Source organism: Rhipicephalus microplus, chromosome 4 (assembly GCF_043290135.1).
Source record: "Rhipicephalus microplus isolate Deutch F79 chromosome 4, USDA_Rmic, whole genome shotgun sequence".
Classification (NCBI taxonomy): Eukaryota; Metazoa; Arthropoda; class Arachnida; order Ixodida; family Ixodidae; genus Rhipicephalus; species Rhipicephalus microplus.
In genome coordinates this window covers 24,637,225-24,781,403 of record NC_134703.1, presented here as the reverse complement: position 1 = coordinate 24,781,403, position 144,179 = coordinate 24,637,225, and the positions used below count along the sequence as shown (strand labels likewise).

At 46.7% G+C, this 144,179-nt stretch overlaps 4 protein-coding genes across 8 annotated transcripts in view; 2 read left to right on the top strand and 2 right to left on the bottom strand.

The window, feature by feature from the left end:
- Nucleotides 1–24,033, top strand: part of LOC119171744 (isatin hydrolase) — a 24,658-nt gene extending 625 nt beyond the window's left edge. Inside the window, exons 2-3 of the mRNA XM_037422569.2 lie at nucleotides 12,018–12,268; nucleotides 21,740–24,033. Coding sequence (XP_037278466.2) covers nucleotides 12,018–12,268; nucleotides 21,740–22,358 — 870 coding nt within the window. The 3' untranslated portion in view covers nucleotides 22,359–24,033. The remainder of the gene's footprint in view (nucleotides 1–12,017; nucleotides 12,269–21,739) is intronic.
- LOC142814196 (uncharacterized) lies at nucleotides 23,437–35,903 on the bottom strand. The gene is made up of 4 exons (XM_075892346.1): nucleotides 35,738–35,903; nucleotides 32,158–32,241; nucleotides 30,970–31,080; nucleotides 23,437–24,984 (listed from the first exon to the last, which is right to left on the bottom strand). Exons 1-4 carry the CDS (start codon nucleotides 35,847–35,849, stop codon nucleotides 24,902–24,904), a joined length of 390 nt encoding a protein of 129 aa, XP_075748461.1. The 5' UTR covers nucleotides 35,850–35,903; the 3' UTR covers nucleotides 23,437–24,901.
- Nucleotides 35,904–40,501: 4,598 nt separating this feature from the next.
- Nucleotides 40,502–44,232, top strand: Cap-G (Chromosome associated protein G). Its single transcript, XM_037422568.2, has one exon. The coding sequence runs from the start codon at nucleotides 40,703–40,705 to the stop codon at nucleotides 43,604–43,606; it is 2,904 nt and encodes a 967-aa protein (XP_037278465.2). The 5' UTR covers nucleotides 40,502–40,702; the 3' UTR covers nucleotides 43,607–44,232.
- A 12,171-nt stretch (nucleotides 44,233–56,403) lies between these two features.
- On the bottom strand, nucleotides 56,404–103,252 carry LOC119171741 (uncharacterized). 5 transcript variants are annotated; one of them, XM_037422566.2, is made up of 9 exons: nucleotides 103,155–103,252; nucleotides 102,075–102,176; nucleotides 99,303–99,358; nucleotides 98,283–98,340; nucleotides 94,897–96,891; nucleotides 92,278–92,355; nucleotides 88,540–88,875; nucleotides 80,198–80,395; nucleotides 56,404–79,005 (listed from the first exon to the last, which is right to left on the bottom strand). In XM_037422566.2, exons 4-9 carry the CDS (start codon nucleotides 98,329–98,331, stop codon nucleotides 78,992–78,994), a joined length of 2,670 nt encoding a protein of 889 aa, XP_037278463.2. In that variant the 5' UTR covers nucleotides 98,332–98,340; nucleotides 99,303–99,358; nucleotides 102,075–102,176; nucleotides 103,155–103,252; the 3' UTR covers nucleotides 56,404–78,991. The 5 variants fall into 5 exon arrangements, with proteins under 5 accessions (XP_037278463.2, XP_037278464.2, XP_075748458.1 ...); XM_037422567.2 differs by having other exon boundaries at nucleotides 103,083–103,169; XM_075892343.1 differs by lacking the exon at nucleotides 103,155–103,252 and adding an exon at nucleotides 102,578–103,069.
- Between the last annotated feature and the right edge of the window lie 40,927 nt (nucleotides 103,253–144,179).

Here is a 144,179-nt window from a genome sequence, read left to right as displayed (position 1 = left end):
GCACTTAAAACCACAACAATTACAGTATTAGTTCGTTAGATTTAGCCTCCCAAAACGGCTGACACTATGAGACACGTCGTAGTGGAGGGCGTCGGACAATTTCAACCACCTGAAATTCTTTAACGAACAATTGTTTCGTATAGTACACCAGTCAGTAGCATTCCGCCTCCAACCAAATGTGACCGCTAAACGGTTGGGATTGAATCCGTATTTTTTGAGTCAGGAGCCACGCACCGTAGCCACAGAGCTATCGCGGTGTCAATATGGTTCAAAAAGTCGCCGAATACTGATATAGCCAGAACTTGCTATTCGCGAAACTAGAAAAAAACAAATGTGCTTTGATGATATGCATTCAACCAAAGACCACAGCGAGTCTAAATCGAACACATCCCCTCGTGATCAACTTTAGCAAGTATTTTGATTTAAGATAGTGCCCCTGTTTCACGAGAGAATGCGTTTTTACTGCTTTTTATTGAAGTAAAAAATGAACAAAAGAGTTGTCACCGTTACTTGGCGTTGGCTACCCCTCTCCACTTGATCGTTACGAAAAAAAGACATTAAATATAGCATATATACATATATGTGGTCCTACACAGGCTAGTCCAAAAAGTCTCATTTGGTAGAACTGTTTCGTTTCTTTCTGGTGTACAGGGCTGTTGTGTCCTGTGCATATATCCTAATGTTACTATAGTGTGGTAATAACAACATAATTATTGCGCCGCAAAGTGGTCGACGAGAACTCGTAGCAAGACTATTCGCAGGCAGGGATAGTAAAACTTCACGGCACAGCGCTGAGCACAATGCCTGAAAAATCGCCGAAGAGCCGGATGCATGTGATCATGATGCCATTAACCAGGTTCGTCTTTAGTTGAATGTTTTTCGTCATACTATACCAGTCATTATCTTTTTCATTGTTTCTTTCCTTCAGTTAAGTGGAAATGTTGCGTCATACACTTGCCCTTTTATACCTCGCACCCTTTTTTTAACATGCCAGTGAGACTGCCTTATGTCCACGAATACTTTTGTTTGGGCGGACACATCTTATCTCGACACGTGCATTGGGAATTTGAATAGCTCGTCTCGCTTCAGTGTCTAAATCACTCCCTAATCAGCTGCTATTTTCTTGAAATATACACTCAAGGCGCTTATGTTCATCTCATTACCTACAAAAATATTTCTTCGTCCTTTTCCATTAAGCAAAATCTGAAGATATTCGATGCGGCTTTCTGTATTACCTTATGGACGAGCCTTAAAGACGCAAGTTCATGTTGCGTGGATTCGAATTAACTGTTCATTCTTCTTTTTCCTACTCTTGTTCTTTCTTCTCTGCCCTTTCTACAATTACCGCTTTCCGATAATATTCGGCAACGTTCGCTGCATCAATGTTGGCAAATATTATCAAGATTTGTACGTTTATTCTATCTATCTATCTATCTATCTATCTATCTATCTATCTATCTATCTATCTATCTATCTATCTATCTATCTATCTATCTATCTATCTATCTATCTATCTATCTATCTATCTATCTATCTATCTATCTATCTATCTATCTATCTATCTATCTATCTATCTATCTATCTATTCGTTTGGCTCACAACCCCACTGCTTGTTCTCAATGCCTGATCAGATGCCCTTCTAGTTCTTCCAAACGAACTTTTATGATGACTCGTTATAGTGCACGTGACAAAATCCCCAAATAACAATGGAAATATGTTTCCACGTGTAGTGTGCCTATGTGTGTCAGTCGTCCGTATAGCTTCGAGAACTGCCAGGCCCCGGTCAATTTTCATTCCATTCCACTTGCGGTCTCGGTGTGTTTATACCATCTTGTGGCCTTGCGTAGCCTCGGCTGTCAACTGCCCACGCCCACCAGCATCCAGCGGCGGCTAAGAGCATACACTTGTCTCACGAATGATTGCTGCTTGGCGCGCACAAGGGCGAACTACGCATTTTCACGATATCGTGGCTGCCTAGGAGTCGAAGGGGGAGCTTTCTTTCTCCCTTCCCCGATGCTCACTGCATCAGTTTATTTATATATTTCTTTGCTTGTTTCTTTACAAGCTTGATTCGAAAGCGATATCAACGTACCTACATGTCGCTGGCTGTATTATTCTTCTTATGAAATACTTAATGCTTTTTTTCGTCTACTTACTCATTTTTACAGCTCTGATAGTCTTACGCGCTATGCTAAAGTGCCACTAAATATGCCGCACACATACATAGTATGACACCAGCTGCATAATGATCTAAATGACACAAGTTATGAAATTTCGAAATAGTGCGAAGCACTACCACTTTATTTAGATGTGCACAATTAGAGTATTGACTCAAAATGGTCATATAAGCTACGCTTTTTTTTTCTTTTTGCACAAAAAGATCGTATTGTGCATGCGCATCCACCAATGGTGCCGATGTACGACGGGAAATAACTGCAACCTCAAGAAACCTGGTTCAAATGTATTGTATGAAACGACGTTCGGGCATGTAATTTGCTTGACTCTCCCCAGCGCTATTGGGCAGAAAGGAATTTGGCATTTCAGTATAACACCAGCAGTGACAATTTCTCTCGTTATTATAAGATTTAATAATGAGGACATAACAAAACGAGGTATCCATCTTGGACCTCATGAATCGGTATGAACCTCATGGTGGCGTATAAATTTCAGCTTCTGTGAAATCATAGCGGCCTAGCAGAAAAAAAAAACAACCTCAGAGCAATCAGAAGAGTGGTTCCCGGAAAAAATAACGCTATATTGTCTGCGCGAAAGACATCATTGCCTCTAAAACAGTACAAGGCAGAGATTTCAGAATGATTGATATGTGGGGTTTAACGTCCCAAAACCACCGTATGATTATGAGAGATGCCGTAGTGGAGGGCTCCGGAAATTTCGACCCCTTGGGGTTTCTTTAACGTGCACACAAATCTGAGCACACGGGCCTACAACATTTCCGCCTCCATCGAAAATGCAGCCGCCGCAGCCGGGATTTGAACCCGTGACCTGCGGGTCAGCAGCCGAGTACCTTAGCCACAAGACCACCGCGGCGGGGCGATATTTCAGCATGAGCAACAGTGGTGTAACAAGAGGGTATTTGGAAGCAGATGTTCTCAAATGGGTAAATGTGTTTGTGAGGGTAACTGCACTGACAAAGGCGGATTTTCTTTTCAAAACATCGGCTCCAATGACATATATTTCTATGATTCTAAACACTACATATAGGCCATTGTGCTGAACTGTTTTATCTAATCAAGCAAAGATAATCATTTTTACGTCTAATCTCTGTGTGTAATACCGATAACTCATATGGCTTCGTTGAACATTGGTAAAGGGTGCACCTGTGAGAAGGCAAGACGTGTATAGTACGTCTTACGAATGCGCTATAGGGCTCTATCGTACGGTAACGTGCACAACCCCACAGGTAGATGCGGTGCTCCATATTTTGGTCTGGTTCACTGGTTCCTTTTTTCCGCGCGTAACGGTCATTCAACATTGCTTATTATATACATGACTCATTGAAGATCATACTATGGCCATAACTGAGCACCTCTCGCCTATCCGAACATCGCCTACGTTCGATTACGGACGGAGCAGCACTTCCACGATATCAACGCAGTGCCACTTAGATTGTTATCGCAGGTTCGCTGTGAAGCATGCGGAGCACGCGGTCGAAGCACTTCGCGAACATCAAAGACGAAAACCACGGTTGCGCAGACTCGTACTAATTGCCGCTTCATCGGTGGAAGACTACGTATACTAATGCGACGCACGTGCAGTGTGTTTTCGTGACGACGCTCTGTAAACGTAGCCCGTACACGGCAGCAGCTCCTATACTTCTCAACGCTGAGATTGCATCTTAAATGCTCCTGCACATGGCGTGCGCCGTGATGAAGATGAGATGGCTTCGCTCGATAACATGTCACACCCTCGTGGCTACGGCGTTTATCTACGTCCCGTTACATGTTGTCGTGTTCGCAATTATAGGCTGTACTCATTTTGCTATTTAAATACTGTTGCCTCAACACTGCTTTGTTGTGTGCCGGTACTTTCAAAGCATTAGCGGGTGAACCAAAATTTAAATATTATCGTTGTAATCTTATCGTTACTACCTCAAAGCTCAGTGTTGCTCATCTATCATTTCGCTTCCACACACGTAAATAACCACTCTCAATGCCGTATATTGAACAGCATTTCGCTATTGTTACCAATGCAGCCTCTCCCAGCTCCGTCGATTATCGTCTCGTTGCCTACAAAGAAGTGCTTTTTAAAGATAAATGCTAAGTATCTGTCTTAGAAAGTGGGAGTTCTGCTAGCTTTTCTGAAAAACTCAACTAATGGTGCCGTCGTTCTTACTGCTTCCCGGTTGCCAAAGATTTGGAGAAACGCGGAAACTGGGTCACCATATCTATTTTTTTTTAAATCAGATAGTAATGGAAAATTAGTTGAGACAATGGCTTAGAAGAGGCCCAAAAGATGCTATCGTTAACAGCAACAACCAGGGGGGGCTGGCGCTGTCTCGTTCTTGGCATTAACGATAATATTTCTTTCCATCCTGCATACTTAGCAGAGTGCGATCCACAGCCGCCTGAGCAGCACGCAGCGGCGAGATTGAGCGAAATGATGAGAGTTGGCGGTTCTGATCAGTTAGCGGCTAAAAGAAGCGATGACAGACCTCACTGCAGCGCAGAACGAGGCCACTGCATCCTTACTAACTGTACGGTGCAAACGTACGGGAGAGCAGAGCGAGCGACAGGTCCCGCTGGAGATCTCAAAGGCGGGCATTTGGAAGAGGTCATGGTGTGAATTGCCATCCAACCACGACAATGAAGCTATTTTGGGCGGCGCCACTTCTCCAGACAGGTAAATGTCTGCGAGTCGGCTGTCACGTAAGACGCGCGGTCTTCGGAAGCAATGCTTCCCCCCTGGCTTCCTCCAAGCTGCGAAAACTGCGCTTGGTTGAGTGCGCACTCAACAGAAGACAGCGTGAGAATCAGACTTCTCACGCGACACTCTTGCCGGATCCTTCCTTGTAGCGGTAAACTTTGGTCTCGCGGAACATCGTTCGTTTAACGTCTCTGCAGTATAGGCTGTCTCGGTTAACATTTTTGTGAAGTATTTTATGCCTATTTCGGTGTTAGGTACTCACACACCACTGTCAGAGTTGGCATAGGAAGCATCGGTATATCTATTATCATAATTCCCGGTATTTCACGGGATTATCATTGATGATGATTGATCGGTTTGTGGGGCTTAACGTCCCAAAACCACGGTATGATTATGAGAGACGCCGTAGTGGGGGGCTCAAGGAATTTCGAGCACCTGGAGTTCTTCAACGCGCACCCAAATCTGAGCACACGTGCCTTCAACATTTCCGCTTCCATCGGAAATGCAGCCGCCGCAGCCGGGATTCGATCCCGCGACTTGTGGGTCAGCAGCTGAGTACCTCATCCACTAGGCCACCGCGGCGGGGTGGGATTATCATACAGGAGGGCGAGAAATGTCACGTGGTTGTCGAGAGAAGGTAGTCGAACGATACGGTTTAATGATACTGTCTCACTCGAGTCCTGTGTGTGTTTAGGTGCACCATTAGTAGGGGGGTAGCAGTATGCGTCCGCCTGTCTAACCGAAAGGCTTCGCGCCGATTCGCCAGAGAGGCTCAGTGGGGCAGGCGCTGGGCCTCATTCCGATGTAACCCAGACGCATAACCGAGTCGAAGTCACCACGCTCGCCTGCCTCAACGCGCCCTCAGTTTCCGCGTGCCACAAAAGCGAGTCGATCATGCGAGTCGTTTCGACGCGAAGAGAGAACAAAAAAAAAAGTTCGATGGGCGCACGAAAGTGAGTCGCTCGTCCCACGCCGAGTCTGCAGGGCCGACGCTTATACACACACACACCCGCGTGGCTCGAGTGAAGACGAGTCTTTTTTTTCCTCGGTGCTTATTTCGTGCACCCTCAATAGTTCGTTTGCCCGCCTACATGTCCCTGAGCGTCGGCCGTCTTGTCTCCGAGAGTGCTTGAGCCACCCACAGCACGAACCGATCATTGTTTTTTTGCGCCAGCCGTCGTCCTTTTGCACTCCCACGGCTGCTTCCCGCAAAGGGCTTCATCGGCTCGCCCCAGTGGTGACCGCGAAACTCTGCAAGGCGTCGTGCGTTCTTGCCAGGCATTTCGAAGCATGCTCACTCAACGAAACCGGGGTCGCCGAAGTGTTACCTCTTGCAGTTCTATTTTTTTTTCTTCTCACAAGTTGGCAGCCTCGGCTGTTACATAAGAGCTTTGTTTGCCGGACGGTTAGGGTTCCCTTTTCCTGTTTAGGCCACATTTGTATCGCCACTCAGAACTCGATTGGCGTCGATGCTGAACGCTGAGAGGGTGCGAGTTTTCTTTCATTTCTTACGCCATGAAGATCGCGCTTTTTTTGTGTGTGTGTGGCTAGCGGTCGGTGCGGCGCGAGTTACATAACAGCTGCTGAAGGGTACGCGTTCCCGGTACATTATCGACCTCCGTCAGCGGGTGGTTGAATGAAGGCTTGAGTACACACGAGTGACGCGTTTGCAAGACATCAACATGCCTCCTTTCAATCACTGAACAAATGCGTTTCAATACAGTTTGCTTTTGGTCTGTTTTTTTTTTCTTTTTTGTCGGCAGTACAATTGCAATATATAATGCCCCGTCCATGTTAGATCTTTACCGCTTGATGATTTCATTTTGTACGCTAATAAGCATCATGTTCTGCACATTCTGAGTTGTGTTGGAATTTTCGTATTCTGCCTCCACTCCTGCGATAGCCCTTGCAGGTTGCTCTATGTTGAAATAAGTAAGTGAATGAATAAAATAACACCTTAAGCCATCGCGCCTGATAACGCAAGCACCCTCCGTTAGGATGTATCTGTGCCACTGTACATCCTAACACATTACGTCACTGCATCCTGTTATTAAGGGCATTGACTGTTCGCGCAAAAGACGAGTTCGCGAACCATGCTTTTTACTATATTTTATTTCATGGTGCAGATCGAAAGAAAGTTTCTTTTTTTTTCGTCCTTCAGTTCGTCAGGTGTCACTCAAATATTCTTGTTTTGAGCAAGTTGGACACCGCCGTAACTACATTTAACGAAATGATGATCACGCTTGATTTGTTTTCTTAAATCGGGAAGTTTTTAGAATGGAAAATATTTTGGTCCTCCAATATTTATAGTCATAAAGCGGTTGCTACTGCGGGGTGGTATTTGCTGCTAGCCCACCCAAGCCTGAGCGTATCAAAATTCTGTGAAAGCGGCAGGTCGCGTTAGTACTGCATAACGTCTCAACTCTGCTTGAGCATGTGACTTTGCATATATATTACCAAATGTGATTAATCCCTTATTATATGTTTTATCTCTACTGCCGTTGTTTTTTACGTATGTTGAAATAGTTAATTAGTAATTCTGTCGCTGCATTTCATCCTATTATGTGATCTAGTACACACTGCTATCTATGCATGTTGTGTGGTGTAAGCATCATGGAGGTTCACTTTATGCTCATCCCCCCTTACACAAATAATCACCTGAGGCTCAATAAATAAATAAATAAGTGTGTGTGTGTGTGTGTGTGTGTGTTTGTGTGTGTGTGTGTGTGTGTTTGTGTGTGTCTGTGTGTGTGTGTGTGTGTGTGTGTGTGTGTGTGTGTGTGTGTGTGTGTGTGTGTGTGTGTGTGTGTGTGTGTGTGTGTGTGTGTGTGTGTGTGTGTGTGTGTGTGTGTGTGTGTGTGTGTGTGTGTGTGTGTGTGTTGCCAAGCTGGAAATTGCAAAGGCAGCCACAACGAGCAAGACAGTGCGGCGCGGCAAGGTACTATATGTATATGTATAAAAACAAAAAAAAATGTTTTGTTTACACATCCAAAGGCTCCCCTACCAAGAGCGACTACAAGGCCGTCTCCGGCTGTTGACCCTATACGCGGTCCTGTAAGACTTTAGTGACCCTGGGAAGGTGAATGGCAAACCTGTCAGCCACCGTGCCGCTCAAGGCGAACACGGTCAGGCGTATGCTTAGAAGATCCATCAGCGGATGACCCACGGCCGACCGTGCACTTTGGCCCAGTGCTTTTCAAAAGACGTTGGCAGACAAGAGACAGACGTTAAGCAAAGGAGAGCGGCTGTACAGTCACAACGGGACCACCGCCACGACTGCGTGCCTCTTGAAGCTAATGAAATGGCGGCGGGTCCGACGAGATGCGACTGCTCGAGTTGACGTCATTCTGCCTCTCCATTTGCACGCCCCTCGGTCCGTTTGGCGTTGCGGGCCGCCCAGTCAAGTTTACTGGCCGGCACGGCCACGAATTCTGTGGGGAGAAGTCGTTCACATTTGAACCTGGCTTTGAACATGCAAGACTTGTTACGACTGAAAGCGCCAAGTGTAACCTCTCCCGCACTGACGCGAGGAGGAGGAGGAAAGGAAGGACAGGGAGGTTAGCCAGTTCCCAGACCGGCTGGCTAGCCTGTGCTGAGGAAAGGGGTATGGAAATTAAAAGTTGACAGAAAAAAAGAAGAACAATGGTACGATCGCCCTGCCGGGGTGGTCTATAGTGGCTAAGGTATTCGGCTGCTGACACGCAGGTCGCGAGATCAAATCCCGGCTGCGGCGGCTGCATTTCCGATGGAGGCGATGGATGTATGGATGGATGAACGGACGAACGGATGGACGTGCGGACTTTGTTTAATCCTTCGCAACACGCTTTAGCACGGTGCGGCCCGTTCACACATCGGCACTGAAAGACCAAGTGTTTCTGCTGCGTCGCTGGCCCGTCGGACTGCCTATAACTGTTGTTCGAGTCCACAGCTTGTAAAAAAACCCTCCCATCTGGACGGCGTGATGACTTCCAGACAGCGTAACGCGGGGCACCGTCAAGAGGAGGTGGAGGAGGAGGAAAAATACTTTATTAAAATATCCGGTGGCCTTGGTGGTGCGAATCGCACCCCTAGGTGTCAGCCAGGAGCCCTTGGGCCCTGGCGGCGTCCTCGGCCCGTCGAATTGCCCATAGCAGTTCCTCTGGGTCTTAGCTGAGCGGCACGGTCTCCCTATGCTCATCATTATCAATTGTGCGATCCTGTTGGACAGCCTTTAGGAGGGCCTACAAGATGTGAGACAGGTCCGCCCTCAGTTCCTTGCATAATTTGCACCTGTCTATGTATTGACTTTGGTAGTAGTGGCTTTAGGCCACCGAGTTCGTGTACGTGTTTGTTTAAAGAAGGTACCAGGCCACCGCTTGCTGCTCGCTAAGTGTGTGGTTACCGGGCTACCGGGATACCGGGCCCTTTCTAAAGGATACCGGGCCCTTTCTAATCAATAAATGCTCGTGATTTCCTTGTAGGCGACTATGCGGGCACCGTTAGAGAGTATGTTCCAAGTTAGCTATATCGTCGCAGAAGGAGCACGTATTAGTTTTCTGTATTTCGGGATAAATCTTCTTCCATAGCACGGGGTTAGGGTCCAAATCCACACGCTTCAATCAGCGTCAACTAGCAGATCTATCGAAATCATTAAATGTCCCCAGCGCCATGCCTCTGCTACGTGGAACGGTCAATGTTGTTGTTTTTGGCGTTGACCTCCATGCATAATTTTTATAATCATACTTTAATTCTGTTTTCTTTCCTTTTTTTATCTGTGACAGTATCCTGCACAATGCTTTGATGCATAAAACTCGGAGAATATTTTTTTGATAATCCTACTGCGACTCGGTTTTCTTAGCGTGCTTCTCTGTGACCTGCACAATGCTTTGATGCGTGCAACTTGGAACAGAGCACGGTCGCTTCGTGAAATGAGGCGATGTCATGACTGAGTACCAGCAATCCCTGCATTTAATATATATTTTCTTATATGTCCACGTGACCGCATGGTGCGCTGATACGTGCTATAACGCTTGCCATGCAGGGCGTGCGAATCTGCATGGCAGCGATCATACGCGTTTTCCATACGAGGACAAGCAGTCTCCGATGCACGGGCGAGTGTTTATAATTCAAACCGTAGCGCGAGCGCCGATTCTATCACGATGGAGCTGAGATTGGTACGTGAATCAAATAATCCGGTCCTTTGCGCACAACGAAATTTGCATCCGGGTCGCGCTCACGAATAACAAATCGCATATGGACGTTCGTTCACGTCAGCCGCTGTGAGTTGCGTGTACGTCTGGCCAGAATAACCGGTCGCGGCTTCAATAAGGAACCCTCGTGAGGCAGAAGCCGTTCGAATCGTCACTGACTCTTTAAGCGAGGAGGCGTCAGCGGCCGTTTTTCCGGAGCTTACTTACAGTGTAATGAACTCTCTGCGCTGTGTGACGTTGATTGATTGATTGATTGATTGATGTGTGTGGTTTAACGTCCCAGAACCACCATATTATTATGAGAGACGCCGTAGTGGAGGGCTCCGGAAATTTCGACTACCTGGGGTTCTTTAACGTGCACACAAATCTGAGCACACGGGCCTACAACATTTCCGCCTCCATCGGAAATGCAGCCGCCGCAGCCGGGATTTGAACCCGCGCCCTGCGGGTCAGCAGCCGAGTACCTTAGCCACTAGACCACCGTGGTGGGGTGGGCTGGGTGAAGTGACGTTGATGTGCCGGTCGGAAAATGCCTTCGTCTCGGCATTTTCCGTATGGCGCGGATACCTGACTGAGTCGCCTGTACAAATGCATGCGTGAACGAAGAAGGGGGAGTGTACAGACGGGCACGTACATTTAATAGACTAACTTAACTAAACAAACAGAAAATGAAGGAAAATAAATTATATTTAGGGTGTGTCGCTTGCAGTTGTTTGTTGTAGTGTAGTGAGAATGTGACAAATAGTAAATTATTTATTTGAAGTAAGCTTTGTTATAATTTTATTAACATTGTCTTAAGCTTTGTTAATTTTTTACTAATCAATAACTTAACCATTAAACTTTAGTTCAATAATTAAAACTGCAGTGTATTGCATTTCTTTCCAAGAATGTCACTCGAACACAAATTGAAACTTCAATAAGGTCTACAGGGATATCACTTCGAAATAGTTTTTGCAATAATAAGTGACATGTTTAGATTTTGAATGAATTTGTATATAGAATATGCGGCATTAAAGATCATGCTATGTGCAAACAGATTCGCTCATTCTGATTTCAAAAACTTTTTTTTTTGCTAGAATTACTTTTTTGCGTGGAATAAAGTTCCTCCATCCCGAGGTCCCACTTACCGTGCTCGCGACGAAGATTCCCACGAAGTAACGGGAGAAGAGACGTCGAGGGACGGAATGTCTATGTTCTGCGGCATTATCCAGTTCAACCAAAACGCAAAGCACACTTTTCCACTATGTAGCTCCAACTTAAACAGATCTCGGGACTTGGCTAAAAGCGACTTCAAACGAGAACTTTTCCTAGCCCGGTGCACCTAACTGCATTAACCCCTAGCTTATACCCACATGACCCGTGTAAGCTATGTAGCATGAAACACGCCACCCTAGAACATATGTAACGATAATGCGCATAAATACACGATGAAAATGCAGCTTCCGCAGAACTGCTTACGGCGGGGTGGAAAGCCGCGCTCATCAGCTCAGATTGGCAAGATCTAATGCGGCCCACCCAGCGAGCGCGGTATAGGCGGCAGGGAGACTAGGTCTATGCACCGCCCTGGCGCGGCCCCTACGCCTCAATCCACAGGTTCGAATAAAGTTCTTTACCACCGCCACCACGATGAAAATGTAAACCAACGCAATAGAATAAAGTTCCCACCACCCCCTGTTCCAGAAGTTCGCTCAAGGAAAGAAAGGTACGAGTACCGTAACTCTCTAAATTTCGTTCAAGAAACCGGAAAGATAGATTCCGTGAGGTGAACAATAATCCCCGCGAACGTACATAAAACAAACGAAACAAAAAAATACGAGGTGCACGTCCTCGTGCCTTGCTCGTTACTCGTGGGAAAAGCTGTATGACATAGCAGTCGATCTAGACCCGCGTCACTGCCCAATCCGGCGTCTTCATTCATCGTTGTTTTCTCGTCTCCCCGTGCAGTGCCGGTTGCCAGCTGGCGCCCTCTCACGGCACCGGCGGTCACGGACGGACGTGTCGGCAGCGACGTGTCCCTTGCTCGTGTTGGCTGCGTGCGTGCTGGCCGTGCGACAGGCGACGTGCCAGCCGACGCGCTCCATGGGGCCAAAGCTGGTCGACCTGTCATACGTGTTCGACAAGAACACCGTCTACCCGTCCCCGTCGGCCAACTTCTCGATGGACGTCCACTACCGAAAGACCAAGCACGGAGTCCGGTAAAGAGTGCGCATGCGCGCGTTGGCAACGCAGCGGCGACGGCTGCGTCTCTTGATCGTTTGTGCCAAAGTCTCGGACGTCATTTTTTTTTTTTCGTTCACTTAGTTTCCCGTTGTCCTATAGCTCTGATTTGTATGTTTTAGTAGGACGGAGGCACTATATATGCCTCGTCAAACGCGAAAAGTGACCGTTGGCGTTAACAACACGAGTGGTCCGAAACGTTACGTGAGAACGTATACGAGAAACCAAAAGTCAAATAAATCACGCCACACAGATGCAAGAGTGGTTTTAAAGTAATTTAAAGTACTTCGGAGTAATTAGTAAAGGGCATCAGTTATTTACAGGTGAATCGGAACTAATGGTAACTGAAAGATTGAAATGCAGAACGTGAGTTACTAAGTAAAACTAGAATAAAATGTGTGTTACTAAGTAAAAAAAAAGAAGAAACGGTTAATGACTATGCAAAACAAAGGCAAACAAAACAATCTAATGTTTAAGGAATAAAAATGATGCGTGACTAAGCCGTAATTGATTTCACCACCAACTTGTTTTAGCGTGTCATAAAAAAGCCTGTACAATTTTTTTTAATTCCTTCTGGCCCTAATAAGAAGTATAGGAATGTGTTGCCTCTCTTCGGTGGTGTACCACATCCACTGACAATATATACAACTTCAGTTGACCTCATGGTATACAAGAAATTACGCAGTGAAAGCGAAAGCACTAGCAAAATGCGCTGGCGGGAAAAATTATGAGAAGTACAAAGAATTAAAAGAAAATCAAGTCGCATGTTCAGAACGAAAGAAGCTGTATTCAGTGTTTACACCGCTACTTTGCTAATCTCACCTCAGCGTTTTCATGAACAAAAGAAATGTTGTAACACGGACACTGTTCTATTACCAAAACATGAGAGCTACATGTTAGTACTGATTGCGGTAGACAGACGCCATTAGCAGCATAAACTCATAGACAAGGCGAGTCGGCCCCTTGCGTACATGCTTCGAGGTTTAAAAATGCCTTGATATTAGATGCAAAGCATTTCTTAGCGAAATTCGGCGAGCTTGAGCGTATCTATCTATCTATCTATCTATCTATCTATCTATCTATCTATCTATCTATCTATCTATCTATCTATCTATCTATCTATCTGTCTGTCTGTCTGTCTGTCTGTCTGTCTGTCTGTCTGTCTGTCTGTCTGTCTGTCTGTCTGTCTGTCTGTCTGTCTGTCTGTCTGTCTATCTATCTATCTATCTATCTATCTATCTATCTATCTATCTATCTATCTATCTATCTATCTATCTATCTATCTATCTATCTATCTATCTATCTATCTATCTATCTATCTATCTATCTATCTATCTATCTATCTATCTATCTATCTATCTATCTATCTATCTATCTATCTATCTATCTATCTATCTATCTATCTATCTATCTATCTATCTATCTATCTATCTATCTATCTATCTATCTATCTATCTATCTATCTATCTATCTATCTATCTATCTATCTATCTATCTATCTATCTATCTATCTATCTATCTATCTATCTATCTATCTAGCTAGCTAGCCAGCCAGCCGCTTACGTTTGGCTGCTCTCATGGTCAACCCCTTAACTTGGCGTGAACAAAAATTAGCATGGGAGGTTAAGATCGTATGACAAATATAGCGCGGTGCTCAACACATGAATAATGTCGCAATCCCGTCGCGTACATCGTCAAACACTTCCCGCCAGACAGTGGCACGTACTCAAGGTAGGGTATGTGCCGCTGGTATGTGTGTATGTGCCACAGGTGATTGACACTTAGTATCTGCCCAGGAACGACGGAAACACGCATGGGCAATTTTAACACGATCAAGAAATACCCGATATTGGTAGCGTCGACCCGACGAGTGCAAAGAATAAATGTCAGTGTCCCAGCTGGAATTGAACCCAAGCATTCTGCGTGTCAATGATAAATTTTACCACAGAGATACGCCAGGTATCGGAACTACTTTTCAAATAAATGCTATTCTTCGTGAAACGTCAATAGTGGTTGCTGTGCTGCCTACCCAATTTTATAAACATTACATATGTACTGATTCGATACAGCCGTCTTGTCGGGTTAACGTTAATTGTCGTTAGTTGCCATGTGCTGATGTTGATTTGTGTAGCAGTGCCCAGGGCTAGTATCCTCGCGAGCATCAGCACTTCACATGAGCTTCTGGTGACGCTAATACGCATGTTCCAGTTGGAATCGTTCCACAAGTGCAAACAACTGGTTATATAAACATCTGCAACTATTCAACATATGTCTGCGCGTGCAACATTTGTACCTATATTAAGCGCCATTTCATGACGCGTCGCTCAATATCAAAATTGCAACACGGTCACCTTCCCTCCACATGCTTCGCATAACGTCGAATTCTCAGGTACGTGGGATCTGCCGAATTTTCTTTTGAAATAACGCTTACCTCGCGTTGTATTCGTGTATTATATCGTTATGAGACAATGTCCCACAAAAGCGGTTACATAGGCACGGAGAAAGACGACGTGATTTTAGTGTAGGGCCCCCTTTGTGGGTGTGCGCCAGGTAAACAAGGACCATCATCATCATCATCATCATCATCATCATCATCATCATCATCATCATATCTTGTTCTCCATCTTGGCTCGCGCGTTGGCGCTGTGTAAATATATGTTCAAACGCCTAGTTTCTCGTGTACCTTCACGTAACAATATCATGAATAGGCGTGCCTAATTAGGCTTTTGCACGTCTATAGATGTTGCATTCGTCTTTACATATTCGTTTATGGTTGGAATATCCGATAGCACTATACACACCATACAACACGGGGTCAAAGGCACTACACTCTGATGGGTTAAAAAATGACTGTTACATTTATTGTCGAGTCCTGACGTGTCACACATATATCTTTCTTTTTCTTTTTTTAAGATACATTAACTCTTTCGAAACGTCATGCTTACCATGACTCCCAGAAGAGAGTAAAACGACTTCCCAGAGATAGTTAGCGACTCTCTTTCAAAAAGGAATTATGTGGCAGCAAGCCACGACTAACCAAAAAGAAAGAAATCATCTTTTCATTTTTTTTTTCTTGAACTGTACAGAACATTTTTGGCGCTCCTTCCCGTTCTTCGTAATTGAAAGGCATGACATCTTCAGTGCTTTACCAAATAACCTTCACCTCGAACAAGATGTTAGGACCTCAATCACGCACATCGGAGCTATATACAGAACTGCACAAAAGCACTGATACCATTTCTTAACATTACAGCGAGTTGATTTACCGTCTGCGAGTCAGGGTGCATCTCTTATTCTTCTCCGCCTCTTCCCCTTTCAGCAGTGCCGGGTAGCCAACCGAGCTTAGTCCTGTTTATAACCTACCTGTCTCATTTCCCCCCATTCATTTCTCTCGCTCTCTTTCCATCTCAGAAGCGTACCGCATACTAAGGACCTGGGATGCCTCGCAAGTAGACGTTTTCAGTGCACACGCCCGTATCACCAAACGCAGGAAATAGACGTGCGAAGCAGCTTTCAGAAGCCACACGAAGTAGCGTGTATTTCTGTCGTTAAGGAAGGAACTGGCGAGTGTCTCGGAAGATCGCAAACGTGAGTGCAGCGCGAAGCGATTCTCGGGTTTCTTGTCTTCATTTTTTTCAGTTGACCTTTGAGCTAGCTCCAGTTCACAGCGCGCTGTACAGGAAGCTCCGCGGACTTTTGGAAGACGACGAGACCTGTTAAATGCTTTCCTTAAGAAAAAAAAATGTCTCCCCGATTTCAGTCAGGTGCACACTTCCCATACTGTCTATTTCATGCCTACTTTTGAAAGGGAAGAGGCAGAGCCCACTAACTTCCGCTTTCATCCGTTCGCTCCACGGTGCGAAGTTTCGAATCAGCTGAGACGATCTCTTGTGTTTTTTATTGAAGTAAAGAATAAACGAAAAATTTTTGTGGTCACCATTACTTGGCGATGGCTACCTCTTCCTTTTTGTTTATTGTGTTGATCGGTATACCATGTTATCTCTGGGCAAGTAAGTAGAGTTTAGGTTTGAGGGGTTTAACGTCCCAAAACCACCATATGATTATGAAAGACGCCGTAGTGGAGGGCTCCGGAAATTTCGACCACCTGGGGCTCTTTAACGTGCACCCAAATCTGAGCACACGGGCCTACAGCATTTCCGCCTCCATCGGAAATGCAGTCGCCGCAGCCGGGAGACAAGTAGAGTTTAATCAAGTTATTAGGAACAACATTTTAGAGCGGTTGCACCTCTTATGATTTCAGGACTTGTCTCCGTGTATCTTGAACCTACAGGAGAGATGATAGAACAACAACTTAGTATTGAGGAAACATATAGACAGTCTCGTAAGAACAAGGTTTCAGTAGGTCACGCCTAGAAGCCGGCATTTCTCGGTTGGACGCGTCCAAAACAGCTAGCGTATGAACCGACGTGCTTTTGGAAACCTTGCTCCGCGAGGCCGAGTCTTACCTCACGCTGTGCGTCGCAGCGTTCTTTCCTTTCTTTTTCGAAGAAGAAAACAAACGGTATAAGATTTTCCTTTCAAATTACTCGGTCGCCCGTGGAACGCCGGGCTTCCTGGATGCATCGAGCGGAACGGTGTTTCGCAGTCTGAATCCCCCGTGATGCGTTGTAGCTGTGCGAGTATTCGCGCGTGAGAGTCGAGGTCTGACGCCGTGCACGTGCTAGACAAAAAAGAACTTCGAATGCTCCTCGAATCGGGATCCTGATTTGCAAGAGCGAAAAGCGGGAACCTTCTTTCGTGCGAGGAAGAAGAGAGTGAGGAAGTTCTGCAGGGCTGTGGACGAGGTCAAGGCAGCGATTGAGAGGCTGGCGAGAAAAAGAACAATCGCATGTATTCTTGTTTTGCCTGTACCTCAGCGCCGCCGCTTGAAGAGCCTGGGTGGCTTCGACAGTCCTGAGTGTGCGAGGAACGGTCGCACGTCTTCCGCACGTAAACCGCAGTCATGTCGATGCAGAATGCGCGCGACCACCTTTATGCGGATCATTGTCGTCGTATACGTCATCATCGCGATCGTCATTGTCTATACTAAGTGCTTCTCTGCATCTCGTTTTCCCGCCGCTGCATTCGATGTAGTATAATCCCTTAAACTCGTTTCTCCGGCCAACCCGCGTCTATTTCGGTCTCTTCCATGCACCAGAAATAGATTCCGACATAGAGAAATCGAGCGAATCGAACGGGCGGTGCGGATACTGGTGCTTCAGAAGAATTCTATCACGCATATTCGATGCTTTAAAATGCATACTAAGTTCAAGCAGAGCCATGAGACATCGAGAGGAATGTTTTAATGCAATAACGCACACCCTTTCTCTGTCTCAGGCTCCATGCCATGTAGGTTTGCGTGGTGTGCGAAAACCAACTGCATTACACTCAAAACGCGCATTCATGGTACTGATGACGCACCGTAAAGTCAGAAAGGCACCACTTTTCGAAGTTCACTCCTTTTCTAACACAATTTCAGCTGAAGTGTAGTGTACGTATTGTACACTCCTCTTTTATGGGGGGTACCCAGGAACAAACAAAAAAGTTTTATTATATTTGTTTGTTAATACGTAACTGCTAGCCTCAGGTTGTAAGCTGGAGTGGTATTAAGAAGTACAAAACAAAGTGAACAAATCAAGATACGGCAATCGTGTCACATGAATTGACAAGCACAAAAAAAGAAAAAGAGTGCTGCCTCACGCCCGTGAGGCGGCGCGAGGCAAGCCCTTGACGTCCACTCATGGGAGGCCTATGCCTGGCCACCTAAACCTGCTGGTTTCTTATAATAAAGTTGATTCCTCCTCCTCCTCCTCCTCCTCCTCCTCCTCGTCCTGAAGAGGAAGATACAAAACTTATAAGCAACGTTTCAAGCACCGGTATGCGCAAACTGATTGCACAAAGAGACGAGAGTACTCCTTTTCCCGTAAAAGAAAAAAAAAATGTGTAGACGCGACAGACGTATCACTTGAACTGAAAGGGGTTAAACTAAATGGCTATAATGTACATTTTTTTTTAAGCGAGGACCGTGACCAATACTGCACACAGCATCTCAATCATCGTGTAGAAGTATGTATTATACGTTGCGATCAACAGAAAGCCCATTCTATGTGCTAAGCAGCCCTTCAAAGGAACTGTAAGAAGCGAAGTGCTCTTACGCCATGACTAAAGGGCGTTCAATGAAAGCTGACAAACGGCGCCTCGTATACAAAAGCTGCGGCGAACATTAGGGACAACTACAGGCGCATTCCAGGCACGAGGCAATTAACCGCGACCTCCCCTTAGGCGTGAAAGCAGCCTGTGGGCACGCTTTTCAAGCGAGGCATGGTATACAAGTACACAGCTGAGAAACAAAGGTTCTGCGTGTGTAGTGCGCGTTGAAAGGCGCAACGACACGGTACGTAACATTTTATTTATTTATTTATTTATTTATTTTTCGTCTGTTTATTTATTTTCCTCACAGCGTTTATTTCGTGTGCTCAACCGATGCTGCGCAATCTATTGTTCGCGATGAGCGTGCGCCATCCCAGTAGGATCAACAGCACTATTAATTAGCTTGCGTTGATGTCCGTAACCGAGTTCGTAGGTGAGACAGGTGATCCCTGGTCCAAGGTGTTTGTTACGCACGTGTTGTTGGTAGTGCCAGCACAAGTGCTTGTCCATTGTTTCGCCCGTCGCTGCGCTTGGCTCCTGCATATAGTTGGCCAAGGCCTCGACTCTCGAGGAATCGGCTCCTGAATCGCATTCTGGTGACTTTATCTCGACAACTCTCAACGCGATCGTGTATATGTCACTGCTCGCATCTTTCTTGAACTTGGTTGGAATCAATACAGGGGCGTTCGCGAAAGTCAATTCCTGATTGGAAGAATTTCAGCTCGCCTACGGTTCTAGCCCCACTGTTTCTATGAGATTGGTTTGATTGATACGTGGGGTTTAACGTCCCAAAACCACCATACGATTGTGAGAGACGCCGTAGTGGAGGGCTCCGGAAATTTCGACCACCTGGGGTTCTTTAACGTGAACCCAAATCTGACTACGCGGGCCTACAGCATTGTCGCTCCCATCGAAAATGCAGCCGCCGCAGCCGGGATTCGATCCCGCGACCTGCGGGTCAGCAGCCGAGTACCTTAGCCACTAGACCATCGTGGTGGGGTGTTTCTATAAGAGCCTTAAAGTTTATTGGAATATAATGTGTGACTAGGACTCAAAGGCGGAGTAATTCTTCTATATAGATGGTACAATACAATACATCTCAGAAGAGTGCGTGAATATTCTAAATTGGTGTCTATCTGTCCGTCTGTCCGTCCGTCCGTCCGTCCGTCCATCCATCCGTCTGTCTGTCTGTCTGTCTGTCTGTCCGTCCGTCCGTCCGTCCGTCCGTCCGTCTGTCTGTCTGTCTGTCTGTCTGTCTGTCTGTCTGTCTGTCTGTCTGTCTGTCTGTCTGTCTGTCTGTCTGTCCAATTGTTTGTTTGCTTGTTGGGAACAGAGCGCGATCAACCAAAGAAGCAACATAATATTCTTTTGCGACAATTATTCTTTCGCTTTCTTCATTTCTCGTCTTACACACCGCTCGCAAGGAAGACGAGAGCTCAGGCATGCGCCAGAGTACTTCTCGAAAGTGAATATATTTGGCAGGCATAAAACCATAATGCATTCTTTCTTCCTCACACTTTCGCTTTCCGGCGCGTGCTGTTAAGGGGCAGGATGTGATATAGTGCTTCTGGCATTCCCGAGTGCTCCCATTTCAGAAGGTTCCACGCACACTTGCACCTGCACGCACAGATGTCCTCGCACTATAACGCCTCGACATCTACTGCGTCCTTGGGGGAACGAATTACAGTGATTACGCGGATGCCCGGTCAAAACAACCCGGGGCGTCCAGGAATCGCGGAAGCCAGAGAGAGCAGGAGGGGTGAATGAAAGAGGGCAGCGTCCCTAATGCGATGGTGAGAATTTAAGGTGGCTCATTCGCTCAACATCCGGGGGGCTTTCCCGCAAGGCAAATTCCATGGCACCCATGTTACGGCGTTTCGCCGCCTCTCTAATTGCACACTGAACTGCAAGAGCTACAACTGCATCGTATAGAACAAACAAACAAAAAAGAGAAAAAGGCAGTCAGTCGGTTGGTGTCATGGGCGCCTTGTCTTTCTGGCCATGTTGTATAGGAGCTATGATAAATAGCTTAGTTCTCGCTTATGTCAACGTATATTGATTCATATGCACATTGTGGGTGCAGCCTGATCTATCTCCGAAACGTAACGACACTCTTTTGTAGCACTCTAGTCCAGCTATGCTTAAAAACACTCGAATGTACTCGGTTGGTTTGATATACCCTTTCGTTTCAGAATTAAAATGGCTGGCATCCTTTGTATGCGTCACTTGCGTGAAGGGTCAAGTTAGGCATGACTAACACTCTGGTACCGGGTCCTTGTGTTCTGAGGTGTAGGCACGCCCAGTCACACTCTCGGAACTTGCAACTGTGCAATGAACTAGAGCACAGTGTGCATATAGTGTGTCAAGAAGTGCAAAAAGTCGTCCCTTAATGTCTAAGAAGGAAGAAAGAAAGGCAGCTTGATCATCAGAGCACGTAGCACGCCCTTAATTGCCCCTTGAATTCTCCTGAAGCCGCAGCGGTCGACGCACAGTGTGCCCGGAGCAAAGCGTGATGATTCGTGAAGCCTTACACTTGTGTTGACTTCCTTCGAATTAGTGACAGTTCCAGTATAGTAAAGATATGCTGGGGCAGCAAACTGAACGGGGCTCTAGTGAACGTATACTATCCCGTATACTATCTCCGTATATTATCCTTGTGTGGGTGTATCTTTCTCTGACTCTTTGTTCATTTACTGATCGCATAAAAGCCGTGTTCTATAGTTTAGGTAACTGATTTTTTTTTCGACTGGTTTGCCCTGTGAACGTGTATTAAAATGCAGGTAACACACATTGACGCACCTTAGTATTCTCAAAACTGGGATCGTAACTAGCACAAAATCTTTGTCTTACCCTAACGTATACCTGCTGTCTTCGTTAAAGCACCTTAGAAATGAAGGGAAAAGGCGCTACGCTGACAAAGAGGAATATTAACTCCGCTATCTCGCTGCAACTGAGCCTTCGTAATCATTGTATGATTGATTGATTTGTGGGGTTTTAAAGTCCCAAAACCACCATATGATTATGAGAGACGCCGTAGTGGAGGGCTCCGGAAATTTCGACCACCTGGGGTTCTTTAACGTGCACCCAAATCAGAGCACATGGGCCCACAACATTTCCGCCTCCATCGGAAATGCAGCCGCGGCAGCCTGGATTCGAACCCGCGACCTGCGGGTCAGCAGCCGAGTACCTTGGCCACTAGACCACCGCGGCGGGGCATGGGATCATTGTATCGTAACTGAAGGTACTGCTGCCCTTTTGTTCTCAAGCTCCTTGCTTCTTTCTTCCCGTGTTTCCTTCAGGTACCAGGAGGAAAACATCTGCTCTTCGACGCAAGGCGGCACGCACGTGATCGCGCCTCGGCACCTGCTCAAGGGCCGCTGGTCCGTGACTGATCTGCCGCTCAACCGGCTGGTGGTGCCCGGTGCGGTCATCGACGTCAGCATCCAGGTTTTACGCAGCCGCGATTACCGGCTGCGCATCACCGACGTCATGCGCTGGGAGGACATCCACGGACGGTTACCTCAGGGATGCGTTCTCTTCGTGCGCACCGGCTGGTCCCGCTATTGGCCCTCCTGGTACAAGTACCACGGACACCCAGCGGCGGGCACCAATGGTACCTTCTCGTACCTGCCGTTCGACTCGAGGCCTCACCACCCGGGCATACACCCGGACACGGCAACCTGGCTCGTGTCCAAGCGTAAAGTGTACGGCGTCGGCATCGACGCTCCGTCTCTGGATTACGGCATCTCCAAGGATCTCGGAGCCCAGCATATCCTGCTCGCGGCAAACATCTACGGACTCGTGAACGTGGCCAACCTCCAGGAACTGCCGTCCGTCGGCTCGACGCTGTTCGTCTTTCCCATGAAGATACGAGGAGCCGGAGCCGCTCCCGTGCGAATATTAGCTGTGGTACCTTGATACATGAAAGCGAGCGTTTTTGGACACTTACTTCTTAACTTAATCAGTTGCAGCGCTGAAGCAGCGCCTGATGCCAAGACGAACTGGTATACTTGCGACGAAGACTTACCGCGTTTTCTTGCGTTTCCCAGAATCGATATGGTCACATTAGCGCAAGATGGCAAGCTAAATTTCCATTCACAGCATTCAGTGTAACATTTTTTATTGAGGTAACTAGATGTCAGCATTTTCGGTAAGTACGGCACTATACACATGACATAATATGCCGCAGCTGCAGTCTTGTGGACTTCAACTATTGACTTGGTCACGGCACTGTTCGGTGTGAATCAAGCCACTCAGTGCTGGCTTGCAGATTACAGTGAGACATTGTGAGCCACCCAAAGTTGAATAGTTATACAAATGCTTCTGAAATTTAGAGATGATCAAATTAGCAGCCGAGCCCTTCCTCGCAAATGACTTTTTTATTGTATTTGTGTCGCTTACATATCTTTTTCTCGTAAATTTGCTCTTAAACATGATAAATTTTCAGCAACAGAGAACGTACAGTGTTTTATAAAAAGAAGCGTACTGGACGAAGGTCGTTTGTTCACGCCTATCTAAAACGAAGTTAACACCGAATAAACAATTTATCAGTCTTATAGTTCACAGTCCGAAATACTTAGGGGCTACAGCATCATAATCTAAAACAGGCAGCTTTGTTTCACATTTTGGCGCTATGCTTTTCAATACTCATTCGTCCTCATTAGTTTTTTTTTTTTTTTGCTGTTAGAATTAGCTTGTAGTGGTTCTGTAATCGAAGAGTTTCGTTTCTGGATATTTTACAGTGCCTGCAGCTATCGCTGTTTACATTGAGTTTCGCCATACATCGCTTGTACTACACTACACCATGCATTTTCCGGGGAAGTTTGGTCACCAATTTTTGGTATGGAGGCTTGATGTTCGTGTGACTTGACACCTTGAAATTATGGTCATGTACTGTCCGCGATTCTAGCACTGCATGCCTTCACGCAACTTTCTATTGAGAAGATAGCACTAAAACCTCGTGCTTCCAATAAGAACCATTTTGAACTCATTATGATTTTTTTTTGTCACAACTCATTTTATTTCGCTATTTATTTCGCTCAACACCAACAAGCAGTTCAGTTAGGGCGACCATTTCACAGTATATTGGTCACCCCACATTACAGTGTAAACCTCGCCACAAAGTGACGCTGGTGTGAACATTGTCGCCCCCCCAAAAAAAACGCATACACATTTACATAATTTTAAAAAGACAATTCGAGGTTTACAGTCGTGCTTTCAGTTTTCTTCTCAGAAATGTCTCGAGTGTTATGACCGTTGAAGTACATCGGTTGTAGTGGTTATGATGAAAATTATGCAGCAATTTTCACATTGCGAATATTGTTGTAATTTTATAACTCACAAAAAATTGTGTTAAAACAACTTCTTGTAGGCCAAGATGTTACGCGATGTTAAGATGACTTGGCATAGCGAGATTATACGACAAACGTGCAAGACATGCACAAAAAAAAAGAATTATTGTGTGTGATGTTGCTGGGTAATGTAACTACGTGTGTACTTGTACGATTCATGCAACATCGGGCTAGTTGAGAAGCGAAATCAGTTCAACTGTTCTGCGCTTCGGTTGTTTGTAAATAAAGACCAACAAATTTTAGCACTTCTACTGGCTACTTTTTCTTTGCTTGACACATGATTAGCTTTCGTCGTCTAAATGTCGCAGTGCTATACTACGGATTAGTGTTTCAGGTAAGTGGGAAAAGTTATGGTAAGATATTAGTGGGTATTGCTTTATAAAGCTAATAATTTTAACAATAATAATTGTAGGTTTTTTTGTCAAAACCACAATATGATATAAGGTACATTGTAGTGGAGGGCTTTGGCAACTTCCAGCACCTGGGGTTTTCCAACATTCATTTAAATTTAAGTTCACAGGCCTCTAGCGTTATCCCGTGACAATATATTGTCAGCAGTCATGTATCGTAAACACAAGACCACCGTGGCTAAGAATATTCCGCGAGGTTAAGGTAGAACATAAACAACCTGATCAGTGGAGTTGTCTACAAAAATTTGCATATAGAAAGTTGGAAAAGGGAGAAGGAACAAGTGAGGTACGTTATGTTTTCTTATTTAAATGAAGTGTCCGGCTTCTTACAGTTTTCCATGCCATTAGTGCAAGTGTAGTCTCACACTGCGTTATCTTTTGTCTTTTTGCACGTTGTGTCTTGTGTAGTATGTGCTTTGTAAGTGCGCTACAGTGATAGATCTTCTACGTTATTCCTGATGTATAGCAGAAGTTTGACTATAATTTACTAAATTAATTAGTGATGACCAGGTCACATGGTACCGCGTTGCGATTTGGGCAAAGGGTACGTGTTCAAAAAATTCTACTACGTTGTTTAGACTACATTACCTCAGCAAAAACGATCACATACGTACTACAGTGCGTCCTAATAGATTTTGTACAATGAATGACAGCACAACAAAAGGTTGCCGCAGCACGTATTTCTTAACGCATTCAAGCACTATCCCTGGCCGCCAAAGAAAGGCAACAGTCCACCCAGGAGGTCGCCGTTCAGCACGGTGCCAAGAATGCCCGTGAAGATCTCTGGAATCGACGCAAACGCAGAAACAATGGTGTCAATTTCACGTGCAAATGCAAACATAAACATATACACAAAGAACCATGAAGAAATGTAGGGAGGGAACAGGCTCAAGCGATACGGAGAGGGGCACAGTTTATGTGTTCTCTTTCACGGATAGAAATAGACGAGGAGAGGAAAACCAAAAGAAGTAGCCGTTATCATAAAAAACACGCACCAAAGTAAGGTATCGGAACCAAAAAAAAAAAAGAATGCCGTACAAAGTGGAGGTCAAATAGGTTTGTTCAGCAAAAGTTAGCGTTTTGCGATGAGCCAGTGGTCGGGCTAGGAAGCAAACCCCGTCCAGGATGAGGCAGTTCTCATGAATCTTGTACTTTCGTCCCAGCTGTCTATACGTTTCTTTACCAGCAAGCGATGCTGGACGCCTGAATATGAGGTGTTCGAGTGTATTGCAAGGAGGTGCAAGATGAGCACGACGGTCTGTTCCCAGGTCACTGGATCAATAAGAATAATGCAGAGCCAACACTTAGCAATGCTCTGCGACGACAATGAAAGCCACGGTGAGAAGGCCCGTAGCTAGGAACTTTTTAGGGTGGAGTAGGAGGGGGGGGGGGGAGGGTGTCATTTGTTGATATATGTCATTGGTAAAAAAACACCTCTTCATCCAAATTTCAAGAGAAAAGAGCCGCCCCCCCCCCCTCGTTATGGGCCTGGTGGGGAGGCTGGGTAATGTAATATATACCAGAATTTTTGTGTGAGATGGGGCAAAAAGGCCATATTTCATTCACTTCATTTATTTATACTGTTAGCCCAGAAGTGGGCCGTTACAGGGTGGAAGTACAAACAATTATTTGCAAAAAGAAGTACCGTACAGGTCTCGAGATAATTTCTCGGTATTATTGTGACCAGCAACTCGAAGTTATACATAACATACATAAATGGAACACACATGCGATGCAATACATACGCGCAGAACAGCACATGACGCATTTGAGGCGGCACTTTTGCACCGCGCTGAAGATTTGAAAGACAACTACTGCAGAAACATGCAACCAACAAAAAGTACACACACACGCCAAAAAAAAAAAAACATATGTCACTGTTATTCGGAAAATAAACGTTTTCTGTTCAAATGATGTAAGCGAGGAACAACCAATTATAGACTCTGGCAGCATATTCCAATCTTCAATAGCACGTGGAAAGTAACTGAACTTAAAGCAATCGTTACGTGGGACTAGGGGTGGTATGTACATATTATGGCGATGTCTGGAGTGTTCTTGTGTGTTGACCTGGAAGTAATCTGAATAGTTTAGTTTAAAATGATTATGAATTAACTGGAAGAGGAATTTCAGACGCTCAATCCTCGTCCTAAGTTCAGGACTATCCAGTCCAGCTTTTTTACAGAGTTCAGTAGGAGAATGATGTCGGCGATATTTATTAAAAATAAATCTCGCACCGAGTCGCTGTATTTTTGTTATTTTATTGCAGTTTGTCTTTGTGTAAGGGTCCCAGACAATATATGATTAAACACAGATTCCTTCACTGTAAAACCTGGCACGTAGCGAATGACCATTTTGGTTGTAATAAAGCGCCATGCATATATGAAGAAAAAAGGACCAGAAAAGAATCCAGTATGGAGGCTCTGCAAAAGAACCCCATAAATGTGCGCTAATTCATGCAATAATGCAAACTTACAATCGTTTTGCAATGGACGCCACATGCACCTACAAAAATTTGCATTAGTGCATTACACTAGCTTTAACACTATATTGCGTTCACGTAATTTACGTAAGCATATCACTTTTTTAAATTAACAATCTTGGTGCAGTATTTTTCCGAAGTTTCTCCGTACATCAGGTCACAATTCGCATCATTCTGGAGGTGCTTAGAGCGCATTTTAGGCATCTACTACTGGCCCTGCCTGCCAATTCACTTCCCTTCCATAAGATCGGAGCCAGAATATTTATGTTCTGGTTAACATCCTTGCCTTTCCCGATTATATTTATATCTTCTTTGTCTCAATTGGGACCGATCTGATAAAAAGAACAAATAAAAAAAGAAAAAAAAACAGAATCCCCCTCCCCCCTCCCCCCAAAAAACACTGAATTCAAGTAGGCCATGTTGCTTTCGGTGAATGCAGGGTTGCAAAGCATGCACTCAATGTAACGCATAGCCACGCTTTCTTTTGTTCCATGTCAGCTGCGTTGTAATTCTCACGGATTCCGACGGAAGAACTGTCGAACCTATTTGAATGATTAAGAAGAGTTAACGGTGAGCGAAAATATGATAAAATATCATTTTTGTGCTATTGGAAAGCTGAGGCTATTTCTGAACCAGAATCAGCCATTTGTTTGTCACATCAGATTTTTTTTTTCTTCTAAAAATAGCATACTTCAAAACTTGTGCGGTGGCATGCCATGCCCCCTTTCTTACGTAGCAAGGAATTCCTTGCAGTTCAAGCATCATAGTCATATTGAGACGTTACAGCTTACAATCTGTAGTGCATTTGGCACATTCAGAAAATAATGAGCCCAAAACAGCTAAAAAGGGAAAAAAAAAACAAAAGCATCAAGATTTCTGTCGGGAAATATCTATTATACCAGCGACGTCTTAGTATTGTCATCATTTGTAAGCACCAAACTGTTATCATTTGTTCATTAGAAGAAATGAAGCCAGCTTGTAGGACATGCGAAAAGCTGTCCGGGCCTTATATTTTTGCATGGCATCAAAGGATCCCAACCCATCTCCCGTCCTTTGCCCGTAGGACGCCGAACCTTGGTGTAAATTCAACAAAGCCCATTGAATGGTGAACCATTCGTTCATAAAGAACACCTTCAGCATCTGTTATTGAGGCTATTAAGCCCAATTATCCAGAACTAGCTCATCCAAGTTTACTTGCTAAATTCATCCGTGGGAAAACTCGAAATCCTAATTAGTCATTGAATTGTCGTGTGGGAGCGTACACCAAAAAACGTATTCTTCAGACGTCAAACACTGAAATTATGCACTCTTCTCACTTTTAATGATGGCAATATAGCCCGTGTGAATGTGCTGAACTCCTTTGAAATTTCGCCACGGGACCGTACAGTGCAGGGCCTACGCCTCCTTGACCTGTGTCGGCCGTATTTTGCTGTGTGGGCTGCACCACAGGTGAGTATCTGACTGGTGCCTATTGAACGAGTCTGTCAATTTGATGTTATCTTGTGGTACATTGGGATTAATGCATATTTTAACTTTAAAGACGATTATCTCAAAGCATACTTTTTTGTAGTTTTGTTCCATAGTATCTAGAATCATATATTTCGGACAGTACTTAGATATAGCAGTGTAGAGGCAGCATACTGAATCAGAATTATTGTTTTGTGAAAAAGTGCTGCTCTTCAAAACGATATCTAACCGATATAACCTGATTGGTAATCAGGCACCTGAAGTAAGAAATTTATCAAAAGTTAGTGGTACAATTTTCAGCACTAAATCTGCTTCCGCGGAAAGAAGAATGGCCTATGATCACAATGATAGTAACATAGTTACTGAAATCCTTATGGTTATGGAGCAAAAAGGTACACAAAAAATTGCCTAAAACACACGGCTTGCTTTATTACCTTAAGCAACAAATTATGTACCGCCCTCTCAGATCTTCATTATCAAACATTATCAAAACCACGTGGCGCTAGCTCGCAGAGACGTGCATTAAGGTACTTAGGCCAAACTACAGTGGGCCAAACGCTTATGTTCGTCTCCTCAAGGCTAGCATAATCGGAATACACCTTTGGTCCATTCTCCATGGCAATGCGGGGTGCAGCAGTGTTTAACGAACAAAGGGGCATACAAGCTCTTGCAGCTGAGGTCTACGCAAGACTGTGGATACATATTTACCGATAAATTTAGTGCAGCAGAGTCATTTCAGTGTGGATTAAAAACGCGTCTCAACAATCAAACTCTGCTTTGCTAGCACGGTTTTCGTTTTCACCCACGTAAGAAAATTCTGCAGAGTCATGCGAGGCTTCGCTGCTCACTGACACACGATGGATCGCTGTTTTTATCAGCTACAAAGATTTCTTTCTTCTTTTTTGTTTGTTAGCACCGTCATGCGAGTTTCACCAGTCTGGTGGCATGCATGTCTTGCGTGTCGGCGGCGCTGCGCGCAGACAACCACGAGTGCGCATGCGCCACGAGTGGGACGCGAAGGGAAGTTGCTCATTCTGACTAAAGCCACGCGGTTGGCGCGTCGACCACGTTGACGCTCTCAAGTGCTTGAAAATCTTGAAACACCACACAAAAGAAGATGTTTCGTTCATGCTATCCGTCTAAATGTTCGTCTGGATGCTCCTGCTTCTTGTGGGAAAAATCTGTCGACTGCTTTACTGCGGACCGCTAGCGCATCTGTGAAGTTTGCAAAGTGTTTGTTCTTCTTCAAACAGTGATGAGCCAAGCAAGCATCGTGTTTGTTCCCATAGTGTTTGCCGACAAACACATGTGTGAGTGAAAGTGTGCGTGGTGAACAGATCGCATAACGAACACCAAACTGCTTCCGTGAGCATTCATGACTGCGTCCTCCAGAATTCAGCCAGTTCGTCATCACAGCTGCACCACCGAGCTCTCAGTATTTCGGTAAGTCGAAGCAACAGCGTCTCGTCACAAGGTTACGGGTCATATTTCATGTGAACGTGCTTTTCTGCAAATGTGTGCGTGCAGGTTACGCAAACCGCATGCGTCGTCCTGATAACCCGTACGCTACTTATCTTATCTACATTGATAACTCCCTGGCGTAAATAAATAAATGAATCCAGTAGAACAAAAAGGAAAAGTGCTGCTAAAATGTGTGTCGCTGTAGGGCATACATCGTATCGAGGCATATATCTTTGTGTATGATTTAGTCGCCACCGTATGATTTCGTCGCCACCAATACAGCAATGCTTCTTACCATGATCATGACAGCATTACAGATCGCGGCGTACTGTTGTGGCCCCTTCATTTTTACCACTCCAACGTGCTGCTCCAGGATATGTACGGGTGTTAGAAGAAAAACATCACAGCATATCCACGGAATGAATGATGATGAGTGGGGCGAAGCGTTCGTCTGTCTGTCTGTCTGTCTGTCTGTCTGTCTGTCTGTCTGTCTGTCTGTCTGTCTGTCTGTCTGTCTGTCTGTCTGTCTGTCTGTCTGTCTGTCTGTCTGTCTGTCTGTCTGTCTGTTCGTCTATCTGTCCGTTCGTCCGTCTGTCCATGCTTTCGTTCGCGCATCCGTCTGACTGTCCGTGCATCAGTTCGTCCGCGTCCATCCATTCGTTCATTCATGCGTCCATCCGCGCGTCCATCTGTGCGTCCATCTGTCCTTCTTCTGTCTGTCTGTGTGTATATCAGTTTGTCTGACTGTCTGTTTGTCTGATACTGCCGGTTACGCCTGACGCACCAGAAGGTTGGACTAAAAGGAGCTTCGCCCCCAAAAACATCATACACGTTCCGTAATGCCGTATTTTAAGATTAAGGGTGCTTCGCAAGGCGGTGATGTTATTTGCACGAAATATACGACCTCATGGTCACGGATAGTGTATGAGCACGGCCGCTGTATGAAAAAGTGCCAGTGATCGTAGTATGAGTCACTGCATTTTAAGGACTGCTGGGATGCTGGGAAAGCCTTTAGAGTTATGACATCTTGAGAGTGCGTATGCCTACCACTTCTATAACTCCACTTCCGCAGACCCAAGAGAACATGTGCCACTAATAGCGCGGAGTATTTGTGATCATTCAGGCATAGAAGAGCCATTTAAAATAATCATGGAATGAAATATCTTCATGAGGAACCCATACTTTACACTAGCGTGTATCACTGGTTTGCAACCCCTTACTTGGGCGTGTACCAGGGCAGTGAAACATTTACATATGTGTGCAATAAATTGTCTACTTATAGGTGATATGAATCAGCTATCGATTCATTGCTGTTTGAGTGTCAAATAAGCTCTAACCCTAAAGAAGCGTCCAATACGTACCAGATCCAATCGAGAGAAGGTTAAGCAATCCGCTGACGACACCGCCGATACCTTCATCGCCTCCCAAGTTAAGCATACCAGTGCCGAATCCGGCGATGCTCGTTCCAGTATCTGCACGAAGCAGTCCAAGTTTTTCGTGGTAAGATCAATTATCAAGCCGTGGCCAGCACCGATGTATTCACGTTAACGCAATAAACAAACAAAAACAGCAGTGCATTATTTAGTAACCGACATGTGGGATTACAACTTAGTCATAGAGGTGTGAGAACGATAAAAAAAAACTGGAATATTGAATCGATTATTGTGCTATTCGATTCGGCCTACGAATCTTATAGCTATCATTGGTATGTACAAATATTTTCAAATAGTTCATAAATGTTACGTCACTACACCGATATAAGAACGAGGTTCATTTAACGGCACAATAAATTTCATCCCCAGGAACATGACATTGTGTATGAAAGCTCATGAAGTGCAACAGCCAATCCCACTCAGAGAGCCCGATTCTAGAGGCTACACAACTCGCACACTTTATACATGTGTGCAACGAATCTGCCTCCTGCATTCTCTAGCGTGCTGTAGACCCGTGTGCTCAGATTTGGGTGCACATTAAAGAGCCCCAGGTGGTCGAAATTTCCTGAGCCCTCCACTACGGCGTCTCTCTTATTGATATGGTGTTTTTTTAACCCCACATATTACTATTATTATTATTATTATTATTATTATTATTATTATTATTATTATTATTATTATTATTATTATTATTATTATTATTATTATTATTATTATTATTACTATTATTATTATTATTATTATTATTATTATCTATAATGTGTCGACATCCTTGTCGTTGTAGATTTAATGCAACTTGAAACAAGGGAAATTTAGAGAGTGAGGTCCATTGATAAAAGATGAACAACCCTGCCACTCGCAAAAGCATTTCGCACACACTGCGCAATTTTACAAAGTATTCAATTAGCGTAAAACTGGATTATCCTGTGGTTTGTGACACGTTAGCGCTGCTTGCACGTGTGCCTTCACCACGTTCTCACTTTGGGATAAACTTACGTTTACCTTTAAAGCCGCTTCTTGCTAGGTTATCTTCGTTTTTTTTTCGTTTTTTTTCGTTTTTTTTTTGCTAATGATTCTTGTATCACAGAAACAATGATTCTAGGAAATGTCACTTACTCACAAGGTTCCTGACTCCATCTAGAACGCTGGAGAACAGGCCGCCTAGCTGTCGCTTGTGCCGGAAGCTGTACTCAGCAGCATCTGCGTTCAAGAATAGGCAGGAAGCAATTTAGGCTTCAAATAAAACTTCTATAGATTTGTGAAAAATAACCTGATGCCCGGCGGGTCTTCCACTGCATAACTGTGAAGCCACAACGCATGACGAGCTCTGTCCCATTCTTCATTGTACAGATATCGCTGGTAATTTCAACTTCACACTGTGACAGGTTTGGTGAATGCGCACACGCGATGTTTCCAGTAGCATAGGCAAAAACTTCTCTCGGGACGGGGGGGATCATTTGAATCTGAAGTGGAAGGCTGGGCTGGAAGATGTGGTCAAGTGTCATTTTATGCTCTATGTACCACAACAAACACAAAAAAAATATTGCAGCAGATCCGCGGAGCTAATGATGATGAGTGGGGTGAAGCGTCCGTCCGTCCTTCCATCAGTCTGTCTAACCGTCCACCCGTCTGTCTGTCTGTCTGTCAGTCTGTGTGTGTTGTGTGCCTGTTCGTCCATCCGTCCGTCCGTTCTTTCGTCTGTGTGTCTGTCTGGCGACGAGCACGAGCCACCGAGGCCCTCCACTTCGCTTTGTCCAAGGCACCAACGAGGCGACGAGTTGTTAGACAGACACGCAGACAGACAGACGGACGCATGTACGGACGGATAGGCACACATACACGCACACAGACAGACAGACAGACAGACAGACAGACAGACAGACAGACAGACAGACAGACAGACAGACAGACAGACAGACAGACAGACGGATGGACGGTCAGGCAGACAGGCTGATGGAAGGACGGAGGGACGCTTCACCCCACTCATCATCATTCAACAACGAGACGACGAGCACGAGCCGCTGCGGCACTCCACGCCCGCTGCTCGGCTTCGTGAATGCCCCACCACGTGCGGCGAGGATCCAAGAGACTGAGTGAGGCACTCCTTCCTCGCACACCGAGGCACAACCCACGCAGCAACCAATCGGAGAGTAGCGGTACAGCGCCATCTAGAATATCCTCACTCAACTGCAGTTTGTATGTACTTCTATGAGACAGCGCCGTCTATTATATTGTTCGGGAGATACAGCCTTCCTTTTTTTCTGGTCTCTTCCTTTGGTTACGCTTGACGCAGTATAGGTTTAGACTAGGAGGAGCTCCGTCCCTAAATATAGAGGGGGGGGGGGGAGGGCAGGAACTTGGTGTGCCACCCTCTGGCCCACTGCAGATTTACGGGCAGTCACGCACAAAGGCATGGATCATGCGGGCGTGTTCGTGCTCGCAATCAAAGATAAGATGACGGCTTTTCATGATATATAAACGTGTACAACGGGCGTATACGGCTTGTTCATGTCAAATCGCAGAAGTCGCCTTAATGGGTAGACTCTACAAAACAATGTATTTTGCTCAACCGTCACAGCGGTTCAGTGGTTATGATGTCCTGACGCTGAAAACACGTGGTCTAAGGTTCGATGCCTAACGACGACTTTCCCATTCCAGCTTAGGTACAGTACAAGAATTGGCAGCCGATCGACGAAGTGAATTATGATGATGGAGCGAAGCTAGGTTCTCAAAATGTCAACGTTGAAGTCACTGATGATTAAAGGACGGACGGGCAGATACACGGGTGGACAGACAGACGCACGCATGCATGGACGGCCGAACGGACAGATGTACGGACAGAGTACGGTCTATTTTTTAAACCATAAACGCGCTATGAACGCTCTATGTACGATATAGGCGGACGGATTACTGAGACCTACGACAACGGTAACAACGGACATTGTGCAGGCCTAAGGTGCACTGTTCCTAAAAACTCCAGTGTTCGGGCATTCGACGTCCGCTGTACAAACCGAGCTAGTCAAAGATAATCCGAAACCTTCTAGCGTAGCTTTTTTGTTGGCTGAATTCCGCACTGGCGTAAAGGTAAAGAAGACAAGAAAAATAAAACAACATACGGGAATAATCAACAAGTACTGCATCATCAATCTGCACAGGCACGAAGCTTGCTTTTTTTGTGTGTGTGTGTGTGCTGTCTCAGTGCTTTCAAGGAGTCCTGGGTTAAGTTGTTCAAACGTCACTTTGGCGAAACAGTGCAGCTCTGCGAAGCGGGCGGATCAGATGAGAAAGTGCGTTCTCATAGAGAACACACCGATGCTTTTAAAGCAACTCTCAACTGACATCGGCTGGAACGAGGACTCAATAAGGTTACTTCTTGTAGGGAGACGGGGCTATCATGGTTGTTGAGCGTGGTGCAGGGCTCGTTCTCGGGAATCAATCGAGGATATTCGGAGTTTCAGGCATTTCACATTGGAACTCATTACCGTTGGATATCAAGTCATCTTTATTCCTACCATTCAAACGAAGAACTAAGGAACCTTTCATTAAGTCTCTGTCGCGCGCATAGAATTCATCACATTCTTTTCCTACTTTTGCCAATGTTTAAGTGTTTGAATTTTTCCTACGTATGAATGTTACCTATGTCCGCTGCATTTTCGTTTTTCTGGTTGCACGTGACAATTATCTCTGTCTGAACTTCTGTGTGCTTTATTTCGTTTTACTTTTTCAATCTGTCTATTATTTTTATTATTATATAGATATTTTTATATTTATTTTTCTCCATTGCAATCGACACACTTCACGGTGCATAAAATATATAACTCACTGATTGCCGAGATTAGTGTAACCCCCATTTATTTCTGTTAAGGGGTCCCCCCTCCCCGACAGTTTTCGCTTCGGGACCGATCTCCGAATGTATAATTATGTCCACCTTGTACTCTTATTGAGATATAGAAAACGAGCTGAATCGGCTGCATCGATCTGCAGTCCAAGTCCAAATAGAGTGATTGGGGAGTATCTCGGCCCGGCAGCTATAGTCAACCACCTCGCGAGCTTTTCGTGCGTTATCACTGCGATCCCGGCATTCCCCGTTTACGAACGGCTTTCGCGCTCCCAGCGTGACGTATACGCGTGACGTATACGTCACGCTGGGAGTTTTCACCACTTTTCTATCAAGAAATGCATACATGCATGAATGCATACGTATCTGTATGCATTTCTTGATAGAAAAGTGGTGAGAGGCTAGTTTTCAAGCAAAGAAACGCGAGCAAGCCAGATGGCTGTAATTGTTCCGTAACAGAAATACCCCCCAAACACTCTATTTATTCCGAGAGCGTGCATGCTTACCCAATGGGCATAAATATGTATTTTTGATCATTCTAGGGAAGGTGAAGTGCACGAATTTGTGAATTTGCGCCCAAATTATAACTGCGCCTTGCAGAGTTACTTCAAGTGGCGGACTATGAAGTAATCAGTGGGGGAGACGTGGAATCTAGCCCACATATATTCTCAAATTTTTTTTCTAAGCATACGAAAACTTTGACAAGATGCAGTAGACAGGATAGCGCCCACCTGTCTGCTTCATCTTGTCCAAGTTTCGTTGCGCTTAAAATTTTTCAAGATGAACGGCAACCAACTGGCCCACCTCGACATCTCGCTGCCATATATATTCAGCAGATATGTCGCGAAATTAACTTACGTGCTTGTAAAGGTCTCGCGGACCCTTTCTCTGAGCAAAGCAATAGGACGAAGATCAGTGCACAAAGGGCTGCGCCTGTACGCGAGGTTCCGGCCTCCTTCCTCGGTGCCATGGACGTCGACCAAGAGGCCAGTTCACCACGTCTCCGCAGCCCGCACTGCAGGGAGACACCTCCGAAACTGACGTTGCACGAAATGCTGTATCTGACCTCGCAGTTTCATTTCTGCGGTTGCGTCGGTATCTCCTCGAGCCCGCCTGAATCAACACGACCTGTTTCACGGGCTCGATGTAAATTCGCTGTGGTTTCAGCTGGCCTTCAGAGGCCGCTTGCTTGTAACCACAAGCGGCTTCGGCGGTATTGAGGAAGGTAAGGACGCAGAATACAACAGTATACAGTTGGGTACAGCTCCAGCGAGGGCACGGGGGTAAGGGCGGCAGCCCTTTCCCCTATGCCCTCCCTGCCGTCCACCCAAAAAATTTATTTTGCCTGCTCTTTTTTTTTTGCCTCAAGATCAAAGAGGGTTAAAACACAGCTCATAATTTCCTCACCTCGTTATTCCCTTCCTCCCCCAATCAGTAAAAAAAGTTCTGGTTCCACCTCTGAGTGCATTGTAAATTGCAGGTTTTTGATACATGCATACATTCATACATACATACATACATACATACATACATACATACATACATACATACATACATACATACATACATACATACATACATACATACATACATACATACATACATACATACACACATACATACATACATACATACATACATACATACATACATACATACATACATACATACATACATACATACATACATACATACATACTGTGAGCGCGACAAGCGAATGACTCTTTATTCTCTTTGATATCATCATTACCTGCACATCACCTGAAGTCGTTGGAATCGACTTGTATGGCCCTCTTCCTATATCATCCAATGGGAATCGCTGGATTGTCACGGCCGTCGACCACCTTACCCGCTACGCAGAAACAGCTTCTATACCATCTGGGACTGCCACTGAGATCGCCGATTTCTTTCTTCGCCACATCTTTTTGCGTCATGGAGCTCCACGCATTCTCCTCAGTGATCGTGGCAAAGTCTTCCTATCTTCAATTGTCGAGCAAGTTTTGCGTGCCTCGAACACTGTTCACAAGACCACTTCTAGCTACCACCCGCAGACCAACGGATTGACTGAACGGTTTCATCGGACCCTATCGGACATGATCGCCATGTACATTCACCCCAACCACACGAACTGGGATGCAATTCTACCCACCCTTCGTGACATTCGCCTATAATACGGCTGCTCAACGCACTACCGGCTTTTCTCCATTTTTTCTCGTCCATGGTCGCTCGCCGAGTTTCGCTCTGGATGTCTCTTTCCTTTTGGCCCCTGCACCCTCGACGGCTCCTTTCTCTGAAGAATTCCTATCTCGTCTCGCACACTGCCGTCACCAGGCCCGTGTTAACACCGGCCTCTCTCAAGACACCCGAAAATCTCGCTACGACTCGTCTCGCCGTGTTGTGAGTTTTTCCCCTGGTGACGAAGTTCTTCTATGAACCCCACTACGCGTCCCCGGCCTATGCGACAAATTCATCAGTCGCTTCATTGGGCCGTACACGGTGGTCGAACAGACATCTCCTGTCAATTACCGTGTTTCTCCTCTTAGCGCTAGTCCTGATCATCGTTGCCGAAGAACAGAGATAGTGCACGTATCTCGTTTAAAGCCTTATGCGCGACACATTTCATAATACTGTCAAGCGACCAGGCGGCCGCTTTCACCGCGCGGGGGAATTAGTGTGAGCGCGACAAGCGAATGACTCTTTATTCTCTTTGATATCATCATCACCTGTACATCTTCTTCATCTGAAAATATCATCACCAGCGTGTTTTAGCTCGAGCCTGGCTGAATAAACCGGTTCCTCACAATACATACATACATACATACATACATACATACATACATACATACATACATACATACATACATACATACATACATACATACATACATACATACATACATACATACATACATACATACGGAAAAGGAGGAGCGACAGACCCATGCCATAAAGAGCTTCGCCCCTGAAAGTGGTTAAAAACACCCCTCCTCCCGCGCGCGCGCGCACGCACGCACACACACACACACACACACACAAACACACACACACACACACACACATACACACACACACACACACACACACACACACACACAGAGAGAGAGAGAGAGAAAGACAGAAAGAAAGAAAGAAGGAAATAAAAAAGAAAGAAAGAAGGAAGGAAAGACGAAAAGGGAAGAAGGAAAGAAACAGAGAAAGAAAGACGGAAAAAGGGAAAGAAGGTAAAAGAGATGGAATAAAGGAAAGAAAGAGCGGCTTGTCGCTGGTTTTACTTGTTACTTGGGCTTTCTTTGCATGCGTTAGTGAAACTATTCTGAAAGGTCGTTTTTGTTTGGGCCATTGTACTAAATATCCGAAGTAGCAGCCAGACTGATTAAACGAACAGGTTGTTTCGCACATCAACACCTATCGTATTATGCTCAAGCAAAATAAAGTCGAAAGGGAGAATAGATGACTGTCGTCATAAGGCTGCCTTAAATGATCGAAAGTGTTGACGCCGACTCTGCTTGCAGCTTTGATATTGAAAGAAGACATTGCAACAGAAGGTGACAAAAGCTCTGTGGAAATTCCTACGCGACACGAACTTGAACAATCGGCTGTAACAGCGATGTCACACACCGCAAAAGGCAAGACTGGACTATGACTGAGTGTGCGCGCGTGTGCTGCCGAATGTGCGGTGTTTATCTCTCTTCCCTCTCTACTCTCTATCTTTCATCTCCCCCAACCCACTCCCATGCGCAGGGTAGCGAACCGGCTGCCTATATGCTGGTTAAGCTCCCTGCCGTTCTTTTCCTCCTAATTTTCTTCCTGCCTTGATATCGAAGATCGTCCTGTGTTCGATTTCAGCGTCATGCGTAACCCGCTCAGCGTAGCTATAGAATTTATTCCGTATTGGCACGTGCATTCACGGTCACTGACAGCGGATGCTGGCATTCCGAATTCTCGATTTGATCGCGGGGCAGATAATGACCCCCCCCCCCTCTCTCTCTCGTTTCGCCGTGGAGCGCAGTCCATGTGCATACACTGGGGGAAGGCTTCCGAGAGAGCGGTTGAGACGTTGGATCACCGGATAATCTTCGAAGCGACGGCCATCGTTGAAAGCGAGCCGAACTGGAGGAGAAGGTTATTACTCGAGTCGTGGCACATACAGAGGACAGCCCATAACATCAACCGCTCTCTCGGAACCTTTCCCTCAGTTTATACAGATGGACTGCGCTCCACGGCAAAACAAGAGAGAGAGAGAGGGTCATTATGTGCCCCGCGAGTGGTTTGAAGACGCCGCTGCTACGTAGTTCCGCAGTCACCCCTGAGGAAGGAACCAAGTTGGTTTTGAAACGTCGGGTTTCTTCGAAACTTTTGGTTGGAGTCCAAATCATCTCCCAGTTGCATACCCAACCAGACAGACTTCTTTCGAATGTTTACATTCATGCTTGTTCGTTGAGTGTAAAACAAGGTGGTATGAAGTTATGTATAATTGAAACTTGCTTCATTTTCCTCTACGGAAACTTTACTACAAAAGGTTTTTTGTGACTAGATGGTAAAAATTAAATCTGGACAAACTTAACCACCAGGATTCGCATTGTTTGTTCTGCCATTGCGTTCCAGATTTGGCATCAAGATGTAATAAATTATTCTTTACAACATTTCAAAACGAACATTCTTGTTTTTACCTCGAAAATGCGTAATATCTACTTATGGAAATAACAGCACAGTATTAAGTGAGGAACACTCAACGTTTCGTCTGCTGTGATGCCAAGTGCGTCTGTTCAAGTGGTCTGCCCCCAACGCACCTCTCGTTTTGTTGTGAAGTCGAGTCAGAAGACCGTGGCGTGGACGACGCTCCGCTTAAACTGTCAACCACGACTTATACAGGTCCAACGTAGCAGTTAATTGAGAGGCCTAGCAGTTTTTAGCTGCTTTGAACAACAAAGGCGCAGATTCAATCATTTGCACCCACACCACTACCCACTCTACGCGAAGAACGAAACTGAAACTGTAAAAAAAATTGTAGACAGTTCACTGGCTAACGCGATCCAATCCGAAGCCTGTACTTTTCAGGAGGCACCAACGTTACTAGAACGTTGGGAGGCACGGATATAGCCTTTCTAGAACACTTTAGCACGGATAGGGATAAGGAAGCCACCCTAGCACAGATGAGGGTATATGATCGCAGCGCCAGATTCCTCTCTAGGTATTATTGTATAATACTCTATGCAGAACACCTACCAGTTTGCACGGCCTCTGAGAGTTGTATTGCCATGGTCACTGTCATGGTTATTTCAATATTGTACTGTGATGCAACCGTCAAAGGTGTCTTTGGGCGTCTGGCATAACAAAGTTAAAGTTCTATTTCTTTTTTCTCAACAATAATAATCCTACTGCTTGGGAATTGCGGCACTGTAACAACACTGACTACACCTTGCGAATCGTAACTCTCGTTGTAGTTGTCTCAAAGGCCATGTTTTACAACGTGTTGAACATAAATGATCAATGAAGTAGGTATTAAAATAGTATGTCATTTTTTAATTATGATTATAAAATAGTTTCAAGCTCAATTATTAACGTACGACAATTTTTGAATAATGGTAGTGCCAAGGGCTCCGCAAGAAGCGCGACAATCGTAGGTGTTAAGCGCGCGAACTGACAACGGCAACAACGGCCAAGTAGTTCAAAGTGCCAGTGCAGTGTACTGTAGTGCGAGGAATACATTTCACGTCCATTTGTGCGTGTTTAACCTCGTTACTTCGAGTTTTCAATCTGCGAGTGATTATCAGCCTTGTTCGAAGCGTTATTGTTCTTGGTGGACTGCCACAGTGACGCGAGATGGGTGAGACACGAGAGAAGATGGATGTGACATCGATGGCAACGCTGCGCGACGTTTTGACCGTGTGCCAGGACAGGCCAAACGCGTTTGAACGAGGACTCGAAGTTGCCCGAAAAGTGTATGAGAACACACCTTTCGACGAATTCCTTGAGGAACTCGTAGTGTGCCTGCAGGTCATCATTCCGAACACCGACAGCGTCGAGTACGCCGAACAGCTTCTCGACTTTGCCGCTCGTTTCATCGCTGCCCCGACTGCCCCACAGGTTGCCGGCAAGTCAACTCCTACGAACAAACTTATAGAGCCTATGCTCCGTAATGTGCTGGAGTGGAGCGAAAGCGGCAAGAAAGTTATCCGCGAGAGGTGCTGTCTTTTCGTCGAAAAGCTGCTAGGTTACGTCGTGGACGACAGTGTCATAGGCGACCAGCTATTCGAGGAAATGGAGCGCGCGATGCTGACAAGGCTTCGCGACCGCATCGGAAGCGTTCGCAGTCACGCCGTGGGCGCCTTGTCGCGGCTTCAAGACCCGAGTGACGCCAAGTGCAAGATTGTTGAGAACTTCCTGTTTCACGTCGAAGCCGACCCTTCCGCCGACGTTCGAATGGCTGTCGTTAGCCACATGGTTCCGTCCTCACGCACACTGGGTGCACTTATCATGCGCTCGAGGGACACGAGAGAAACAGTCCGGAAGCGCGCCTACGAGCGCATCGCAGATAAAGTACCAGTGAGGTATCTGAAGATAAAACAACGAACCCAGCTTCTAAACAGTGGCCTCAACGATCCGTCGAACATGGTCAAACAGGTTGTCTCGGAAAATCTGATTCCTGCTTGGCTCAAACATTGCCAGGACAGCGTTGTAACCTTGATCGACCTTCTGGACGTCCATGGAGGAGAGAAACTTGTGGAGGCATTGCTAAAGGTGTTGCTCAAGGCGCACAGTATAGAATTCTTTGTCAAGGACATCAAGGAGCGCTTGCTCGATCAGGACAAGCTCATCCCGGAAAACAAACTTACCTGTGAGAACACGCTTTACTGGCGTGTCCTAGTGCAGACCCTTCGAGCTCAGGGATCAACAGAGTCGGAGACATGGTTGGATGAAATTTTCCCAGACCTGACTGTTTACTGCCGGTTTGTCACGAAGTATGTGTTGTCCTTTAGTACGGAATGGGAAGCGCTTCGTCAGCTAGATCATCAGTTTGCTTCGCAACAGCTCATACTACTACTGAAGTCGGCCGACATTGCTGACATTGCTGGAAGGGAGCACCTTCTTGAAACTGTCAGGAAACTGCTGCTCTCACCGAAGGTAGGCGCAATGCAGGTACCCCACTTGATGAAGCTTATCCGCTATATTCACCCAGACCCACTCGACACAGTGCAAGAAGTTCAAGGGTTGCTGCCCGAGATCCAGGCACCCATGGTAGCCAGTGAGGGCTTCCCATCACAAGAAACACAGCTGGAGGCTCCATTGGATATAATGATTGCCCGGTTAAAAGTACAGCTTAATGTACTTCGAGAGGAGCTCTCAACTTGCATTGAAAAAGAAAATTTCGATGCAGCTAAACAGACTAAATGCAAGATCACTGAACTAGAAGGTGAACTTTCTCACCACCAGTCTAAATTGGCGGAGATGTCTGCTGAGCCTAAGGAAGTTGAGTGCGAAAAAAGTGAGGCCATCATTCTAAAGTGCTTGACACTAATTGCTGAAATGATCGCAGTCACACCTATCATGTCACTGACTCCTTTCCTTCTCACATGCCTCGAGGACATCATTCTCCCTGGGATTATCAGGATGGACGTGGCAATTCGTAAGCAAGCAGTGAGAGCACTTTCCTTCTGCTGTGTGCTGAACAAAGATGTTGCGATGACACACATCAAGCTTCTCTTCGAAGTTTCTTTCGTGGACCAGCCACAAATAAAAGCTGTTGCCTTGGCTGGTGCCCTCGATGTTCTTCTAGCATACGGGTTAAAGACATTTGACGGCATGATCAGAAGCGTGTTTGAAGGGGAGGATGGTGACGAGAATTCATTACCGTGCAAAGTGTCATCAGGCCTACTGGTAGACTTCTTGATCAGATGCACGGACATGGAAGATCAGAAAATCAGGGTTGTGGCTGCAGAAGGTATGGCCAAACTACAACTTTATGGCCACATATGTTCTCCGACACTGATGTCAGCATTGATATTGCACTGGATTAATCCGGATGCTGACAAGAACAGTCGGTTTCACAAAGTGTTGGGCACCTTCATGAAAACATACTCACTAGGTGGACCGAAGAATACCCAATGTTTTGAAGAGGCATTTATGCCTACGTTAGATGCTATACTGACAGCTCGCTCGGAAGACCCTCTCACTCATCTTGACCCTGTTGATGTTCTCAACTTCCTCGTCGAAGTGACTCTGCTAAGGTCGCCAGAAAATCCATTCGAGTACGCCAGTGAGGACGAAATAACTGAACCGACCCCGCACGATCGCCTCGCTGAGCTGCTTTGTCGAGAAGTGCTGAAAGACCCAGACTCTCCCGATTCCTGCGTCTTTGCGAAAGCACTCACCCTTCTAAGGCTTACCCACAGGTGCGCCGTGTCGGACCTGATGTCAGCAGTGCATCAAATGGAGAAGAAAGTCAAGTCAAAGCGCACTATTGTGCTGGTGAAGAGGTTCAAGGAGAAGCTACTGGCACTGTCACCGGATGTGGCAGAGAGCGAAACCGACGAGGTGTCATCCACGAGCGTTGTAATCGAGAGCACAACCACAAACGAAAGCTCCATTCTTTCTGCTGCCAAGAAGAAACGGTTCCTAAGAAGAACGATCTATCAGGGCAGTGTCCTGTCAAGTCCTTCAAGCACCGAGTCACTAGGACAGCAAAAAAGTTCGCAGGAACTCTTTTCATCCAGTATCAGCTCGTGAACTGCATTTTCATGCTTCACATACCTTGACAATGCTGCAGTATGCTCGTGAATGAAAGTTTGCCATCCATACATTGCAGCTATTGAGGATTGGCCTCCTGAGTAATGCTGTCTTTATCATACACACGAAGTTAAATTTGCCCAGTGAACTGGACAAAGAGCAAAAATTTATGTTCAGTGCTTAAGACAAAGCATCACATTTTGCATATCTTTATTTTAAATACCTTATCTGCTGTGTCATGCTTGTATAATGTTGCCATTTTTTTTGTCAGTATGCATCAAGTTTACTGCTTCTAATTGAACATTGTATTTTGCTGTTGTTCCTCAGCTTGTAAGGCCACATGAACACACAGCCTATTACTCAACACCTGACAAGATGTAGCGTGCATGGCGAATCGATTTTATGTTGTATCTTGCATATGCGGTCCTCAATATTACTTTTGATATTTAAAACTGAACGTGCCCATTTTATGACTTGATTTAAGAGAGCTGTAAAGAGGACATTTACATATACCATTTGCTGAGCTCAGCAAATTCTCTAGATATGTATCTACTTCTCTAAACCGACTTCTCCGACTGAACATTTGTATGTTTTGGTATTAAATGTATGGCATTATTTCAGTCACACTTGAGTAGTCATTCTTTAGACATAATATGCCTTTAAGTGTGGTACAGTTGCATAGTTATAGATTAGTTAGGTTATTGCATTACAGCCAATCAAAACTGCAAACAATATCTATATCGTCACTTTTTCTTTTCAAGGCTTACTGAACTAGCATTAATTAGCACTTTCAAGGTGTGTGGTTGTAAAAATTGGTAAATCAGGTGCAAGCATTTTATACTTCTGTTAGGTCTGTACAGCCGTTTCTGTCTGTAGACGATTGATTAAAGTACAGGAAACGTAAACAAGTTCTGAAGCGTAGCTCAGGCGTTGGAGTCACTCCTGGCCAGCATTCGACACACAGCTCATGCCACAGCGCGAGTACAGTCTCGCGCGCACTTCGTTGTTTTCGTCCTTTAAAGCGACATGTCACTCTACCTCGCTTAGATGAAGTCCCCATAGTGATCTATAGGTCGCCTAACCTCTGACGGTCGCAGTTGCTGAGTGGTCACTGCCTGTGGCGTTGAGGGTTGCAAGGGAGTGTCGTCCTGCATTTCGGGCGAGTATGGCAGTTGAGCAGCTGAGTTCGGCAGTGTCTCTTCTGGCGTTGCATCCAAGAGATCGTCAGCTGTGCTCCAATCTGTCTGGAATCGAGTCATTTGTCCGGTCTGACTCATTTTCCTCATGTCATTGTGGTGATGCCGAACCTTTCCTTGGTTGCTTTTTACAAGCCAGGATCGTGGTCCTAGGCGGCGCAGCATTTCGTCTTCAATCCAATCTGGCTTTTTCAGAAACTGCCGAATAGGCTCTCTATCCGCTATAGCGAAGCGGCATGATTTTTGCAATGTTTCCTGGCTCTCAGGAATTTGCTTATTCGCCTCCCACTTTGGAAAATTGAGAGGGCAGAGCGATTCACGTCTGCACATCGCTCTCGCAGGTGTTATTCCTGTGGCAGTGTGTATCGTTGTGTGTTGCCGATACAGAAATCTTGCAAGTTGTCACTGTATAGACTTGTCTGCATCCCTCAGCAGTACTCTTTTCAGCTCCGCCACAGAGCGTTCTGCCTGGCAGTTTGTTGCAGGGTGCTACGGTGGTGAGGTAGCTGCCTGTATGTCGTTCGAGGCGCAGAACTGCTTCATCTCGTTGGAGATGAATGCTTTGCTATTGTCGGGGATGACCTTTCGGGGAATGCCGAACGTTGCAAAAAGGCTTTGGAGCTTGTCGATAACAGCCGCGGATGTTGCTTGCGTTACGTGCCGAACTTCCAACGACATTGTGTATGCGTCCACAACAACCAATTAGGTGCGCCTGAGTAGTGGCCCCATGAAGTCACCTTGTTCCATGGTGCCTGGGGACTGTCCCAGGTAGGAATAGGAGCTATGGGTGGGCTCTTCTGTGTTGAATGGCATTCGCGGCACTGTCGCACCGTCTCCTCGATCAACCTTCCACGTGCTGGTCACGCCGATTAGGGTGTTTAGCTTGTAAAGGGCCATGTCTGGCAAGTTATGCTGAGTCATCAAAGGTGCTGAGGCAGCTGTCGAAGTACACTGTCGGGGATATTAGATTTCATTGCTCATTCTTGCCTCTTTCCGTTGTTTCAGGCAGGCCTTGTCAATGTGTCCACGTTTTTTGCAGTAGTCGCAGGACGCAGTCTAGAATTTGTAAGAGTCCGGATTATGCTGCGCGTTATAACGCCAACAGTGTTATTTCTTCTTTTAGGCAGATGTACTCAGATGATTTTAGTTATCTATCTTGCAGGTACTTGTGCGGAATTCGTGAATCTCTTTAAATTTGGTTTTCACGTCCTTCTGGTTTTCGACAGCATTTTCAGCTCGCAGTGCGAGGTCGAAAGCTTTCTTGAACGTCAAGTCCCTTTCTGCGAACAGCCATTGCTGGGCCTGCTCAATCCGAAAAACGCAAACGAAACGATCACGCAGCATAACGTCCCTAGGCAGCATTGTCGGATTCGCTGCTGTGTCTGCGCATTGCAATATGCCGCTGGCTTCTTGAGCATCGTGAGGCAATCACTAAATGTTTCGTCGTGCGGTTGGTCCCGTCGCTGGAATCGTACCCTCCAGAAAACCTCAGACAGTTGTGAATCGAAGTGAACCTTGAGCATCTCGACTATGTCCTCATAGCTCACCTAATCGGACTGCTTGGGTTGAACTGCTTGGGTTGAACAAGGCCGCAGATGATGTCCTAAGTCCCGTCCCTGCATAGCGTTAGCAGATGAGCACGTTTCTTCGATGCTTCCATAACGTTGTTAGCCTCAAAGAAGAACTGTAGCCTCCCATATTAGGATATCCAGGAGCCGGAGCTGCTGCTGGATTCGAGTAGCCGACCAAAGTCAGACGTCACCGTGTCGTTTCCTTGACATCGGAGCAGTTCCGATGAGTCCAGTCTTCTTCATCACCAACTGTTATGTCTGTACAGCTGCTTGTGATTGTAGACGATTTATTGAAGTACAAAAAACGTAAACAAGTTCAGTAGTGTAGCTCAGGCTTTGGAGTCGCTCCAGGCCAGCATTCGACACAGGGCTCGCACTTGTGCCATAGCGCCAGTACAGTCACCTGTGCCCTTCGTTGAAGGCGACTTGTCAACTTCGAAGGCATTACTGCTGCTAATACAATAGGAATGCTGCAGCTGATAGTTGCAGAAACATGTTGCATAACTCTTTATGTGGAACATAGATTCAGATTTGCGATGCCTTTTGAATGCTGCTGCCAAAGGTTGCAGGAATGAGTGGCAGCACTCATTATGTGGTACATACGTTCTGATCTGTGATGGCTTTTGTACGATAAGCGCATTGTACGTGGCATAAATTATTTCTAGAAAGGTGAGCAGCAAGATGTTTCCTTTGCCTTCAGAGTGTGTGCGTGTATGCTACATGTAAAAGGGAGTTCTGCGGAACCTCTCCCCCCCAAAAAAAAAGAACTCTCGAGTGTGAAAAAATATCTTTCATTGAAGAGAGGTTTCAGTTATCAAGAAAGACTTCAAATGCAAAACCTGTCAGATTAGGTGCAGTTCTTCAATTCAAGTGGCAATTATCTTTAAGCAGCTTTTGGCTTATCAGGATTCTACTCCATATATTACAAGTACATGTGCACCTTTCACAACAAGTGTAAGAGTCCACTGATGTTCACATCCTGTGAAACACTTATCAGCTATGACCAGCACAGTGACTTCCACCATACAATACTACTTTGGGAATGTTTCTCAACTCTTTCGTTACCACGCCTATCCAAATCGATCACTGGTGATCGATGATAGTAAATCATGGATTTTGGCATGTTAAATTTGTTTTTTCGTGCACCTAGCACTTTCTAGTAGTTATTCCAGGCACTGAACATTCAGAATCAATTTGATTTTGCCCATTTTGGCAACATGGTGATTTTCGACAGACCTTTGCATAACAATGTGCGTGTATTATTCGAAAAATACGCTAGGCTGACGAACTTGACACAAGTGTGTGCATCTCGTGATTATGGCACAGCAACATCGAAATTCTGTAATGAAATGAACCATTGCAGGCCAAATATCGAATTAAAGTGTCAGCTTCGCAATTTGACTATGTTGAGCAGTAATGATAGCTAGAAATTTATGTCATAATGTTACGAGTAATTTCTTGAATAATCTATTTAGAACGCACAGAACTCGATGAGCAAGATGGCACCAGTCTAGCATCAAACGAAACTCACTTCGTCCTTCTCTTTCATGCAGCCGTGTTTAGCGGCTGTTATGTATCATAACCCTCGGCAATAGAAGCACCGTCCCAGTGCTAAATCTATGCATATGATGTCGAAGGAGGGGTAATAGGGCTTTAGCCGAGCCACGTGAGCGGTGTCGCTCGGAGCTGACGATGACTTTGTTGGATCGGTTGGAACAATCTCGTACGTGACGTCTGTCACTTGGGGAACGATGCGGAATGGTCCAGTGTAGGGCGACAACAAGACCGTCCCACACGCCGAGTAGGGGAGCAGAGGAGCATGAGAGAACCCGGGGAAAAATGCAGGTCCCTATGGCGAGAATTGTAGAGCTGTTGTTGGTGCGCCTGCGAAGCCTGTAGACGATTACGGGCGACTTGGCGCACGTGGTCGGCGTGAGCAATGGCTTCCCCGGCATATTCAGTGGCCGCAGGTAGCAAAGTGTCTAAGGGTAGAGTTGAGTCCCGGCCATATAGGAGATAAAAGGGCGAATAGCCGGCAGTGTTGTGATGAGATGAATTGTAGGCGAACGTCACATACGGCAAATGAATGTCCCGATCCTGGTGGTCTGGCGCAACGTATTTGGCAAGCATATTGGTTAGGGTCCTGTTGAGGCGCTCCGTGAGGCCATTTGACTGGGGATGGTACGAAGTAGTAAATTTGTGCTTGGTATGGCAAGACCTCAGGATTTCATGAACGACAGCTGATAGGAACGTGCGGCCACGGTCGGTGAGAAGTTGGCGGGGAGCACCGTGCACTAATATTATGTCGTACAGTAGAAAGTCCGCAACGTCCGTAGCGCAACTGGTCGGGAGTGCTCGTGTGATTGTGTACCGCGTCGCGTAGTCTGTGGCAACAGCGATCCATTTATTTCCGGCTGTGGAGAGTGGAAAAGGGCCCAACAGGTCGAGACCAACTCGACAGAAAGGTTCAGTGGGAATGTCGATCGGCTGAAGATAGCCGGCCGGGAGGGCAGACGGCGTTTTGCGACGCTACAGGGCTCACAAGTGGCGACATAGCATCAAAGAAAGGGGGAGTCCAGGCCAAAAAAAACTGACATCGTACCCGATCGTATGTGCGAGAAACGCCCAAATGGCACGTCATGGGAGCGTCATGAAGTTGATGCAGGACAGTGGAACGCAGGTGCGCTGGGATGACAGGAAGTAAGTCTGATCCGAAGGAATCAAGGTTATGGCGATATAAGATCCCGTCTTTCACCAAAAACATTCGTAGGGACGGTTCGCCAGGCGTTGACTACAGTTTGTCAATCATGGCTCGTAAAAAAGCATCCCGACGTTGCTCTTCGCCAATGTTCAACAGCTGCGACATGGAAAAAAACGTCCGTGGTAGCGTCAGTATCGGTTGGTTCGCAAACAGGGTAGCGGGATAAACAATCCGCATCTTGATGTAATCGCCCTGTTTTATACGTTACAGAGAACATGCATTCTTGAAGGCGTAGGGCCCAACGAGCGAGACGTCCTGTGGGGTCCTTCAGGGAGGCTAGCCAGCAGAGCGCGTGATGATCAGTGACAACACGGAATGAGCGCCCGTACAGGTATGAACGAAACTTGGCGACTGCCCATACAAGGGTGAGGCACTCGCACTCCGTGATGGAATAGTTGCGCTCGGCTGAAGATAGCAGTCGACTTGCGTAGGCTATAACACGGTCGTGTCCCCTTTGTCGCTGCGACAGCACAGCTCCTATGCCGTGTCCACTGGCGTCCGTGTGAACCTCGGTTGGGGCTAATGGATCGAAGTGAGCCAAGATTGGTGGCGTTGTAAGCAGTGTCGTAAGTTGGGAAAACGATGACGCTTGGTCATGGCCCCAGATAAACGAGGTGTCTTTCTTCAAGGGGTCTGTGAGGGGGCGTGCAATGGTCGCAAAGTCCTTAACAAAGCGTCTGAAATATGAGCACAACCCCACAAAACTGCGGGCAACCTTTGTGGTCCTCAGAACGGGAAAGTTCGTGACTGCGCGAATTTTCTCTGGGTCTGGACGCATGCCTTGGGCATCGACAAGGTGACCGAGCACGGAAATTTGACGACGAGCGAAGTGGCACTTGGAGGCGTTAAGCTGGAGTCCGGCTCGACGAAAAACGTCCAGAATAGCTGACAAATGATCGAGATGTGAGTCGAATGTGGGTGAAAAGACAATAACATTGTCAAGGTAACACAAGTAGGTGGACAATTTCAACCCTTGGAGCAATGCGTCCATCATTTTTTCAAACGTGGCTGGCGCATTGCAGAGACCAAAGGGCATCACCTTGAACTGATAAAGGCCATCAGGAGTGATGAATGTGGTCTTCTCGCGGTTCATCTCGTCGACGGCTATCTGCCAGTATCCTGACCGAAGGTCAATAATTGAAAAATAAGTAGCACCGTACAGGCAGTCAAGGGCGTCGTCGATGCGAGGTAAAGGATAAACGTCTTTTTTTGTAATTTTATTGAGGTGACAGTAATCGACACAAAAGTGCCATGTTACATCCTTCTTTTTTAAAAAGGATTACTGGAGAAGCCCAGGGGCTGCATGAAGGCTCGATAATGTTTTTCGCAAGCATTTTGCCGACTTCATGTTGTAATATTGCACGCTCCGACGCAGAGACACAGTAGGGGCGTCAGTGAATGGGAGTTGCATGGCCAGTATTTATGCGATGAGTAACAATGGTCGTTTGGCTTAAAGAGTTGCTGGCAAAGTCGAAAATGCTACGATAGCCCCCAAGAACGTGGCAAAGCGCTGCAGCTTGCTCAGACGTGAGGTCCGATGACACCATTCACTCGATGTTGGCGCCCAAAAAACGTGATGGAGTGGAACCACTGACTGAGCTGCAGCAATCGTCAACTCTGAAGGGCTCGACATGGTCATCTTGGAGAGCGGTAATTATGGCCAGGGAGATACCCTGAGGTAGAACTTGGGCGGTGAGTGAGAAGTTCACCAGTGGAAGAAAGGTGCGGTTTCTCGTAATCGTCAGAATCATATGCGGCACAGCAACCCCATGCGTAAGCATCATGGCAGGAATCGGGGCCACCATGTAATCCCCATCAGGTACTGGCGGCTTGGAGGATAAGTCGACATGTGTGACAGAGTTAGGCGGGAGGCGCGTGAAATCAATGCAGCAGAGGCTGGTTTGTGGTGAGCTAATCGGGTCGGAAAAGAGAGATAAATCGGGATGGAGAGAGCCAGCTGAACAATCTATGAGGGCAGAGTGAGTGGCTACAAAATCCATACCAAGAATGAGTTCATGAGGGCAATGTTCGATAACGGCGAAAAGAACGACAGTGCTTCTCTCCCCAACAGACACTCGCGCAGACCACATGCCATGAATTGCGGCAGTTCCTCCATCGGCGACTCGTACAGCTCGGTTGAGGGCGGGCGTGACAACTTTTTTAAGTCAGCAGCGAAGGTTAGCACTCATAATGGACACATGCGCGCCAGTATCTATCAATGCACTGACACGAACATTGTCGACAGTAACGTCTAAATGGTTCTGGTTGGTCGTTAGCGTTAATCGAGGATTTCTTACGAAGTTCGTCAACGCAGCTCCACCTCCAGAAGCTTCACGGCCTAGTTTTCTGGTCGGAGGTGCTGCGAATAGGTCAGGGAGGCAGCACGGCGTTGTGGGGGCGACCGGGACTGACGACGAGCAGGGGACGGTGACCGGTCGTAGCGAGGTCTGCTCAGATGTGCTGCAGGAGCGAAAAATGTGGTCGGCATTGATGGAGAAAGTGATGGGGACGACTGGCAGACAGAAGTGGCGTGATACTGAGGTGCATGATGGTACGGTGGAGCCCAGCGGCTGCGGCAGTGACGTGCAATGTGACCAACGCGTCGACAGTTAAAACATATGGGCCTGTCATCAAGGGTACGCCATTAGGACGGATTGCGTTGTATGCGAGGAGCAGAAGGGGGACGATAAGAAGGCTCAGCAGAGTGTACGGCAGAAACAGGATGTAGGCCGACATTTGATAGCTCTTGACGAACGACGGCTTGTATCAAAGAGATCGTGATTGGGGAAGGCGTAAGCCTCGGTAATGGCTTAGCTACCGGTTGTGCTGCCTCGACCTCTCGACGAATGATGCATGTGAGGTTGTCACATCGAGGGGCCTGGTGGAAGGCGTCGTCACACGAAGAAGTGGCCGCTGTGTTCGGAAGGCGCACGATGCTTTGTGCTACGCGGCAGGCTTTAGCTTGTTCAAGACGTCGGCATTCTTTAAGGATGGTGCCGATGCTCGAGACATTGTTATAAACCAGCAGGTTGAAAGCATCGTCGGCAATGCCTTTCAAGACGTAGTTAACCTTTTCGTCTTCCGACATGTACTGGTCGGTCTTGGAACAAAGGGCCAAGACGTCAAGAATGTAGGAGACGTAGGATTCGGTAGAAGACTGGGCCCGTGTGGCAAGAGTCTTCTTCGCAGCGAGCTGACGACCAGATAAATCACCAAACAGGTCCCGTATCTTTTCTTTGAAGAGATCCCAGCTCGTTATGTCGGCTTCGTGGCTTTCAAACCATGTTCGGGGAGTGCCGTCCAGGTAGAAAAGCACGTTGGCGAGCATGAGCGTGGAATCCCAGCGGTGAGTAGCACTGATGCGCTCGTACCGGTTCAGCCAATTGTCAAGATCGATCGTGCCATCACCGGAGGAAGTGCCGGGATCCCGGAGGTGTGGAAGTGTGATGTAGATGGTGGCTTGGACTGATGAGGGCGGCGTAGAGGAAGTACCAGCAGTCGTAGCAGTCGAAATGTCGCCGATGGTGCGACCGCTGCGCGCCTTCATCGAGGTACGGGGGTCGTCCACCTCCACCAATAATGTTACAAGTAACTTCTTAAATAATCTATTTAGAACGCACAGAGCTCGATGAGCAAGATGGCGCCAGTCCAGCATCAAACGAAACTCACTTCGTCCTTCTCTTTCATGCAGCCGTGTTTAGCGGCTGTTATGTATCAATATATTCAATAGAAAGCTGTTCCTAGTAGTTAGGAAAAATTTCTAACAAAATATATTTGCGAAGGTTAAGGTGGCCTTTTATGACAAGGTTTAAAGCGTTAAGGTGGCTTTCTATGACAGTTTCCAGCAGCTTTGGTTTTGCTTGCATCGTTATATCAGACACAGGGTCGCATCTAGTGTCACTAGTCACTCCTATGACGTGCACATGGGTGCGCATCAGCGCTGAAAAACACATGCGCTGCTCGAAACTGTCTTGCAACCTCACCTGAATTGAGTGACGACAAGCTTAGTGTTCGAGGATGACAGCACCCCAGCTTCAAGTTTTATGGCAATGATGTTTTGCATCAGCCTGATACATCCACAGCCGTTCATGGGCTTGTTTTGTTTACATTCTCAAGTAGTTTCCTCCGCCCTAAGTGCGTATAGTTTCTGACCTTTGCCCACAATCTTATAGCTACTTTGGTTACATGCGTGGTCTACACTTCGCTGGGGCGCGCTGTGCTGGCATTGGCTGCAGAGATTCTCCTAACTAGAATGCCCCGAAAGCACATCTTGGCCCTGACTACAAAGCAGTGCGAAAGATTTTAGAACTGCGGCGATATTGTCCTTTTTTATATATGATATGCACAGGAATAAAAAATATATATGGGAAGAGGGGACGCTAGATGTAATAGCGAAGTTCATAGGGCATCTCACTTACAGAGGGGTTATTCACATCATGGGCATCCATTTACCTCTGTTGGTACAACAGCAGACTCTTATCGCAACACAACAAAAATTTACTAAGAAAAAGTTTACAAGCACACTTAAGTCTTAAAAAAAAAAAAAAATCATGCAATGCTTCATCGCATGGCACGAGCAACGAAACAGAACCTCAATTCTGATTTTCTTTGTCTAAGTGAAGAGAAACATTTTTGTACAATTATTTTTTATACTAATTCTGGGTCATTTATGTACATAATGTATATTCCAAATTTTATTTGTTTTGAATATTTTTGTCTATATAGTGTTTTTTATTGCACTGTTTACCAGCTCGTGACCGAAAATTCCACACTTTTCACTTTTTTATTCATTCTAAAATATTTTTGTTGCTCTACAACATACATTTTTTGGAAAGAGCATTTCGTTGTGCAAAGCTTGGAATGCTGCAGTGCGTGTTGGAGTACTTTTCCAACTGGCAAAAACGATCCTCCCAAGACATATGAAAAACAACCATTCTCGCGCGGTAACGAAAGAGTTAATACATGCTACACACTTAAATACTTACATACTGTGTAATATGTGTAACGAGACCTGGCACCACTGTACCTGTGAAAAATGACCCCATATTTTTCTTTTTTCACGTGATAACGAAATGTTTGCACCTTGTAAGCAGTGTTGCTTCAACGTGCAACCAAATTTTGTGCTACATGCAGTAGGAAGGCTGCAGTCTTGCATAGTGGAGCTCTTGTGTTGTGCAATAGCTTTCAGGGCCCTTTTTTCCATGATGTAAAGGAAGAAAGTAAGTCTAGCAGGCCATATATAATGAATGTACAGAGCAAGTAACAGCTACTCTACTAGAATAATAAGAGTACGTGCCAAGGAGAGGAAATAGTAACCTATCAGAATGTGTTGTCAGGTTAGTTTGTCGATTCTCGATCACAGTGTAACGAGAGGCAAATAGTTCAGTACAGGAAAGAGGCATCATATACTGCTTACTCTTTCCTGTTCTGAAGTCTTAAGTTGCATTGTACCTAATTTAATCAAGAAGATAATTATAGATGGTAAAGGACTAGGAGTCATTATTGATAGATGCAAATGTTTATATTTGTCAACTTTACCAAATGTTACTTCTTATTGAGTCAGGGCTTGTGTTTCGTTTTGTGTTTTTGAAAGGCACAGGGTCTTCATGCGCAAGTGATGCATTCGAGCCATACTAAATAGGATGTTTTTTTTCTTTCAAGAACTTGTTTTAAATACTAGGCAGCTTTCAAAGAACATGCTGGTTGGAAGAGTTAGATACGAATATTTGAAAAGTGTGAATAAATGCACTTTAAAAGGGCTCTGCAACAGTTTTTCATGTAGCCATGTAACGGATTCAATAAAGCAGCTTATTGCCACACGAATTCATCGCTGCAAAAAATGTGGGAATTCATCTAGTACAAGTGGAGTAACAAAGATTTCTTGCACTCTGCAATTGCATTCTCTCTTCCTTCATCCCGATGAAAGCTCTGAGGAGGGATGGAATGGGGAAAAAGATACGCCGTGTGCGCTTTGTGACCTTGAGCACTTTTTCACATTTTTTTTTCTTTGAACCAAGGATTTTCAGTGCGATTGTGCGTGCACGTGTGAACATGTCGCGTTCCCTGTAACAATCAAGTGTGCCATGCTCAAATCAGCCTATGACTGATAGAACGGCTGCGACGAGTAATTTTTAAGATTGTTCCGTCATTTGTTGAAAAAAATAGAAAGCGATTTTTAGTAGCTGATTTTGAGAATTTATTGTGAATTCCAGGCCGTGTGCTGCGCTGTAATATTTGGCTCGTTTGTTCTCGGGAGCCTCTAATACCGATAGGCAGCATTTTCTGACCATGCTAAAAAAATGTTGCAGGGACCTTTTAACAACATAGACTAGGTAGGTAGTGAGACATGAGTGTAAACATTCGACAGAAGACTGTCTAATTGGATATGAAACTGGAGATGATTTAGACTCCAACCAAAAGTTTTGAAGAAACCCAACCTTTCGAAACCGACTTGGTTCCTTCCTCAGAGGTGACTGCGGAGACTACGTAGCAGCGGAGTTTTCAAAGCACTCGCGGGGCGGATAATGATCCCCCTCTCTCTCTCGTTTTGCCGTGAAGCGCAGTCCATGTGTATACACTGGGGAAAGGGTTCCGAGAGAATGATTGATGTTATGGGCTGTTCCTCTCCGAAACGTTGGATTTCTTTAAAACTTTTGGTTGGAGTTTTAATTCATCTCCCAGTAGTGAGACATATATTTATATAATGAGCCACTTCCCTCTTTTGTGAAAAAGTTACCCGGATTTGAGAACTGACTTATTTGCAAACCACACTAAACCAAGTGCATGCTATGGTGCGGTTTAGTGGTCACAACATTTCGGTGCTAAGCATGATGCTGTAGGCTTGCATCCCTGCTGAGTTGGCCACGTTTTAATTACGGTGAAATTCAATAGCACCTGCACCCATTACACAAGCACCCTCATGTGACTGTAATTAATGCTGTGCCTGCCTCTATGGCATCTGTCATGAACACATCCAATTTTTGGAATGTAAACCACAGAATTTTGTACCTAATCAAGAATGCACCTTTGCTTATATTATAAATGCAATGTGCTTTGCTCTTAAGCTTTGTTTATCTAAATGTTATACTAAACTGCAAAAGTCAACACTTCTAGGATTCTTTACTATTTTTGAATGGTGTATGAGGAAATGCTTCACTAGTGGCTTAACAGTAATTCTCGAGTGTGGTATTCAAAGCGATGTTCCCAACCTGCATTGAAGTATTTGAAAAGCAATCCGGAATCGCTCAGACGTCCTCAAGTGCATGCCACTATTTCATGGATACTTTTATTGTGATTAGAGAATCATAAATGCATTTTGCAAGAATACATTGATGACGTAACTGACATAGTACACAATAACAAAGCTAGACAAGGAATTGCAGCCAAGTGAAGAGGAGAAGATATGACATTATGACAAACCATTGATGATCTGCCTGCAGAATACTTGTGAAGTTGTCAAATCATGCACCAGTGAAATAAGCAGTGAGATGAAACAGTACACTGCAAGAGTTCGTCAAAGCACACACACCTCGAAGTAACATCCAAATTCCACGAGCACAAAAAAGAGGAAGGAAAATAGAGACCAAGGTGTTCATCAGGGGCCCCTTTGTTTCCCTAAGGCTTGCAGAACGTAACAAGTGCAATGGTTGTTATTAAACAATTTAAAAAAGTAATGAGCATAAATTATTCTGCCCCACTGATGCATGCATTTGTTATCAAGGCAGTAGCATTTCACTGTTTACTATTAATTGCATATCTCGCAACTATAGGCCACATCTCACATGCTTGTGCATACAAGCAAAAACTAAGCAAAAGAAAATGCTGAGAGACATGTAAAAATGGGAAAAAAGACAAGGATGGATTAATATGTACAAAACACCAGTCGCATGAGTCTGGGCAAAAAATGGCCAGCAAGTGGCATGTATATGTATATATACAACAGTTCTGAAGAGAGTGCAAATTGAAACAACTCGCTACATATATAAATTCAACAGCCCACTTTCTGACGGAAAAGTTCTTCTAAAAGAGAAGTTGAGAAGGCATGTCAGCTCAGTTTACTGCTCATTTCCCCCATATCATGAGAAGAGACATTAAAAAATAATGCCTCATGTATAGATAGCAAAAGCAACGCTTCAAGGCCATACAAGAAACTACTATGCTAAACTAAAATAAGCACTCACAAGCAAAAACAAAATCAAGGGAGCACTATGTGTGAAGAATCAATTAAACACACTGTGGCCTCCAAATATAAACTAATGACAAAAGCAGGTGAGGTCAAATACAAGAATCGCTCCAATACATTTTTTAAGGCTTACCATGCAAACAAATGCAAACTGTAAAAAAAAAATTGTGCAATGGTGAAGCTCTTCTAAAAAGACTAGCAAAAAGCACAACGTTCACTGTACAATATCAAACATCTCCATCTTCACAAGGACAGGTATTCGAGCCATGGCTAGTTTGGTGAGGACCGGCGAAACACAACGCAATAGGAGCACACCACCACAGCTATTCAAGTGCGATTCAGTGCATATTAACAGCTGTGGACTCACTCAAACCTCCATGGCATGACAATGGCATCTATAAGCAGAGACTCGGTGGAGGATACTGCTTTGCGTTCCTGTTTCATAATCATATCGTGGTTTTGGGGTGTTAAACCCCTATACGGAACACAATTGTACTGCTTCATCGAATAATCCTTCTGGTTCCGATACTTCCGTGGAAGCTTTTATCAGTGGGTACATTGCACTGAGTAGCCACAACGTGCTGCAGTATTGTTTTGTAAAGCATTGACTGTTGCCTGCAAGCAGCTAGCATGTACGCTTATTCCAACAAGCTGCGTGACCTTTCATGCTATGGCGTTATGAGAGAAAAAAAACGAAGTGATACATCAACAGATGACCTCAATCTTGAAAATCTAAAGACATCTAATACATGTTGAATCCACATGGTTAAGTTGAATTACTAGTAAATTGTAATCACTGCACAGCTGTTTGTAAATGCATCTCATACACAACGGGTCACAGTATGTGTGCACTTAGTCATAGTTTGTAGCAGTTTTAGATCGGAAGGTATTGTTGTACTCAGCTTCCTTAGAACGCACTTTTAGTGCTGCTTGCTTTAATGCGATTGTAGGAAAGGTTATAAACAGTCTGCCATAATATATGCATGAATAATAGCCTCCCCTTGCCTTTAACCAACAGTGCCTCGACAGGATTCAGCTAGATGAATTACTAAGTTTTGTAGCAAGGAAGAGACTTTGGTAACCTAGTTTCAAGGTAGCATCCATCACATTCAAATCGTGAGGATTCAAGGTTTGTGCATGCCAATGCTTCCATCTTATGATCAGTTGAACTAGTTTTACTTATCTTAAAAAGCACCCCTTTAGACAGACACTAAAGACTAATATGGAGACGATGAAGTACTATCAAAATGCCATTTTAGAAACCTTTGCGCTGCTTGTTTTGTGCCAAAAATGTCATCGAGCATACCGCATTCATTTTGCACTGTACAAACTGGATGACATGAGCAAGACGGTGCAACGCCAAATGGGTCATTACCATTTAATATCGACACTGATTAGTTAACAGGTGTCCAAGAAAAGAAGTATGTAGAAATACACAGCAAGACACCAAGCTAGTGCACCATAGCAAAGATGCATTTTCTTATGATAGCAATTAGTATAGGGTTTGCAAGCCAGAAAAACGATTGAAGAACTATGTGATACTGAAGTTATTATGCTGAAGCGCAGGTGACACAAAAAGAGACCAGGCGAGCAGAAACTTTTTGAAAACTAATAGAATTATCAACGGAAATGCCAATAAATTTTTTCAGAGACCAATAAGAGCAGATAAGTAGCGTTTCGAGCCTTAATCCATAATTTTATCGTGGCTTCGTACTTGCCTTCAGTGTCCTTTAGTTATCTTAGTTCCAACCACAGCAATGCACTAACTGCCAGAAGTTACAAGGACAAGGGCAACAAAAACACAGCGTCTCCACTTGTTAGAGGCCTTATGCACTAATGCCACGGTCTTGCAAGGAAGATTTTGCGAGCTGTGCAAGATGCCAGTATGTGACAAGACGTTTTTGCAAGACATACTGCAGTTATTATGCTCCGTTAACCATTGTGTTTCGCTTCCTAACACATCTAAATGCACACTATCACACTGCACCAGGTCACTGTGAAGTTGCGGTGCCAGGCCAAAGCCCTTGGCACTACACCAACAGCAGCTTCATGTGACAAATGCTGGCAGGCATCGTTCAAAACCTTTCATTTCAGTTCCACCCAAGGCAAGGCTTACACAGATATCATCAATGAAATGTCGCTATACGAAACACACACACACGCACGCAGAGCACACTTGGACTGGCTGAACCAGAAGCAAATTCTTATTCAGACTTCTGACTTTGTCCTATACTACACACACACTACCCTATGTCATAAACCTTTGAGCCACGTAGCTGTACTCTAGTATACACCCTCAAATGCCCACACTCTTCACTGCGTTCCGAACTAACAAAAATATCTTGTGCAAAGCTCTACAAATGGATGCAGAGGGTACTAATACCTAGAACACAAAGCTTGGGGAATACAAGTTCACCGTGCACCAAAATCCTTAGAAACAAAGGCAGACACCAGAGGAAAACATTATCCTTGACTTGGCTAGTGGCTTTAGTGACTACTCCTTGCTGTAGTTTTCATAGGTTGTTGCAAAGTACACTCAGAGCAGTTGCACTCTCGCAAATATTTCTTTTGAAAAGGCTTAACGGCCACCTATATTAGGAGTACGATAATCCTTCAGTAATGCGGCTATATAAATGATGCATTTCAGCTTGTGTGGGTAATTCAACCCAAACTATAATTGTATGCCACAGTCAAAATAAAAGCTGCTCATTGACGCTGTTCCAGCATAAAGCCATCAAATCACTGCCTTGGTTTAACATAGTATAAAACAAAAGCCACACATGGCGCCTACTATCACTGTGGTGGTTTGAGCCAAAGCCATTTTATGGATGGCAAAAACAATCAGACGTTTTACAGATGAAGTAAATAAAAACAAAGTGACGAACCTGTTGTGCAATTAGATTGAGCCATTAAAATTGTGCGACTGTATTTTTCCTTCCTTACTTTTGAGAGCAGGCAAACACAATAAATATAACACATACTTCTAACGGGAGCTGCCACTTCAATACAACAAGTATGATATGTCTCATTACAGATGAGAGCGCATTTTATGAAGTATTCTAATCACTAGGGCCTAAAATAAATGTCATAAATACTGCATAGACCTGTGCAATAGATGAATCTCTAAATATGTACAGGAACATTTTTAAAAAATGCTTTTGTGCTAGCAGGACAACACTGTTTTTGAGAAACCATACTTCGAATGAGGCGACAAAACTAACTAGGATGCATTGAGTCATTGCCACAGTGGGTCAACTGCATTCTGTGCTGGATATCATCCTTGAAGTCACTACTGAAACTCCAACTTCACGGCCTTTGTCTACGAAATCAAGTGTGCATTCCCACATCACAATGCAACAGCAACCTACACGAACTGTCACACAAAAATGTTTAAAAAAAAGTATAAAAAAGGCCACCATTCGTTTTTTTTTTTGTCTTAATATCGTGCTTATTTTCTGAGGCGTTATGTAGATATCAGTTCAACAACCACAGCAAATATGTATCGCCAATGACCAAAAGTTTTATGCTTTTAGTTGACCACTTTTAAATATACCTTCGTGTGTAGCAATCATTGGAATATATAACATGCGTCTACATATACCTATATGAATATCCAACATTTCTGTGGCATAAGCGCTGTGTACATTTTACAATTTGTTTGTGTCTACAATGCCAGTGGGCTGGTGAATTCAAGTGTACAGAAAAGCTTTTTATGGACGTAGTAGGCGCGGTTCCTTTTAAGAGTGGCACATTTAAGGCAACAATAATCAGAACCTCGCTAACCTTCAGTACGGGTATTCTTATATGCCAGCAATAGCTCAAGTTGGTCAGCTGAGTGTTGTGTTTTGCTGTGCATTAAGTTCATTTTGCTTAAGAAAAGCAATGATATATTAAATGACACTAAATGCCAATTACTTAAAATGGCATTCATTGTTCAATACCAACTTAATCTCTAGTGCACCCCCCCCCCCCTCCACCTCCTCCTTTTCGAAGGGCTAAGGTTTTCCTCAGGGAATGGTGGCAACCCTAACTACATTCAACACATTAAGCAGAGAATAACTTGGTTGCCGACATTAGAGTACAGTTGACTCTCGTTAATTGAAACTCAGAGACCTCTGAACTTTGCTTGAATTATGAAGAAGTATGAGTTATCAGAAGTTTTCACATATATGACAGTGGGTGAGGCAACACCACACATTATGACAAGGCACTAATTTTATTAGATTTCAAAATTTTTTTAAGCCATTGTAAAACCCAACTGCCTGCAATGAAAAGAAAGAAGTGTAAGGTCCACAATTTTATCGGCCATTTAGTGCAGATAGACCTTTTAAAGAAATCGTGAATTGCCAACTGCTTCCTTGCTATATGTGCCTTCAGCACAAAGCTCTCTATACCAGTTGAGAAGCATCACCGTTTACCATGTGTGTGCTTCATTTCAAACATTACTTTACTAGCAAAGCCTTTTTCTATGAATGATAATAATAACAATAATAATAATATGAATAATAATAATATGTAGGGTATAATGTCCCAAAACCTCCATATGATTCTCCATATGATTGAGAGACGCCGCAGTGGAGGGCTCCGGAAATTTCGACCACCTGGTGTTCTTCAATGTGCGCCCAAATCTGAGCACACGGGCATACAAAGTTTTCGTCTCCATCGATAATGCAGCCGGGCCCGCGACCTGTTGGTTAGCAGCCAAGTGCCTTCTTTCATGAAGGCCTGAGGCGCCTATTGTTTCTTTTTAGACGGCTAGAATTACATGTGCATGCAAATTTTTTAATAATAGTAAGCAGCATATATCTTCTTGTATGAAACTGCAAAAAGTATGAATTAACTGAATGATGGAGTTTGAATAAGAGGCTGTCAAACATATTGAAGGAATAGAGGGCCAACCCAAAAATTAGATTTTGTTTGAGTTAACTGAAAGTATGACTTATCCAAGTTTGAAATATCACGAGTCTACGGTAGTTAGGTAGTATCAAGCTTGTTTAGATGGCTGCTTTTTATAGCACTGGACACAACATAACCAATCAGCCACAACAATAAAATTCTACTTTTGAAACAGCTGTTATCAGAGTGTAGTAGGTGAACTTAAATGAAAGCGAATAGTAATATGAATTTGTACATTTGAAAATAAGCGAACCTAGCCACACACATACTGGAATAACGATTTCAATTTCATGCAATAGAAATGACACCCACCTACTTAACAGGATGCAGAGGGACGCGATCGTGTGATGCATCATTTTGCAAAATACTAGTAAAAGCATGAGCAGAATTTTACAGTGTTATTTTGTGGTGCCTTTGTCATTTGTTGTAAAAAAATTGCAATATAAACTGGCAGTAATTTTTCTCCACACAGAATCTTCTACACTATGGCAACGAGTCCTCAGAACATACAGCTACAGGTCTCTTGCCTTCATTTCCCAATGGACGGGATAGTAAAAGTACAATGCTTACAAAACAGGAGCACAAGAGCGTTTTCACTAAATGGCCGATTTTAAGGTTTAGCCAAAAAAAAAAACAGTAAATAGGACTGTGGGTGCTTAAATATGCATTGTTACACGTGGACTTGAACCTTAATTACCTGGTCTTTACTTGCAATGGAGAACGCGAAGGAAAAATTTTAGTTGCACAGAAAGTGCTGTTCTGGCCCAAGCCTCTACAGTGTGTGCTTACATTCTTACACATAACACTACCTGTCCTAAAGTGTAATCTTGTCCATAGAGTCCTGCAGTGTCAGAAATTTGAGGTTGAGAACACTGTACCAACAAAACTGAGACAATTGTTTTCCAATAATTTGCAGAGAGAGAACATGCATCTGTGCATACAGTGAAATAAACTTGTCCAATGTAAAAACACACTTGCACATGACTTACAGCGAACTTGTATATCAGGCAGCTTTTTAGATCTTCAAAATCAAAAATTGCCGCTCTTAAATAGCACATTGCTATTTGTTGAACCACATTATTTGACTATATTAACATTTTGTGCACAACAGATTCAAATACATGTCTTACTAGTTAATAATAATCAGGGGTAGAGATAATTATTATACAGCACATAATTCAACTCCCAAAATCTAGCTTGCAAGCTGCAAATAGTTTCCACTTCAGACACATTAAAAGTATGGAACTAGCTTTGAGATAAGTGCCATCACCCCTGTGGTGAAAAATACCTTTCTAAGGTTCTTCACCTACTTTTCAGCAAAATGCTGCCGGATACATGAAACCATCAGAGAAACGTCTATCGCCACAGTATTTCATTGCAAACTTCCGGAATTGACACTTTGGAAATGGTGTGGGGCTCAGAGTTCACTGGGTACGCCTTATAAACTCGCAAATTCTCAACACTTTGTACACTTCAATGTTGCAACTGTCTGAATGCGTAACTGCTGAAATGTTCACCAGTGAATCATGCAAAAAAAATTTTCATTCAACTAATGTCAACCTCTTGGAAGATCCAGGTCAATCTTCATTACTACACTAATTGTCAAAGTCCTGTTTAGTTTAAATAAAAGAAAGAAAGCAACATACTTAAATAAAGCAGCTTATTAAGTTATCTCATTTTGACATGAATGACAGTATATGCGATTTACTTATACCCGAGACAATATTTTCAAACGCAGAGGTGCAGACCATAAAAGGTGTGTAGATATGTGAACAGAGAGAGACTGTACAGAATTTTTTCAGTGTTGCCATATTTAGTACAGCATGCATTTGACACCGTGCTACAAATCAGAGGTTGTTTGGCAACATACTGTATATGCATAAATATGACAAAAGCATTTGCACATAATCAGCTTCTTTGAAAAAAATATTGGTGCCTTGCCCTGGGGACTGTAGTTTTTTTAAGGTCCTCTTGAAGTGTCAATTTATTTATTTATTTATAAAATACTACAGACAAAAAGTCCAAGCAGGACGAGCAAAATAGATAACAATAACAGAAAACAAGGTTTCAAAGTATTTTTTACAAAATAATTTTAGTTGTAAGACAAAAAAAAAACTAACTTGGTCATGATACAATTCTAAGGAAGTAACAAAAGAACAGTACTTGCACAAATGGTCACGGGCGTTCGGGGAATATTTCCGTTAGTTTATTACAATCAGCTATAGCTTTTGGGAAAAAAGGAGTAGCAAAAAGTGTCAGTCCTTGCGAAGATTGGCATTAGGGAATGAGAATAGTGGTGCCGAGTGGGTCTGCTTAACAAGGGGAAAACGTACGCTGCAGTGTCCAAAGATAGCCTGAGGTTTACTATGTCGGAAAGAAATTCTAGACAACATTTTTTTCTTTCGAGTATGTAATAATTCAATACTATTTGCAGTTAATAGTGCAGTGGGGGAGTCGGTTGACTTAAATTTACTATACATAAATCGTACTGCTTTCCTTTGAATTCTTTCTAGATTTATAAAATCGATTTTGTATACATAAAATCTTTTCGTGGGCAGATTATAAATAGTAAACTTGCGCATTGTGAAAACTATTTCTGAAGACAATTATTTTATTTACAACACTCATGTACTCACAGCATGTAGTTTCCCTAGAGGCTAGCACTGGTTGCCGTCCTAACTTGTAAAATTTTTAGTAGTGCTTGTGCACGACTTTCCTTATACAATAAAAACAAAAAATATTGTGGTAGATAACATTAAATTCACAGCACAAAAGTAAGGTTATGTCTTTGAGGTAACGAACAGTAATTGACGACGATGGCACAAAGTGTGATTGGTGCAGAGGGTCTGGTTTGAGAAACTGATTCAGTTTGCTTTGAGCACAGCTCAGAGCTTAGCTTACAGCCTTCAATGCCTTCAGCAAACAATGTCAGAGAAAAAAAAAAGAAGCTGAGCATTATGCCGTTTGTTATTCGGAAGATGCTGGAAGCCTAACTGCAATGCCACATTTCGCATAAGAAAATTGTATTGGCTCTGAAATTGTAAGTATGATATCGTGTCTCTAAGATTGCTGCAGAATGGGTGCCTCCATTCCATTCAGTTTCATTCTAGGGAATTAGAACTTACTGCAATTCCATTCCTTTCAATTCGTAGGAATGTAAAAAGAACTTGACCCATTTCCACTCTGGGAATGGTCGGGCAGTTCATTTCGATTCCTGTAATTCCTCAACGTAGAGAAGGAACCATTATTGAGTTAGAAACGCATAATTAACTGCAAAAGTATGCAAAACACGTCACCCAGGTCGAGGGACAGTAGCTGGATGGTATATCCCATGCAGGTGCTTATGTGTCTAGACAAGGGGGATAGTATAGCAAAAGGGGTTGGGGGAAGAGGGAGTATGAGGTGAGACAGCGCGCAAGCTTGTGTAACCCGGCTGGACGTGCAGCCATCAGATAACACCCTGTGATCACGTGACATGTTACGTCACGCATCTCTTTATATAGCACTAACCCAACTGCAATTAGGTTGTTGTTCACCCGACTGACGGCGTCGCTACATGGTGGCAGCGGAACCCACCTGACGCATCAATGGCGTCAGTGTTATTACCACCCCCGAAGCCCATGGAGGCGTCACAGGACCCTTGGATTGCCTGGAGAACTTGGAAAAGTGAGTTTCTGCTGTTTTCCACTGCTACGAAGTTGAACACACAGCCAAAGGATGTTCAAGCAGCCACTTTGCTAGTTACCATAGGCGAAGAAGCTCGAAAGGCATACAGTACCTTCAAGTTCGAGGAAGCGGAAAACAGAAATGATGTGGAAGTCCTGATTAAGAAATTTGAAGAGCACTACAGGCCCGCGACTAACTTGACATTTCAAGAATTTCTTTTCGGTTCAAGAAACCAAAAGTCAGGTGAACCATTTAACGAGTAGCTAACAGAACTGCGTGTGTTAGCGAAGAACTGTGAATTCGGGAGTCTCGAAGACCGCATGTTGCGCAGCCGAATCATTCTGGGCACAACGCATAAGAGCCTTTAGCAAAGATTGATAGTGGAAAACCCGACGTACGAAAAGACCGTCGACATGTGCCAAGCGCAGGAACAAAGCAAAGAGCACTTCAGAGAAATAAGTGGAGCCACCGGATCACGTGAAGGCACTCGAGTAAATGCAGTCGCAATAGGAAAAAATCGTTGCTACAAATGTGGGGGTCAAATGCACCGCAGTGACATGTGTCCAGCGAGAGGGAAAACATGCCGAAAGTGCAGAAGGTTAAACCATTTCGCTAGAGTATGCAGGTCATCCAAGTACCCGCAAAACGTCAGCCAACAAATACGAGATCTGCGAGCAGAAGACAATGATTTTTTTCTACAAACGTTGACTGTCGGCGCGATCGCCAGTGATGACTGGAGCGCAACTCTGTACATCGAGGCCTATCCCATCACATGCAAGCTAGATACCGGTGCAAACTGTTGTGTAATTTCAAGAGGCGATGTTTCAAAATTGCCATATAAAGCTCAGCAAGCTTGCAACGTTAAGCTCACAGCATTTTTTGGGCACACAACAGCCGCGCACGCGCAAGTTCAGTTGATGCTTTCAGCAAATGACAGAACCAAAGAACAAACAATTTTCATTGTCGATCAAGACATCCCTGCCACTCTGAGTGGTGCAGCAGCTGAAAGTCTTGGCTTCATCTACCGTATGCGAGACCTACAGCATGAACTGTACCCGCCAATACAATCTTTCACAGACGTCTTTGAAGGACTCGGGCAGTTAAAAGACTTCGAGTATGACATGAAGCTCAAGCCAGACGCAGTGGGAGTCGTCGTTCCGGCGAGAAGAGTTCCCGTAGCTCTTCAGGACAAAGTTAAGGCTGAGCTGCAGCGCATGGAAGCCCAGGGCGTCATCGCAAAGATAACCGAGCCAACCGAGTGGTCTAGCCATATGGTAACAGTTGTAAAGAAGGACAAGGTTAGAATTTGCCTGGATCCTACAGTGCTTAACAAAGTGCTGCTACGGGAGCATTATCCAATGGCAACCTTAGAAGATGCAGCCTCGCAACTATCCGATGCTAAGTACTTCTCAACGCTTGATGCGGCATCAGGGTTCTGGCAAATTAAGCTAACCGAATCAAGCTCAAAATTCTGTACGATGAGCACGCCGTATGGGCGTTATCGGTTTCTTCGAATGCCCTTCAGCATCGCGTCTGCCCCAGAAATATTTCAAGCAGCTATGTATCTCATGCTGGAAGGTTTGCCAAGCATAGCCATGATAATGGATGACATACTGCTTTGGGGCCGCATAAAAGAGGAGCACGACAACAACCTGTCACTTTTGCTGTTACGCTGTCGTGAAAACAACCTCAAGCTTAACCTAAAGAAATGCACTTTTTTGCAGCCTGAAGTCCGCCACCTCGGGCACTTAGCACTGAAGGCCTCCGCCTGGACCCAGGTCGAGTGAAAGACATACTGGAAATGGAAAAGCCAAGGAACTGTAAGGAATTGTAAGGTCTTTTTAGGCATAATGAATTATGTACAGCGCTTCATTCCTAACATTTCTGACGTGACAGCCTCGCTAAGAACATTGCTGCACAAAGACATTGCATGGGTTTGAACTGACTCTCAGCAGCGAAGTTATGAAATGTTGCGTGAAAACTTAGCAAATGCACCAGTTCTTGCTTTCTTCAACGCAAATAAGCCAGTAACCCTCACGGTTGACGCCAGCCAAAAGGGAGTTGACGCTGTGCTTATTCAAGACGGCCGTCCTGTCGCATTCTCGTCACGTTCACTAACAGAGGCGCAGCAACGCTGCGCTCAAATTGAAAAGGAAACATTGGCAATTGTACATGGTTGCGTCAAGTTTCACGATTACATCTTCGGCCAAGAAACTGTGATCGCTAAGACCGATCACCGCCCCTTGGTGCCGATATTCAGCAAACCACTTTATCAATGTTCGCTTCGCTTACAGCGCATGCGTTTGACTTTGCAACGATATCCTATTACATTGATCTACAAGCCAGGGAAAGAGCTCTTCCTAGCTGACGCCTTATCTAGGTTTCCCAACGAACAGCTCATGCAAGAAGAAACGGAGCAATTTCAAGCGAATGTGCTTGAGTACATTTCAGCTTCGCAGCAGCGCCTGAGGGATCTTTGTGCTGCAATGAATGAAGATCCGGCCCTGGTCAAACTTCGAGGTTACGCTGAAACAAGCTGGCCTGAAAAGAGCGAGGTGCCCGAAAGTGTTCGTCAGTACTGGTCCTACAAGGAGCAGCTACACACACAGGATGGTCTTGTTTTTCGCAGCAACAAGGTAATTATACCAACCTCACAGAAACAAGAATTTATGTTGCTGCTTCACGCTGCGCACCCAGGAGTTGAAAAGATGAAGGCGCGGGCAGGAGACATAATATACTGGCCAAATATGCCGTGTGAAATAGAGCAATTTTGCAAAAACTGCAAGGTCTGTCACAAGTATCAACCGCGGAATGCCAAAATGCCTCTTCACAGCCACAGCTTGTATACGAAAGCTTCCAGTGAGCACAAGCATTGCACCAGCGTAAATACGCATCACAACGCAGACAAGCGCTTTTCAAATATGCGTCTGAGTCACCGACGACAAAAGAAGCTAAACAAAGAAGGGTCGCAGAGAGAAAAAAAAATGTTGTGTAAAGAGGGGTATACATACCACCCTTTGCTATCGGGGCTTGGCTGATAGAAGAGAACTGGGAGTGCGGCTCTTAATTCACAGAAACATAGCTGGCTACATAGAGCAACACCATAGCATTAATGAAAGGGTGGTATGTATCGTAATTAAACTGAATAACAGATACAAGATGAAGGTGGTACAGGCTTACGTGCCTACATCCAGCCATGATGACGCTTCAGTTGAAATCTACTATGAAGACGTGGAATCGGCAATGAGTAAGGTAAAAACACAGTATACTACACTGATGGAAAACTTTAATGCAAAGGTAGGAAAGAAGTAGGCTGGAGACCAGGCAGTAGGAGATTATGGCATCGGTACTAGAAATGCCAGAGGAGAGCTACTAGTAGAATTCGCAGAACGCAATAATTTACGGATATCGAATACCTTCTACTGAAAACGAGAGAACCGCAAGTGGACATGGAGGAGCCCTAATGGCAAAAATAAGAACAAAATAGACTTTGAGTGCACACCCAGGCACCGGGCAGGATGTGGAAGTGGTTGGCAAGGTATGATGCAGTGACCATAGAATGGTACGGTCTCGAATTAGCCTAGACTTGAAGAAGAAACCACAGAAACTGATACGCAAGAAGCCAATCAATGAGCTAGCACTGACAGGGAAAGTACAGGAATTCATAGTCTCGCTTCAGAACAAGTACTCGGCTCTTAGTGAGAAAACCAACCTTAGCGTAGATACAATTAATAATAATCTGACGAGTATCATTACGGAGTGCGCAGTGGAAATTGGAGGCAGGGTAGTTAGACAGGACACTGGCAAGCTTTCCCAGGAAACGAAGAATCTCATTAAGAAGTGCCAACTCATGAAAGTCTCAAGTACAACAGACAAAATAGAACTGGCAGAGCTTTCGAAGTTGACCAATAGACGTAAAGTATGCGATGTAAGAAGGTGTAACATGGAGAGAATTGAACACGCTCTGAAAAACGGAGGAAGCGTCAAAGCAGTGAAGAGGAAACTTGGGATAGGCGAAAATCGGATGTATGCACTAAAGGACAATGTAGGCAAAATAACTACCAATATGGATAGGATAGTTAAAATAGCGGAGCAGTTTCACAGAGATCTGTACAGTAGCCGGGAAAACCACGACCTTAATACTATAAGAACTAGCAGTAACCCACATGACACCCCACCAGTAATAATAGAAGTCAGAAAAGCTTTGGAGAGCATGCAAAGAGGCAAAGCTGCTGGTGAGGATCAGGTAACATCAGATCTGCTAAAAGATGGAAGACCGATTGTGTTAGAAAAATTAGCCATCCTGTTTACCAACTGTCTCCTGACGGGAAGAGTACCAGAGTCTTGGAAGAATGCTAACATCATCTTAATACATAAGAAAGGAGATGACAAGGACTCGAAGAATTACAGGCCGATCAGCTTGCTCTCTGTAGTATACAAGCTATTTACAAAGGTAATTGCTAACAGAGTAAAGAAAACATAGAATTCAATCAACAAAAGGAACAAGCAGGATTTTGAACAGCCTACCCAACAATTAACCACATTCACACTATCAATCAGGTAATAGAGAAATGCTCAGAGTATAACCAACCACTATACATAGCCTTCATAGATTACGAGAAGGCGTTTGATTCAGTAGAAATATCAGCCGTCATGCAGACACTGCGGAATCAGGGCGTAGATGAAGTATATATAAACAGAGCCTAACCACGAGATTGAAGTAACTAGAAGAATAAGAATGGGGTGGAGCACATTCGGCAAGCACTCTCAAATTATGACAGGTAGATTGCCACTATCCCTCAAGAGGAAGGTATATAACAGCTGTATCTTGCCGGTACTTAGCTACGGAGCAGAAATCTGGAGACTGACAAAGAGGGTTCAGCTTAAATTGAGGACGACGCAGCGAGCAATGGAAAGAAAAATGGTAGGTGTAGCCTTAAGAGACAAGAAGAGAGCAGATTGGATTAGGGGACAAACGGGGGGTTAAGGATATCATAGTTGAAATAAAGAAGAGGAAATGGACATGGGCCGGGCATGTAGCACGTAGACAGGATAACCGCTGGTCATTAAGGGTAACTAACTGGATTCCCAGAGAAGGGAAGCGGGTTAGGGGGAGACAGAAGGTTAGGTGGGCAGATGAGATTAAGAAGTTTGCGGGTATAAATTGGCAGCAGCAAGCACAGGACCGGGTTAACTGGCAGAACACGGGAAAGGCCTTTGTCCTGCAGTGGACGTAGTCAGGCTGATGATGATGATGATGATGAAGTGGCTCTTGCTTACTGTACTCCACTTTCTCTTCAAAGTGTGGATACAGTCACTATTATCCTACTTGTTATGCACTTATGTCAGGCACGGAGTCATGTTAACAGATCCAATGTTATAAGGCAAAAAGGTAGAATGGCACCAGTTATTGTACAATCAGAGTTGATTGTATAATCATTGTTGTAGTTGTATAATCATTCATCATCATCAGCCAGTGCATCGACAAAGATGCTGGGTTTAAAAATTAGGCATGCGACACAAAAACATGTGACCTCTCAAGCTCTAGTGATAATGTCGATGGCTATCGCCTTCAAGTAATTTTATACGAATGCGTCTAGGAGCTTCAGGAGTTCGTATATATACAAGGTTTGTGTCAAATTTGCTTGTTACAAAAAAGTGAAGGGTTGTACTACCATGCTGTCACGAGATGGGTTTCAGTGCCAGGGCAGACACTCATTGGCTTCACTTTGGGAAATGTTCACAAGCAGCCTTTCTGCCCTTCATCTTATTTGCCATAGTCAAGGGAATGTATCACGTTGACATGACCTACTCACCAACTTTTGCTTTTTTTCTTTCTGTAATTTGTTTTGCAGTGTATTTCCACAAACAGTAGAGTGTGTTTTGCATCGGATGATTAACAGGAGACTGCTGGGAATTTAAGCTCGGAGTACAGACACTGAAGTCAAATATACTATTAATTTTGTTCAAATAGGTTTGGAAAATCCCTTCTGCTTTTACAGCATACGGTTTTGTAAATGTCTACGAAAGCGGTGTGCCTTCAGTCGTTCATTGATGCTACATGGTAGCCATCCTCCTCTTTCTTCTCTTCTACTTGTCTGAACGGTCTTTGCCCTTTTGTCTTCGTCGCTGTGCAGATACGGTTACGTAGTTTAAATGAGAGGAACACTATATCCTCCCATCCTTCTGTCTTCATCCCTCCTGGAATGATACGGAAGAATATTTCCTATCAAAGCCTCTTCAGTTTTTTCTCTGAAGTCTTGGTAGTACACAGTCTTCAGAATTCCTTCCTTGTTGTTTGGTCGTTTTAGGCACTATGTATGGACCAATGAACGAAGACTTTACATCCAGGCCTCTACCCACAGAACCATGTCTCCAGGTGTGATGTCTGGCATCCTTGACATGTGACGTTTTTCAAAGTTTTTTTTTTTTTTTAGTGGACCGGTACTTCCTCTGCTGTTCTGCTGACAATAATGTTTCTCAAAGTGATACTTTCCAGAATATGTTGGGTTCTTTATCAGCAGCAAGCCATGTGCTTGTTCAAAAAGCCGCAAAATGTGGACTGCATCCTATTGCCCCTGTGTAAGATGGATTGGGACGTGCAACTCCCGCCTCGAGCAAGCATTTCCAACCTCCTTTAAATTGTAGGTAAAGAGAAGTGAGCGTCTCCAGGTCCCTTATCACCCTCTCAGCGAGAGAGGGATTCGAGGTGATAAGGTGCAGGGAAACAAAGCTCGACAACCCTTTGCTTGGCCCAGATTCTGAGCTTGTTGCTTTGGAAAGCTGGTTCGTTATCAGCTACTACAGCTTTTATGTCTTTGAAGATGTTTCTTTCCATGCACACCAGGGTTGTTCTTTCTGCATTCCTATACGGATATTGAACCATTTCCTGAGATTTCCGGCTAAATATTTTAGCATATTGAACATGCGATCCAAGTCTGAGCATCAAGAATGTTTTTCACGGGCGTATTCATAATGGTCAAGCCATGTGTCATAATTTGAAGAGATGCCGTCAAATACTTCTGGCTCTATTTGGGCTCCGCCTTTACAGCGTGCTGCGAAGGCACCTAAAATGGCTTCTTGGCGTTGGGCTTGCCGACTTTGCAATTTGATAAGTTGAAAAAGCATGTCTGAGAATGCCCGAGTTGAAGGCAATGCCCTTGCGGCGACGCTAGGGGTATCACCGAGACCTTCTTTAGTCAAGCGCGTAACTCCTCGAGACTCATGTTAATTGTCGTGGTAGCTTTAGCGATGAAGTCGCCCAGGGCTGTGTTGGCCTTGGAAGCAATGGTCCACAGTAGAGCTAGACTTGTTGCCTCATCTGGTTCAGACACAAAGTCTTTGCCATCGAGCTTGTAGCCCGTCACAATAGGCTGGCCATCACCCACATCCTGTCGTCTGCGTCAAACGTAAAAGTCTACGAAAGCAGTGTGCCTTTGGTCGTTTAATGATGCTACATGGTAGCCATCCTCTTCTGCCCGCCTGTCCTTTCACGGCCTTTGCTTTTTTGTCTTCATTGCTGTGCAGTTGTTCAGTGTGAGGAACACTATAAGTTTTAATTTATTGTGATGTGCTGATTTGCTTTGTAACACTTGAGATAAGAAAAAAAATCTTGCTCCCGAAAGGCAACATGAAATGTCTATTTTTAACAAATACATATTATACTTGAAAAATAATTGGATATTTTAAGCTGGGACATGAACATGCATGAGCTCTGAAAGTTAAAAAATATTGGCAGATACCATGTGTACAGTGAAAATCGATGATATGCGAAGCCCGAATGAAAAAGGTTGATGTGTGACTTTAATATCACCACGTTACGAGGTGGAAGTAAATTACGTCGTACACGACTTCAGTGTCATGATTATGATGTTTGGATGTGTCGTTTACCTTCGTCATCTATTCACGTCACGTGATGCCAAATTTAGTATATGTGGAGCTAGCGAAACGGCCGCGAGCACGCTATGAACGTGTTATGTTGTCATGTTCTTACATAACACGCGTGTCATGATTATCATGTTTGCACCAGTCATATACATTCATCATCTATTGATGTTACGTAACACCAAATTTGGTATATGTGGAACTAGCACTCTAACGTAACGTTGACACGCGCGCACACTGGGCACAGCAACGCTACGTAAGCAAAACGCGAGCACTCTATACTCAGACGCCAGGCGCGACCAGCGTCCATCGGCGCGGCCTGACGGCAGCCAGCGCGAAATGCGTCATGCTGCATTTCACGCAGATGCATTACCCAGACAATACAGCGTCTGCCTGTTTTCGTGATGGAGAGACGCTGCATGCGCTGAAACGCGCACGCGTCAAAGCAACGACGCGCGCCTGCAAGCACATGGCAGGACCGGCGCCTGGCTTGGCAACGCCGGTGTGACGCAACGAAAGGAACGCGCGCCGGGTCACTTCTAAGTGTATTGGCACCTTGACTGTGGCATGTAGTCATCTTCTCACACGACATGCATCTTACGATTATCATGTTTGCACCAGTCACATACCCTCGTCATCCATTGACGTCCTGTAATACCGAATTTGGCATATGTATAGCTACAAAATGGCTGCGAGCACATCATGAGTGTGCCATGTAGTCATGTTGTTACACGATAATCATGTTTGGATAGGTGATTTACCTATGTCGTCCGTTCGCGTCACGTAATACCGAATTTGGCATATGGGAAGCTAGCGAAACAGCCGCGAGTGCATCATGAGCGTAGCATTTAGTCATGTTACATGACATGCATATTATGATTATCATGTTCGCACCAGTCACACACCTTCGTCATCCATTCACGTACCGTAATACCAAATTCGGTGTATGTGACGATAGCGAAATGGCTGCGAGCACATCATGAGCACGGCATGTAGTCATGTTTTTACATGGCATGCATGTCATGATTTTCATGTTAGGGTCTGTCGTTTGTGTTTGCCATGTAATCATGTCATACCATAGCAGTTTTGCAACATGTCATGTGAACGAAACCACCGCAAGAGCAGCAATACCATGAAATGTAAATCATGACATTTATGACATACATGTCATGATTTTCATGTTTTGACTAGTCAGATATGCACGTCATACAGTCATGTTATGCCATACCAAGTTTGGCATCGAAACCATTATCCAAACGACTAAGAGAGCTAAATGTTGTAGGCGGCTATATAGATGGATAGATAGATAGATACGCTCAAAGTCGCCGAAGTTCGCTAAGAAATGCTTTGCATTTAAAAAAAATTCATCCAGAAATGAGCAAGTGTGTTTCTAAAGCAAGGTCCCCACGGTTAAATGGAATTTCATGACAGTCAATGATGGCACAGGCAGTATATATGTTGCAAAAGGGCATCTGTGTGCTAGTCAGCACACTAGAGGCAAATATTAAGTCGTCATTGGTGGCTGAAACAGCAACCCTAGAAAGGGAAAGAAGTCAGCCACCCATTTGTAGCTTGAAGCCACAAGTAATTCGGTACAGATTTCCTTGCGGCTTCGTGCTACAAACAGTGGTTTTCTTCTGTCCCTTTCAAAACCCTTCCGCCGCCTTGCGAGTTTCTGCAGAACTCATTTGCAACAGCAATCCAGAAATACCGTAGTGCTACTTTCGTGCGGCAGCTTGGGTTAGTTGGTTGGTGTCCTTCTTGTCTCTGTGTCGTCGTTTTGTTCTCGCGCTATAACTATCGTCAGGCTACTTTCGTACCAAGAAAATGCTTATTTGGACAGAAAAACATGTTTTACCGGCATATATAGTGCTTGCACACTTCCAGTCACCTGCCTAGAGATGGGCCTCTCCGACGTAACAGTTGCATTGCCCGAAGTTGCCCGCCTTTACTGCACAGCCGCCGACTTATGCAAAAAGCTGTAGGGATGAAGGGTTACTCGACGATAGCGTCAACATTTTGTGATGCTTTGTGCGACCACAGTCATCAACACGTTTGTATTTGCCTAGTGTTTTTGAGGAGAAAAATATTAAAAAGGCAATTTATTCATAGTTATTATTTACGTAAGTGCAATGCATTCACTTCATATGTAAAATTCATAATGCTTCTGCAATAAAAATCTTGAGCTCGCCTGGATTAAGTGGGCCCCAGAAGATGGCACCACTTACCCAGCCTAACCAGGTGAAAACAAACTTTTGAGCCACTTGCACCATTCCCCGTTGTAAAGCCAAGCGTTCTTTTTTCCCCCATGGATAAAATATATAAGGTGAAGCGGCACTTCATCACATGTTGTAATGCACAGAAGCTTCTTTTTTTATTGCAATCGGTTTGATTAGTAGTGGTTAATTGTAGTCGGACTTTTTGAGGTCATTGGAATAATTTCAAAAGGCCCCACTAGTGGCACGCACCATATTTACGCGATAGTAAGTCAATACGAATGAAGGTTGACCCCCCCCCCCTCAAATCACGTATCCCCCAAAAGAGAAAAAAAAAATGCCAGCGCAGTTCACACAAAAGAAATTTATTTGCGCTCAAGCTGCCCCTGCCGCATTACATGTTCACTAACTCCAAACTCGAACAACTGCTCAGCGTCCTGCTGAGCAGTTGTTCGAATCCTCAACATGGAGGTTAGCTGCCCTTTTGAACGCTGCTGTGAACGAGCGCCGACAGTTTTTCTGGTCCAGGGCACTCATGAGACCCATCGTGATTCAGCAAAACACAGCAGCACAAGTGACAAAAACACGCGGCTGCTTAAAAAATGCTATCGCAAAGAGAAGCTGTTTACTGACTCTTCTGTCGACTACCAATACCCCTATCCAGGGAGCCCCGATCGTATTGCGTTGTGACGTTGTTCAGTACACTTCCGGGCGCGACGGTGGGAGCGTTATCGCTCCAAGTACAGTGGCCAACTTCTTCCAATGTCGGCATAACCTTTATTGACGTCAAAGTGTATGCAATCCGGTAAATAATTACGCTACGCTTTCACCGTAACCATAGAAATGTAGGTGCAAAGTTGTAACAGCGGTGTAGCGCCCATGATTTCTTGTTTCTTTTGCTGTTTCTATCAGTACATGGTTCGGTTTCGATTGTAAGTGGACCCCCCCCCCCCCCCCCTTCCCGACATTGGATTGTCAAACTTGAAAAAGTGGGTTGACCTACAATTGCGTAAATACGGCATAGTGTCGCACAGTTTACCTTAATTTATCAATAGGTAGAAAACTGCTGTTGATAATAATAACAATTTAGACATTCTCAAACAGAGATCTTGCACTCTGACGTAAATTGTTATTTGCCTTTAGGGGTGAGCGCTTGTGATGTGTTGGTCACTATTTCAACTATTGTCACACCCCAAAATTGCATCATATTTTGCTGGCATGGTCACCTCCACATAATCTGCATACAAAGCTTGTTTGTTTACAATGCCCAGAACTAGTGTGGGAGTGCTTGAACACTAAAAATATTGCAATTCCAACCCAGTATTGCAGAACAGGACTTGATTACAAAGAGGACAGTCATTACAACGAAGTTCACAGCTACCCACGCAAGGCGTACTAGCCCCACTTTTCTCATTTATTGCAACTTTTATTTTTTCAAATTTTGCGAAAGGCCATTCCTACATGGCAGATTAATGCAAACACAGTATGTTAGCCAAACAATGTGTACAGCACGTAAGCTCTCAACGCTTCCCTCTACCGGTGTTTTTTCTCGTGAAACATTTACGAGTGATGGCGATACGATCAGGTGGTCATCGCTTAAGTCACCATTTCATGTCTTGTCTTGCATGTCATGCCTTGCAGATGACATGGCAGTACTGGTAGCTTTTTGCCGGTTGACCTGACAGGTAGCCTCAGGCAGAGTGTATCTAGTGCAAGGACACCACTTAAGGTTGCAAGAGTAGCGCTCAACTTCTTGCAAATAAACTCACTACAGGTTCCTTTTAGACAGGCTGGTGAACTTTCCACAAACAGGGACAACTGGCCCACTTATGACAATTAGGAAAACATTATAGAAAAAAAAAAAAACAGATGGTCTGCAAAAAGCAGTACACTCAAACCTCCAACGAACCCAGATATAACAAACTATCAATTATAACAAAGTAAATGAAGAATAGTCTTGCAGTGAATATAGTGTTACAAACATACCTTTATGACGAATATTTGAATAAACAAACTTATTTTACTGTAAAATGCAACTTTGTTATTATGAGGCTTCAGTGTATGTTGCAACACTGAAGAGCTTAGCCGTACGATGTTCACAATAAGAATGCGCAATACCATGAAAAAAATAGCTCACTGTAAACGACACAAGTTAAATTCACTCAAGATACAGTACAAATAACATTCAATTAGCTGAAAATGCAACAAAAGGGATGATTGATTTCTCGTGCATGAAAAGCGAAATATGACTGAACAAATGAGACACTAGTAATATTATACAATCCCCACTGCATCAGAGCCCCTCGAACTCACTCTGCAAAATGGTTGATGAATCTAGAATCAGCAGTCAATGACTACGTATAAACTTATTGCTTACACCGTAGCTCTTGCTGCCGCACATAGTTGAAACGATATACAGTAGACTGTTATTAAACAGAACTTGAAGGAACCAGTAAAATGTGTTCCGTTTAACAGGAGCTCTGGTTACTGAGAGATGAACAGGGGCACACAATGCGAGAACGAAACAAATCTTGTCAGAAGCATTTGTTCTATTTAAGCAGCAATTCCATTAAACAGATTTCCGCTTACTGAGAGTCTACTGTATATGAATACCATAACAGTGCATTACAAAGATGCAACCCTGCTATAGCTCACGCATTAAATCGAGAATACATAACTTATTTACGTTGTCGCAGAAATGATGGCTACATAACCGCGGACATTGTTAATGCTCAAAATATACACACGACGTGAGTGGCTTAACAGCACAAAGTAAAGAACTGTAACATCTATTCTACAGTGGCTCTCTCAAGGTGCACACATTCCCCCGATTGACAGTTCTTGTGTCATAAATAGCTAACTGGCAGTGTGGTGGAACAATACAGGCAACTCAAATGCCTGCTCCACAAGCACCAGGGGAAGGCGTGCCGGCAAGAGTCGCATCGCTGCTGATGCATAACGCCGGCATACGGAGTGCTGGTTCACAGTTTTTTTTTTTCTTTCTTTTCATCGGTCACGTAGATGAACCTGTCACGAAAAAGGCAACCAAGGAAATTGTTCATCATGCTGATTACGCTAGTACACAGCTAGAGCAGAATCTGGTTAGATCAATTTTCAACTGGTATGAGTTATATCAGTCATACAGTCATACCAGGGTATATGTACCAGGGGATATGCGAAAGCGAAGAAGCTGTAATGTGCTTCGTTGCAAGCAACGAATCACATCTGCCACTGGCTCCCAAGAACTGCGAATAGGCACCTTGCGCATCGGCAGCGGTAGCAGCGGCCAGTGATTTCGTGCGTCGGCGTCCCAACACGCAAGACCAAATACGCCGTGCGCTGAGTTTTTGTCACCACAGCTTGGCGTAATTAATTATTAATGGACTGGAGATCGGTGGCCTTTGTTCTTAAATCGGTACGCCAACAACCGCAGCGCTATTCCCGTCCCGAAAAAATGTCAAGCGATGTATTAAGTCGGAAGTTATAGAATTTGGGATGTCTGTGGTAGAAAAAAAAAAAACGCTGTAAGGGAGTCCTGAACACCTAGCTGGCCTCACATTTCAGCCAATTATATCTGAATGTTTGTTGGATAGAATCTGTAGTAAACGAACCTCAGTCAATAAACAAAACAAGTAGAGAGGTCGACATAACACCGCCAATTATTATATACTATTTGAATGTCTGCTACAAGAAGATCCGTTGTAACGAGGTTACACTGTACTGCCAAAAGTAACCAGTCGCCCCGTCTCAGCTGTGGAGGCACTGGAATTGTTCAAAAGGCCAGGAAACTGCACATGTTCAAAGAACCTTTCCCGCTCAGTGGGCATGAGCAAACATGCCAGTCAATGTTGCATGGTTTTTCCAAGCACCTAGCATTAAAATAAATTTTTTTACCACCAAATAAATTTTACTTTTCCGGGTATTGTGCTCCCCGAATCGTACGCTTGTTTCCTATGGCTCCTTTAGAAATGTACCAGCAGGGTTGTACTACATCAGGTATAACGAGCGTGTTAAGGTAGTCAAGTTGTGACATCGTTTCCGTTACCAAGTTAGAAGGTTATAAAAAAGACATGCAGGGGTAATCTCATTTTGCAATTTTCAAGTAGGAAAACAAAGGTTAGAGCAGGCATTGAAAGCCCAGTTTTTACAGTCACTAAATTATGAGTGTTCGCTGCTCATGTGAGCCACGCCAGCAACGTAAAGGGTCACAAAGCCTTACCCTTAGCAGTAGATGCACTCCTATTTATGCGGCACTTCATGACTACAGTCTTAAAGGAGACGCCTGTTCCCTTATGCTTGGAAGAGAAGTGGTTCACCAGGGAAGGTTTGTTCAGACAGCTGTACGAACACTGGCTGCAGAACAATTCGGACACCACTGTGCGCTGTGGCGACTCATCCTTGGAAGTCCCTGCAGAATCTGCAAAGCCACACAGCGCACACTGACACATACTGCAATTCTATGCTCTTGCACATTTAATGTTAGGGTAAAAACAAAGTGTTACCCAAAAAAAGCATGAAGGAGAAGACAGAAGCTTGGCGATGAAAAATGCGTAAGATGGGTTGTGTGGAGCCGACGTTTCTACAAGGAGGTTTGTCTTTCTCGCGGCTAGAAGAGAACTGGTTTCTTTAGTGCTAACGTGTCTACGCTTCATACCCTCTCCTCCATCCTAACAAAGGAGGGGGAGGGGCATTGTTGCACGCACGGTTATGAGAGTGGAGGAGGGGGGGTGCCGTGATGAATTGTATGAGTGAAAAAGGAGCAACTGTTCTGTGAAAAAAAAAAAATCACAGCATATTCACAAGGTAATGATGGCGAGTGGGTGAAACTCAGGGGGATCATTAACCTCCGTGCACTCATTTTATCTTTCCTTGTTTTTTTTTTTTTTCTTTTATAGTTAAGTGTACTCTATTACCATGAGAGATATAGGGAGAGCCGGGAGCGAGCGAGTCCTGCTTCAAGCTTCAGATGAGAAACTACAAATTACATGCGCAAAGGCCAGAGAATTAAGATAGTAAGCAACCTACGTATTTTGACATATGTTTACAGCAGCACTGCCTACAGATTGGTGTGGTTTCCTCATTAGGTTCAAAAACCATTTCAGCACCAGTTTAAAATAGATAGACTACACGAATGAGCAAGTTACAAAAAAAAAATAGTGCAAACATCAATGGCTTCATGCAAAACTTGGCCCCAGCACCTACCTATGTGGTCTTCCGATGTGTACCTGTACATACAGTAAGACACACAAGTTTGCGGACAAGTCTCCCGTGAAAATGTTGAAATATGGCCAACCGCAGAGTAATGAATTAAGTGATGCACGATTTTCCCAAGCAAAGAAATATACTTTACCAGTAAAAAAGCTTGCTCTAATTGGACATCTATGCATTTACTATATTTGCACAACGTAGCACCGAAGCACACTCAACTTATCAACAGCAGTAACTTGTAGCCCTATCTTGTCTTGTATGAAAGCCTTAACAAAACTATATCAACAGGGATACTGTTACGTCTGTACAGCCGCTTGTGACTGTAGACGATTTATTAAAGGACAGGAAACGTGAACAAGTTCAAAAGCGTAGCCCAGGCGTTGGAGTCACTCCTGGCCAGCGTTCGACGCCAGGCTCGCGCTCGTGCCACAGCGCCAGTGCCCCGCGCGCACTTCGTTAATGTCGTCTTCTAAGGCGACATGTCACTCTTCCTCCCTTAGACGAAGTCTCCATAGCGGTCTGGAGGTCGCCTAACCTCTGGTGGTCGCAGTTGCCGAGTGGCCACTGCCTGTGACGTCGACGGTTGCGAGGGAGTGTGATCTTGCATCTCGGGCGATTCAGGCGGTTGAGCAGCTGAGCTCGATGGCGTCTCTTCTGGCGTTGCGTCCAAGAGATCGTCAGCTGCGCTCCAATCTGTCCGCGATTGGGTTGTTTGTCTGGTCTGACTCGTTTTCCTCATGTGATTGAGGTGACGCCGAACCTTTCCTTGGTCGCTTTTTACAAGCCAGGATCGTGGTCCGACGCGGCGCAGTATTTCGCCTTCAATCCAATCTGGCTTTTTCAAAAACTGCCGGATAAGCACTCTATCCCCTATAGCGAAGCGGCGTGATTTTTGCAATGCCTCCTGGCTCTCAGGACTTCGCTTATCCGTCTCCCGCTTAAGAAGATCGAGAGGGCAGAGCAATTCTCGTCCGAACATCGCTCTCGCCGGTGTCATACCTGTGGTAGTGTGTATTGTCGTGTGCTGCCGATACAGAAATCTTGCAAGTCGGCACTGTATGGACTTGTCTGCATCTTTCAACAGCGCTCTTTTCAGCTCCGCCACATAGCGTTCTGCCTGGCCGTTTGTTGCCGGATGATATGCTGGTGAGGTTGCAGCCTGTATGCCGTTCGACGCATAGAACTGCTTGATCTCGTTGGAGATGAATGCTTTTCCGTTGTCGGAGATGACCTTTCGGGGAATGCCGAACGTTGCAAAGAGGCTTCGGAGCACGTCGATTACAGCCGCGGATGTTGCTTGTGTCACGTGCCGGACTTCCACCCACTTTGTGTATGCGTCCACAACAACTAAGTAGGTGCGTCCGAGTAGTGGCCCCGCGAAGTCAACGTGCACCGTGTTCCATGCTGTCTGGGGACGGTCCCACGTAGGAATAGGAGCTTTGAGTGGGCTCTTTTGCGTTGCTTGGCATTCACGGCACTGTCGCACCGTTTCCTCGATCACCTTGTCCATTCCGGGCCACCATACGTAGCTCCTTGCGCACTTCTTCATGGCTACCATGCCTCTGTGACCCGCATGCAGAAGTGCCAGAACACGGGATCGTGCTGAGCTCGGTATGATCACTCGGGATCCAAGTGTGATGCACTCGCGCTGTAGTGCTAGTGCGGTCGCTCGTCGTCGGTAAGGAGCAAACTCATCTCCAGTGAGTTTCTCCACTGTACCATCCTGCACTGCCTTGTACAACCTCTGCATGATGCTGTCTTGTTGTGTCAGGCGTGCTATCTCGGCAGCAGTCAACGGAGGTCTCGATAACGCTTCGAACAATAGTACGTCACCTGGAGGCCAGGGTTCATCGAGACGTTCTTGTAATGGCAAACGGCTCAACGCATCCGCGTTTTGATGGTTCTTGCCACGCCTGTAGATTATGCTGTAGTCATACGCCGATAACTTGATGCACCATCTGGTCATCCGTGGAGAAAGGACTTGAGCCGTTGGCTTTTGTGGACCCAGTATGCCGAGCAGTGGTTGGTGGTCAGTGACGAAAGTCACCTTTCTTCCCGCAATATACTTGTGGAACTTGTGGGCTGCAAACACCACAGCAAGGCCTTCTCTGTCCAATTGAGCATATTTGCGTTCTGCCGGCCCTAGCGTCCGAGATGCAAAAGCGATTGGCGCCTCTCTATTCTGGTCATCACGTTGAGACAGAACAGCTCCTATGCCATATGGTGAAGCATCACAAGAGACAAGAAGCTCCTTCTGTTCGTCGTAGTGTGCCAGTACGGTCTGACTGAGCAGCAATGCCTTAAGCTTGTCAAAGGCTTCTTGATGCTTTGTCTCCCATCTCCACGTGGCGTCCTTCTGAAGAAGCTGGTATAGGCAGCTGGCAACTGTTGCCCTGTTCTTCAAGAATCTGTCGTAGAAAGCCAGCATTCCGAGAAATGATTGAAGCGCTTGTTTGCAGTTTGGTGCTGGAGCGTCCGTTATGGCTCGAACTTTCTCTTCGTTTGTGTGGACGCCTGTCTCGTCGATTCGGTGTCCCAGAAAGAAAACTTGTCGCACCGCAAAGCAGCACTTGTTTTTTCCGAGGCGCAGATTGTAGTTTCGTAGCCTCTTCAGCACTTCTTCCAGTCTCTCGGCGTGTTCCGTGGCGTCTTTCCCACTGATGATCACGTCATCTAGGTATGCGCACACGCCTGTGATGCCTGACAGCATTGTCTCCATAAAACGTTGAAAAATGGCTGGGGCTGCAGAAATTCCGAAAGGCAATCTCTTGACCCTGTATAGTCCCTTCAGCGTGTTCAGGGTCAATATCTCTGCTGTCTCTGGCGTCACGTGAAGTTGCTGGTACGCTTGTGCTAAATCCAGGGTGCTGAAGACCTTGCCTCCCCTCAAGTGGCTGAGCACTTCATCAGTTGAGGGAAGTGGGTAGTCTGCCTTCTTTGATACCTGGTTCACTGTGCAACGGTAGTCGCCGCATATTCGCAACGAGCCATTCTTCTTTCGAACCAGTACGAGAGGCGTTGCCCAATCCGAATGCTGTGCTGGCTCGATTATGCCTTGACTTTGCAGTCGATCCAATTCTGCTTCTACAGCTGACCGGAGCGCGAAAGGAACCGGCCGTGCTTTTAGGAACTTTGGTTTCGCTCCTTCCACGAGGTCTAGTTGTACCGCTGGACCGATGTGTCCTGATATGTCCTCGTCGAATACAGATTGGTACTTGTCGAGAAGCTTCGAAACAAGTTCATCGCCGGATACATCATTGATGCCCGTGATCTGTATACCCAGGTGAGGAAACCAGTTTCGTCCAAGGAGGTTACAACCTGCTCCCTTGATGACAACAAGTGGTAGTGTCATGGTTTTGTTTCCGTGCGTAACAATCACCGTTGCACATCCGAGAACTCGAAGAGACTGCCCTGACCATGTGCGTAGGAGCATGTTGTCGGTCTGAAGCCGTGGTCGATCATCTGTCCACGTAGCTTTGAACGTGACCTCACTGATGAGTGTGCAGGCTGCACCCGAGTCGACTTCAAAATCCAAGAACTTGCCATGTACGCGTAGCCGAGTCATGACCTTCTGTGTGCTGAACGCGTTGGTTACGGTGTTGAGCTCGTAAAGGGCCACGTCTGATGAGTCCTGCTGAGTCGACACTGGTGCTGAGGCAGCTGTCGAAGTTCCTTGTTGGGGATATTCGATGCTGTTGCTCGTTTTTGCTTCTTTCCGCTTTTTCAGACAGGCTTTTTCAATGTGTCCGCGTTTCTTGCAGTAGTTGCAGGAGACTGTCTGGAACTTGCAAGTGTCCGGATTATGTAGCGCGTTACAACGCCAACAGCGTTGTTTCTTCTTTTGGGCAGAGGCACTAGAGTGACCTTGGTTGTCTATCTTGCATGTGCTTATGCAGGATTCGTGAAACTCTTTAAATTCGGTTTTCACGCGTTTCTGGTCTTCGATGGCGTTTTCAGCTCGCAGTGCAAGGTCGAAAGCTTTCTTGAACGTCAAGTCCTTTTCTGCGAAGAGCCGTTGCTGGACCTGCTCGTTCCGAAGACCGCAAACGAAACGATCACGCAGCATGACGTCCATAGGCAGCATTGTCGGATTCGCTGCAGTGTCTGCGCTTGTCCCGAAATTGCAATCTGCTGCTAGCTTCTTGAGCGCCGTGACGTAATCACTGACCGTTTCGTCGTGCTTTTGGTCACGTCGCTGGAATCGTGCCCTGCAGAAGACCTCAGACGGTTGTGGATCGAAGTGAGCCTTGAGCATCTTGACTATGTCCTCGTAGCTCACTTGGTTGGGCTGCTTGGGTTGAACGAGGGCGCAGACGATGTCATAAGTCTGTTCCCCGCACAGCGTTAGCAGATGAGCACGTTTCTTCGATGCGTCCGTAATCTCGTTAGCCTCGAAGAAGAACTGTAGCCTCCCATACCAGGATCTCCAGGAGCTGGGGCTGCCGCTGAATTCGGGTAGCCGACCGAAGTCGGGCGTCGCCATGTTATTTCCTTGACGTCGGTGGAGTGCCGATGCGTCGATCCAGTCTTCCTCGTCGCCAACTGTTACGTCTGTACAGCCGCTTGTGACTGTAGACGATTTATTAAAGGACAGGAAACGTGAACAAGTTCAAAAGCGTAGCCCAGGCGTTGGAGTCACTCCTGGCCAGCGTTCGACGCCAGGCTCGCGCTCGTGCCACAGCGCCAGTGCCCCGCGCGCACTTCGTTAATGTCGTCTTCTAAGGCGACATGTCAGATACGATGTTGGTTTTAGGCGGTATACACCTCTAACGCTCCTATATTTAAACATTCGACACAACAAAACCTTTTTTTCTGCCTCCAAGCATTTCAGCAATTCATAGCACATTCTGGTTGAATTACTATGAGTGTACACGTAGCGGTGGGCTTAAAAATAGTCTTCTAATTAGAGTTGAACGCCCAATTATACAACTCTGAGAGACCACGATAAACTATCGTATACCTAATCCAGTCACCACATACCGTAATTACTCGAATCTAATGCGCACCTTTTTTCCGGTTAAGCGAGTTCATAAATCGCATGCGCGTTAGAATCGAGTGCAAAAAAAAAATACGGTCATTCTATTGCCATCGGCAGTTCCAAAATGGCCGCCCCCTCCATGCGTCGGCATGGCGCGTCAACCATTTCTGTCTATGTGTTTCCCATGTTCGGCACTTCGTACGTGTGTTGAGGAGTTTGTCATCTTGTAGTGCATTAGCATCAACGGAATAGAAGGGCCAAGTCCAAAAGCTCGACGAGTGCACCACGATGCCGCTTTTAAAAGAAAAGTCATCGCGTGTGCTGAAACGGACGGAAATCGGGCCGCATCGCGTTCGGAGTTCCCGAAATGTGCGTGCGGGACTGGCGGAAACAAAAGCAGAATATTGTCGACAGCAAAGATTCACGCAAAGGCTTCAGTGGACCACAGCAGGGTCGGTTTCTGCAAATTGAAGAGCTGCTCGGCGAGTATGTGCTTGAGCAGCGAGCGGCACAGCGGCCCGTGACGACAGAACTGCTCCAAGTGCGGGCTATGCAATTAGTCTTAGAAAACGGTCTAATGCGGAGCCAGTTTAAAGCGAGCAGGAGCCGGTTAACTAACTTTATGAAGAGGAAAGGCTTTTCCCTCTGAAGGCAAACGGGCATATGCCAAAAGTTGCCGGAGGAGTACGAAAAAAAGCTTCACAGTTTTCAGAGGTTCGTCTAAACTTGCGGCACAGCAACGGCTACCTGCTTGGGCAAATCGGGAATGCCGATCAGACGCCTCTTTACTTCGACATGCCTGGCACCACAACGGTCGAGAAGAAGGGGGCAAAGCTAATTGGCGTGCTGACATCGGGCCACGGTAAAACTAGAGTGACGGCAATGCTCCGTTGCACATCAGATAGGCACAAGCTTCCCCCGAACCTCATATTTAAACGGAAGACGCTCCCGAAAGGAGTCGTTTTCCTGAGTAGTGTGATCGTGCAGGCAGACGAGAAAAATGGGTGCGCAATGCAATCGATGTCTTACTTTCTTTTTTTCGTTGTGGAAACCGGGTGCGCGTTACAGTCGAGGGCGCGGTAGAATCAATTAAATACGGTAATTTAAATAGCAAAAAATATGGGCAATAAACACAAATGTGCGATGCAAGTTAGTGAAAACTGTGTTCATTTAGAGCAAGAATGAGCCAGCGCAATCGACCCAGTCATGGCCATCAGTTCACCAGGAAAATTGCTTCATGTTCATTTGCATTTTCAACTGCATTGGTTGCAGGTCTTTAGAACCGTGTCATCGCTATCTGCTATCGCACTGTTGGCGACCCAAGCTTCATAGACTGTGGCAAACTAGTTTCACACATGAACTGCATGACCACTATTGATGATCCCATTGATAACGACCGTGGGTTTATCCATAGTGTCTGTAGTTTTCTTTTCACCGCATGCCTTAAGAATTCGGTCAGTAACCATCTACGACACTGCCTCAGCGAGCTAGATCTTTTTTCCTCATGATTTGGAGCGTGTCGGCTGTTTTTAACGTGAAGGCTCTAATTGCGCTTCTAGCAGTCAGTTTTATCTGCGACAAGAGTGCAGTGCTCAGTAGTTTTGATTCTGCGTGCATTCAATGCTGCGCCTATGATTGCGTAGTTAGTAACCAGTTTGCTACTTGGTGGGTTCAGCTCTCAGCATGAGTTTCGTTTTAACTCATTGCAATTTCACAAACTTCGAACATGGTCGAAGCTGTTGAAGATAAAAAGCGTTTCTGCTGCGGTCCTCGTGCTGGCATAAAACTTGCCTGCTCGCCTGCAATGAACTAATAGCCTGCTGCCGGCCATATTGCCGCTGAAAAAACTGTCATAATGTGCACATATCCATGTTAGTGCCGGCAGTACGCGACAAGGGCGGAATGCAGAGAAAGTTTCGGATTAACTTAGACAGTGGGATCTTGCACCAATTACAATGTGGCAGACGTCACAGGATGACAAGAACTATGGCGTTTAGACTGTTCATATGCATAATAAGAATACGATCTGCAAACTTATTCAGAAAAGTAAAAATGCATTGAAGTCGTAGACATTTGTTTGTTGTTTTCATGATACTCTCAAATTCTGTTAACTAGAACATATCTTCCAATCTGAAATCCCAAATAATGAGGCTTTACTGTACAGGCTTTGTAGCCTGTTTAAATTGGTTCTCTCTTGCTTGTCCCGTTACTCTTCTTCTGCCTATGCACAAATGGCACACAGCACTAAGTCAGGCGACCTGTGTCACCTTTTTCCTTGGCACCACAACAACCATGTAATTATGCATTGTTACGCTATAAAGATCACACATCTGATGACTGGCTATTCCAAATCACTGCCTGCAACCACAACTCACCTGCATCGCCATCTTCAATTCTGGTCAGGACCACCATTGGAATAGGACATGACATCTTGTTCTCGAGCGAGTTCTCTGAGACCCAGATGTCCCATCGACAAGAGTCGTCTGCGGAACACTTCGGAGTCCAGTTGCCTGCCTCCAGCTTGTACAGTGGCGTGCAGTAAACTGTTAGACTGTTTGGGGCAGCTTCCGCAGATGGTGTGCTGCTATTGCTGCTGTTGTCGCTGTTAGCTGCCCCCGTCCTCCAGGAGCCTTTTGGTCGGCCCCACAGGCGGCGCCGAAGTTTCTGGCCATTGGCTTGACTTTTTCTTGGGACATAATCCTCGTCCCTTTCTAGCATAAAAAACCAGCAACGATTATGCCAGTGCAACTTGAAAGTTTGAGTGAATATTGCACACAGAAATATTTTCTCGCTTCCATTTTTTCCACTCCTTATTAGTGCGTGAATGAGGCCCCTCACCAAATTTGCTATGGAGACAAGAAGGCTGATTGGCCAACCAAAGCAATGACCTACGTCATCGGGAGAAGTCACAAACATGGCAACGAATCTAGAACCATGGATTCATGCTGTGTGAAATGTCCCATCACACAATTTACATTAACATGGCGATGAGGCAGGCTCACAAGAACCTTTAGGCAACCACTTTTTCACTTACTGGACACCCCCGTCCCAAACCTGAGCAACATTTACACTATTACCGAGGAACAAATATGAAACTTAGTTGTGAGATGACAGAAAGGTTTGATGTGCAACTTATCTTGCTTGACGGAGTGCTCACAATTCAGTTAGGCCATAGACGATGCGTATTTTGATTAGAAGAGTGTTTTTGAATGCAAGCGGCCACTGCTAATGCCATTAATTAACTGGCCTGCTTGACCTTGCAGCGACGCTTTTTTCATTTGTGTTGGTCGACAGCCACCCTTAAGCACTGCTAAGCATGACAGATGTTGCGTTTCATATTATGATTATTAGGTATGCTCAAGGCCACAAAGAAGCATGCTTTAATACTTCACAACTTGAAGGCAATAACACCCAAATTATAGCAACTGCTTTGCAGAAAGCTGACAAAACAGGTTTCAATATTCACCTAGTGCTCCTACTTCATTTACGCCTACTTATTTATCTGTTTACTTCCTCATGGTGTGGCTCAAGTGGTCTACAACAAGTGTGCAATTACGGTACAGAAAAAAAAAAAAAGCAAGCATAGCCCACAACATTGAAATCTGTGCTGTGCAATGTTGATATGCGTGAGTTAAACTCCTTTTACACGGCATGTGTAATGTCATTATTGCGATTTAGCATTCCGGGCCGTTGCTTGTGAATCACATTGCCACAATATAGACAGCTTGCATGTGCTGTCATGGAGGCACAACATGGCGGCTTAGATGGCACTAGGACAGTGCGATCGTGCAACAATTAACCTGCTACATTGTTATAACAACCTCGCTGGACAGTTATTGAGCCTTTGTGCATGAATAATGAAGAAACCAGTGTGCAATGGACAGATAACACTAATGTGACATCACAATGTTGATGCACCACCATGTTGTTGGTGCTCCCAACATAGGTGTTGCAGTTTCAATGTATTGGCTACATTTTAATATTTTCAGATACTGCATGCCCACCATGAGCCCACGCAGGAGTGAATAAAAACAATATTAAACAGTTGATAAATAGCTATACATTAAATAGATTGGCATAACTAAAAGAATGAATAAATAACAAGTACACAACTGGAAAGTGATATCAATGTTCGGTACATATATTTTTTTTATACATCAGAATTGCACTATGACCAAAATATTTTAATATAAGCCACTCAAACAGACAGTCCAAGATATATTAAACTCGGATGCATTGAACTGTTCAGAAATACCCTTAAATTTCCCGTGCAATAGTATAGGGCTGGTGCATACATATACCGAACTCCCACACAGAAAGAAATTCGCTATATCGAACACTCTGCCGCGCTGAAGCCCAGAAAGTGCGTTTTTCTAACAAAAATTGATCACTGTCAGGTTACGTTCTAACAAGTTCCGATCTCTTTTCGCGCACAGGTGATGAAAAAGTGGTGTTATTCATTCGATTGATCTGGTTTGTTGCACAACACTCGTGAGTGCAGCGGTACGTTTGATGCGCGATATGCACGTTTGAAAGTGCGGATCTGGTGTTTTTCAATGAGACCAATTGCCAAAGCCATCAAATGCGAAGTGACTTGGCGAGCTTGTTGCAACGTTTGCATTTTCTTGCTTGTTTGCATACAATGGCAGATGGGCACGAAAAGCATGGCCTTCAAGATGGGCAACCTTAGAGGCTATGTTTTTCTTGCTTTGTACAAGCAGCTGCCTGCTACAAAGCCACAAGTGCCATCGCTACCACCAACATGTTGACAGTGGAGACTCGTTCCTTTCTTGTTCGTGGGCAGTGCTGTGTGTTGAGGCTTGTGGACTCCTCACTTCATTCCTACTAAATTCTTATTTGGAAGTCGAAATGAAAATTATTCTGCTCATAGTGATAAGAATTCCGACTGGAGTTTGGAGAGACGTCCAGTAAAGCACCACCGTGAACTGTTTCCTAATCGGCTTTGGCGCCGGGTGACAAATTGAGCAGCGTCATGACCGCTGACAACGGCGTACAGTGCATCAGAGAATTTTGCGACTTATTAGCACTCCCGGGTGCCATCTTGGGTGTGTGTAAAGCGAGTGAGACAATTTGTTTAGATGACGATGTAGCTGTTTCTGACTGCATCGATGCCCGACATTGCAGGTGCCGCGAAAGGTTTTATTGCGATTCATTCTCCGATAATCTGAACTCCCTGTGACAAAGTTGGTTGATAAATTCTAACCTGGATACTATCCTGCACTTCAAAGCTTTTGTAGACTTCAGTTCTAAAATACTTGTATAGATATGAAGTTCCCAGAGTATAAATACTGTAAATTGGACCCTTGGTTACAAACTACAAAAGAAGTGATGTCAATATTGTCTGAGCAATTGGTGTACTTGTAAAAACATTTCAAGTATGACACGAAATATAGGAATACTACAATAAAACAGGAAGCAAAATTCAAAATAATGTATACAGAGCAATGATACGGTGAATAATAAAAATAGTATTAATATAGAAGGCATTAATAATAGCAACTTGCAGGGACAGTTGAGTTGAAATTGGTGCGACCCATCTATAAATACCAAAATTGACATTACTGAAAGTGAGGAGTGCAACATAAAGTACATGCAGCCCGGTCATCTATGGCTATTACCAGAAAAATTTGGTAGATTTCATTTTGGGAAGCTGCCCAGTTGAAAACTTATGTGGGTCTCACTCAGATGGCTGTTGTCTGATTTACAAAATTATGAAAATTGAATTGTTCTTTGCAAAGAGGAAACAGCCTGTCTGTAATATTGAGCTATGCACCAACTAGCCCAACATTATGCGATATACTCATTCTCTTGGCGTTTTACACCCATTAACAAAAATACCGTATTTGCATGACTGTAGGTCGGCCTATTCGGTCTTAATTCAATATCTGAAGTTAAAGGGGCCGGTTTACAATCGAACTCGAAACTAGAGCATTCTTTTTTCTTTTCTCTGCCCCCCCCCTCCCCTTCGAGCAATTTTAAGGTGGGGTCGACCTACATTCGAGAGACAACTTACAATTGTATATATATATTTCTGCAACTGCCAATATGAAGTGCCCTTGTCAAAAGTTAAGAGGCAACATATGTGCACCTACCATATTTGGAGGTAACTTTCTTCTTCAAGTGCCAAAGAAGGCCTGGAGATGATGGTTGTGTCTTTTTGGAAGTAAAGTCTGCAGGAGCAAGAAAGTTGTTACAGGTACACATAACTCTGTGGAAAATATACAAATCCCTCACTCAAAGCAGGCTACAAAAAGTAGGAGTAAAAGGAGGAAAGGAAGAACAAGGAGGCTAGCCAATTCTTAGACCTGCTGGCTAGCCTGTCTACCAAAAGATATGTCCAGAAAAGTCACACATGTGCCCTGCAACATGAATTAAATATTGTGAATGCTGAGCAGTGTGTGCATGACGACTGTTATAGCGCGATCTCACAACAATGACAAAGGACAAGAAGACGAGTTTTCCTGCCCTTAATCGTCGTTCTGAGCTTGCGCTACAACAATCATCATGACCTACCAACTAGCTCAAACTGCCACGCTTCCAAGAGTGTGCATGTTACAAATAAGCATTTGACTAGTACCTAAGAAACAGACACATGTGTCCCATCAACGATCATCTACAGTAAAAGCTCGTTAATTCGAATTCCACGGGAACGCTGAGCAATATCGAATTAAACAAAATTCGAAATAATGAAAGTGAGCAAAATTGGGTGGATTTCGGGAGTGGGGGCACGAAAAATATTTATTGGCCAAAAAAGTCGGTGATGACTATCTGCTTCTTTTCTCTGAATGCCACAGCTGCGGCTCTCTGTTCCAGCGCGCGGACGCGGCGCAGGGAATCCTCTTCACCCTCTTCGAAGCTGAAGAGACGCGCCACATTAAGTGCCTCCATCACCGCACAAGCTGACGGGCACACAGGCGCTTCGTCATTTTCGTCTTTCTCACCTTCTGGCTCTTCAGCATCAGGCTGCGCACCGGCTACTTCAGCGATAATGTCCTCATCAGTCAGCAGGCACCACACACCAATGCACCGGTGTCAACTTCAACATAATCGGCAAAACGTACGCCCCGAAGAGTGTCACGCAATGCCACTGGCATGAGCTCCTCAGCCCCATCCACCTCGACGTCACAACTATCCTGCGCACTTCCAGCTGCAAATCCACTGTGGCGGAAACAGTTTGCGATTGTGGTCGCGGTCACCTGTTCCCATGCGAGCACCAACATGTGCATGGCAGTGAGCAGCGTAATGCCGAAGTCCTTCCTGTCGCCCGCGCACAAAATCATTCTCTCCAGCACGTGACGCCTTCGCGCAGTAGTTTCCCCGCTGCATCTTGCAAATTCGATGCGGAATAAGACGGCTTGACGACGTGAACGAACAACGTGCGCCTAGGACTGCTAGGGCTACTCCGCCGACTCGTCAGCGTCCCGTGGGTCCCGCGTACAAGTGGCGCCAGGCGCTGAGATAGCGGGAGGGCTACGGGAAAAAAAATTCCTCTCTGGATTTTGGAGGCCATACTTTGCTCCCTCTTTGCTCGGAGGCCACTTGAAGCTCGAAAAAACTGGTCGTGCCACCTATCGTTCGACCGTAAAAGCTTCCACTAGTGTTTGACGATAAAGACGCTCGGCGGCGCGCGCTTCGAATTATCCGTAGAGGCAGCTATTTCTGTTCGAATTAACGAATCGTTTTACACATGGTCTCCTATGAACTGCGGACGGGACTGCGGCGACCTTTTCGAATTATCCAAAATTTCGAATTAATGAGGTGTGAATTAACGAGCTTTCACTGTAATCACTGCTCCACCTCTATCTGCACATGCAGAACTTCCAGCACAGAAGCAGATGCTCACCCAATTGGCCACCAGTGTGGCTAAAACATTTCGTTTTAACTTTAAGCAGATGAACTAAACAAGATATATAATTATCTATGGCAGTCAAAAGCTTATTAATAGAGCATAGAGCTGTCAATCACTAAATGCATCACCCATAAAGCAATGTTCATACACAATGCTAACCCACCTCTTTTTTGCTGCTGCAGGGCACAAAGACAGCATTGTCAGGGGATATACTGTACTTACTCCGTGAAAATTTTATTTTATTATACTAATAACTTCTCTTGAGGTAACCACATCATGCCATTGTAAACCTGATTGCTAAGAGTTCTTGGCTCTGGTCTATATTTTCAAACCAAACTATGCTGATATGACACAAACTGAAGTCACTGGAAATGAAAGAATGTGCAATACTCAGCCATAAATTTCCCCATTTCAATTCATGAGCCTTATACAGTGCTCGTAAATTGCTACTTTGCTCATAAAATATGTTAACCAATATAATTAAGGGTGACTAATACAAGGTCATTGTGGTGACTAAGCTATTTGGCTGCACTGAGAATGGGGGTAATAGCTCTGTATAGGGTAGGATCAAGCAATAATATTGGTGCTCTTTAAAACCTTGAGCAGTGCAAAAGATGTACACAGACTTAATGTAATACACTAATGCCAACTGCGATAGTCCTTCCAAGACAAAATTTTCTGCATATGTGGTATCTGGCCTGTGTGACCCCAAAAGGCTGCACCGACACAATGAAAAGCATGGATGGTTTTAACACCATTTCTCAACTTTCACTACATTGTCATTAACGAAAATAAAACTCCAGAAGCACTTCAATGGATGTCCAGAATGTCTGCCCATAAAACTGTGGCTCATGTAGCTCACCTTCCTCGTCATATCGCGAGATGACCATAGATGCCCTTGGCCGGTTCTCTCGGCTCCGTAGGTTCCGGTATACTTCACAGGCATATGTCAACTTGCCCTCCCGTAGGTGCCCCTTCTTGAACAAATACCGGTACATTCCCTGTACACGATGGAGTGGCACAAAATGGTTTTTGAGGTACTCTGACATCACTTTGTCTTTCAGAACAGCCAAAGCACGGGCGGACTTTCCCTTGCGCATTTTCTTCAGCTGCTCTCCCGAACTTGGTAACAGGTTCAGCGCAGTGCAAAAATGTGCCTTGGTCTCCTCTTTTTCGTCCTTTGCAGTGCTACTATTGCGTGGGGACAGCTGCCATGCTGGACTTGAAGCACTGCTATTGGCTCCCTTCTTGATGATCAAGATGAGAGGGCTCTTAGTGGTGCCCTCTTTGGTGCCCCTTGGACTATGGCTCGTGCCTACTGGAGAGGCCTTTCCATCAGCTGCCTGCACAGTCGTTGCCGGTGAAGTGACATCAGCCAGGAGATTAAAGGTCTCGAGCTCTTCATATTCAGGTACTATGATTGGATACGCAATGTCTGAACTTTCTGGTGTCATTTGATTAGACCAGCAAAGCTGCTGACCGCTGCTTCCATTCAAAGCCTTCAGCTCCACAAACAGTTTCTCCACTTCGGCCTCATCCGAGATATCTATCCACTCTGACAGACCCTTGTTGGCAATATCGTCCATAGATAGGGGCTCCAGTATGCTCTGGCCAAAGTATTTGGCTAGATAGCTTAGGTCGCCTATTAACAAGTCGTCTAAGTTGATAAAGTCCACTTTGAGGCCCGATGGCACTTGGAGGCAGCCCGCCTCAAGTGGAAGAGGCTCATCTGCCACAGAGGGATGTGTTGACAATGTGGGTTCGGGCGGGGTGTTTACAGTTGCTGAAGCTTGCTTGGTAGTTGGAGATGTCTCCATGGGCTCTGTGAGATCCACAATAATCATTTTGGACTTCTTGCTTTCATCTTCGTCTACCCGCTGTACATTAGGTCGGGGAACACTTCGCTGGATTGACACCGGGACAACTCGATTTGGCTCCAAAAAGGCCCTCTGCCCGGCAGAAGCAGCAGCTGCTGAGGTGCTTGGCTGCGCAATTTTATGTGTCATATTGGGGGCCACATTTTGAGCAGCTGTTTTTGACAGCTGTGCCTCTTTCGCTAGTTCGTCAGCACCAATGGGTTTCATAGACATGGCAGGCCGTACCTGGGGATGAACTACGGCCATGTTCTTGAGACCAGTGATCACATCATTAGGAGCAGCATGAATGGGAGGGTCGACGAGCCTCACTCTTGTGGTAGCATTCTGAACAGAAACCACAGGTGGATTCTGATGAACACGGCCCCCATTGGCCACGAACGACAGGCTGTGCACGGGCTTGGGTAATATTTTGCGCGGTGCGATGATAGGTCCATTCACGACAGGCGATGATGGTGGTGCTCTCCTCTGCTCCAGATTATTAGGGATACCATGTTCTACACTGCCGGGAGGCGCACTAAGTGGTTCGGTCTGAACTATGCTATGAGGGGGCCTCACTTGTTCTGTATGTACCCTGAAGGGTGCAGACACCGGGCTGAGCGAGCGTACTGTTACTGTCCCGCCAGACGTTCTTAACACCCGCACTTTTTCATTGGGGGCTAACTCAATGACTTTAAGCTCATTGTTTTTCTGCGTTAGGTGCTGGGCAAGTAGGCTCTTGTCGATGATAGGTTGGCCCTTGCTAGTTGCTACTGCTGTTCCCACTGCTGCTGCTGGACCCACAGCCGATTTGTTCAGTTGACGTCGAAGAAGCGAGTCATCGTAAGGCCTGGCATGTTGTTGCAACAAGTTTCGCACGCTTGTTGTGCCATCCAGCGTGACAGTCACATGATTATTTCTAGTCATCTGAACTGGAATAGGTGTGCTCGTTAAGGAAACACCAGGTGGCAGACGAATCTCGGTGCGAGTTGGAACTTGTCTCGCTGCACAACAAGAAAGCAAAGCGATTCGGCAAGATTAGTCGCATAAACAAACTTTCCTGAATGGGTACAATCACGAACCAAGTACATAGTGAACTTCTGCAACCGAAACTGTCGGTCAAAGATGGGATAACCGCATGGTATACTGGAGCGACCCACAATAATTTTTTTCAGATCTTCAATGAGGATTCAAGAATGGTACATAGGCATTGTAGCATTTTCCGTAATCTACAGCTGAACTTTTTCTGAACAGTAAGCGAGCATGTCTGACAAAGATGGTTGTCTTTTTAACAGGTAATTTATTTGCTAATTCTGCATTTAGTAACTAAAGTTGAGCACATGATCACATGATTGTTGAGCACATGATCAGTGATCATCTGATTATGTCATATAGCCTTGAGGATATTACAAATAACTAATTAATTAGGATGCTGCTTGATATTCTTTACTACTAGTGAGTGCGCTTCCTTATATTGGGGCAAGATATATGAACGCTGCCGTCGTTTCAACATGCTAATGCCTATGAGTGTCCCGTAGAGCTGTGCCCGGGTCTAATTTGAAAGCGCAAGCCCAGGCTGGGCCGGGCCGGGTGACTGCATCAAAGGCCCGCCTGAGCCCGACATTAGGGGGCTGCGAGCCCGCTCTGGCCAACCTGACGTGCAAAAATTAAAGTTGTGGCGCAGCCGGGTCCAGCGGGATGTTATGAAGGTTTACCACGGAGACAAGATGTCATTTTCCGATAATGTGTCTCCTTATGCAACATGTCAAACTGAAACATAAGTAGACGACGCCTTATAGTCACTATATGCCACAATTACAAGTCGTCCTGTAAAAATAAGGTGTCTAGTGGTTCGATTCAGTGAAATTTGGCTTTCCTGTGTCGCATATATCCTGCCCAACTGAAGGCCTGTTCGCATCTTGCATTGGTTGCTCGAATTGCCAATATATTTTCGCTAGCATAGCAAGCTTGGAGTACTTAGACCATTTGCTTTCCCAGAAGTTTACTACCCCAGATATAGGAGAGGGATTATTCTGTGTATGGGTAATCACAAAGCTCATCTTGTGTGACTTCACTCTCTACCCTCGTGATTAAAGTGGTTAAAGCAAACGAAAACCGAGAAATGAGATGGAGGTGGTTGCAGAAACGACACTACGCGGGCACAGCTGACACAGCCCGCCTGACAAGAAACAGTGAAGCCTGAGCCCAGCCCTGGCATGAGATGAGAAGACGTCGGCCCGGCCAAACCCTGCCCGCAAGTCGGTTTCGGGCTAACCGAAGCCCGTGCACACATTTAGTATCCCGCACTGCTTTATAACAGTTTCAGTTTATTTCCTTAACACTGAGATCCTCGGCATTGTATTCTTGTATTTGTGGGGAAATCAATGCAACTCACATGACGCATTGTTGAGGGTTGCTTTTGCAAGCATTTCTCGGTTAATCATCTTCCTTGCCTGTGTAACAAAAAAGCAAAAAGTATGAGCAATTAATGGACAATCTAGGACTGCCTTTCAAAGCAGAGCAGAAACTGAACACATCACACGATACACCTACATTTGGCATTATTAGCACTTTGTGCCAGTATGCCAGAGGAGGTTGCGAAACTTGAAGTGTCAGTAGTTCTTCAAATGTCATACAAAGGAAGGAGATTATGGAAGCTGTTGCCCATTAACAACACCAAATTAATGAAATAATAGAAGAAAATTCAGCAACGTAGAGACATTGGCGGTTTGGATTTGATGCATCTTGTGCAACGTTAGCGCAAAAGAATGGAGCACGCGAGCAGTGCTCATTTGTGTCCTTCTTCTTTTGTTCTTACGCTCTGTCCTCTTCTACCGACTTCGTAAAAGAAAACTTGGAAAAGAAGCCACTGTTTAACACTAGCATAAGAGAGTTCAATTTCTATATCTAGCAAAAAAAAAAAAACAAGCAATAAATCAATAAATCAATCGTGGCAGGGTATGAATATGTAGTTTTTATAGCCAACAGCATCATGCAGCATTGGCCATAGGGTTCAAGTTATTGCCATGATGTCGCATTCCAACCGTAGCTACATGTCTAACTTTGATGGTGACTAAAAACTCGGTACTGAAGCTGCTGCTCTATGCGACTGCTCTGAATGCCATAAAATTATACCAAGCCCAACCATGACACTGTTCTCAGTAAAAGAAGAGAGCTGTGAATGGAGAAATCAAACAATGCTGTATTTTTAATATTGTCGGTTGTCAGGGTAGTTTGTACATGACAGGAACGCGAATATCGGCTTGTACTATCACCGAGCAGCAGTGACTTGCATGTGCCCGACAGAGTTCTCTCATAGTGCAACTTTTGCAGTGTCATGCCTCGACTACGTCTTGCAAGAGGAAGAGGGCAGAATGTGTGCATGCTGCGAAATAACATATTTACAGTCTCTCACCTAAATATTGCCTCCTCCTGGTGAGTGAGACAGCAAATGACAGTCAGGAATAAACCCTGAAATTGGAAAAGCCATCACATGCCAGGAAGCTTGTCTCCAGATTTTTTTAGGGAGCTGTTGAAACCACCCGCACAGAAATGGAGGCAGAACCCTTCCTGCGAGGGCTGCCAAAGTCAATGGGAATATTATACAGGCTTTGGGGTGCAGGACATGACCTGCTATCCCCACTACTTGCTTGGCACAGTGTTCACCCAAAACTTTGGCTAAAGAGTGTTATTGGCACAGCATAAAATTAGCGAGCAATGTCCACCACGTTGTCTGTGAGAAAAAGCCAATGTCTAAAGGTATCAGAGCAGGTGTAATAAATTGAAAAGACATCCAAAAACATGGAGAAAATGTACGCAAGTCGAAAATGCAGAAATAAAGAAAAGGAACAATCCAAAAGTATAGTACCTCATGTGTCTGTTATGTGTGACAGCATATTATGCCTTTTTTTCCCCAACGCCCTTATTGCTGCCTATGTTTCTCTCACCGTCACCCCCACATGGGGGAAAAGAACAGCACTACCTGCTGGAATGAGCAGCTGTTCACACACAGCTGCAGAGCTGGGGCGTGTGCAGTCAACAGGCTTGATAACTGAGACATATGTCATAAAAACTGAGAGAAAGCCTGAATGCAATAAAATTAATTGCTTCAAAGAAATATGCAGATTCTATTCTTCAAATGAAGCTCTCAGTTTAAAATGAAAAAAAAAAGTGAAAGAAGATACTATGGACTACACTCAGTGACAGACAAGGACCAAGCATAAGACTGCTAAGAAGGGGCACATGTACAAATGCACACCTAGGAAATACCTCGTTTAGAGTCTTAGAAGTGACACACCTTTACATTAACCTCTTTTCCACTTATCCTGTACTGGACATTGACACCACATGAACTGCAAAGCACGAGTGTAACTGCCACTGTAATACAGCTTACATGCAGTTGCTCAGCCTTTGTGATGAGGAGCGTAATGCTTTTCTTTCACAATTTTACACTTGGAAGTTTGTAACTTAACTGTCAGTGTTAATCGAGCAAAAAATGTTGTATGCATGCTCGTATATGTTTTTTTTTGCCCTTTGCTTCATTCTACACAGTGTTGGAACAGTTATCTGGTAACTATAAAACAAGTACCATTGAATGTGTACATTACCATGAAAGCTTTTGCTGTTTTCTGTTGTTTTTAAGACCAAATTTCTGGTTATCCACCATATATACTAGCAGTCTGGAGCCTCTTGAATTTGATTGATTGATTTGTGGGGTTTAACGTCCCAAAACCACCATATGATTAGGAGAGACGCCGTAGTGGAGGGCTCCGGAGAGCCTCTTGAATTTATGCATACAGAAAGCATCAAACACTAGTCTTGCACTCCACTTTCACACATTGCCTGCACTACTTAACTTAAGCTGTGCAATTTTTTTAAGTTCTCTCACACAGTTATGGAATGACTCCCAGTGATGCAAGCATATAAAAGCCCCCTGTGGGATCCTGGCAGTGTAATGAGCACAGCCTTACATAAACCAAGGATCATATGATAAGTGTCACAGTGATTGCTCGTATTCGAAATGGGTGACTTGCTGCATTAACCTAAGCAACCCAAGTAACACCGACCTTGTAGGCAGAACTGTCAATGGCTTGAAGAAGATAATAGTGTGTGCCAGTAGCACATGAAACACAAGGCAGAAGAGAGAGAGAGAACTGACGTGACATTGGAATAGCAAGACTTGTACTCCAGCAATTGTCTGGAGGACGCGGAGTGGTGGCTTTGGCACTCAAAATGCGAGACGGAGCGGAGTGGCACTATGCCCGCTTAGACAACTCCTCTCCATTCCACTGCTGTGCACCCTGGTAATTGACGGCGAATAAAAGTGAAGACAATGCCCCCATCCTGTCCTACAGGGACAACTTTGCCCACAATGTGTCAGCACTCAACGAGTCCCGTCCTCCGCTACAGTGGCATTCTAGATACTGAGATTAGTAAGCTACACTAAGTGCCACAGGAATTTCAACATTTACACGCACGTGGTAATGAACTTTACACAGTGAATAACGTGCCTTCAACCCTTCCTTGAACGCTCACAAGTTTAGGGTATTAAGAATGGTACTTGTAATTAATGCAGTTCATAACAGTTATTTCTTTTGTCTTGGTTAATATTCAAGTATTTGCCTCATGAACCGAGAGACGACCCAACACGATGGTCTACCAGTTATGGAGCTTGAATGCTAATGAGCGCGATGCTAGAGGGCCATGTGTTTCGACTTAGGGGCACTTCAATGAACATCAGAAGGTCAAAATTTCCAGAGCCCTCCATAACAGTGTTTCTCAGAATCATATTGTGGTTTTGAGGGATAAACCTTCACTATCATTAATATGCACCAAAAAATTTAACAATTATTCTTTCAGTTACCTATACCCACAGCTCTTTTGCAGAGTGGTGGAAACAATGGAACTACGGTTTATAAAAAATATTGCTCATGTTCACTTTCTCAAAAGGTTGTCACACGTGTCTAAAGCATAAAAAAATTGCAACAATATTTCAGTCCCTGAAAAATCCAGTACAAGCACAGAAATACTGGTCGATGTAAACAAGGCGATGATTTATTATGTAGCATATTATGAAATTTATCACACAAGAGATACCAATATATAAATCAATTTGTTATGCAACTCATACAGCATAAACAACACAATTCAGCATGCAGTTTCAGCATGCAGCATGCCGATGGTTTACCTTTTATTGATTTCCAAGGGTAGAAAATACAGTCGCTGTGTCACCTTACATGGCCTTTCATATTTGCGGCGACACGTAGCGGCCACGTGAGGGCGAACTCATCTGAAACCATAGGGTAGGTCGTGAAGACAGCCGTGTTCCACTGACAGGAGCAGTATGCGATGCTTCAACCAACCGCTGGGTTGCCAGCAGCCAAATGCCACAACACGTAGATCGAGTCTACGGAATTTTCCTAACGTTCTCCATTCAACGCAATGCTGCGAAAAATGTCAAGGATGTGCGCTCGCTTGGTACACATCAGCGGAACACACGAGCCCTGCTGGCGAGGAAGTATCGCAAAACACCATCAGCACAAAATCACCACTGCGTTCCGAGTTTTGGCAGTTCGGAAAGCGGCAGGCTGCCAAGGTCCTGTTGTTGCGCACCGCAAGAGCGCTTACGTAGCCTTCCTAACGCGTTTTATTGAAGCACAGCTCAAGAGCGCATCGCCGAATGGCGAATACCTGTCGCACTGTTCCTTCCCGCCGCGGACGGGCAGTCATCAAAGGCCTTGCCCGGGAAAACCATGCGATGCGGTTCAAGGCTTTCAAAGAAAGAGTCTCACGCACGTAGCCGCTTGGCTAGAATAGATCGCAGCTCCCGTTTTCGTAGAAGTCTCCATCTACTCTCGGAATATCGACGAAGGACTCCCCGACCAGTTGAGCAGAAATGACAAATTCTGGGAAGCATATACATGTTCGCCAATTTATCTTTCGTTCTTCACGGTGCGTAATATGCTCTTTATTTTCATTCATTAGCGGCGTGAAACAAACCGCTGAACGATACCGGTTCACCCTGGGACCTATCAACTACAGATTAACACACCTGAGGGCTACTTCAGACGGCTATCCCCATTATTGACGGCGTTATACATCAATATAGGGCAACGACCACCAACACACAAGGAAAGGCCTAATCCGCAGCAGGAAAGCAGTAAATTGATAAATAAGGCAGGAGATACATGCTCACACTTTCAGCGATCTTGCAGGTCACAGATAATTTCAAGTGCGACGTAAACAAGTGAATAAGCAGTCAACTTACATGCCAAACAAGGTCACTACCAATCGTAGGCTACCCTGGTCGGTGCCGCTGGTACTCGCCAAATTGCTAGTTTACTTCGCCCGCGTGACAAGGGAGGGCGCCACGCATACCGTCGATGCCGTTGATTTTGTGCGCCTCGTGGGGAAGCAATCCTGGGCGTTTGGATAAGGTACGGTATGGCATAAGATGACTGTATGACGAGCACGTTACTAGTCATAACATGAAAATCACGATATGTCATGATTTACATGTCATGGTCTTGCTGCTCCTGCGGTGGTTTCGTTCACATGACATATTGCAAAACTCATGGAGGAAGGGAAACAAAAAACTTCCTCGATAGCAAAACTGGTATGGTATGACATGACTGCATGGCGAACATAAGTGTCAAGGCCTCATGTGGAAATCATGGCATGCGTGTCATGTAATACCATGACTACATGATGCGCTCGCGGTCGTGTCACTAGCTTTACATATACCGAATTTAATGGAGGATGAAGGTATGTGACTGGTGCAAACATGTGACTGGCCAAAGGATCAACTGAGTGAGCCAGCGCCCCTGGCTCGTGCTCGTGCCAACCGCCCCTTCTTCCTCATTTATTTGCTACACACTCCCGCGGCCGGCAAACTCGCGGCAATGTTCGGGTGCACAGTGGGGAAAGTTGAAGCGCACATTGGTGAGCAAGACGCGAACGATAGAAAGGGTGGGGTTGTTAGACGGCGACGGTGGGGGGCTTTGAGGTGGCGGTGACGCTTGGGTAGGTGGTATGTTGTCCTGCGGGGGAAGTCGTCCAATTTCGCTAGGTGTGCAGAATACTTCGTGCTCATGTTGTTAGCCATCTTGAGGTCATAGTAGGGGCGTTTGCTCTTCTTGCGTCTCTTGTAGTATGAGGATTCTGATTTTGGCCTGATTTTGTAGACTCGCGAGGTTTTCCGGTAATTTGCGCGCTCCTTGCGAGTGATTTTAACCTGCTGCTCCTTGGTGTTGCATGTGAAGCTTCTGTAGCTGCTGAGCGATCATGCGCTGCTTGACCACTTCGGTTGTCAGGTAGTCCGGAGCGGATGTCTCGCTTGCAGGTGCATCCAAGCTGGATGAAGATTCCGAGGTGAATGACGATTTTTCTTCTTCCTTGTTCGACAAGGATCATGAAGACGCCGAAGCGTCCTGGTTCCATGGGGTAGTGACGTCGGCAAGAGTGGTAATCTCGGCCGTGTTTGGAGGCAGTTGAGATTCGTCTACGTGCTCTATGGCCGGTAGCCGATTGCCGGCGTCCGTCCCGGCATCGGGAGCGATATGGTACACGTACAGCTAGCTGAAGTTTTCTGGTGCATCAATCTGAGTTATGACGGCGTTTTCGGAGATGTCTCTGCAGGAGCCTCCAGACGGCTGGCAGATCACGGTGGATCCTGCTTGGCGAGAGCACTCCTTTGTACCGGATTCCTGCATAATGCGCATGGCGTAGTGCTGGAGCTGTGCGGTGTGGCGCTCGTACGTGCAGCGCAGGTCTCTGGCGTCAGGCGCCATCTGCTTGTGACGTTCAGTGGCGTTGTAGACGGTCATGAGGTGCATGTCCTGAATTGAGTGTGGCTCGTAACGGCGCTGCTTCTCGCTGCTCTGCGGGTGCACGGGGCCACGCGACGGGCAGTATACGTCCGTTTGCTCTCTTGGTCTGGGAAGTGGGACTGCTTTCGCAAGCTGTGGTTCAGGCCGTGAGAAACCGAGTCCTCGTAGTACATGCTCATGGTGCATCCGGAGTTTCCCTTGGCGATCGAACTCTCTACGGCGTATCTTAGAGACATGTCCTTGTACAGAAGTGCCGTGTATGGCGTGGAAAGCGATGGGTTTTTCTGCGTGTACCCAAAACTCGTTGGAGTTGTAGTTGGCGTTGAAGTCGTGAGGCCTGTCGAAACCGAAGTCGCAGCCTTGGGCGACAAGGAGGCGAAAGGAGTCGTAAGGCCAGTCGCAAGCTAATTCGTCGCCTGCGGCGACGTTGAGGCGAGAGGAGTCGACAGACCGGATGAAGACGAAATCGCTGTCTGGTGCGACGTCGAGACGAGAAGAGTCGTGAGGCTGGTCGCAAGCGAAGTCACGGCCTGCTGCGATGTAGGTATGAGAGGGGCCGTGAAGCCGGTCGAAATCAAAGTTGCGGCCCGAGAAGGGATGGTGGTGAACCCTGGTGCATGATCTTGTTGTACCGAGGCGTTGTTGGTACGCTGTGAGCAGTTCGTTAGGTTGTTGATGTCGCACAGAGAAGTTAGATGTCGTCCCGCGCATCGGTCGCATTGCGAGGTTCTGGCGGTGCGGCAATCATTGGCGAAACGGTTGCATTTGCCGCAACGAAAGCATAGCTTCTCTTCGTGAAGCCACTTCCGCATCTCTTCCTGAGGTATACGTTCGGAGCAATCCTGGACAGTGTGTTCGAGAGAGGTGCACAGGACGTAGGGGTGCGAGTATGGAGATGGAACTTCTGCTGCTAAAGACGTAGTGGAGGACAAGGGCGGCTGTGGTGTCCGCAAGTCTCGCTGCGAAGACCTCCGGCCTGTTGATATCTGTTCCTCGAGACCGCTTTCTTCCCGTATTTCCACTTGCACTTTCATGAAGCTCAGAAGGTGTTTCACTTGTGACCAGGCTTCCTGGGATGTTGTGGCGTTCTCAGTTGGCATGGCTTCCGTCTGCCGTAGGCGATAGAGTATACTGAGGTCCAGAGGTAACTCCTTTAAGAGAACACATCGCAGCACCGTGGCATACTCGCCTGGAGATGCTCCGAGACCTTCCAGGGCATTGATGCCGAATGTGGCTTCATCATGTAGATTTCTTAACGGAGTTACGTCTGCGGAACTTCGGACTGGTGCATTTGATAGCAAACTGTCAAGATGGTCGTCGACTATAGCATGCCGTGACGACCGAAGTGGTCCGACGGGATCTGAATGGCGACGTCATAGTTCACTTCGGCCAGGCGAATACTTTGAATGGCTGCCTTCACTGCCCCATTCAGGTATGTCAATAAGTGTTGAAACTTGTGCACGGAATTGAACTTGGGCCCTCTGAATCGCGAGTGCGAGGCGTTAGCCACTAAGCCACGGAGGAGCACTGTTCGCAATAATTTCCGGATTTTGAATACCTTCTATCGAAAACGAGGAAACCACAAGTGGACATGGAGGAGTCCTAATGGCGAAAATAAGAACGAAATAGACTTTTTAATGAGTGCACACCCAGGCACCGTGCAGGATGTGGAAGTGGTTGGCAAGGTACGATGCAGTGACCATAGAATGGTACGGCTTCGATTTCGTCTAGACTTGAAGAAGGAACGACAGAAACTGATACGCAGGAAGCTAATCAATGAGTTAGCACTGAGAGAAAGAGTACAGGAATTCCGAGTCTCGCTTCAGAACAGGTACTCGGCTCTTAGTGAGGAAACCAACCTTAGCGTGGATACAATGAATGATAATCTGACGAGTATCATTAGGGAGTGTGCAGTGGAAGTTGGAGGCAGGGTAGTTAGACAGGACACTGGCAAGCTTTCCCAGGAAACGAATAACCTAATTAAGAAGCGTCAAATCATGAAAGTGTCAAGTACAACAGACAAAATAGAACTGGCAGAGCTTTCGAAGTTGATTAATAGACGTAAGGTATGCGATGTAAGAAGGTATAACATGGAGAGAATCGAACACGCTCTGAAAAATGGAGGAAGCGTCAAAGCAGTGAAGAGAAAACTTGGGATAGGCAAAAGTCGGATGTATGCACTAAGGGACAAAGAAGGCAAAATAACTACCAATATGGATAGGATAGTTAAAATAGCGGAGGAGTTTTACAGAGATCTGTACTGTAGCCGAGACAACCAAGACCTTAATACTATAAGAACTAGCAGTAACCCAGATGACACCCCACCAGTAATGATAGAAGAAGTCAGAAAAGCTTTGGAGAGCATGCAAAGAGGCAAAGCTGCTGGTGAGGATCAGGTAACATCAGATCTGCTGAAAGATGGAGGACAGATTGTGTTAGAAAAACTAGCTATCCTGTTTACGAGGTGTCTCCTGACGGGAAGAGTACCAGAGTCTTGGAAGAACGCTAACATCATCTTAATACATAAGAAAGGAGATGACAAGGACTTGAAGAATTACAGGCCGATCATCTTGCTCTCTGTAGTATACAAGCTATTTACAAAAGTAATTGCTAACAGAGTAAAAAAAAAAAAACATTAGAATTCAATCAACCAAAGGAACAAGCAGGATTTCGAACAGGCTACTCAACAATCGACCACATTCATACTATCAATCAGCATATAGAGAAATGCTCAGAATATAACCAACCACTATACATAGCCTTCGTAGATTACGAGAAAGCATTTGATTCAGTAGAAATATCAGCCGTCATGCAGACACTGCGCAATCAGGGCGTGGATGAAGTATATATGAACATCCTGGAAGAAATCTACAGGGGATCAACTGCTATCATAATGCTTCATAAAGAAAGCAACAGAACACCAATCAAGAAGGGTGTAAGACAGGGGGACACAATCTCCCCAATGCTATTTACCGCGTGCTTACAAGAGGTGTTCAGAAGCCTAGAATGGGAACAGTTAGGGATAAGAGTTAATGGAGAGTACCTTAGTAACCTGCGCTTCACCGATGACGTTGCATTGCTGAGTAACTCAAGGAACGAATTGCAAACCATGATTACGAAGTTAGACAAGGAGAGCAGAAAGGTGGGTCTTAAAATTAAGCTTCAGAAAACGAAAGTAATGTACAACTTCGGAAGAGAGCAGCGCTTCGAGATAGGTAATAGTGCTGTTCAAGTTGTAAAAGACTATGTCTACTTAGGGCAGGTAGTAACCGCGGAGCCGAACCACGAGATTGAAGTAACTAGAAGAATAAGAATGGGGTGGAGCACATTTGGCAAGCACTCTCAAATTATGACAGGTAGATTGCCCTCAAGAGGAAGGTATATAACAGCTGTATCTTGCCGGTACTTAACTACGGAGCAGAAACCTGGAGACTTACAAAGAGGTTTCAGCCTAAATTGAGGACGACGCAGCGAGCAATGGAAAAAAAATGGGAGGTGTAACCTTAAGAGACAAGAAGAGAGCAGACTGGATTAGGGAACAAACGGGGATTAAGGATATCATAGTTGAAATCAAGAAGAGGAAATGGACATGGGCCGGGCATGTAGCGCGTAGACAGGATAACCGCTGGTCATTAAGGGTAACTAACTGGATTCCCAGAGAAGGCAAGCGGCTTAGGGGGAGACAGAAGGTTAGGTGGGCAGATGAGATTAAGAAGTTAGCGGGTATAAATTGGCAGCAGCAAGCACAGGACCGGGTTAACTGGCGGAACATGGGAGAGGTATTTCTCCTGCAGTGGACGTAGTCAGGCTGATGATGATGATGATTGAAACTTGTCAATTTTTGGTATCCAGTCGTTGCTGTGGATAGTGGCTTTAAACTGGTCCAAAAATCCTTGCCAGACGCGTCGTTCGCCTGAGAAACTTGGTATGTGCAGCTTGGGCAGTGCGAGGCGAGACGCCATCGTGGGAGTCGGAAGGCCGGGCGAAGGTAAAGTTGCGATTGGCTGCGATGTGCCTGCGAGGAGGTCACTAAGCGGAGCGTTTATGACGTCGACGTATGCGGACGGGGTTGGCGACTGCGGCTCGGTTGCGCGTCGAACCATTCCTTTAGCGCAGATGACCCGATCTTCGTACTCGCTTGCTGTGGTCAAGTCTGCCTTGAGGTCCTCACCGTGTAGCGCATCCTGAATGTCCTTGTCGAAGGTGATGAGGTGGGCGTGTTTCGCCACAATGATATCGATGAGCTCCTGGAGCCTGTGAGCAGGGATAATCGAGTCTGCCAGTAGGGTGTCGGGAGTCGATATTCCCTTGGCGATGGCGGTCCGGTAGAAGCACGGAGGAAGGAAAGGTAAGGAGAGGACATGCCCAGCCGGCGCAGGGCGTAAAAAATGCGGCGGAAATTACGTCACGCGCGGCCATATTCACTAGGCACAATGGCGGCGTTTTGTTAGTGTTGATGTAGTGCGGTGGGGCACCGTTCAGGCGGTCCAGCGGCGGTGTGCGCGTTTTCATGGGCCTTACACCTAACCGTGGCGTACTGCAGGTGTTCGACAGCATCCATTCTTTATGCCGCATTGTTAGCTACGCGATTTTCCTCCGGTGGTGGTTGTAACCAGGTGTCTGAACTAGAAACCACGGAACGAGCGCGTGTATACGTACTCCGAATTTGCAGCATCCGTCAAAATTATGCTGAAAAGTGATACGAAAGACGGCGACGCCAACACGGTCCCGAAGGCGCCACTGCTTCGAATTCCACCGGGAAGGTCACCAGCCGTTTGGTAGCTAAGGTTTCTCAGCTCGCGACTGTTTCTGCGCAGAGCTGATAGACGAGCGGACGAGACGAAGGTGAGTTAAACAAGGTTTATGTACAGCATATATACAGAGGCGTTACAAATTCGGCACTAGGGCCGACAGAGACTCGAAGAGCCGAGCTCTCCTCTATAACACATAAGTCTGCTCTCAAATAGGACTGCTGCGACACACATGTCGGCTCTCCAACAGGTCTCCTGTTCGCGATGCGCCGCAGGGCTTCTTTTATATGCACCGGGTCCAATCCAAATGTCCAACCAGAAGCGCCGCTGGTCGTCAGGTGAGACTCCTCTAGGGGGGGTCGCCGCTAGGCCGCGTCATTCTTTCTCATCGAATCTGGAGAGGCTGCGCTGCAGGTGGCTGCACCCAAGGACGAGTGACATCGCAAGGCATTGCGTCAGACCCGCCAGACAGGAAGACGCCAGTTGTTTACTTGACGGCTCGCTTGCTTAGGTGACTCACTGCACGTGCACGCCAGAAAGGCGCCGTCGCCTGTTGACGCCGTTGAGTTGTTCGCGTCAGGCGGACTTGCGGGCTGGCCTTGACACAGATTGCCTTTTTCAGAGGCACCGACGTTCGCTGCCGACTCGCAGGCATAACAGCACCCCCGCCGCCAGACAACGCGCCGAAAAGACGAGCTGCTTCCACGGGGCTCGTATGTCAGGCGCGCTCGTTCACCAGGTCCCTCCAGGTTCGCCTCCAGGGCCATGGGGAGAATGCAGCTTCAGACTCCGTTCCGGGAACACATCCCATTCTTGAGGACGGATCCCAGCTCCACTGGCTTGTCGCCTTAACTTGCCGGCCAGCTTCGCTCGTCTCTTCTGAGGATCCTTGGTTTCAGCACTTGTCGATGGTTCTGCAACTTGTCAAGAACGGTTCGACAACAGACAACACACGACACAAGCAAGCGCCCTTGGTCACCCGACAGAACACCAGACAAAGTATAGTACAACATATACCTAGCTACGTGTCTATCGGAATTTCGTTCCCTCTACATCAAGAGGCACATGTGGGACACAAGACTCTTAAAATGACAACTCAATTTTTTTCCCACGTACAACAACGTAACGAATTAGAATACAACATAAAGTTGGCTCGTTGAGATCACTCTGAACTAGAGCGCTCAGCAAAGGTCGTGATGAGTTCAAAATGTTGCCCCGAATCGCCAGCGAGAAACCGAAAGGTTGAGAGGGTACTAGCCAGAACGGACTGCTCAATGCACCTGCATTAGCGTTAAGCTTTCCCTTTCTTTTTCTTTTTAGCGAACGTCAAAGTTGTGCAATCGGAGCATCATGCTCCACCTCAGTAACCGGCCACTTTTAGGCGACGATACCTATGCGGTACCAAGAGCGGCTCACACTTGCGACGTTGCACAGGGGAACAACGATACGGCTTGCTACGGATTGACTCCTCACCGCTTAGCTCGATATCGTGTTCGATCACCCTCGTGTTTCCGGGGCGGTCCGAAAATACGTCTCCAAACTCGGAAACAATCCTTCTCAGGTCCTCCTTCCGGACTTCACTTAACCTAGGCTCTAGGTTTATCTGCTCCCAGATTACTTTCGATCCCCCTTCAATTACCTCACAAGAAATAAAAATTTCTGCTTCCTCATCCTCTGAAGCATTCAACAGCTGATTTACGACCGCTTGATGTTGAACGTAGGGTTTCATCAAGTTGTATATTTTGTTCTGCCGCCTTCCTAATTTCACTTCATAGTTCGTATCGGGAAGCTTCGATATTACATTGGCAGGCCCTTCCCAATCAACCTCAAGCTTGTTCCTTTTGGACGGCTGCGGCAGCATTACCTGACTTCCTACTTCAAAAGCACGCTTCTTCACCGATTTGTCGTAGTACTCCTTCGACAACATTTGTGAAGCTTTCATGTGGCTTTCCACTGGCGCTTTAATCGAGAGGTCCTCGCGCTGCTCTTGAATGGGCGTCTCTCGATCATCCCTCGACAGCTCGCTCCAACTTTCCGCTACAGGCGAGAGCGTTGCAACCCTCTCGCTCTGACTCAATGGCGCCACGTCGTCTCCCCTTTCTACGAAAACCGCGCCGGTCGCTTCGGCGACGGGCCGCTCGCGTGACTGCTCACATGACTCACGCGGAAAATTTCCTCTCTGAGGTTCCGTCGACCCGCCGACAAGGTCACTTGAGAGTTTACCGCATTGAACCAGATCAAGCTCCTGCGAAAGCTTCCGCGCTTGCGATCGCGTGAGGGCCATGTACGCTAAGTTGGGGAAGAACGATTTACTCTGCTCTGAGTTGTTGGAGAAAAGATAAGGAAAACGATCGTTTAGCGCGGCAGACACAGCCGCTTCGGTGCGAAGCTTACCGAACGGGCCTTCAATGACAACCGTGGCGATTGGTAAGCAAACACTCTGCTCCTCGGCGACTTGCCTGATCCACGCGCATTCTCCTGTAAAATCATCCGGAGACACCTATGAAGGATGGACAACATCCATGGTTGCCGCTGAGTCTCTAAGTGCTCGGCACGTTTTCCCATTCACCCTAATTTCTTGGAGATACGGCTCCAACAACCGCATGTTTTTTCTGATTCTCGGATTGTTGCGAAGGCAAACTTTTCCTGACAGTTTATCGCGATGTGTCCTTCCTTTTTGCAGTTGTAGCAGATTAGCGGCTTCCGTGATTCAAACACCCGTGTGGTAGAAACCTCACTCGATTTCTCCGCTTCCGTTTGCCCTTCCCCTACAGTGTCATTCGTAAGAGACGCGTCCTTCTTGAAATTACGGTGCGGAACGGGTTTCCGTTGATCAGGTTTTCTTGAAAAGCCATCTTTCCTTTCATCCTTTTCAACGCGCACTGCCCTGCTATGCAACTTTCGGCGAGTATAATACTCCTCAGCTAACTCTGCTGCCTTGTTTAGCTGTACTTCACAAAGTCTGTCCTGCAGCCAAAGTTTGACATCCTCCTCGATGCAGCGGTAGAATTGCTCCAATGCAACGCCTTCCACCACTTTATCGCGGTCGTCATAAACACCTTCGCCCTTGAGCCATTCAATTAAATCGGCCTTAAGACGAAACGCGAAGTCAACGTGTGACTCATTCCCCTTTTTAGCATACCGAAACCTTTGCCTGAAAGCCTCGGGTGACAACTTATGACGTCTCAAGAGCACTTCCTTAACCTCGTCATAGCTCTCAAACGCTCGACAAGCAAGTTATCGCGTCGGACACTTCGCCGGGAAGAAGAGCTAACAGGTTCCGCGCCCAAAGAGGCCGCTCCAAAGCGTTTCGCTCACAGACGTGTTCAAACTTGACGAGATACTTCGCCATGTCCTTGCCTACTACGAACGGTGGCAGTTGGTCCCGAATTCTAAAACCGCTGTCCTGAATCGTCGGAGAAGCTACGCTAGGCGCGTGCGAACACTGTAGGATTGTCAATTCTCTTCGTTTCAACTCTAGGCGCTCCTGTCTCGCGGCCTCCTCGCGGCGTTCTCGCCTTTCAGCTTCTTCACGTTCGCGAACTTCTCGCCTATCAGCCTCCTCATGGCGTGCTTTGATATCCACCCAGGCCTCATCGACTTCCTCAGCCGACACTCCCTCATCCTTCATGATCTCAAGGATCGCTTGCTTTCGTTTCACACGGCCCAAAGTAATGCCGAGTTCCTCACAAATTTCGATGAGTTCCTTCACTTTAAGGTTCTCCATCGTTCACACTAGCCTCTTGCTGTTTGCCCCTGTTAACAATTTACTTGCCGTACCCACTATAAGTCAACTAGCAAGACGCGCAAGCAATTTTTCACACTCCCGTGTTTACCCCCTCCGCATTAACTTTGGTTTCAAAGCGCTTCGACTTGGCTTGAAACGATCAAAGCTCACTTCAATGTTTCACACAGCCCTTTTCTAAACTACTACAACCTGAGCTAGAGTAGTCTGGTGAACTGAGGGGAAAACATCAGGCACTCACCACATCGATGTCGCTGACGCCGGCCGATCCCGCAGCTGCCAACCACTGTTGCGAAAGACGGCGACGCCAACACGGTCCCGAAGGCGCCACTGCTTCGAATTCCACCGGGAAGGTCACCAGCCGTTTGGTAGCGTAGGTTTCTCAGCTCGCGACTGCTTCTGCGCAGAGCTGATAGATGAGCGGACGAGACGATGGTGAGTTAAACAAGGTTTATGTACAGCATATATACAGAGGCGTTACAAATTCGGCACTGGGGCCGACAGAGACTCGAAGAGCCGAGCTCTCCTCTCTAACACATAGGTCTGCTCTCAAACGGGTCCGTTCTGACACACATGTCAGCTTTCACCTAGGACCGCCGATCGCGACGCGCCGCAGGGCTTCTTTTATATGCACCGGGTCCAACCCAAATGTCCAACCAGAAGCGCCGCTGGTCGTCAGGTCAGACTCCTCCAATGGGGGTCGCCGCTGGGCCGCGTCATTCTTTCTCATCCAATCTGGAGAGGCTGCGCTGCAGGTGGCTGCACCCAAGGACGAGTGACGTTGCAAGGCATTGCGTCAGACCCGCAAGACAGGAAGACGGCAGTTGTTTACTCGACGGCTCGCTTGCTGAGGTGACTCACTGCACGTGTACGCCAGAAAGGCGCCGTCGCTTGTTGACGCCGTTGAGTTGTTCACGTCAGGCGGACTTGCGGACTGGCCTTGACACAGATTGCCTTTTTCAGAGGCACGGACGTTCGCTGCCGACTCGCAGGCATAAAAAAAGCCATCATAGAAGATAACGACTGTGCTCAAAAATTCGTTCAATGAATGCCTTGCAGGTTAGTGGCGGTTATGCGGTGTTGCTTCTAATGACAACGGAAGATGTATTTGCGGTCCACAGACCCTTATTAAGACTGTAATATAATCTTGCTCTTCATGTTCCTGTACAGTTACCACATGCTTCTGCGCAATCAAGTTCCTGTTCTGCTTCCCTTAAGATGCTCCTTCTTCGCAATACTGTCTCACTCTCCGCAATATTGTCTGTATTGTAGCAAAACTCGTTAAAATGTCTTCACGCACCTGCACAAGGTAACTAGGTGCACCTCACTAGATGTGCGTACTTGTGCATTCAGAACCTGACAAAGCCGTTCGAACGATGTTGACCAAGTGATGTTGACCTTTTCTCACGCATTCCTTTGGCTAACTTTCCCACCTTTCGCCCTAACGCGATCCTGGTCGCCGTTCTCCGTAGCTACTAGTGCGCGTGAATCACGCTGGAGACGTGTTCCCACGCACTTTAGGGTGGTCTTCGCTGCTTTCGTCCTAATGAAATCATGGCCTTTGGGATATACGTAGGAACCAGTGCGCGTCGAACAAAAGAGGGGCGAAAACAAAGAGGCCGGCGCAAACTCGACGGGCTGCCACGCACACAAGCTCCACCGTGACGCCGACTTTACTGGCATAATTACGAACCTCCGGGTTTATTGCAGGGAAGACATTTTTTTTTATCGTTGTGTCTAGCCCACAGCCTGACTGAAAATTTCGTAAAGCCTAAAGAGAAGCGCAAAAGGGGGAAAAGTGATCTGAGAGAAGCTGTACAAATTTCGGTGCCTGGTTCATCGCGCGGCCATGTCCGAAATATCTTTATTTTCACAAAGAACACGTCAAACAAAAAAAAAACTTAACGTGCAACTTGCCGTGTTTATCGTAAACGCCGGCAGTGCAAGAGTACAACATCCATACGCAGAGATTTCGTCAACCGTACACCGCGGCAAGACAGCGTGTTGAAATCCGTTCCGTTGGTTTCGGATAGTACCACGCACGCGGCGCGCAGGCCACGTGCTTTTTGAGACAGAGAGGGAGTCACGCCTTCTGCTTCGCATTCATGTGTAAATAAGAGAGGAGAATTCGCCCAGTCAATATGGCCGACTTCCACTTCATCGCGGCTTCACAACGAGTGACGTAAGGGCACTCCTTACCTTTCCTTCCTCCGTGGGTAGAAGCCACGCTGTAGACGGAGTTGATCCATTGTCGAAGTCGAAGGCCAGATGACCGCGCAGGTTTCAGCGCCAGAACGACAGAATGAAGTATGAAGAAACGAAGAAGGGGACCCGGAGCCGATCAATTGTTCTAAAAACGTTGGCCCCGATCACGTGGCTGCGTTGAAGGTCAAAAGATCAACTGAGCGAGCCAGCGCCCATGGCGCGTGCTCGGGTCCGCCGCCCCTTTTCCCTCATTTATTTGAAACAATGAGCGTGGCATGTAGTCTTGATGCTACATGATCAAGTTTGCGCTCGCGGTCGTTTCACAATAGCTCCAAATTTGTTTCAATCAGAATTTTTATTGTCCCCCGTTCCGCCTATTTTCGTGTATCGTGCAAGCAAGAACCAGGCTGTTATGATTTCTTTCACTGGTGAATGAGGAGTACTTCTCGGTCTTGTTCGCAAAGAATATTGTCAGTATTTCGTCCTTTTTACGTCGAATCTTGGTAATATTAAGCACTCTGCTCATTTTGATTTTCTTTCTTTCTTTCTTTCTTTCTTTCTTTCTTTCTTTCTTTCTTTCTTTCTTTCTTTCTTTCTTTCTTTCTTTCTTTCTTTCTTTCTTTCTTTGTGTATTGCTTGTGCATTTCCACAAAGAACAAAATAGCCGCACCACATCCAAAAACACGGGATATCGCAGTTCGCACTCAAAGTGTAAACATTTCTCAAATGAGGGAATGCGCCTAAACAGATTGTACGGAATTGAGTGCATGGGTATTAACAAAATATCTAGCCAGAGTAGAAACAAAATGTGAAGCAAGGGAAGCAACAACTAAATGAAAGCGTACTTCGAGCGCCGAGCGTAACGTACTCATTCTTGTGCTTCATTTCTATCGTTTGCATTAGAATTCCTCCTAACATTGACCGAATGTTTACGTACTGTCTAATGAACACTTTTCGTGAATATGATTGTCGGATAGCCAGAAAAAATATTTCAATCGGGATTTACTGTAAAGAGCGGGGCTCCGCAGAGCCCCATGGAGCTCCGACGAAAGGGTCGTGGCGTTAGTGTGTCTGTACTGTGCCGGGCACTCCCACAGCATGTGCGGAAGTGCTCTTTACGACCAAACCTGGGCGACCCAGCACGCCCGTGAGGCAGCGTTGAGGCAAGCCCTTGACGTCCCCTCATGGGAGGCTTAGGCCCGGCCAGCTAAACCTGCTGGTTTCTTATAATAAAGTTTATTCCCCCTCCTCCTCCCTCTCCTCCTCCTTCTCCAAGATTTACTGTTACACACGCATGCTCTTGGGCAGGAGCGTAGCCATGGGAGGGGGAGGGGCGATTGGTGCACTACCCCTCTCCCCGTAAATAATTTCTGCCGTGGCAGAGAGCGAAAAAAAGAGAGAAAAAAAGAAAACATTTCAGAGGGGTGCTCTCGCTGAAATCAAAGATGCAGCCCCCCCCCCTCCCCCGAAAAAGATTTCTGGCTACGCTCCTGGTCTTGGGGTCCTGTGGCAGACACTTATTAAGCTTCAACAGCCTATTCGCTAAATCTCATTGTGAAGTTCATGTGAGAAGAAGAAACCAATGAACTGTTTTAGGGATCACTTAGGTATATGTAAGCTAGATAAAATTGAATTATCTGTCATGCATATATATATATATATATATATTATCATGAGGCGTTTTAGAGTGGCACTCTTTTATAAAACAGGAGAGCGGTCACGACACGTCAAGTGGTAATGGCGGAACCAGTCTGAGTACCCAGCCAACCAAACGTCGTCTTCTTCACCGACTGAGTCATACCCCCTGCCTTTCTGAGTAGCACTCATCTTCTTCGCTACATTTTCCTCCCCTCCGGAAAAGAGCCATCCTGGCGAATCATGGGCAGGAGACAATAGAGGGATTATAATACGGTTTTAGGCGGTCTATGTGGACGGTCTCACGTCCACGGCGTCGTTGATCATGGGGCTGCTCTAGCGGCTCAACGATGTAATTGACGGGTGAAGTTTGCTTAACCACACGGTAAGGGCCGTCATACTTGTACGTCAGTTTCGTTGAGAGACCAGGGCTGGTTGAAGGGATGCGAAGCCAGACAAGGTCATCTGATGCATAAGAAGCCGGAGGTGTCGGGCTATCGCAGTGGTGTTTCTGTCGTTGCTGTTCAGCACTTGTGAAGGAGCGGGCAAGCTGACGACACTCTTCCGCGTATTTAGCAGCTTGTGACATCGTCGTCAACTCAGCAACATCCGGGTGGCAAAGAAGGATGGTGTCTAGCGTGCAAGAGGGCTCGCGACCATAAAGGAGGAAGTATGGAGAGAAACCAGTGGTTGTCTGTACAGCAGTATTATGCGCGTATGTTACAAAAGGGAGAATACTGTCCCCGTTGGTGTGATCGGTTGCGACGTACATTGACAGCATATCTCCTAATGTACAGTTGAATCGTTCTGTAATGCCATTAGTTTGAGGATGATACGCGGTGGTGGTGCGATTAATGACTTGGCATTCCTTGAGAAGCGATTCGACGGCGTCCGACAAAAACACACGCCCTCGGTCACTCAGGAGTTAACGTGGTGCACCGTGACGTAAAATGATCTGATGCAGTATGAAACGACCGACGTCACTGGCTGATGCAGAAGAGAGTGGTGAAGTTTCTGCATAGCGCGTAAGGCGATCGATAGCGACGATTACCCAGCGATTTCCAGCCGGTGTAATCGGAAGAGGTCCATACAGGTCGATACCAACACGGTCAAATGGTCGGGCAGGACAAGGTAAGGGTTGTAGTGGAGCTGAAAAACTTGAAGTAGGATTCTTCCGGTGTTGTCAAGCGAGACAGGAACGTACGTAGCGACGAACGAAGCGATACATTCCACGCCAGTAGCGGTGGGACAGGCGGGTGTAGGTTTTTAACACTCCAGCATGGGCGCATTGTGGGTCGGCGTGAAAGGAGGCGCATATGTCTGAGCGGAGACGACTGGGAATGACTAGCCATTGGCGTCCTTCGGAGAGATAATTCCGTCTGTATAACAAACCATCTCTGATAACGAAGTGCTGTATTTGACGGCGCATATTTCTGGGGATATTTTGCGAGGGAGCTCGACTCAACAAGTTGATAAGTGAAGCGATTCAAGGATCTTTTCGTTGCTCATGTAGCATGTCGCTGACACTATATTGCAGATACGTCGGGGGCAGGCGAAGACGGCGACTTGTCACTACATCGTAGAGGTGATAGGGACAAAGCGTCTGCGTCGGAATGTTTTCGGCCAGATCGGTAAACGACGTGAATGTCGTACTCTTGTAGCCGAAGCGCCCAATGGGGGGAGCCGACTGGTGGGATCTTTTAACGAGGAGAGCCAACATAATGCGTGATGATCTGTAACCACGCTGAATGGGCGCCCGTAAACATAGGGTCGAAACTTGCCTATGGCCAATATGATGGCTGGACACTCTTTTTCGGTGACTGAATAGTTGGCTTCTGCTTTTTGTGAGTGCACGGCTGGCGTAAGAGACGACGTACTCCTCAAATCCAGGTTTACGCTGGGCGAGCACAGCACCGAGGCCAACTCCGCTAGCATCCGTGTGTATTTCCGTCGGGGCAAGAGGATCAAAATGTCGCAGTATAGGAGGTGACGTAAGAAGGTGGCGGAGTGTGGCAAATGGATCATCACAAGCTGACGATTAACTAGAAAGGTCGTTGTTGCCGCCAAGAAGGTCAGTCAAGGGCGATATGATGGAGGCGAAGTTGCGAATAAAACGACGAAAATATGAACATAAATCGAGGAAGCTGCGAAGTTCTTTTAAGGTCTTCGGTTTAGGAAATTCGGCAACGGCACGGAGTTTCGTCGGATCCGGGAGAATGCCATCTCTAGATACAACATGGCCCAAAATTAGGAGTTTTCGAGCGCCGAAGCAGCACTTCTTCAAGTTGAGCTGTAGACCGGCGGAGGTGAGGCAAGTAAGCACTGTCTCGAACCACCGAAGATGCGTTGAAAAGTCGCTTGAGAATATCACGACATCATCTAAATAACACAGACATGTCTGCCATTTCAGGCCACGGAGGATGTTGTCGATCATGCGCTCGAAAGTGGCAGGTGCATTGCAGAGCCCGAATGGCATGACGTTAAATTCGTATAAGCCATCAGGGGTAACAAAAGCTGTCTTCGGGCGATCAGCCTCAGCCATGGGAACCTGCCAATAACCTGAACGCAGATCTAGTGACGAGAAGAACTCCGCGCCTTGTAAGCAGTCAAGGGCATCGTCTATGCGGGGTAGCGGGTAAGCATCTTTGCGTGTGATCTTATTCAACCGGCGGTAGCCGACGCAGAATCGTATTGAGCCATCCTTTTTCTTGGCTAGAACAACTGGGGATGCCCACGGGCTGTTAGAGGGCTCAATAACACCTCGCTTCAACATGTCGTCTACTTGTTCCGCGATTATGCGACGCTCAGATGCCGATACCCGATACAGACGCTGACGTAAAGGAGCGTGAAGACCAGTGTCGATTTTGTGAGATACTGCGGAAGCACGGTCCAAAGTCAGTTGCTGGTGGTCGAAGCTGGCACGGAAGCGCTCGAGGAGGGCGATGATGTCGGTGCGCTGCTGGGCCGTAAGGTTGGTGTCGATGCAGCGCGAAATTGTGTCGGTGAATGATGGGGAAAAGGATGACGCGCAGCAATCAACAGCGTCAATAGGTAGCGTAGTCGAGTGGTCAGGAACTACACGTGCACTCGAGGAACTACAAGCACTCTCCGTAGAGTAACTTGGAAGGCGAGGGAAACGGATTTGAAACATAAATTGCACTTGATGCCTCGTGAACATTCAGAACGGCGAAAGGAATCAGGAAGCACTTGCGGTGAACAGCGGTTTCAGAAGGCGTAAAAAGAACAGTTGAGCCACTAGAGACGTCACAGGAAAGCGGAACTAGGGCGGATGAGAACGGGGGTATCGAAGTGTCGGCGGCAACGAAAACTTTAGCAGGTGGAAGGGACGAGTCGAGTGAAGCAGCGTCGCATAACGGCGCGAACTCCACTTCGGCGCCAGCACAGTCGATGACAGGACGAGTGCAGAGAAAGTCCCAGCCTAATATAATGTCATGGGAACACTGTGGGAGCACTACAAACTCGACGACATAAATATCGTCAGCAATAGCGACACGTGCTGTGCATGCAGCAAAAGGGCGAATTCGTTGCTCGCTCGCAGTGCTCAAAACGAAGTCGTGAAGAGGCATTGTGACTTTTTTTAAACGACAGCAAAGTTTTTCAGTCATTACAGACACTGCGGCGCCAGTATCGACCAATGCAAAAACAGGTATACCCTCAACGGAGACAGCAACGACGTTGGGCGGCGAAAAACAAGGTCTTGTGGAGTTCGAAAGATCCGCAGTTCTTGCCCCCGGAACGGCAGCTCCCATAGTTTTCCTCAGGATAGGGCGAGGTCGACGTAGCTTAGGGGAAAGGGAACGGCGTTGAGGTGAAGGCGACCGGTGTCTGTTGAAGTTCCGGCGAGGTGAAAATGTGTCCCTGGACGCAGTCTCGCCGGATACAGCAGGCTCTGGTCGTTGTAGGAAATCATAACTGTTGGGCCTGACGTCGTCACGCAGGAAAAACTCACGCCGTTGACAAAATCGTGCCACGTGCCCCGCAACTCTACAGGCGAAGCATATGGGGCGGTTGTTTTGAGTGCGCCAAAGCGCGGAGGTGGTGGTCGGGAAAAACGGGCAGCCTAGTACATAGGCTAAGTCGGTACGACAAAGGGGCGCGTGGACGTAGGCGTTCGTGACAAAGAAACGTGGCCGTTCGCGACAGGTAGACGTCGGGTTCCGTTCAGTGCTTCGGCATAGGTCAATGGAGCAGCCACAGGTGGTGCGTGAGCTGCTGGTAGCGCCTCGGACACTTGCTCCTGGACTACTCGCTGTATTGATGGCGCTAAAGTAGATGGGGCACCTTCGGAGGTATAAGGCACGAGGGACAAATGGCGTACGACCTCCTCTCGTACAAATTGCTTGATCTCGAGAAGCAAAGTGTTGTGGTCTATAGTAGTGCCAGGCGACGTTAAAGCGGCGATTGTTGCACATGGCGCGTTGGCACGACGAGTGGTGTCACGCTGTTTCCAGAGCTCATCATAGCTCTGACAAAGTTGGATCACTTCCACTACCGTTTGCGGGCTTTTGGCGACAAGCATCTGAAATGCGTCGTCAGTCACGCCTTTCAAGATGTGTTTGATCTTCTCGGCTTCTGTCATGGCCGAGTTGACACGCCGGCAAAGGTCGACCACATCTTCGATATAACTGGTGTAATTCTCACCATTCTGCTGAGCCCTAGTACGCAAGCGCTGTTCGGCCCGTAGTTTGCGAAGCGCTGGACGGCCAAACTAGTCCGCGAACGCCGTTCGGAAGGCTGACCAGGTGGGAAGGTCTCTCTCGTGATTGCGGTTCCACAGACTGGCTACGTCAGTCAAATAAAATTGGACGACAGTAAGCTTGTGCACATCGTCCCACTTGTTATGCTTGCTCACCTGGTCGTATTCGTGGAGCCAGTCTTCCACGTCTTTGTTATCGGTTCCACTGAAGGTAGGCGGATCGCGTTGCCGAAAGGAGCCGAGACAGACAGGAGCTGCAGTAGTTGGAGCCAAGGCGGCCGCCTGCTGATCGTCGTTCGTGGACATCGTGGCAACTGGAGGCAACGTACGGTTTCGCAATTCCAGGATTAGGCGTTACCCAGCACCTCCACCAATTATAATGAGGTGTTTTAGAGTGGCACTCTTTTATAAAACAAAACAGGAGAGCGGTCACGACACGTCAATTGGTAATGGCGGAACCATGAGTACCCAGCCAACCAAACGTCGTCTTCTTCACCGACTGAGTCATACCCCCTGTCTTTCTGAGTAGCACTCATCTTCTTCACTACAATATATATATATATATATATATATATATATATATATATATATATATATATATATATATATAGGTTCTGTGGGTCCGGTACACATATAATAAAGAAATAAAGGAGCACACTCCTTCGAATCAAGTCACTAAGTTGAAAAAAGTTTGTTTTTTCTTTCAAAACAAAACTGAAACACAGCAATAAACGAAGCCGCAAGTACGATTCGCCGCCCGCAAGTACGAAGACCAGGCAAATGTGTGTACTACCCATCATTCCCATGGTCGCTGAACGATCGCATTGCCAGAATGCCCTCTAGTTAATTTAGGGAAACTCTATGGTTTGGGTAACGCATCAGCGCGAAATGCAGCATGTCGCATTTCGCGCCGGTTGCCGTCGGGCCGCGCTGACGGACGCTGGTGGCGCCGGTCGCGCCTGGCGTCAGACTATAGAGTGCTCGCATTTGATAACGTAGCGTCACTGTGCCAAGCATGCGCGCACTTCAACGCTACATTGGAGTATATTGGGCCCTTCATGATGCACTCGCGGCCGTTTCGCTAAGTCCACATATACAAAATTCGCTGTTACGTGACATCAATGAATGACGAAAGTATATGACCGGTGCAAACATGATAATACTGACAAGCGTGTCATTTAAGAAAATGACAACATACCACGCTCATAGCGGGCCCACGGCCGTTTTGCAACTCCACTTATGCTAAATTTGGTATCACGTGAAGTAAATAGATGGCGAAGGTGAACGACACATCCAAACATGATAATCATGACACGTAAATCATGTACGGTATCATTTACCTCCACCTTGTTACATTGTGCTGATTTTAGAGCGACGTATCAACCTTCCTCATTCGTGCTTCGCATATCATCGATTCCCACTGTACGTATGGGATCTGCCCATTTTTTTTTGTATAGTTAGAGAGTTTTAGTACTGCGGAACGGTGCTACGTACGCATCACGCAAGCGCCCTGCGTTACGTGGCGTCGTTTGCCACTAATTGGCTTTTAGTACGCCGTAGTTGCCGCGTACGTAACGAGCGTGAAGCGTGTTGCGCCATCTGGTATATCAAAATAGAAGCACGTGTTGTGAACAGCCAACGTGAGCGAATCCAAGTGTTATAGCCATATTATGGCCATATTTTAAGCCACAGAGCCGGTCGGTGGTTGCCTTCGATGCCACCATTTTGCAAAACGATGTCTCGCGCTGTCGCGAACTTGTTCGAGAGAAGCGCGATCACCTCATACGTACGCACGCACGCATCTCATGCGTGCGTACGTAGCGGCTGCGTACGTAATGCGATACGTGCGCGTTGCGGTCTGCGCATGCGCACTACGCAGAACGTGGCGTCCTTACGTACGCAACGCCGCCAAGTACGCAGCGTACGCAGTACTAAAACTCTCTATTGTACACTGTGTTTGTCACGTCTTTGATGATAATCTAGGAACTTTTCGAGGGTCAATCTACGGACAAAACGTTGTCTTAGGTTGGCATCACTGCCGCACACTTCTCTGCGCACTATACGCGCGCACCATGTAACGCAACTATAATCATCATAAATACCTTGGAGGCAATGCAAGCGGCGGCTCGAGTTCGTAGGGCAGCAGCAGCGCGGGCCCGCCGGCAAGACGACTGTGGTGCGAGCTCGCGAGGCAGAAGAAATACGCCATCGTCGTGCGGACACCGAGACGAAGGCTCGGGAAGCAGAGGCGGGCGGCACTAAGCAGCAGTAAAAAAAAAAAAACCTCTAAAATGAGCGGGTGCGGCAGTGTATGGTCAAGCACCGAAATTTGTCGCAAGCCGAATCTGGCGGTGCTGACGTGTGCTTCAAGCGTGAGTTTCTCGATCAATCGTTCGGCCACCGTGGCAAGGTGTGTCAGAACAACGCGTGCCACACCTTAATATGATGGTAGAGGACTTGTACGGAAGATTCGCGAGTTTTTTCCGATCCGCTCCGAGTTAGCCCCTCAGTAAAAATTCACTTGTTATGTCATTGTTCGCCATTAGCAGCCGTCACAGTACACTGTTCCGACCTGGCTTGCGCTGACTTCACTGGTTCTGTGGTAGGAACGCTTTGTAAGCTTTCGCGAGTGCGAGAAACAACTCTCTTTGTGACTGACATGTCGCACGGATGCGACCTGGTGAACTCTTGGTTTTAACCGACCCGAAGGTCATCCACGTGGAGACCACGTCAAGAACCACCTTTGCAGGCTAGGTTTGCGTTCGAAACTGGGTTTTCGCCCCGAAGGGCTTAGCGGGGTTTGCGAGGCTTCCCCCAAGCGCAACACCATGAAAAAGCCGGGCGCCTGGCCGGGCGTACGCTTGTACCCAATTTTACCGGTGGGTATCCGGCTGTGGGTTTCGAACGTGCCACCTCACGCAGCCGAGTCGGACGCCCTAACCGTTAGACCACGGCTGCTCGTGAATATGGCGCGATTTCAGATGCGAAGCATTTCACATGTGTAACGCCGTACGTCCCTCCGTACGAACGCGCCGCAACGCGAACTGCTCACCGCAAGTATTGGAGCGGTACCAAGCAGGTCAAGCCGCAGCTGCGCGTTGCGTTGACGTCACGCTCCCCTCGCACGCTTCCCTCAAAGGTGCGTGCTGACGTCACTCTCTCCCTTTTCCCGCAGCACGCTCGCCACAGCGATCGCAGCTTCCAGCTGCTCGCCAGCTCGCAACATACTTTTCTCTCACTTCACCCTCTGCACCGCCCCAATGCTCGACCGCACGTGGAGCGGAAACACTCTTTCGGCTCGTTTATCTGCGATGAAACGTATACACGAAACCCAGCCCGCCTCCCGTGTCTTTGCGTTTCAAACAAACGTTTACTCGAGTAAACGCTACACCGAGTTTCGCTTGAAACCGTTCTTCCAGTATCTGCGTTGACGCCGGTTTCAACCGGGTCAATGCCGTGCGCACCGTGTTATGCCTGCGAGTCCACAGCGAACGTCCATGCCTCTGAAAAAAGGCAATCTGTGTCAAGGCCAGCCCGCGAGCCCGCCTGACGCGATCAACAACTCAACGGCGTCATCAAGCGACGGCGCCTTTCTGGCGCGCACGTGCAGTGAGTCATCTCAGCCGCGAGCCCGCCGAGTAAACAACCGGCGTCTTCCTGTCTGGCGGCTGACGCAATGCGCGGCGAAGTCACTCGTCCTTGGGTGCAGCCACCTGCAGCGCAGCCTCTCCAGATTCGATGAGAAAGAAGGACGCGGCTCAGCGGCGGCCTCATTGGAGGATTCTGACCTCGCGACAAGCGGCGCTTCTGGTTGGACATCTGGGTTGGACCCGGAGCATATAAAAGAAGCCCTGCGGCGCGTCGAGAGCAGACCCCTTTGACAGCAGACCCATTTGAGAGTAGAGCTATGTGTTAGAGAGAAGAGCTCGGCTTTTCGCGTCTCTGTCGGCCCCAGTGCCGAATTTGTAACGCCTCTGTATATATGCTGTACATAAACCTTGTTTAACTCACCGTCGTCTCGTCCGCTCGTCTATCAGCTCTGCGCAGAAGCAGTCGCGAGCTGAGAAACCTACGCTACCAAACGGCTGGTGACCGTTTCGGCGGAGATCGGAGCAATGGCGCCTTTGTGACCGTGTTGGCGTCCCCGTCTTTCGTAAACAGTGATTTGGTGAAATTTCGAGGCGCCCTTCGTAACGTCGTCGGAGGTGCGCTTCGCAACAGTGGTCGGCAGCTGCGGGATCGGCCGGCGTCAGCGACATCGATGCGGTGAGTGCCAGATGTTTTCCCCTCAGTTCACCAGACTACTCTAGCTCAGGTTATAGTAGTTTAGAGATGGGCTGTGTGAAGCATTAGAGTGAGCTTTGATCGTTTCAAGCCAAGTCGAAGCGCTTTGAAACCAAAGTTAATGCGGAGGGTGTAAACACGGGAGTGTGAAAAATTGCTTGCGCGTCTTGCTAGTAGACTTATAGTGGGTACGGCAAGTAAATTGTTAACAGGGGCAAACAGCAAGAGGCTAGTGTGAACGATGGAGAACCTTAAAGTGAAGGAACTCATCGAAATTTGTGAGGAACTCGGCATTACTTTGGGCCGTGCGAAACGAAAGCAAGCGATCCTTGAGATCATGAAGGTTGAAGGAGTTTCGGCTGAGGAAGTCGATGAGGCCTGGGCGGATATCAAAGCACGCCGCGAGGAGGCTGAAAGGCGAGAAGTAGAAACTCGCGAACGTGAAGAAGCTGAAAGGCGCGAACGTCGCGAGCGCGAGGAGGCCGAGAGGCAGGAGCGCCTCGAGTTGAAACGAATAGAATTGGCAATCCTACAGTGTTCGCAGGCGCCTAGCGTAGCTTCTCCAACAGTCCAGGTCAGCGGTTATAGAATTCGGGACCAACTGCCACCGTTCGTATTAGGCGAGGACATGGCGAAGTATCTCGTCAAGTTTGAACACGTCCGTGAGCGAAACGCTTTGGAGCGGTCTTTTTGGGCGCAGAACCTGTTAGCTCTTCTTCCCGGCGAAGTGTCCGACGCGATAACTTGCTTGTCGAGGGAAGCGTTTGAGAGCTATGACGAGGTTAAAGAAGTGCTCTTGAGACGTTATAAGTTGTCACCCGAGGCTTTCAGGCAAAGGTTCCGGTATGCTAAAAAGGGGAATGAGTCACACGTTGACTTCGCGTTTCGTCTTAAAGCCGATTTAATTGAATGGCTCAAGGGCGAAGGTGTTTATGACGACCGCGATAAAGTGGTGGAATGCGTTGCATTGGAACAATTCTACCGCTGCATCGAGGAGGATGTCAAACTTTGGCTGCAGGACAAACTTGGTGAAGTACAGCTAAACAAGACAGCAGAGTTAGCTGAGGAGTATTATACTCGCCGAAAGTTGCATAGCAGGGCAGTGCGCGTAGAAAAGGATGAAAGCAAAAAGGAAGGGCACATCGCGATAAACTGTAAGCAACAGTTTGCAACTAGTATCCGAGAAGCGGAAAACAAACAGAAGCCGCGAATCTGCTACAACTGCAAAAAGGAAGGGCACATCGCGATAAACTGGCAGCAAAAGTTTGCAACTATCCTAGAATCGGAAAACAAACGGAAGCCGCTAATCTGCTACAAGTGCAAAAAGGAAGGACTCATCGCGATAAACTGTAAGCAAAAGTTTGCTTTTGCAACAATCCGAGAATCGGAAAAGAACATGCGGTCGTTGGAGCCGTATCTCCAAGAAATTAGTGTGAATAGGAAAACGTGTCGAGCACTTAGAGACTCCGCGGCAACCATGGACGTTGTCCATCCTTCATTGGTGTCTCCGGATGACTTTACAGGAGAATGCGCGTGGATCAGTCAAGTCGCCGAGGAGCAGAGTGCTTGTTTACCGATCGCTACGGTTGTCATTGAAGGCCCGTTCGGTAAGCTTCGCACCGAAGCGGCTGTGTCTGCCGCGCTTCCCGATCGTTTTCCTTATTTTTTCTCCAACAACTCAGAGCAGCTTCTCAAAGAGCAGGGTAAATCGTTCTTCCCCAACTTGGCGTACATGGCCCTCACGCGATCGCAAGCGCGGAAGCTTTCGCAGGAGCTTGATCTTGTTCAATGCGGTGAACTCTCAAGTGACCTTGTCGGCGGGTGACGGAACCTCAGAGAGGAAATTTTCCGCGTGAGTCATGTGAGCAGTCACGCGAGCGGCCCGTCGCCGAAGCGACCGGCGCGGTTTCCGTAGCAAGGGGAGACGACATGGCGCCATTGAATCAGAGCGAGAGGGCTGCAACGCTCTCGCCTGTAGCGGAAAGTTGGAGTGAGCTGTCGAGAGTTGATCGAGAGACGCTCATTCGAGAGCATCGTGAGGACCTCTCGATTGAGGCGCTAGTGGAAAGCCACATGAAAGCTGCACAAGTGTTGTCGAAGGAGTATAACGACAAATCGGCGAAGAAGCGTGCTTTTAAAGTAGGAAGTCAGGTAATGCTGCTGCAGCCGTCCAAAACGAACAAGCTTGAGGTTCATTGGGAAGGGCCCGCCAAAGTAATATCTAAGCTTTCCGATACGAATTATGAAGTGAAATCAGGAAGGCGGCCGAACAAAATTTACTACAGTAACTTGAAAGCAGTCGTAAATCTGCTTTTGAATACTTCAGAGGAAGAGGGAGCAGAAATTTTGAGTTCTAGTGATGTAATCAAAAGGGGACCGGAGGTAATCTTGGAGCAGTTGAACCTAGAGCCAAGGTTAAGTGAAGTCCAGAAGAAGGAGCTGAGAAGGAATGTTCCTTTTTATGAGAAACCTGGACTCCCCTAGTGTAGTTACGCAGATGTGGAACGTCGCAAGTATGAGCAGCTGTTGGTACCGCATAGGTATTGTCGCCTAAAAGCGACCGGTTACTGAGATGGAGCGTGATACTCCGACAGCGCAACTTTGACGTTCGCTAAAGAAAAAAGGAAAGCTAAACGCTAATGCAGGTGCATTGAGCAGTGCGTTCTAGCTAGTACCTTCTCAACCTTTCGGTTTCTCGCTGGCGATTCGGGGCAAAATTTTGACCTCATAACGACCTGAGCTGAGCGCTCTCGTCCAGAGTGAGCTCAAGGAGCCAAATTTATGTTGTATTCTAATTCGTTACGTTGTTGTACGTGTAAAAAAAATTGAGCTCTCATTTTAAGAGTCTTGTGTCCCACATGTGCCTCTTGATGTAGAGGGAACGAAATTCCGATAGACACGTAGCTAGATATATGTTACTATACTTTGTCTGGTGTTCTGTCGGGGGACCGAGGGCACTTGCTTGTGTCGTGTGTTGCCTGTTGTCGATCCGTTCTTGACAGGTTGCAGAACCATCGACAAGTGCTGAGACCAAAGATCGTCAGAGACGAGCAAAGCGGGTCGGCAAGTTGTGGCGACAAGCCAGTGGAGCTGGGATCCGCCCTCAAGAATGGGATGTGTTCCCGGAACGGAGTCTGAAGCTGCATTCTCCCCATGGCCCTGGAGGCGAACCTGGAGGGACCTGGCGAACGAGCGCGCCTGACATACGAGCCACGTGGAAGCAGCTCGTCTTTTCGGCGCATTGTCTGGCGGCGGGGGTGCTGTTATGCCTGCGAGTCCACAGCGAGCGTCCATGCCTCTGAAAAAGGCAATCTGTGTTAAGGCCAGCCCGCGAGCCCACCTGACGCGATCAACAACTCAACGGCGTCATCAAGCGACGGCGCCTTTCTGGCGCGCACGTGCAGTGAGTCATCTCAGCCGCGAGCCCGTCGAGTAAACAACCGGCGTCTTCCTGTCTGGCGGCTGACGCAATGCGCGGCGAAGTCACTCGTCCTTGGGTGCAGCCACCTGCAGCGCAGCCTCTCCAGATTCGATGAGAAAGAAGGACGCGGCCCAGCGGCGGCCTCATTGGAGGATTCTGACCTCGCGACAAGCGGCGCTTCTGGTTGGACATCTGGGTTGGACCCGGAGCATATAAAAGAAGCCCTGCGGCGCGTCGAGAGCAGACCCCTTTGACAGCAGACCCATTTGAGAGTAGAGCTATGTGTTAGAGAGAAGAGCTCGGCTTTTCGCGTCTCTGTCGGCCCCAGTGCCGAATTTGTAACGCCTCTGTATATATGCTGTACATAAACCTTGTTTAACTCACCGTCGTCTCGTCCGCTCGTCTATCAGCTCTGCGCAGAAGCAGTCGCGAGCTGAGAAACTTACGCTACCAAACGGCTGGTGACCTTCCCGGCGGAGTTCGAAGCAGTGGCGCCTTCGGGACCGTGTTGGCGTCGCCGTCTTTCGTAAACAGTGATTTGGTGAAATTTCGAGGCGCCCTTCGTAACGTCGTCGGAGGTGCGCTTCGCAACAACCGCTGCTATGTCGCATCCCGTCAGGGTTCCCTTTGGAGATATGGTCCATAATATTTAGCTAAGTTCGATCATTTATGAAATGCGGAACATTTCTTAGTCGCACGATGTCACGCTTCGGAGTCAGTGGCGGCGCCATCCACACCCCCACTGCGCATGCTCGCGTATCGTGCCGGCCCAGGAAGACACCCGCAAAACTGTATCAACCCTCCCCCTCTCTCGCCTCGAAAGGCTGACGGAGGCACCGTGTGAGGTAAAAACCGACTACTGCGATTTTAGTCCCGTTGCTAGATGTTGCCTGATGTTACGTGATTTTTAGTCACGTGAATAGTTAGGTCACGCTCGTATGTTTTAGCGATGTCAATGCTATTGCATAATATTTAGTCATGTGACTAGTTTCTAAGTAATGATACGGGATTTCATTCACCTGACTAGATGTATGATGTTACGTGAGTAGTTACGTGATAGCTTTCGATTTTTAGTCGTGCGAGTTTTGTTACGTGATTTGATTCAAGTGGCCAGTTGCTACGTGATGACACGTCATTTCAGTCCTGAGATATAGAGGTTACTTGGTGTATAACTTTGAATTGGTAGCGCACTAAGTCACGGATGCAAACTATCGAGACATCGACAGAACAAGCACTTCTATCTTTTGCAATTGTGTCTTATGTGCTACAAAGTTGTGCACCTATAGCAACCTGCCCAACTTGGCGTACTTATCAGTGTTACGTGATGTTGCGTGATTTTGTCACGTGATTCAATCTGTGGGGCGCTGACATCCTTTGTAAAGTCGTTTGCGCCACGTGGCGCACGTGTCTCGCCCAAAAGCCGCATTTCAAGTTACAGCTACCGGGTGGTAGGTGGCGCTGTGTTCGCGAGCGTTGATCACCGCTATCATCATCATCATCATTATGGTGTAGCGCCGACGGCGACAAGCCTTGGTAGCGGCGAGTGAGAAATAAGCTGGTCTCTTCTGCGCGTGGCGGTTGCCGCGAACGGTTGTCTCTAGCGTGGGTCCCCGGTGCGTGGCACCGCGGGTTGCGCGCCGGGGGCCCTCGGGGTAAGTCAAGCGTTGGGACGCCGCCTTGGGTGTGTTATTATGTTTGTCATGTTTTGGAGTGTATGGTAATATTGTGTAAGTATGTCCTAGCGTGTTGTTCACGATTTATGTTATAATAATTCGGCGGACGATATCGTCGTTCTGAAATTGGTTAAATAAATGTGTGTGTATTGCTTGGTTTGTTCCGACCGTGTCTACTGTGTGCTTTCGCTACAAGAGCGTGGTGGCGATTGGCACCTGTAGACCCCACAGATCTTACGTGATTTTACTTTATTGCAGTCACGTGACACGTTATCATGTGATGTCACGTGATTTGGCCACGTGACAAGTTCATTGTTACGTGATTTTACGCTCATCATAACTTTTGGATTCTCCGCTGAACAAATTGGAGAACGTACTGTAGAAGCATAGCAGAAGTTAAAGAGAACGAAGCTATCGCGTGCCGGTTTATGTTGATGACGACTCCTGTTCGCACTACCCCACACAGCGAAAACATGAAGAGCTCCGTTATTGAAATTCAGGCTGTTCCGCGCCGTGAAAAACAGTAGGACAGCACGGCGAAGGTATAAGCACGCGAGTGCACGTGATTGGTTGACGAGATCACATGGTGTCGCAGATCCACCGCTACAAATGAAACGTGCACTCACACGTGATTGGCCAAGGCGAGATCAAGCGACCTGCCGGCTTAGGCAAAGGCATTTCAGTGCGTGTCTGAAGTTATGTGACTGCTTCTGTTCGTTTAGGTTGCCCTCATATATCGTAGAAATGTTATTACTGCAGCAAATATACGTTACTGTAGATTACTATAGGTCATCTTGTTCTGCCCGTTTCAACTGCTCTGTGAAATATTGCATTCGTGTTATGACATATCCTTAATGTTATCTTTTATGTACTTCCTTATGTACCATCTTGTAAAAGGCGTTACTCTACATGAGTTGTCTATGGAACCATTAGGCCCCCAAGTGCCTTGCCTATGTTGTTTTGGTTTATTGCAATCATTGCAAGTTTCTCAGGAAATTAAAATATTTTTCTCGGTATTTAGTACCGAACGCCCCATTACAATAATATGTTAGTTTGTGAAGACAGCCTGACCTAAACCGCATAATTTAACAGCACGCTTTTTTGGGTGCACGTTAAAAAACCCCAGGTGGTCTAAATTTCCGGAGCCCTCCATTACGGCGTCTCTCATAATCATATGGTGGTTTTGGGATGTTAAACCACACATTTCAATCATTAATACCGTGCTGCTTCTTTCTACTTAATGCCTTCCCTATAAAGCGCATGCCCATTTGTACCGTCTTCTTCATTGTGGCAGCAAAAACGTTGTTATTAGAGGGACATGTTATTTAGAGAGGCACTATCACAACGGAGACAGTTAACTATAAGCCGTCTATGCGTGAATTTGGAACCGGTGCGTGACATGCTACGCGGGCACTCGTCCATCGTCAGGACCAGTCCTAGAACAGATTCGCTGTAAAATATTGCGACCGTTACAGTCTCTATAGTTGGATGACCAGTAAGAGAGAGAGAGAGATAAAGATGCAAGGAAAGGCAGGGAGGTTAACCAGACGCACATCTGGTTTGCTACCCTGCACTGGGGAAGGGATAAAGGGGAGAAAAGAGGTTGCAGAGAGATTAGAAGGTACACGCAATCACGAGCACACTCGGGGAGCACACACAGTCTACAGGCGGTCGCTCAGGTTTGTTGACTTTAGGTAAAGTAGCAGTGCTTTAGTTGCTTTCTGCGCAACTGAGGCAGATGCCCAAGGTCCTAGTATCTTCTGCACACAAAATGGTCCGGGGTCAAGTTGATTCAAAACCATCCGGAGCTGGCATCGCTGTGTGTCGTAGCAAGCGCAGCTGCACAGGACGTGTTCGATGGTCTCTTCAGCTCCGCAGTAGTCGCATGTAGGAGTGTCTGCCATACCAATGCGAAAGGAGTACACCTTTGTAAATGCAACACCCAACCAAAGGCGGCATAACAGTGTAAAGTATTGATTGATATGTGGGGCTTAACGTCCCAAAACCACCATATGATTATGAGAGACGCCGTAGTGGAGGGCTCCAGAAATTTCGACCACCCGAGGTTCTAACGTGCACCCAAATAGGAGCACACGGGCCTACAACATTTCCGCCTCCATCGGAAATGCAGCCGCCGCAGCCGGGATTCGATCCCGCGACCTGCGGGTCAGCAGCCGAGTACCTTAGCCACTACATCACCGCGGCGGGGCGCCCGTATTCTTAGCACGTGCGCGGGCCAGCCGTCGATTCACTTGCAGAAGGAAAGGAAATTGAGGGCTGGTTATCTTTTTCGTAGCCTCCCCGCGTGTGACGGTGTGACAGGTAGCGTTGCATGCCGGAGCATGGGCGCGCAAGTTTCTGTGCCTACTTTTCCACCCACCCCAGTAAGCTGTTGTTCAGATATCTCGTCTCTTGTGTCGCTGTTTTTGCGCACCTTATTTTTTTTTAACCCTGAATATGTAGCTCAACGTTCTATCGTTCTAAGCTTAATTTCTATGAAAATCCTTTTTCATGAACTCCTATCAAAGTGAATAATCTTGCATATTTATGTTTTTAAGTGAAATTTGCTTCTGTGAGGCTTTCTGCAACGGTCCATCGGACCTTTGATTTGTTCTACGTTTTCGGCAAAACACGCGGAATTCTTGCGGAGGGTTACACACTTCGTGAGCTTCAACCAAGTAAGTGAAATACTTTTAGTACGGTAACAAGTTTATGGGCACCACTGGGGTGGGGGGGGGGGAGGATGCCGTCACCATCGTGTTTCGCATAAAGTCCAAATCACTTCAATAGTTCCGCTCATCGCATGTCCCACACACGAGTGTAAAAGTGCGCGATCGCTGGGCATGAACGCGCTCTTAAAATGAGCCGGCCATCTCCGTCACACGGAGGGTGTACGACATCGCCCTTTGCATCCCTCCGCACGCGAGGCCTGCCGTCAACGGCTCCTAAAGCAGAAAGCGAACTTCGTACTCTTTCTCCCATCTTCGTCGGGCGAAGGAGCGTGTAGTGGAGCCTGTTGGAGGGGGTGGGTAGTGGGAGCAGCTACTGCCAACTTCGATCATTAGGACGTAGAGGCGAGCGTTCGCCGCTGTCTCAACAAAAAGTAGTAGACGGCTGGTGTGCCCTCATACAGCCGTCTGCACGTTTAACTGGAACGCTCTACCACGCGACCTCAACCCGGGCATCGAGCCACCCTCGCACGTTTCGCCCGTGGCTACCACACACGCCCATGAAACTCTTTGCCGTGTGTTTACCTCGGCGATGAACCATTGCGTGCGACAGCTCACGCACCTTTCGAAATCGTAGTGGCTGCTCGAAAGAACTTGATGCATTGAAAAAAGCGTATAGCAAGCACACGTTGATAGTTTTTGTAAAAGTCGCCCATAAGTACATTTGAAATGTGGTGAACGGGAGTTTGCTATGCTTTTTTAGATGCTAAGTATCTTATATATCGTCGATCCTACCTGCTTCCCTCACTCCGCCTTCCACGCTAGTACCACCTCTCGGCGTTGCGCATGCGCCAGGTGCAGCATGCAGCGCATGTGCCGCAGCTATGCCTGTGTTCCCGCGCGCCTGTTCCGCTCGAGGTTTATCTGATGCTTCACTATCGCTGCTTTGGGCGTCACGGTTGCTCAATTGTTTAAACGGCCTGCGGCCGCTCCACTCCACTCAAAGTGATCCACTGGGATGAACAAATAAAAAAAGAAAACGTATAGTGTCAACCGCCGAAGCGTCTCTTTCTCTCATTCGTTAATAATGTAAAGGGGGTTTACTGAAGGACTCAGCAAGCGGGTGGTAGCTCTAAAGGAAGGCAGGCGAACCCAGATGACGGTGCTTGATCGCCGATCTCGTGCCTTTTTCTTGTGCTGATGATAGCTGACCTGATGGTATCAACGTCTTTCTTATTCACTACAATTACCCCCGGCGAAAAAGTTGAAGCCATCCTGGCGATCTAACACGTGGGGACAAGCGGGTCAAAGTACGGCTTCAGACGGTTTACGTGAACGATATCACGTCCGCGCCGAAGACGGTCGCTCGGTGGCGTGAGGGGTTCAATGGCGTAGTTCACGGGTGAAGTACGCTCGACCACGCGGTAGGGACCATGATAATTGGAGAGCAGTTTGGGTGATACACCAGGGGCGCAGGGCGGTACATGAAGCCATACAAGTGCTCCAGGAACGAACGTTGGTGCAGAACGATGGTCGTCGTCACGGATCTCCTTCTGGCGCTGTTGGTCGGATGTAGTAAGCCGCTTGGCTAGCTTGCGGCACTCTTCTGCGTAACGAGCGGCTTCCGAGAAAGGCTGGTATTCGGAGGGATCTGGCGAGTATGGCAGTAAAGTGTCCATGGTGTGTGATGGTTCGCGACCGTACAGGAGAAAAAAATGGGGAAAACCCGGTAGTGACTTGCGTAGCGGTGTTATACGCGTATGTAACAAATGGGAGAACGAGGTCCCAGTTTGATCAGAAGCGACATGCGTAGCGAGCATGTCCCCCAGAGTACGATTAAACCGCTCAGTCAAGCCGTTCATCTGTGGGTGGTAGGCTGTACTCTTCCGGTGAACCATATGGCACTGTTGAAGAAGTGCTTGTATTACATCGGAGAGGAAAACACGCCCTCGGTCACTGAGGAGTTTTCGAGGAGGACCATGACGAAGCACAAAACGATTGAGTATGAAAGTTGCGACGTCTTGTGCTGCAGCTGTGGGGAGAGCAGCAGTTTCAGCGTACCGTGTTAGATGATCCACTGCCACGATAGCCCATCGGTTGCCTGCCGTTGTTAGTGGTAGTGGTCCGTAGAGGTCAATTCCTACTCGGTCGAATGGGCGGTCTGGGCATGGAAGTGGCTGCAATGAACCTGTTGCAGGATGTGGCAGGCTTTTCCGCCGCTGACATTCGTGGCAGCCGCGAATGAACTGGCGGACGAAGGTAAACATTCCGCGCCAGTAATACCTTTTTCGTAGGCACTCGTAGGTCTTGAAAACACCGGCGTGAGCACATTGCGGGTCGGAATGAAACGACGCGCAGATGGTAGAGCGCAGCGTTCGGGGAATGACTAGTAGCCATTTCCTGCCATCTGCTGAATAGTTGCGCCGGTACAAAAGGCCATCTCGAATACTGAAGTGCGGAGCCTGGCGGCGCAGGGTTCGAGTGGTTGGAAGTGTCGGTGCCTCGGATAACGCGTCAAGAAGCGAAGCGATCCATGGGCCATTGCGTTGTGCAGAAGAGATGGTGTCCTCGTCAAGCGCTGACAACGTGTTGTCCGAGGAAACAGATGCGATGTCCGGGGATAGGGGAGATCGTGACAGTGCATCAGCATCGGCATGCTTGTGGCCGGAACGATATACCACGCGAATGTCATATTCTTGAAGCCGAAGAGCCCAACGGGCAAGACGACCCGATGGGTCCTTAAGCGAAGATAACCAGCATAATGCGTGGTGGTCCGTTACTACATCAAGAGCATGGCCATAAAGGTATGGGCGGAACTTGACAAGCGCCCAAACGATCGCCAAGCAGTCCTTCTCGGTGACGCTGTAGTTTGATTCAGCCTTGGTAAGAGTTCTGCTGGCGTAGGCGACGACATACTAGGCGAATCCAGGCTTGCGTTGCGCGAGAACTGCACCGAGGCCGACACCACTGGCGTCGGTGTGGACCTCAGTTGCTGCCGTAGGATCGTAGTGACGCAGTATTGGTGGCGAAGTGAGGAGACGACGAAGGGTACAGAAGGCTTGGTCACACTCAGAAGACCATGACGAGATATCAGTGGTGCTGCCTATAAGTTTGGTCAAAGGCGCAATGATAGAGGCGAAGTTGCGCACGAACCGGCGAAAGTAGGAGCATAACCCCACGAAGCTCCGTAACTGCTTCATAGTCGTTGGTTTGGGGAAGTCGGCGACAGCACGTAACTTAGCCGGGTCTGGAAGTATACCGTCCTTTGATACGACGTGCCCGAGAATCGTAAGTTGCCGAGCAGCGAAGTGACACTTCTTGAGGTTGAGTTGGAGCAGAGCATTCTTCAGGCACGTGAGGACGTGTTTGAGGCGCTCGAGATGTGTTCCAAAATCTGGCGCAAAGACAACTTTATCGTCGAGATAGCAGAGACAGATTTGCCATTTCAAACCCCGAAGAACCGAGTCCATCATGCGCTCGAAGGTGGCAGGCGCATTGCAGAGGCCGAAGGGCATGACATTAAACTCATACAGACCGTCCGGTGTCACGAAGGCTGTTTTTGGTCGATCGGCATCTGCAAGGGGGACCTGCCAGTACCCTGAGCGCAAATCTAATGATGAAAAAAACTCGGCACCTTGTAAAGTATCAAGGGCATCGTCAATCCTGGGTAAAGGATACACGTCTCTTCGAGTGATCTTATTTAGGCGCTGGTAATCCACAAGAGCGTATGCATGGGCGCCGTCTACAAAAACTTCGACGATATTTGACGGCAAGGTGTGAGGACTTGAAGATTTCGATAGCGCAGTTCTTGCCCCTTGAACTGCGACGGCTAGTTTCCCTCATTTTGAGGGGCTGGTCATGGACGCATGGGTGACAAGGAGCGTCGATTGGGTGAAGGTGAGCCACGAGACGAAGTTGCTGGATAGTCACGGGAAGACGTGTTTGACTGACGATCCGAACTTTCATAACCAAAAGGTGGTCGGTCCATGTAGTTGCTTCGTGGTCGGACGTCTGTGTAGGCGGGCATGCGACGACGGCAGTATCGGGAGACATGGCCAGGTCCGCCGCACGCAAAACAGATCGGCCGGTTATCGCGCGTTCGCCAGGCATTTGCAGCAAGGGGCGCCGCCCACGCGGCATACGGCTGAGTCGAGGCTGTGGTAGCGAGGGGAGGAGCCCATGCGACGGAAGACTGAGTAGGAGCGGTGACATGCGGCAGTCCATTGAACGGCGAGGGCTGGTGTGGCTGCTGCCTCTTTACTGCGTCAGCATAAGTAAGGGGCGTGGCGACAACTTGCTGCTGAAAGGGCACTGGCATAGCCTCGGCAATCTGGTCCTGAAGTGCATGTCGGAGCATGGGAGCTAACGGTGTCGGTGGTTGCTCTTGCTGCTGCTGCGGGAGCTCTTGGCGCTGACAAAACGGCAGGAGGGAAAGCTGACGTGCGACCTCCTCACGCACAAAGTCTTTCATTTGTGCTAGAAGGCGGGAGTGGTCAGGTACGACGTGCAGTGCAGCGAGTGGTTGGTTAGGCTGAAATGGACGACGGGTGAGAGCTCGTTGCCGTCGCAATTCGTCGTAGTTCAGGCACAGAGTTACCACTTCAGACACCGTGCCAGGAGACTTCGCCAGGAGCATTTGAAAGACGTCGTCATCAACACCTTTCATAATGTGCTGGATCTTGGCACTTTCGCTCATTGCGGCATCGACGCGCTTGCAGAGATCGAGTATATCTTCGATATAGGCGGTAAACGTTTCGCCAGGTTCTTGTGCCCGTGAGCGCAGGCGTTGTTCGGCGCACAACTTCCGCACGGTAGGGCGACCGAAAACCGAGGATACGCCTGCTTGAAACTGGCCCAGTTCTCGAACTCGGATTCGTGGTTTGTGTACCACAGTTTCGCCACATTGGCCAAGTAAAAGTTGACGGTGCTCAACTTAGCAGCGTCATCCCACCTGTTTGGTCCACTGACTTTTTCGTAGGACGACAGCCAGTCCTCGACGTCCTGGTCTTCGGCGCCCGAAAAGATCGGGGGGTCTCGCTGGTGAACCGGGCCGGGGCAAGTAGGAGCCGCGAGAGGTGCTGTCTGTTGGGCAACGTCAACTTGCATGGTCGACGGCAGGGTGCGGGATCGGAGTTCCAGGGTGTAGGTGATGCAGTTACCCCGCACGATCCACCAAATGTAAAGGGGGTTTATTGAAGGACTCAGCAAGCGGGTGGTAGCTCTAAAGGAAGGTAGGCGAACCCAGATGACGGTGCTTGATCGCCGATCTCGTGCCTTTTCCTTGTGCTGATGATAGCTGACCTGATGGTATCAACGTCTTTCTTATTCACTACAATAAGAACAACACCAATCACAAACGCCACTCTAACACCTAACACTCGTTTACACCAGTGCATACAATGGCGGAAACGCCATGACGAACGATTCGAATCCGTAAACGGAAACACAAACGGAAACTCTTAGGGAACGCCATGTCGGCCCCTCGACTGCTTCGCATGGTTCCCTCACGGGAACATGATCTGGAGTCTTTTCCTATACGCGAAAGAGGCGTGAGCTGTTGCGCGCAACTGTTCATTGCCGAGATATGCATGCGGCAATTAATTTAACGAGCATGTGTGTGAATGTAGCCGCGAGCCAAGCGTGGTGAAAATGGACTTGCCAGGAGTGTATGTTCTACTCGGCGGTCGGGCAGAAGTCAAGAGGAAATTTAGTAGTGAAATCGACCCACGCTCCACCTATCGTCAGCTGCAGCAAACATACTATGTCTGTAAAGAGGTTTATTGGGCGAACCAAACGGGCAGGTGGAAGATTCGAGATAGCGACAGGACGAGGAAGATGGAGAAGCTCGAGCGCCGATCTCGTGGTGCTTTACTCTGCGATGATGCTTGTTGTTCCCTTTTGCTGTCATCATTCCTTCATTATATGTCCAACGCTTTGCGGCGCTGGCGTCAGTATATGGAAGCGGGTTGAGATCACACGGCGGAGCGCTCGAATTTAACGTGCTGATGGTTGTGTACGTTCTGTGCTCTCCACTTTTACTTGGCGTTGAGACGACAGACAGCACGAAAATCACTTCGCTCCATGGAGCGGCCGTATTCCCTTAGGGCTGTTCCACGCGCTTTCCGCACAGCCCACTTGCGTGCGGTAGGGGTCCCGGCACGTGCGTTGCGACTGTGCGGGAAGTGCGTGGAACGGCTCTTACACCAGTGTTTCGGTGACTGGTGTAAGATCGGATCCACAGGTTAAAGCTAGCCTTATACGCCTTATAAAATTCCATTTGATGTCATCGCATTCATTGATCACCCTTGCTGTGAAACTGATTTTTTTTGTTACCCACCAAATAACCTCCTCGTCACTATAGTGCAGCCAGCAATTTGTTTCGGGAAAGGAAGGGGAGGAAGGAGCTCAATCAGCGGGGCCTCTCTGGACTTCCCAAGTTGTATCTGACCATATAATAATTACGACAGAAGATCCCTCGTATTGTATTTCTGATTGTATTTTTGCTGTAAGCAGATCTGCAATAGAAGTTAGGACTCCTTATCCCCTCTTGTTAACAAATTATTGCATAGAGAACAAACCTTTCTCTGTATTTCTTCATTTTGGAATTACTTGTATGTAGGATTTGCCCGCGAGAGAATGCGAAAGGGGGACTTTAACCCCCTGACTAGGCCCTACATCACTGGATCAGCAGAAACAATATTTGGTTTGAAACCAACTTTGACCCGTAATATCTGATAAGGGTATCGTATTGGTAATTAAGCCATGGGGATAGCACGTTATCAAAAAAATATTTAAGAGCCTCACAGAAGATTTTTTTAATACTATAAGGCTCAACCACATGGTAGTTGGGCAACGTGATGTCGACCTTTAACCAAGACAAAATCTTGAAAATCACCGCTTGACCTGATATCGTACCGACTCATCGCGCTGTCCACTTGCGCGGAGAAATTAAGGGAAAGAATGGTCGTCACACGCCTCGAGTGGTACTTATAGAGCTACAATATATATCCAGAGGCTATATGGCTGCTTTTCGGTGAGGCCGGTCTTCTACAAATAACGTCGTCGACCTTGTGACCTCTGTGCAACAACACAAGTACTTCAAGCGTACATCCGTAACAATGGTTCTCGACATGAAAATGACCTACGACAACGTAGCGTACGATGCCATTTCAGATGCCTCGGGAACAGTAGAATCGGCCGAAAAATGTTTTGATAGATTCTGAGCTACGTATTGAGGAGAGATCCTTCTTCGTACATACAGCGGAAGGCACACCGCTGACCATTACACCTCCCGTGGCGTTCCGCAGGGCGGAGTTCTCAGCTCTGTTTTGTTTAAACTTACGGTCATTGGATGTGGCCGGGTTCTATTTCGATCAGTGAACCTTCGTGTATGTGCTGATTACATATCCATCTGGCTTCGGCAGTGACACGGCACGACCATAGGTGCGCGCAGACTACAAAATCAGCGTAAATAACATCGAAATATCTCCCTGCTCGAGGCCCAAGAATTTTCACTGAAAAGTTTGTCTTAGTCTCTTTTAACCGCAAGCCGATGATCTGGTACCCCGTTTCAATCGAATGGAATGGAATGAAAAAAACTTTATTTCAGTCCTGCAGGACGCGCTTGGAGCGTAGCGGGCGTCTCCCACGTAGGGACCGACAGGGAGTACCTGGCGGCCGCTTCGTGGGCCTGCTGGACGGCCCATTGCTGGTCGGCAAGAAGTGAGCTCCTGAGGGACCTCTCCCACTTGCTTAAGGTAGAGTCGGGAGGAGTTGTTCTACACTCCCAGAGCATGTGTGTGAGTGTCACTGTGTGTTCGCCTGATGGACATGTCTCACTGGGGTATGCATGAGGATTATAAACGTGAAGTGTAGCAAGGTTTGAGTACGTGTGTGTCTGTAATAGGCGTGGGGTTAATGCCTGCGGTCGGTTAATTTTTGGATGGGGTGGGTGGGAAAATGCGGCATTCCAGATAAAAGTGCTTTGTTATTTCATTGTACGTAATTGGTGCATCCCGATTGGTATCTAACCCAGCAAGATGGTGTTGCCGTATGTCGGTGCGGTGGGTAAGTGCGCGCGCTGCATCATGGGCGATCTCGTTGATGTTGGATAAGGCACCCGGCACCTGGCCGAGATGGGCGGGGAACCAGATGACAGTATGGTGCTTCAGGGCACTCGGGTCTGCTTTGCGCAGGACGTAGCGCCTGGTCGGAGATGACTCCGCGTTCGGAGGCTTTGATGGCCGGCCTGGAGTCGATAGATGAATTCCCATTTGCTGTCGAGCATATAGCTATAGCTATAGCATTTTGCTCCGCTACTTCGGGGTTTCGGGTGAGGATTGTGGCAGAGTTAAGAGCCTGCTGCGCGGATGATACCGCGACCGCGGCGAAGGCTCGGTTGTTGTGATAGACAGCGGCGTCCACGAACGAGACGTTGTCCGTTTCCATGTGTATGGGCTTGAGAATGGCGGTCGCCCGCGCAAGGCGCCTGCCTCGGTTGTATCCGGGGTGTACATTTCGTGGAATGGGAGCGATCGTGATAAAGTCGCGAATTTCACGGGGAATTATGGTCAACTCTGGGGGGTCCTTGGCCCTCGAGGAGAAGAAGCCCAGCTCGCGCAGAATATGGCGGCCCGCCTTGGTGGTGGTGAGTCGGGTCAATTGCACGCGTTCCTGAGCTTCGGCGATCTCTTCTAGCGTGTTATGTACGCCAAGCTCGAGGAGTTTGTACGTTGGAGTGGTGATAGGGAGGCCAAGGGCTCGTTTGACCACCTTGCGAATAAGGGAATTTAGTTGATCGCGCTCAGCACGTAGCCATTTGTGTATAGCGGCAACGTAGGTGAAATGGCACAAAACAAACGCGTGTAAGAGACGCAGCAGGTTGTCTTCTTTGAGGTCATGGTGCCTGTTGGCTACTCTACGTACTAGTCGTATGGCATTCTCATTCTTAGTCCTGAGCTTGTGTACTGTTTGGGTGTTGGTTCCGCGGGACTCGATGATCATGCCGAGGACCTTGATGGTGTCTACCCTGGGTACAGTATGACCATCTTCGTGTGGAGGGTGATATTGCGTTCCGCCGGAGGTTTCCACCCTTTGGTCTTGACACCCCGGCATTTGGGCAAATATATCAACAGCTCCGACTTCGCGGGTGAGCGCCTGAGACCAGTGTGGTCGAGGTAGGACTCGGCGGTGTCGATAGCCTCTTGCAGGGTGGACACAATGAAGCCATCCGACCCTGTGGAGCACCATATGGTTACATCATCAGCATAGATAGTGTGATTTAGCCCGTCGATTTTCGAAAGTCGTTCGGAAAGCCCGATCATCACAAGGTTGAAGAGCGTGGGCAAGAGGACGGATCCCTGAGGAGTGCCCCGCTGTCCGAGCTCCACTTCTTCCGAGACTAGGTCTCCTACGCGGAGGACGGCTCTGCGTCGAGTGAGAAAAGAGCGGATAAAGTAGTAAAATCGATGACCTAGGCCGAGGGCTGCGATCGCTTTCAAGATTGACGAGTGCGTTGTATCGAAGGCCTTTTGTAAATCAATACCGAGTATTGCACGAGTATCCCGAGTGTTTCCGCCATCTAGAATGTGATGCTTTAGGAGTAACATGTCGTTTTGAGTGGATAACCCTGGTCGGAAGCCAATCATGTGGTGCGGGATGCAGTCATTATCATCGAGGTATCGACCAAGCTTGTTGAGGACGACGTGCTCAGCCACTTTGCCCACGCACGACGTGAAAGATATGGGGCGTTGGTTATCTAGGCTCTGCGCCTTTCCCGGCTTGGGTATGAGGATCGTGTGAGCTAGTTTCCAGGCATCGGGTATCTCACCCTTTTCCCATATCTCGTTGATAGTGTCGGAGAGGTAGGTGACGGAGGGATCGTCCAGGTTGCGTAGGAGCTTGTTATTGATGCCGTCGGGGCCAGGGGCTGAGTGGTCGTTGAGCTCATGGAAAGCTCGGCGCACATCTTCAATAGAAAAACGGCGTCTAAGTTGGTGTTGTCGCTGCCAGAGTAATCGGGGTGAGGGGTCACAGGGCCGGTGAAAAGCGGGAGATATTTTTCCACGAGGTTATTGACAATATCTTCCGGTGACACTGTCCGTTTAGCTTGATGAAGTATCTTCACGATCGAATGACGCTGATTTGTGTGGGTGTTGGTTTCATTAAGGAGGTGTTTGAGTAAGTTCCACGTTTTGCCATTACGAACCTGACCATCAATCGAGTTACAAATTTAGTCCCACTGCCGTTTCGATCGACAAAAAATTAATTTCGTACGCGAAGTACAAGTCTTGGGCGTCATTACTGACAGCCGGTGCTCACATCTAGCACTTGAAAGAGAGCCTCACCGCTATCGCACACGTAAT

Bases quoted from the DNA above. Each gene is read 5' to 3' on its own strand.
- LOC142814196 (XM_075892346.1), bottom strand. From the start codon at position 35,849: ATGGCACCGAGGAAGGAGGCCGGAACCTCGCGTACAGGCGCAGCCCTT. The intron at 32,242-35,737 runs GTAAGTTAATTT...TCTTGAACGCAG, and splicing joins CGCGAGACCTTTACAAGCAC to ATGCTGCTGAGTACAGCTTC. The intron at 31,081-32,157 runs GTAAGTGACATT...TGCTTCGTGCAG, and splicing joins TGGAGTCAGGAACCTTGTGA to ATACTGGAACGAGCATCGCC.
- Cap-G (XM_037422568.2), top strand. From the start codon at position 40,703: ATGGGTGAGACACGAGAGAAGATGGATGTGACATCGATGGCAACGCTG.
- LOC119171741 (XM_037422566.2), bottom strand. From the start codon at position 98,331: ATGATTAACCGAGAAATGCTTGCAAAAGCAACCCTCAACAATGCGTCA. The intron at 96,892-98,282 runs GTGAGTTGCATT...CTTGTTGTGCAG, and splicing joins AACCCTCAACAATGCGTCAT to CGAGACAAGTTCCAACTCGC. The intron at 92,356-94,896 runs GTGAGCTACATG...TTGCTCCTGCAG, and splicing joins CTCGCGATATGACGAGGAAG to ACTTTACTTCCAAAAAGACA.